This window comes from Bufo bufo, chromosome 1 (assembly GCF_905171765.1).
Source record: "Bufo bufo chromosome 1, aBufBuf1.1, whole genome shotgun sequence".
NCBI lineage: Eukaryota > Metazoa > Chordata > Amphibia > Anura > Bufonidae > Bufo > Bufo bufo.
This window is the reverse complement of record NC_053389.1, coordinates 591,510,859-591,655,037: the sequence shown is the minus strand read 5'-3', so window position 1 is coordinate 591,655,037 and position 144,179 is coordinate 591,510,859. Positions and strand designations below refer to the sequence as shown.

At 43.5% G+C, this 144,179-nt stretch overlaps 3 protein-coding genes and 1 long non-coding RNA gene across 5 annotated transcripts; 2 read left to right on the top strand and 2 right to left on the bottom strand.

The window, feature by feature from the left end:
- Positions 1–43,904: 43,904 nt before the first annotated feature.
- ZC3HC1 (zinc finger C3HC-type containing 1) lies at positions 43,905–76,154 on the bottom strand. The gene is made up of 10 exons (XM_040413438.1): positions 76,016–76,154; positions 71,664–71,778; positions 70,126–70,276; positions 69,428–69,511; positions 62,088–62,215; positions 56,782–56,930; positions 55,617–55,836; positions 46,918–47,106; positions 46,555–46,764; positions 43,905–44,546 (listed from the first exon to the last, which is right to left on the bottom strand). The coding sequence occupies exons 1-10, from the start codon at positions 76,135–76,137 to the stop codon at positions 44,478–44,480; spliced, it is 1,437 nt and encodes a 478-aa protein (XP_040269372.1). The 5' UTR covers positions 76,138–76,154; the 3' UTR covers positions 43,905–44,477.
- On the bottom strand, positions 50,670–53,066 carry LOC120984871. Its single transcript, XM_040413439.1, has 2 exons — positions 51,861–53,066; positions 50,670–50,784 (listed from the first exon to the last, which is right to left on the bottom strand). Exons 1-2 carry the CDS (start codon positions 52,653–52,655, stop codon positions 50,722–50,724), a joined length of 858 nt encoding a protein of 285 aa, XP_040269373.1. The 5' UTR covers positions 52,656–53,066; the 3' UTR covers positions 50,670–50,721.
- Positions 76,155–80,625: 4,471 nt separating the features above from the next.
- On the top strand, positions 80,626–139,129 carry KLHDC10 (kelch domain containing 10). 2 transcript variants are annotated; one of them, XM_040413435.1, is made up of 10 exons: positions 80,641–80,713; positions 95,770–95,862; positions 103,749–103,970; positions 106,560–106,714; positions 121,265–121,413; positions 123,568–123,652; positions 126,247–126,313; positions 128,245–128,292; positions 134,790–134,929; positions 135,704–139,129. In XM_040413435.1, exons 1-10 carry the CDS (start codon positions 80,647–80,649, stop codon positions 135,911–135,913), a joined length of 1,236 nt encoding a protein of 411 aa, XP_040269369.1. In that variant the 5' UTR covers positions 80,641–80,646; the 3' UTR covers positions 135,914–139,129. The 2 variants fall into 2 exon arrangements, with proteins under 2 accessions (XP_040269371.1, XP_040269369.1); XM_040413437.1 differs by lacking the exon at positions 95,770–95,862 and having other exon boundaries at positions 80,626–80,713.
- On the top strand, positions 108,263–109,895 carry LOC120984844. Its single transcript, XR_005775437.1, has 3 exons — positions 108,263–108,720; positions 108,807–108,943; positions 109,030–109,895. It is a non-coding gene; the product is annotated as an uncharacterized LOC120984844 (long non-coding RNA).
- Positions 139,130–144,179: the final 5,050 nt, after the last annotated feature.

The following is a 144,179-nucleotide window of genomic DNA, read 5'->3' as shown; positions in this document are numbered from 1 at the left end:
GGACAACCTCCTGGGCATCGGCTCGGCATTTCTGATGTTCATTCACCCAATCAGTTTGGGGTAGAGGATTAATTGAATCTGGAACTTGCACATCCAGGGTGTGATCTGCAGGCAACTTTCCTTGGCGGCCAAACATAAGATAATATGGAGTATTTCCCAGAGGGTGACAACACATAATAAGTGGCTTTTGTGGTTGTCCAGCTCCTATGCCAATCCACTACCATTTCACCTCTTCTGAAGCGGCGATTGTGTGAGGTGCACAGTGTCTATGCACATGAATATAATAGATAATATATCAACACGGCAATTTTGTATGGAACTATTCACTGTTCATCATTATTGCCATTTTTATTATGGTAATTGTATTTCTTTGTCCTTATTGCCTATCAAATACTCAATAAAAATGTATTGATAAAAAAAAAAATAATAATTATGGAGTACATCCAGTAGAACAATGGATGATATTGTTGTAAGTATACATCCATTTGGGCAGTAAAGTGGGCCACTCCGTTCTCTTAGCAGGTGGTACAGCCCTCAACATTTCAATTAAGGTTTGATTCGATTTTTCACAAAGTCTATTACCTTGGGGATGGTAAGCTGTTGTTCGGATCTTCTGACAATTGTGAAGTGATTGATCAGTAAGAATGTTTTCAGGGCATCCATAGGGCAACAGGAAGTTTTTCCAGAAAACATTTGCGGTGGTTTTGGCTGTCAAGTCTTTAACAGGTAACGCTACGACAGATTTGGTGTAGTGACCAATTATTGTCATGGCATAGGTATACCCTGAGCGACTTGGTTCTAACTTCACATGGTCAATGGCCACTATCTCTAGAAGAGTTTTGCTCACAATGGAATGTAGTGGTGCTCTTTGGTCATGTCTTTCACTTCTTCCAATGGCAGAACATTCTCGACACCAACTCTCGATATCTCCTCTCATTCCAATCCAATAAAATCTGCGGCAGATAGTAGCCTCGGTTTTTTGTACCCCAAAGTGTCCTGACTTATTATGGTACATTTCGAGAACGATTCTGGCATCTCGTCGGGGTATCAGGATTTGGTACAGCCGATCATTGGTAATTTGATCTAGAGTTCTTCTTAACATCAAGCCCTTTTGCAAGAAGAGTTGTTTTCGATGTCTCCTAGTTTCAGTAACTCTGGATCTGCATTTCTCCGGCGGATTCGTTCCGGGGTTCTTCCACTGGTGATGAAGTCTTGAAGTTCCCCTAAGACTCTGCTTTCCTTCTTTTTCAACTTGGGATGTTGGATCTGTCTGTTGTTGGAATTGGAAAACGTATTTACCTTTGGCGGTGATGACGTTCTGGGCAAAATGTCGGTAAAAAGCATTGCATCTCCACTTCTTCCCATACATCTATCGGTTCTGTAGGATCTTCTTTGGTGGGCAGGCGAGATAAGGAATCCGCATTTTCATTTGACTTGCCTGTTCTGTACTTGACGGTAAAGTTGTAGTTGGCAAGATGTGAGGCCCATCTTTGTTCTAGGGCTCCTAACTTGGCTGTGTTGAGATGCGCCAGTGGGTTATTATCAGTATAGGCCACAAATGGGGTTGCTACGAGATAGTCTTTAAGTTTTTCAGTGACGGCCGAGACAAGTGCTAGGAACTCTAACTTAAAGGAACTGTAATTCTGGTCATTTTTCTCAGCACCTCTAAGAGACCTGCTAGCATAAGCAATTACTCTTTCTTTACCTTCTTGCACTTGAGACAGGACAACTCCCAGGCCCCTCTGACTGGCATCAGTGTAGAGATGGAATTGCTGTGGATAATCCGAATAGCCCAAGATAGGTGGTTCTGTCAACTTCTTCAGGAGTTGAAAAGCGATTTCCCTTTCTTCATTCCATTCAACCGCTAACTGGGTTTTCTGGTACTTCTTAGGATGTCCCCTCAGGAGCTCTTGTATTGGTTCAGCAAACTGAGCGAAGTGAGGGATGAAACGTTGATAGTATCCTGCGAAACTAAGAAAACTTCTCACCTCTTTTACTGTAGTAGGGGTAGGCTAATTCCAGACTGCCGCTATCTTTTCTGGATCTGGCTTGACACCTTCCGCACCGACTACATGTCCCAGGTATTTGACTTCGGACTTTAATAGGTAGCACTTAGATGGCTTGATCTTGAGTCCATGCTTGATGAGGACTTGGAAGACTTCTGCAAGATGTTTTAAAAGATCCTCATAGGATTTTGAATAGATGATTACATCATCCAGGTATAGCAGGCCAGTTTCAAAGTTTTTGTGGACTAAGCATCTCTCCATTAGTCTTTGGAAAGTTCCAGGGGCATTGCAGAGTCTAAAAGGCATGTAATTAAATTCAAATAGGCCCATAGGGGTAGTAAATGCAGTTTTTTTTCACGGTCTTAAGGGGCCATAGGTACCTGGCAGTACCCACTGGTTAAGTCCAGGGTAGAGAAGTAAGCTGAGGAGCCTAATGCTGTCAGAGATTCCTTGATTCTTGGTAAAGGATAAGCATCCTTGTGGGTGATTTGGTTAATTTTTCAGTAGTCTATGCAGAATCGTATGTTACCATCTTTCTTTCGGACAAGGACTAGAGGAGCAGCCCATGGACTATGGCATTCTTGGATGATGTTTGAATCTTTCATTTCTTGGATCATCTGTTTCACAGATTGGGACATTGTCGGTGGTATAGGCCGGTACCTTTCCTTGATTGGAGGATGTGAACCGGTAGAGATGGTGTGCTTGATTGCACTGACTTCACTATAATCTGTAGGGTGTTTACTGAAGGCCCGATGATGGTCTTGCACCACTTTTAAGACTCCTTCAATTTGGTCCTCAGGGGTAGAGACATCCCCCACATTGAGTTCTTTCCACCATAATGTATCTGAAGGGTATTTTTGTGGATGTAGTTTCTGAGCAGATTGTTCAATGATGGCTGCCGGCACGCTGAGAACATCTTGGAAAGTGACTTGTAGTAGTTGCGCCACAGGGTAATACTTGTTCAGAGTTATACTGTGATCACTTAGATTCAGGAGACAAATAGGCACTTTACCTTGAGACACAGTCACTAGGCTCCTTGCAGCTCGGACTAAAGGATGGTCTTCTAGAGTGATGGGTTCTACCAGGGCCTGGTAGTCGTCACCTTGGATCCCAAGAACAGCTAGGCACCACTGGAGTGTTTTGGTATTTGTTTTAAGAATTACTGGTTGGTTACCTCGGATACGGGCACAGCAAATCTCTCCTTTCTTGTTGGCAAACCTCTGCTGCGCACTTAACACACGGATAGTCTGTTGTATTGCCTTTTTAGAGGCAGGTGCGGCAGCAGGTATAGATTTGTGCAAAGCTTCAAGCATTTTAGCATAACAATTCCTAAGGGCGTTCATCCCCAGGGCTACTGGAGGGTTGTGACCTTCCTTGACCTGCACCACAATGATACCTTGCCGGGGTAGTGTAGTTCCTCCTACTATGAGAGTTGGCTCCCAGTAACCATGCACTGGCACTGGCTTGCCGTTGCTGGCTATAAGACTCAGCCAGGATTCTGGTGGTTGGGTCAACTGCTTCTGATCCCAGTATTTTTCAAATGCTGACTGTTGAATGGTTGTGACTTGGAACCCAGTAGCTAATAAAGCAACAAAGGGAACCCCATTTATTTGAAGAACCACTTCTGGACGTGATCCTACATATCTACGCATCCAGTGGGGATCTTTTGGACCTACTGGTTCACCTCCCGAGGGGGCGGTCCTCGACCTCGAGGGTTGACCTTTTAACTACCAGCACATCATTTCCGTATGGCCTAGCTTGTGACAGTAGGTGCAACTGGAGCGGTCGCGAGGGTGTCTTCCTGAATTTCTGGGATATGTCTCTTTATAATCCGGAGGGAAGAGTCTCCTGGATACCGGCGTCTCATCCTCCAGTAGCAAAGGCTTTTCCCATTCTTCCAGTTTTTTACACATTTTCTCCAGACTTTTGGTCAGTAAGTTGACTTGATCTGTCAAAGCGGCAACTGCATCAGGAGCCAGGCTGGAGTTGCTTGACTTGCTATGGAACAACATTTTGGAGATACAAATGGCATATCCATAGGTATTTCAGCAGGGGTGTTTGTCCCCATAAAGTCTAGAAAAGTGGAACTTGGGTGCTGAACCGCTAGCATCCTTAACTGACTTTTTAAGGCATCTGTGCTAACACCTTCAATGAATTGTTCCTTAAGCGTCTTGTCCTCATTTTCTGCTTCATGGGGGTCTACCTGTACCACAGCTCTGAAGACTTCCTGCAATGACAATGCAAAGTCTCTGAGTGACTCACCACATTGCTGTTTCTTGCTGAAGAACCTCATCTTGACCTCCGACACAGTTTTGGGTTCAAAGGTGGTGCAAAGCCGTTCAAATATCTGCTCCAGCATTTTCCTCTCTGAGTTTGGCCAGGACTTCACTTCTCTGAGGGCAGCGCCTTCCAATTGCGCAAGCAGAATTTCCATTTGTTGCTCTACTGTTGCAGGATACACCCTGAATATAGCAAGAATCTTTTCTTTAAAGTCTCTTAAAGTATGAGCTTCCCCAGAGTATTGTGGGAACCAGGGTGCCCCTAAGTAGTAAGGCATCGTTAGAGGCATCATACTTGATGCTGCGGCGGCCGGCGATGCTTTGGAACCGGCTGCGGCTACTGCAGGGGACCTATTGAGGTCAGGCTGCACATTATCTTTCTGCACAGACATGGTAATGGCAAGTTTATGGAGTTTGTTCCGAGCCTAAGATCTCGCTCCCGGATACGTTCTCCAGGGGTAGTGAGAATTTGGTTCGCTTTAGAGAGGCTTGCAAACTCCATTTTCGCCTACTTCCCCATTCCTCTGGTGATGAGGAGCAGAGGGTGGGGATCATCATCTCGCTGCTCAGGGATTACGCTCAGTCTTGGGCCTTTTCGCTGCCGGTGGGGGCACGGCCCCTCCAATCGGTGGATTCATTTTTTGTAGCCCTGGGGCAGATATATGATGACCCGGATCGTATTGCTCTGGCTGAATCTAAACTGCGTCTTTTATGCCAGGGTAAACAGTCCGCAGAGATATATTGTTCTGAATTTCGGAGATGGGCAGCTGATACTGGTTGGAATGATCCTGCACTCTGAAGTCAATTTTGCCATGGTCTTTTGGAAAGATTGAAAGATGCATTCGCTTTTCATGAGAGACCAGCGTCGTTAGAGTCAGCCATGTCTCTAGCTGTTCGTATTGACAGGCGTCTTAGAGAGAGAGAGGAGACTACTCTTTCCTGTCATATTCAGCCCAAGAACAGTGGGGCTGTCTCATTCAGTGCACAGGGGTCTCTTTCTGTCTCAATCCCCTCTGAGGAGGAGGCCATGCAGCTGGGTTTGCTTGCCTCTGATAGTAGAGGATTCAGCTCTCAGAGGAGGGTTTGTTTCTGTTGTGGGGGTATAAATCATTTGGCTAATGTTTGCCCCTCTAGGAGATTCATGGCGTTTTCTGAGGGTAATAAAAACAAAACAAAAAAAACCTCTAAAAACTTTCCATTTGCTACTATTGGCAAGGTTGATGCGGAAATTGAAGGTTTGCAGTTTGCTTGTAGTTCCCGTTTTCTCCTACCTGCCAGGGTGGCGCTAGACAGCAAGAACATTGTTTGTGAGATTTTTGTAGATAGTGGAGCAGCTGTCAATCTCATTGATATTCAATTTGCAACAACGCATGGTTTCCAGGTATGCACTTTGGAAAAGGATATACCTGTTTTTGCTATCGATTCCGCTCCACTTTCTCAAAGATCGTTAAAGGGCATAGTTTACAATATCCGTTTGACTGTGGGTGACGCTCATGTTGAGGATATGTCATGTTTCGTCTTAAGCGGATTACCTACTCCTCTAGTGTTGGGGCTACCCTGGCTCACTAAACATAACCCCACCATTGATTGGCAAGCAAGGCAAATAAATGGTTGGAGTGAGTTTTGCAGAGAGAATTGCCTCACAGCGTCTCTTCCAGAGGTTTCTACCAAGACTGTGCCATCTTTTCTCTCTGAATTTTCGGATGTGTTTTCCGAGAGTGGTGCCCAGGAGTTGCCCCCTCACCGGGTGTATGACTGCCCTATTAATCTCATCCCAGGCGCCAAGCTGCCAAAATCACAACTATAAATCTCTCCCAACCTGAAAGAGTCACTATGCGCACTTATATCTCTGAGAGCCTGAGAAAGGGACACATCCGACCCTCAAAGTCACCTGTTGCCGTTTTTTTTTTTTTTAAGAAAAAAGATGCTTATTTAAGACCTTGTCTGGATTTCAGGGAGCTGAACCGTATCACGATTCGTGACCCATATCCGCTTCCTCTGATCCCAGACCTGTTTAACCAGATTGTTGGGGCTAACATTTTTTCTAAGTTGGATTTAAGAGGGGCATACAACCTAGTCAGGGTCAGGGAAGGGGACGAATGGAAGACGGCCTTCTTACCCCTGAGGGTCATTTCGAGAATTTGGTTATGCCCTTTGGTTTGATGAATGCTCTGGCCGTCTTCCAACAATTTGTGAACAGCATTTTTTATCATTTAATGGGGAAATTTGTACTGGTGTATCTAGATGACATTTTGATTTTTTCTCCTGATTTTGAGACTCATCGGGACCACCTATGTCAGGTCTTGCTGATTCTGCGGGAGAATAAATTATACGCTAAACTGGAAAAATGTGTGTTTGCGGTTCCGGAGATTCAATTTCTTGGTTTTCTTCTCTTCGCTTCTGGTTTTCGGATGGACCCTGAGAAGGTCCGCGCTGTGCTTGATTGGGAGCTTCCTGAGAATCAGAAGGCGCGGATGCGGTTTTTGGGTTTTGCCAATTATTACAGAAAGTTCATTTTGAAGTATTCCTCTGTTGTTAAGCCACTCACTGATATGACTAAAAAGGGGGTGGATTTTTCCTCGTGGTCGGTAGATGCACTTAAAGCCTTTTCTAGTATTAAAGAGAGTTTTGCTTCCGCTCCCATTTTGGTACAACCTGATGTCTCTCTACCTTTTTTTTTGTTGAGGTGGATGCTTCTGAGGTGGGTGTGGGTGCGATCTTATCTCAGGGTCCCTCTCCTAACAAATGGCGACCGTGTGCCTTTTTCTCAAGGAAACTATCCTCTGCAGAGAGAAATTACGATGTGGGAGATAGGGAGTTGTTGGCCATCAAATTAGCTTTTGAGGAATGGCGCCATTGGTTAGAGGGAGCCAGACACCCTATTACTGTGTTTACCGACCATAAGAATCTGGCCTACTTGGAATCGGCCAAGCGTCTCAACCCGAGACAGGCCAGATGGTATTTGTTCTTTTCTAGGTTTAATTTTGTTGTTACGTTCCGCCCTGGGGTTAAAAATGTGAAGGCGGATGCCCTGTCACGTTGTTTTCCGGGAGGGGGGAACTTTGAAGAGCCGGGTCCCATTTTGGCTGAAGGGGTGGTCGTCTCTGCTCTTTATCCTGATTTGGAGGCAGAGGTTCAGGCAGCCCAGGCAGAGGCTCCTGATCTTTGTCCTCCTGGGAGGTTGTTTGTGCCTCTCGCTTTACGACACAAGGTTTTTAAGGAGCACCACGATACTGTCCTTGCTGGGCACCTGGGGAGTAGAGCCACAGTGGATCTCATTGCTCGGAGATTCTGGTGGCCGGCTCTTCGTAAGACGGTTGAGGGTTTTGTGGCAGCCTGCGAGACCTGCGCTCGTGCCAAGGTCCCTCATTCACGGCCATCGGGTTCTCTCCTCCCGTTACCCATTCCTTCCCGTCCTTGGACGCATCTGTCCATGGACTTCATTACGGACCTGCCTCGTTCCTTGGGGAAGACTGTGATTCTGGTGGTAGTGGACCGTTTTAGCAAAATGGCACATTTCATTCCCTTTCCTGGGTTACCCAATGCTAAGACGCTGGCACAAGCGTTTGTTGATCATATTGTTAAATTGCATGGCATTCCTTCAGACATCGTTTCTGATAGGGGCACGCAATTTGTTTCCAGATTCTGGAAGGCCTTCTGTTCTCGCTTGGGGGTTCGGTTGTCGTTCTCTTCTGCTTTTCACCCGCAGTCGAATGGTCAGACCGAACGCATCAATCAGAATCTGGAGACATATCTGCGCTGTTTTGTGGCAGAGAATCAGGAGGATTGGTATTTTTTTCCCTTGCTGAGTTTGCTTTAAATAACCGTCGCCAGGAGTCCTCTGATAAGTCACCATTTTTTGGTGCATATGGGTTTCATCCACAGTTTGGGACATTCTCTGGAGAGGGGTCTTCTGGTTTACCTGATGAGGAGATATTTTCCTCGTCTTTGTCATTTATTTGGCAAAAGATTCAGGGTAATCTGAAGAGGATGAGTGGGAGATATAAGCGTGTGGAGGATAAGAGACGTGTGCCTGGTCCGGACCTGAATGTTGGTGATCTGGTGTGGTTGTCTACAAAGAATATCAAACTGAAGGTTCTCTCCTGGAAGTTGGGTCCTAAGTTTATTGGGCCTTACAAGATCTTGTCCGTCATCAATCCCACTGCCTTCCGTCTTGATCTTCCTCAGACTTGGAAGATCCATAATGTTTTTCACAAGTCCCTATTAAAACCTTATGTCCAACCCACTGTACCCTCCTCTTTGCCTCCTCCTCCGATTATTGTTGATGGTAATCTTGAATTTCAGGTCTCTAGGATTGTGGATTCTTGCATTATCCGCGGTTCTCTTCAGTACCTCGTTCATTGGGAGCGTTATGGTCCTGAGGAGAGGATGTGGGTCCCAGTGGCGGACATTAAGGCCACTCGTCTCATCAGGGCTTTCCATAGGTCTCATTCTGAGAAGGTGGGCTCTGAGTGTCCGGAGTCCACCCGTAGAGGGAGGGGTACTGTCACCGCCAGTTCTGTGAGAAGATCTGGCAGACGTTCTTCTCTACCTCTTGTATGATGTTCTTTGTTTTGGTTTCCCTTTCTCATCTCCTTTCCTTCTGCCAGGTGTCACTTATTTCGACTAATAGTCTTCCTTTATAATTCCTCCCATACTGCCTCACTTTGCGGTTTATACTACTTTCTGGATGAGGTGTTCACTGCTGGAGGCTGCTTCTGCTGTTTGTTCAGATAAGTCTTTTACTTTATTGTGTTTCCTTGCTGGCTTGATTCTAGGTGACCCTGACTCCGTCCATATTAAGTGCAGGGAGCTGGTGGTCGTGTCCCCTCACTATTATAGGGTTTTCAGGTGTCACACAGTATTAGGTACGCGGGCATGCAATCTTCTACCATACAGACCCTTGCATGTGCATAACAGTCAGGGAGAGCTCTTAGGGTTTTATACGGCTCACCTATAAGCTCCTTAGTTTGGGATCAAGCCAGTCACTCGTTTATTTATATGTTCCAGCTATCTGCTAACTTGATCCGTGACAATATCCTTGCAATTCTAAGCAATTTAAGAGTTCTTTAGCCCAATAAAAACAGTCAAACAACTGGGGCTCATTCACATAAGGCACAGAGGATATTGATCCTGTTCTATAAGACACAGAGGATATAGATCCTGTTCGTGACGCCAAATTTATTGCAACATGCCAGTCTGCAGGAGTAGAACACGTCAGGTGCACGGTGGGCCGGAATGTACATACAGCTCATCGGTTACTCACGGTTTAGCAGTCGCGTCCCTGGGTCAGCAGTGCAGTGAAGTGGAGAACAGCACTGGATTCTCCGGGGCACACTCGGTTACAGGGTGACTGACAGCGCTTATGCAGAGAGTTCGGCAAAGCCAGCCGAACTGCCGGCTGTCAGTCACAGCGAAGGGGCAGGGAAGGGGACGTGGTTATCTTGACTTGAAGCAAGGAGGCTCCTGCCCCCTTGACTTCAAGCATTACTAGAGAAGCACGCCGGCTGGGGATAAAATAACGTTTTCTGAGCTTTATCCGCATCGTCCTTCAGGAAGAAAATCATCATCGGAAACACGCTGCTGGCTACTCTCGGGTACTGCTGGCGGCATGGGATGTTTTTTGGAGGTGACAGGTTCGCTTTAAATCTGTAGTAACAGAAAAAAAAGTGATAAGGAAAGATATACATAATTTTTCACGGTTTTTCCTTCAATATTTTTTTAATAGTATATCTGTGATCTAATGGTGCAAGAGAAAGGTCTAATGTTTCCAGTGAAAAATAATATAAAATACATGTAGGTTGGCTCAAAATTTTTATAGTTATTTGCAGTTACATAGGTGTATTGCTAAAACTGAAAAAATTGGCCTGGTAAGGAAGGGGAGGGGGGGGGGGGTAAACGCTCTGGTAATGATGTGGTTAAGAACGAACTTTAAAAGAAATCCAGCATTTGGTCAATAAGCTTTAGATATGTGTCTTTCCTATGCAGTAATCATGACTGGTACAAATATGTGTGTTGTGATGTCATAATCAGATCTTGGTCTCTATGACATCATGTACTGTAAGTTCTACAATTCCAGCCAGTACTATGATACTAGCATCAGTCTTTCTCTGACTTTCACTTCCTACGGTAGCTATGCCAAAAAGGGTGATGAGCATTGCTGTTCAGGAAGAGGAGATGGCGATGCTAAATGGAAAGAAGATGAGGTTCTCTGTTCAGGTACTGCTGGCAGCTTGGGATGGTTTTTGGAGGTGACAGGTTCCCTTCAAAGACAAAACTTTTTTTAAACCATTACTGTATGTCTGTACTGTGAAAAATGGATGCTATACGTGCAATTTATCTACTGGCTGGGCCCACTGAAAGACTTCAAAGGACTGAAGCGCATTGTAGATTTGGTGGCCTTTTTTTCTATTTGCTGGTTCTATGGCACCTTACTGCCAGAACAGATGTACAGTGCCAAAACATTAGAAACTCCCTCAAAGTGAAGGTATTTATCTTGGGGAAATTTGGATATTTTATGCTTTTCGCTTTTTTTTTTTATAAATTACTTTTCACTTTTTTATTTTCTAAACCAAAAAAGTGAATTAACCCCTTCCTGCCATAGTCCGCTCTCAACATTTCCAAATTAAATTCTAAATTTATTTTTATCTGAAAACAGGACTTTGGACCACTAAGCAACAGTCCAGTCCTCTTCATCCTTTCTGATGATGTCTCTGGGTCATGAGTGACTTGACACAAGGAATGTGACAGTTGTAGCCCATGTCCTGGATACATTTGTGTGTGGTGGCTCTTAAAGCACTGACTCCAGCCACAGTCCGCTCCTCGTGAAATTGACTCACCCCAAATTTGTGAATGGCCTTTTCTTAACAGTAAAAAATATATTTGAATAGAGGTCAGAGAAAGGTCATTATCAAGAAAAAAAATTGTAACTGTCGCATTTTTTTTTCAAATCTTTTTATTGATTTTCAACAATTAACAGGTATATGCAATTCGGCATCTCTGATAAAGACAATAAATGATGAAGCATACAATCATCAGTGAATAGAAATGTTGTGAAGAACAGAAGAACAGAACTTCTTTCACCCCACCCTCCCTCCCCTAATCCTGTGCGTAAACCCAAGGAGCATGACACCTTGCGGGAACCTCAAGTGCTAGCTGAACTTTGAACAGGTGTGCGTCTGTGAAGAACCTCATATAAATACCATGTGGTATGTTCAAAATGTGAAATAAGTTTAGCTTTGGAAGTGGAAAGAGTATTTATAAATAAAGACCATTTTTCAAATAATCGTTTGATAATTTTTTCCTTGTCTGATAAAGCAAAAATCCAATCCATACTGAACAGGAAGGTTATTTTGGCTTGGATAAAAGGAATAGGGGGTGCTTCCGGGTCTAACCATCGATGTAAAAGGCTTTTTCTAGTGGCAGTCGCCCAGATATGTAATAAAGCTTTATCTCGTCTAGGGAGACTGTGTTGTTCTTCAGACAGTATGTTTAAAATAGCCCACTGATGGGTAATATTGAAGGTTATATTGTATGTTGTTAGTATGTGAGATCTCACTTGTTCCCATAAGTTTTGCACATCTGTGCAACCCCAAAGATGATGGAAAAGATCTGTGTCTCATGTGTATTACATTTAGAGCAAGAATAGGAACAGTCGGGAGACATTTTATTTTTAATGCTTGGTGTCACATATGCTCTGTGAAAAATCATCAAAGCCATATCCGTAGCTGATGACTGGGGAATGTTTATGGATTTTCAATGTGGCCTCTAATAGTGTTTTTACATCGAAACCTGGAAAATCATTGAGCCATTTTCCCGGACCTGTGGTAACTACATCCCAGTCTATTAAGGGTTTGAGAAATTTGTAGATAGTACTGGTAGAAGAGATCTGCGTTCTGACCCTATTAAGAAATATATCTAGGCAAGCCCCTCTCGAGTCTCTGGGGATATTGTTCATCCAATGCTGAACAAAACTTCGGGTTTGTAGGTATATAAATTGATTATGGTTAAATGCTGGGAACCGTTGAGAAGCTTCTGTAAAGGAAAGAGCAAATCCCAAATCCAGATACATCCCTGTAAAGCCAAGGTAGTATAAATCCTGGGTGGTCTACCCCCCAAAAAACCCTAGGTGACCCAAAAAGGGTTGAAAGAATGTGTGTGTGTTCCATCTAATTTACTTAGTTTTCTTACTTTGTGCCAAGCCTGAATAGTATTCCATAAAATAGGGAAGTCCCTTATGTTAGGGGGAAGTGTAACTTTTGGCAAGTGCAGGAGTGCCAAAAGAGAGGTGTGAGGGAAAAATAGTTTTTCCATGTCAACATTAGCAAAATGGGATCTACCTCTCAGCCAGTCGATAACATATCGATAGTTGGCAGATAAGTTGTATAGTTATATGTCAGGGAAGTTAAGACCCCCTAACATCCGAGGTTGCTGAAGTTTATGAAGGCTAATATGACTCCTCCAGGAGGAGTTCCAAATGAATCGTCTAAAGGTTCTCAGAAGAAGTTTAATGTCTGCTGGGTGTAGCAAAAGGGGGAGTGTTTGAATTAAATAAAGTAGCTTAGGGAAGGCGACCATTTTGAGAAGGTGACATCTGCCAGAGAAGGATAATGTATAATGTTGCCAGGATTGAGTTAATTAGATGATGGAAGCAATAAGGGGACAATAATTCAGCGTATACAGTTGGGCCAGATTAGCTACTAATTTAACCTACAAGTAAGTAATGGATTCTGGATGCCATTGGAATGGAAATGAAGTTCTCCAATGGTTTCTGGCTGTATGGAAAATGGGAAGCGCCTCTGATTTATGAAAATTAACCTTGAATACAGAGATGGCGCCAAAGGATGCTATAACTGACATTATCTTGGGGATAGTCTCACGTGGATTTGAGATGAATAGTAGTATATTGTCCGCAAAGGCTAGTAATTTCGTTTCAACTAAACCTGTGTGTATACCATGACATGATGGGAGAGTTTGTAGGATTCTGATTAAAGGATCTAGGGCTAAGTTAAATAACAGTGGGGATAATGGGCATCTGTCACGAAAAGGTAGGGATAAATGCGGCCCTAAACTCCACCCACTCCTCTATCCCTACCTACTTGCACGGTCCGTCCTAACAGACGGGGCACAACTGGGTGGCAGTCCCTAGCTTACGTACGTGCAGGGGCCTAAAGGAAGGAAATAACGAGGGAAGAAAACAAAAGACAAAGACAGAACAAACAGAAGTGCAAAGTTTTCCAGGCTGGGAAAGTACCACAACAGAAACAACTGGAAGCCGAGGTCGAACCAGGAGGTAACACAGGCACAAAGGGTTAATACAAAATCGAAGTCAATACAAGCCAAAGTCAGGAGCCAAGGTCAAATACAAGACAAAGTCAAACAAACGAAGTCACACATGCAGAGAACGCTAATGAGGTAATAAGACCAATCACAGGCAACCTGTGGCCAGCAGGTTACCTGTTTAAATAGGTCTAATTGATGGGTCACGTGACGTGGCCAGCGTCACATGAACCATGTCCATCAGATCTAAACACGTGAGCACCGACTCATTGCCATCAGTGCTCAGTTCCCCCCTGCTCGTTGTCTAGGGGATGAAGGACACAGGCCACGCAACCGGGTTCTACCTGCCCCCTTGTTACTATGGAGACGAGGACGCCGGCCGCATCCTCACTCCTCCTCAGGGATTGAATGACGGCGGCGCTGCAGAGAGCAAGCGCATCACTGGCTCCCTGTTACAGCATCCTTGTCTCGTTCCTCTGCTTAATTCAAAGGAGGAAGAGCAAATAGAATTTACCCATATTGAAGAATGGGGATTATGGTATATCATCTGGACAGCAGTACAGAACATGGGGCCAAAGTGTCGTAGCCTGAGAATTTCCTGGAGATATCTCCACGATACTCAATCAAAAGCCTTGTCAGCATCTAGGCTGACAAGGATATTCTTAGTTTGTCTAAGTTTTCAGGTGGATGATATCGCCCCAATCGCCATTCTGATATTGTGAGTGATGGATTTCCCTAACATGAAATCAGTTTGCGAAGGGTGTATAAAATCCGAGAGAATGGTTTGAAGTCTGTTTGCCAATATTTTAGTGAATATTTTAAAATCTGCATTTAAAAGCGAGATGGGGCGGTAAGACTCCACCAGTAGGTGATCCTTACCTGGGTTTGGGATAACTGTTATACATGCGTCATTAAATCTGTCAGGGATATTATTAGAAGTAACAATGTAATTATACAATGAAGATAAGTGAGGGGTCAGGGTAGGATTTAATAATATTTATTATTCATTTCCAAAGCCATCGGGACCTGGCGCCTTAGAAAGTTTGAGAGATTTGATAGTGGCAGTAATTTCATCTTGGCTAATGGGAGTATTCAGAATTAGTCAATGATCATCAGTTCTGGTGGGTAAAAGATTAGCGTTAAGGAAGGGGGACCCAGAAGGAATGTCTTCTGAGGGGGCAGTATATAAAGCTTTGAAAAAGGATTTGAATTGTTCCCCAATTTCTATAGGATGAGATATGAATGAGCCCAAATATGTTCTAAACTTGGAGATTTTCGTAGCCGAATGAAAAGGTTTGGTGAGGGATGCCAGCAGTCTACCCGGTTTATTACACCAACGGAAGAATCTGTGTTTTTGATAATTCACATCTAGTAATGCTCGCTCATAAGCAATTGCTTCAACCTCCATCTTAGTATTTAAATGTTGTTGTTTTGTTTCAGGAGTGTTGTTTAGCTTAAATTTCTTGTATGCCTGAGCAAGGTTTTTTTCAGTGTAGGTTAAAGAGGCCATTAGTTTTTTTTCATTTATGAGAGACATAGGAAATAATCTGACCTCGGATAACTGCCTTAGAGGCAGCCCAAAAAAGATTAATGTCTTCCCTATGTCCCTCATTGTCCGAGACATAAGATAACCAGAACCCAGAAAGCATGGATTTAAAGTCTTCTGAGTATAATAGGTATGAAGGGAAACGCCATCTTTTGGTTAGAGTGATAGGCGTAGTTAACGCTGATTAAAAAATGACAGGAGAATAGTCTGAAATATAGATATCTAGAATTCTGGATGATGTTAGAAGATGGATGGAAGTATGCGGAATCAACCAGTAGTCAATTCTCGCGTGAGAGTTGTGGACATGTGAGTAATGTGTCTAGTCAAAGTCCGTGGGATGTGGTAATCGCCAAGGGTCTATCAGGTCCAGATGATCCATGAGCATTTGTATAACATTAGTGACCGTGGTGGGAGAAGGTGTATGCTTTTTGTCAGGGATATAAAGCAAATGCTTTATATAAAAGAAAGGATCAAAGGAAACATTTCAAAGGGAATTGATCCTGGAGGGGGACATATAAAACACCTCAAAAAGAGTTTGTCATTAATTTAATTATATTGTGCAATCAGTAAAACATGGTACAAGCGTCTATGCAAAAATATAAATGATTTATTATTCAATAACTTAGAATGCAATCAAAGCTTAATCAACATAAAATTAAATAATATGCAATAACACACAGTAATATGTAGTGCCCTAAATTTGCCACTAGATGGCTCTAGCACAAATACCAGCGTTCCTTATTACCTCGCAAACATAAAATGTAATATAACCGTCTCGACCACAATTATGAGATATGAGATATACAATCAGTTGACACAGTAAACTCAATAGTGATTAGGGTAGGTACGAACCCTTTCTCTGCTCAAACTATGACCAATCTCGGATATCGGATAGTATTGCGACACAACTTATAAATTATCAGGCCTGATATTGACTATGGAATGTGAATATTCCAAATCAGAGAGTTTCTCCGATATCAATATTAGATCTTTTATTCAGTAATATGCATCTGTACTGAATAGTGATAATATTGATGTAGAACTTATAACTTTATACATCCACACTAAAGCGGGGAGTTACTAAAGTTTCCAGTATTTCGTGTTAGATCAGAGAGCTGAATAAAATAGCTACGCCTCATCTTCCTAGAGAAGGAAGCTTCAACACAAGTGGGAAACCTTCATTTACATAAAGGAGGATGATTCTCTTTGACCTAAAGGGTTGCCTGTAAAAATACAATGTGTGATTTGAGTTTATGCAAATGGTTTAACACTTTTTTGCATTTGACTGGAGTATTAAGGCCGTTAACATTCCAGGTACACCAAGTTAAGGTGGAAATGGTGGACGCAGTAACATTAGAGTCACTCGCCATTTATCCAATACCAGAGGGCGGCCAAAATTGATATAAAAATGGATGAGAGAAAAGGAGAGGAAAACCCGTCCCAGCGAGCAGGCATCCCCCTTAGCAACCCACGAGGTGCCTCGAAGTGGTACGCACAGGAATCCCTTCTATATAAGTATTCAAAACACACCCAGTCACCACCATGCTGCCCGTCAGCCTGTGAGTGCAGCACCATGTTAACCAATAGAAGAACATACAATAATATAAACTCCATGACTGGAGTTCAGAACAACCAAACTAATCAAGACAATCCAAATATCAACTTGAACCAACAGTCACTGGTGACTCTGCATTCAAGTAGGTGCAATGGGAGAAGTTGGTGAAGCTCGACCTGAAGTGTGAAGATGAGCTAGGGCCTTTTGGAGATCATTGAAGACCCAAATTTTGTCACCCATGGAGAACCGGAGGGTGGCAGGATATTGTAGAGAAAATCGGATCGACTTATTCAATAAAAGTTTGCAAACAGGGTTGAAGGCTTTTCGTTTTTCTGCTACTGCTGAGGAGAAGTCCTGGAATAGTAGGAGTTTGGAGTTCTCGTAGCTGTAGAATGTAGAGGCTTGGCAAAGGGCTGTCATGATTCTGATTTTATCCTGGTAGTTAAGGATTCAAAAAATAACAGGTCTTGATTTTTTAGAGGAGCTGTCAGTACGAGGGGGGCCCACTCTGTGGGCTCGTTCCACTGGTATTTTATATGAGGCATCCCCTAACTTAAGCTCCTGGGGTAGCCACTCAGAAGTGAACCATAATAGTTCATTGGGATGGACAGATTCAGGAACTCCAATAAGGTGCAGGTTGTTATGCCCGGATCGATTTTCCAGGTCGTCTACCTTGTTTTGCAAAGGGACTAGCAATTGCTCCTTTTCTTCTAATTGTTCATGACATGCGTGGACCGTGTTCTCTAGGTCAGAGACTCTTTGCTCCACTTCGGATAAGCGGGTATTATGGGCCATTACTTGAGACAATAAGGTCTAAAGAGGACTGAAAGGCCACTAACCTGGTATCAATGGTGGGCATTAATAGATCGGAGATGGCTTGAGCTGTCGCTTTTGAAATATCCATAGTGATATCTACAGTCGTGTGGTGTACCGGAGATGATGGAGTTTGACTGTGGGTTAGGGTTCGGGGACCCTTAGTAATAGCAGTGGTTTTCCACACAAATGTATCCATGGGCCACAAGATGGCGTAAATGTGCTGTATAAGTTGAGTTTCAACATAAAGAGGACTAGCGGAGTCACAGTTTCAATTGTATTACATGAGAAATTAAACAAAAGGGCCCCAAACAGAGAGTATACAACGCTTATAGCAGATATTAAAGAGGTTTCTCTATATGGAGACCCAGTAATGGGCCGTGTAAGAGGATTACTTGTGCCCAGAATAGGTAAATGCATATGCTTAATAATAAGCAGAGGGACCTCTTGCTGCTTTACCCCAATCCAGTGGGAGACAGTAAAGGTGCAGTCTTTGCCAGTATAATGTCCTTATGATGTTGACGATAAACAGCCTGTAGCTGTAAGGTAGAAGGTATTAATCAGAAACCAGATCTGCAGCACTGCTTTGGAGATGATCCTTCCAGTCTGCGCTTTGTGAGTAATGGTGCAAAAATAAAGGTGTGCCTGCCAGTATATTGCTTTGCAGGAGCGGAGAGTGTAGTTATATCTACTTTACCCCTCAATCCTACCCGGTCCTATGAATTTAGCCGGAATGAGGCAGTTGCGGTGTGGGGACGAGAGCATGGCAGCGCTATATGGTGGAGGTAGTGGATACTGTGTATGGCGCTGCCGCCACAAGGTTATGGCGGGTGAGTCAGCGCAGCCTGCAGCATAGAAGGAGGCCTCTGGGGCTTCCAGGGACGTAGGAGAGACGGGCCAGGTATGTGTCAGCCCTTGTCCTATCTGTATCCAGACTTTTACCACTGGTTGTTCCCGTTAAAGAGTCCTTGGGGCAGCTTTTCCCGAGCGGTGAGACCAGAGCTTTTCTAAAATGCGGCCACAGCGAAGCGCCGCCTTCCGGAAGTCGCTGTTACTTTTTTTAATATACAGTATGATGTCGGATTAAACATTTTTACTGCACGGCTCGATTTATCTTGGTGTGAGTGGGGAGGAGGGGATCTTTTTTTTTTTTTTTTTTTTAAACCAAATTTTTTTTATTTTGACTTATCAAAAGGCTCTTTTACAAAATCCAATGTTTACAAAGCATTGTTACATACAATTTTTGATAAAATTTACATTGGTTTGACAAAAAGTCATGTTCAAAGAAACTTCAGTTCAAAACTTCCCCCCCCCCCCCAACCCCCCTCCCTCAGCTTCAAGAGGATCAGGACCCATCCTACCAATAAGACATTAGATATTAGATAATCTATTGTTCTAATTTGCCTAAAGTACCCTTTAATTGTTCCTGTAAGTACCAGGATGTTTGTTTCAACGGATTTATCAGAGCTTTAATTTCCGTGATCTCTAGCACATTAGTAATGAATCTTTTCCACCTGCTCATCAGTTTATATAAAGCTTTGTCCGTATTTTGTTCTGCTTAAAATAGCTCTCTGTATAAACACCATTTTACTTGTATGACAACCTCTCCGATTGAAGGTGATGTCTGCTGCAACCATTTCTTTAGTATGCACCTTTTCGCTGCCAGAATACATATATGCGTGATCTGTAATACTTTTGTGCCTTCTGGATAATAGTGGAACAATATAAGCCCTGGGTCTAACGTAATCTCAATATGTAAGATGCTTTTAAGCCATATTAAGAAAGATGACCAAAACTCTACTATCTTAGGACAACTCCATAGACCATGCAGCAAATTGGAATTTTCTAGTCCGCATTTCGGGCACTGCATTATTTTTTTTGCCTGTATGGCCATCTGTGTTTTATAAAACCCGTATATAGCTCTGTGGGATATTCTATATTGTGTCTCCCTCCAGATTTCACATGGAATCAACCTTCTCAGGTATAGCCATCCCTTCAAAACATCCTCATGTGTATATCGCCCTTCAAGTTCTTTCTCCCACGCTTTAAACGGATATATAGGAGAGTTATCTTGTCTAGCCCCCAATAACCTGCCATGTAAGTCAGATAAAGATAATGGGGAGGTAGCTGTACCTTTTAACAAGTCAAATCTATTTGCGGGAAATTCTTTTTTGAGATCTATTACTCTACTCTTTAAAAAATTGTAAACCTGGTGGTACGACAGATAGTGACCAGAGCTTAATGCATATTTATTGCACAGTTCTTCAAAACTAAAATAACGTTGTTCCGCATTATACCACATATCATTTACTGAGTGTATTCCTTGCCTTTTCCATTCACGGAATTGCTTGTTGCGTCTACCCTCAACAAATTCAGGGTGATCCCATATAATCATGTATTTTGATAATGTGAAAGGTAACCCGTATTCTTTGCGTACCGCCTTCCATGTCGCTACCGTGTCCTTAATTATAATGCTCTTTTTTAAATAGGGTGGTAAATTAGCAAATTTTGTGTGTAGCAGCCCTATCAGGGACCAAGGAGCAGCCAGTTCCGATTCTAATTTGTAATTAGAATAACTATGTCTTCCTGTTAACCAGTCTAAGACATGCCTGAGATTACTTGCTAGATTATATCTCCTAATGTCGGGAAAATTCACTCCTCCCTTTTCCCTGATAAGCTGAAGTTTACGTAATGATATTCTCGGGCGTTTGCCTTTCCATATAAAATATCTGAACGCGGATTCTAAGGTCTGTATGTCTGAATGTCTAATTAGTAATGGTATTGTTTGCATAGGATATATCAGGCGTGCAAAGCTAATCATCTTCAATAGATAGCATCTGCCCATTATAGAGATTGGAAGATGTCTCCATCTATCAATATCTCCCTGCACTTTTTGCACCAAATGAGGATAATTTAGTGAGTAAATCGATTCCGGTGTTTTCCCTATATTTATACCTAAATACCTGACTGCGTTTTTGGCTATTTTAACTGGGCAGTTGCGCTGTTCAAAATTTCTGGTCTGACATGTCTGAGAAAGAAGCAACAGCTCACTCTTATCTGCGTTCACCTTAAAGCCTGACACTTTACCAAAATCCACCAGTTTCTCAAACAGAGTCTTTAGGTCTCTTTCCGGTCTCTCTAAGAAAATTAAAAGATCATCAGCGTACAAAGCGTGTTTTATTTCCTTGGAACCTATCCTGATTCCTTCTATATCACCGGTATTACTAAGGTAGCGAGATAAGGGCTCTAAGGCGATATCAAAAAGTAACGGTGAGAGTGGGCAACCTTGCCTTGTCCCCTTGCCAATGTCAAAAGCAGATGAAAGAAAACCTGGCGTGTGTATCCTGGCTGAAGGGTTCGCGTACAGCACTTGAATATACGTTCTAAAATTCCCTTCTAACCCTATCCTGTCTAAGACTTTATTCATCCATCCCCAGCTCACATTATCAAATGCTTTTTCGGCATCTATAGTTAGTAAAGCTGGGGATGGATGTGATTCAGGTCTCATTTTTATTTCATCTAATACTGTAAGTACTTTTCGGATGTTTGTGACCGCTGAACGGCCCTTAATAAACCCTACTTGCGAGTCCGAAATAATCTTAGGAAGTATCCCTGCTAACCTTTCAGCTAGTATTTTGGACAAAATTTTTATATCCGTGTTAATCAAGGATATCGGCCTGTATGAAGTGGCCTGTAGGGGGTCCCTACCTGGTTTCGGAATTAACTTTATGTGTGCCGTATTTGCGGAATTTGGGAACAGTAGCCCTGATGAGTGGGAATTAAAAACTTTTGCCAGGAGTTCTGAGGTTCTTTCTCCCAGAATTTTATAAAATTCTCCCGAATATCCATCCGGACCAGGGGCTTTTTTTAGTTTTAGGTTTGATATGGTACTTTGTACCTCTTGGGCCGAAATAGGGGCATTAAGTATATCTAAATCCTCTTGGGACACACTTGGGATATTAATAGCATCTAACCAGCTGTTCCCGGCTTCCCCATCTTCCTTATGACTCTTGTATAGGTTGCTATATACGTCCCTGATGATTTCATTTATACTTTTAGGGTCATGTTTTAGTGAGCCATTCTTGTCTTTTAGGGCCAAAATCGGGGTCGTGTGCTGATAACCCTTAGCTATATTCGCCAATAATCTCCCCATTTTATTCCCAAATTTGTATATTTGTGCGTCAACCTTAGACTTATATAACAGTTCTTGCTTATGCAACCAATACTCATATTCCTGCTTCTCTGTTTTCCATTTTGCTTCGTATCTCCTGTTGGATTTGTTGTAAATTCCCTATAAGCTATTCTGAGTTTTAACCCATGTGATTCTATTTCATTTTTTATTTTCCTTTTAAGTCCTGCAACATGAGATATTAATCTCCCCCTCAGTACCGCTTTCCCTGCATCCCACGTTAGCTGAGCATTATCAGGTATATTATTATCTCCAATATATTCGTCCCACCATCCTATCATCAGATTGTGAAAATCTTTATTTTCATATAAATCCGAAGGGAAGCGCCACAAATAATCAGTCCCTCTAGGCGTATGGTCCTGCATTACGATTGTAATCGGTGCATGGTCTGAGATTACTATATCTTCAATAGAGGAAGATGTGCATCTCCCCAATAGATCACCGGACATCAGTAAGTAATCTATTCGTGACCATGATTTATGCACTGAGGAATAGTATGTATAGTCGCGCCCCTCCGGATTTAATGTTCTCCAGGTATCTGTTAATCCTAAAGTCTCCATAAGATCCTGTAGGATTTTAGTATTGCGTTGCTTCTGAGGATCTGCTCCTCTATCTGTTCTTCTATCTTCCCCCCAGTCTGCTATTAAGTTTAGGTCTCCTCCAATTATCTTATCTGCTACTTGGTCTCCCAACACTCTCTCCATGACTGCTCTGTAAAATCCTTCGTTCGATTCATTGGGACCATATATATTATATATACTTACTACTTTATTCATTGCCTGTATGGATATTTGTGCAATTCTGCCTTCTTTGTCACATGAGTGGGAGATTACCTGGTAGTTGAGATTCTTCCTAATCAAAATTAGCACTCCCCCTTTACGTTTGTTTGCCTTAGATCCATATATTTCTCCCACCCATAGTTTTCTCATTCTATGAAAATCCTCTTCTCCCAGATGTGTTTCCTGTAATAAGGCGATATCTGCCCCTAGTCTATTTAAGTGTCTCAATATCATCAACCGTTTCTGTGGGGATCTCAGCCCCCTCACGTTCCATGATATCACTTTAACCATTGTCAAATATCTTAATGTATGCCCTTATGATCTCCCTAAGGAGCCAAAATAATCTAATCTCTAACCGGACCCTCTTGAAGCTGTTTATCCCCCCCAAACACCCCACCCTCCCCTTCCCCTCCCCACCAACTTTACTTTTCTCTAAAATCCCTAACTTCCAGACTTCACTTCTTCCCAACATGACAGGGTAAGTATGAAAAATATTATAACATATACATATCCTACTATACATTCTCATCTTCTGTCCCTTGCTCTCTCTACCTCTATGTACGCAATATATGTTATCAAGAGTCCATTTGTCTGCAAACTCTCTGAACAAAACATTATCAGGCTGGTGATAACACAATTATATTTCAAACATCACCTCCTAACTGGAACATACATTATGAGACTATGCATTTGCGCATCTTGTAATAAACATTTCAACAATATGTACTTCTACCTCTGCAGAATCTAGTCATCATTCTAGCTCATGACTATATCACTACATTAAGATATACTATCATGTCTCACGTCCATTTTGTGGTCTCTGACGTTGATCCTTTGGCTGTGATGGATTCAGTCTTTCAAAAGGAGGAGAGTTCCATTCATTCGGCATCCTCTTGCCTGCGCCATTCTCATGCTGGTTCTCTTCATAACTGCCTCTGGGGTCTTCCAGCAGCTCCTTGAACTCCTCCGGACTTGAATATACCTCTATTTGGCCATCTGCTCGAAAAATCTTCAATATTGCTGGGTACATTAAAGCAAATTTTCTCTTTTGTTGAAAGAGCTTTGAGCAAATCTGCGAGAAGGCCCTGCGGCGCCTTGTGACCTCCGCTGAAAAATCGCCAAATATCAGAATGCGGTGTCCTTTTATTTCCAGATCTCTGGACCGGCTCTTATATAAACGTAATATCTCCGCTTTTTCATAATAATCTAAGTATCTCACGATGACTTGTCTTGGCCTTTGAGCTCTGTTATCTTCTCCTCCCCGACCGTCTGCTGTATTTCTCACCGGGCCTATTCTGTGCGACCTCTCCGCTCTGCAGTTGGATTGAAGCCCCAGCGCATCAGGTATGTCCCTTTCACAAATGAGGTGCAGCTCTTTCCCTGAGATGGATTCTGGGAGGCCAACTATGCGAAGATTATTTCTTCTGGCACGGTTCTCAAGGTCGTCTATCTTTTCCCACAGCCTTTTATTATCTGACGACATCTCTTGCATATGCTGCTGCAGGGATTGTACTTCTATCTGCAGTGACTGTGTCCCGTTCTCCACTGTCTCCAAGCGCTCTGTGTTTCGCGCCACTTCATTTCGCAGCACCGTCAGGGTTGTCGCTACCGTAGTGGACAATGACTCTTGTAGGTCTGGTAAGATACGGTTCGCTACCTCCAGGGCCAGCCTTTTGTAATCTACCTGAGATGACATCTCCTCTGCAATCTCCGCTCCAGATGCCTGGCTGTCAGTTAGCTGTGGAGTGTCGTCTTCTTCTTCAGGTACTGTCATGATCGGCTCCGCCATCTTTGATGTATCTGCGTCAGCCTTGGCGCCTCTTGGTTGCGTTTTCCCTTTCGATTTTCCCCCCATAACTTTTAAGTAACGTTCCATGCGACAAATTTGCCGCTGCTGTAACTTTTGTGGCTTTCTAGCCTCTCAGATTCGGGGGTTATATAGTGCTTTTGAGCAATCCGGGACGGAGCTGTGCTCACTTGCCGCCTGTCATGTCGGCGCCGGAACCGGAAGTCGAGGAGGGGATCTTTAATGGCCTCCTCGAGTCTCCCTTCTTCTAGGTCTTCTAATTCAATTTTCTTTTTTGTCATGGAGGTTTTGTGAAAAAGCAATTACCGGTAAGACTACCGGTAATTAGTTTTTTCCTCTTCACCCTCCACATGTCACCTTCACCATGAGATTTACCAGATAGTACTTTTCTTTTTAAGGGTGGGACTACTGCCTGCAAACCCAAATGACAGGAGGTCCTGATTAAAATTGACATTCACTTTGTAATGTTTTACATGGACCATGGTGCAGCCCTACAAATTTGCTCAATGGAGGCAGATGCCCATGAGGCAGAGAACGCTCTGGTTGAAAGAGCCTTCAACACTTCTGGTGCATCTTTCTCCATATTTTCATTATTTTCACAAATGGCCAATCGAACCCATCAAGCAATAGAGGACTTCAATCCTTTCCTGTTTCCTTGAAACGGAATAAACAGACTATAAGATTTCCTCCAGGGTTTTGTGATCTTTAAATATTGTAGTACACATCTTCTGACCAATTTATGAAAAACTTTTTCTCCTTCTGTCTTCGGGTTTTTATAGAAAGAAGGAAGAATAACGTCCTCTCCCCTGTGAATATCCAGCACTACTTTGGGCAAAAAGGAATGATCAAATTTCAATATTAACCTGTCATCCCTAATAATCATAAAACGTTCTTTGACTGGAAAGGCCTGTATTTCATTTACTCTTCTAGCTGAGGTGATTGCCACAAAAAAAAACTGTTTTAAGAGTTAAAACTTTGAAAGTAATTTCCCCCAATGGTTCAAAGTGTGAAAGAGTCAATCCAGATAAAACTAAATTCAAATTCCAAGGAAATACAGTAGGTCTCAATCTGGGTCTAAGCCTTTCAAGAATCTTATTATCTAAGGGTTATTAGCTAGTTTCTCATCATATAGGACGCTTAAGGCAGAAACCAGAATGATTAAAGTACTAGGTTTTAGACCAGGTTTTCTCAACTCCGGTCCTCGGGACCCACCTACCAGTCATGTTTTCAGGATTTCCTTAGTATTGAGCAGGTGATATAATTAATGTCCATGCATCAGGACTTACCACAGGTATTCATTCTGTGGAATATTCTTAAATCCTGACCAGTAGGTGGGCCCCGAGGACCGGAGTTGAGAAACCCTGTTTTAGACCTTTATTACACCTTTGCTGTAAAAAGTCTAGGACTGAGGGGATATGTAATTTATCTTTCATTATCTGAGAGGAATTACACCTGGATAAATACTTTTTCCAGGTCTTACGATATATTCTATATTTTACTACTTTCCTACAAGCTAACATGGTATTGATGACATTCTCTGATAACCCCTTTATCTGCAATATCAGCCTCTTAGGATCCATGCTACCAAATGAAGACTTTCTACCTGCTAATGATAAATTGGTATCTGTGATACTAAATCCTGACTACAGAGTAGAATCCAGGGTCCTTGCTCCTCTAGAGACCTCATAAAAGGGTACAAGAACTTCCTGGGCCAATCTGGGGCCTCAGTACCCTCAAGATTAGAAGAAGACGAGGGAAAGCATATCCCAACTGAAATCTCCAGCAAATGGATAATGTATCTACAGTGCTGCCCATAATTATTAATACCCCTGGCAAATTTTGACTTAAAGTTAAAGTTACTTTTATTCAACCAGCAAGTAATTTTTTTTAATGGGAAATGACATAGGTGTCTCCCAAAAGATAATAAGACGATGTACAAGAGGCATTATTGTGGGGAAAAAAAACATTTCTCAGCTTTTATTTACATTTGAGCAAAACGTGTCCAGTCCAAAATTATTCATACCCTTCTCAATAATCAATAGAAAAGCCTTTATTGGCTATTACAGCAATCAAACGCTTCCTATAATTGCAGACCAGCTTTTTGCATGTCTCCATGCCCATTCATCTGCATGCCCATTCATCTTTAGCAATGAGCTCCAAATATTTCAGGTTGGGGGGTCTTCTTGCCATCACCCTGATCTTTAGCTCCCTCCACAGATTCTCAATTGGATTCAAGTCTGGACTCTGGCTGGGCCACTCCAAAACGTTAATGTTGTTGTCTGCTAACCATTTCTTCACCACTTTTGCTGTGTGTTTTGGGTCATTGTCATGCTGAAATGGATCCACTGGTGCCCAAGGCCAAGTTTCTGTGCAGACTGCCTGATGTTGTCGTTGAGAATCCTCATGTATTGCTCTTTTTTCATGGTGCCGTTTACTGTGATTAGGTTCCCTGGTCCATTGGCTGAAAAACACCCCCAAAGCATTAGACTCCCATCACCATGTTTGACAGTGGGGATGGTGTTCTTTGGGTTGAAGGCTTCTCCTTTTTTACGCAAAATGAAGGAAACATCATTGTGACCAAACAATTAAATTTTAGTTTTATCTGACCATAACAAAGAAGACCAGAAGTCTTCTTCTTTGTCCAGATGAGCTTTTGCAAAGGCCAAGCGAGCTTTTGTGTGCCTTATCTGGAGAAGTGGCGTCCTCCTTGGTCTGCATTGTGCAGTGTCCGTTGGATTGTCTGCCTTGAGACATTGCCACCAGCAGAGCCCAGATTCACCAGGATGGCCTTAGTGGTGATCCTTGGATTCTTTTTCACCTCTCTAACTATCCTCCTGGCCAGCACAGGTGTCACTTTTGGCTTCCGACCACGTCCTCTGAGATTTTCCACAGTGCGTAACATCTTGTATTTTTTGCTCAAATGTAAATAAAAGCTGAGGAATGTGTTTTTTTTTCCACAATAATGCCTCTTGTACATAGTCTTATTATCTTTTGGGAGACACCTATGTCATTTCCCATCAAAAAATTCCTTGCTGGTTGAATAAAAGTAACTTTAAGTAACTTATTTTTCAGCTCCGGGAAGTAGTAAAGGAGTAGTTTTGCACTGACCCAACTCGCAAACAAGTCCACCTGTGGAAGTCCCCATTTCTGGATTATTATTTTGAAAATGTCCATTTTGAGGCTCAGTTCTCCCAGATTTAATTTATTCCGACTTAGATAGTTGCTCTCGTATTTACAGATTCTTTCAAATTAATCACCGTTAGTGACTCTAGGTTTTGTTCTGCCCAGCCAAATATTCTGTCTGTCAAGGCTGTAGTAACTTGCTCCTGGTTCCCCCTTGGTAATTTACATATGCCACTACTGTTATGTTTTCTTAACTTATTTGGTCTTCAACATGCAACATCTTTCAAGTGCAACTCTTTAAGTGCATATACTGAATTATACCAGAATGTAATATTATGGATATGGAATTCACTTTTGTCACCACTGCCTACTGACCATCACCTAATTCTCTCCTCGCCAGGTATGTCTGCATTGAACCTAACTGCTGCACGCAACTTTTCCAGAGTCTGATATTGTCCACACCCTTCATCTTTCCTTCTCATGTTCTGGTATGTCTGCATAGAACTTTTAATGTCTCTTTCCTTGCTGGATGTATGGAGCATTTGTTTACATTGACTATTTCACCCCTGTATCTGGTCCTCCCTTGATTAGGCAAAATGTACCCCCTCCCCTCTTGTTCACACCTGATTGAACACTGAGTGGTATAAATCTAAGTCCTTGGGTCTTTTCAGACCTTGGTCTTTTCAACATGCAACATATTTCAAGTGCAACTTTTTAAGCGCACATACTGAATTATACCAGAATTGGACCTATGGTAATTACAGAAATAGTTAATGCAAACAATGTTTCTATCTTTCATCTTACTCTTCCCACTTTTCCAAAACCTCCTGAAATACCCCCACATCCATTCACCCAGCAAGGAACTATTCATCTCTCCCTCGATCTTACCTTCTCACCTGACCACTTGCACAAACCTGTTTGGTAATGTAAAGCACTTCCTTCCCAAACACACACAGATACCTCCTGCCCTCTTTTATTCTCACCTACTAACAATTTCTCTGCTTCTCCTTATTGCTGGTGCTATCTCTCCAAATCCAGCCCCCCTCAGAAAATCCCCACTATCACCTCTACCTCCTACTACAAATCTCCTTCTACAAATTTCTGCAACCTCTTAAACCTAATAACCATTCCTCTGACCCCTGCTCCTTTGGTTTCTCTTGCAGGAGCATTATGGAATGCACGCTCTGTCTGTAACAAACTCTCCTACATTCATGACCTCTTCATCTCTCGAAAACTTTCCTTTCTGGGTCTCACAGAAACATGGCTGACACCCTCTGACACCTCCTCCCCTGCTGCACTCTCTTATAGTGGATTTCATTTCACTCACCCCCCCACCCCGGCTGCAAATATGGTGGAGGAGTTGGTCTTCTTCTATTAGACACCTGCTCCTACAACCCAACTAGACTGCCACCCTCCATTACGCTCACTTCATTTGAAGTACACTCTGTTCGCATCTACTCTCCCTCCAACCTCCAAGTAGCTGTCATTTACCGGCCCCCAGCCACCATCTTTTGTGACAACTTTAACACCTGTCTCCTACACTTTCTTTCTGCCAACATCCCCACTATCATCATAGTCTTTAACATCCCTATTGACACCTGCCACTCAGCCGCCTCTAAACTCCTTTTACTCTCTTCCTCCTTCGGCCTCTCACCACTGTCTTCCGCTCCCACCCACAGAGATGGTCACACTCTGGATCTTATCTTTACCCGCCTCTGCTCCCTATCTAACCTTTCTAATTCACCTCTCCCCCTATCCGACCACAACCTACTCACCTTCTCTTCACTGGTCTCTTCTGCTGCTCCCCCGGTCCACACACTAACACCTTCCCACAGGAACCTTAAACATCTCGACTTTCACTTGCTTTCTGACTCTCTTCTCCCACTCTCTGCCATTTGTTCCCTCCAAGACCCAGATACTGCCACCACCCTGTATAACACCACAATAAGTACAGCTCTGGACATTGTTGCCCCCCTCACACACAATAAAACCCGAAAAATCAACAGACAACCCTGGCACACCAACCTGACCCAAAAACTCAGACAAGCTTCCAGGGCTGTAGAACGGCAATGGAAGAAATCCCATTCTAAGGATCACTTCACCGCATACAAGCAATCCCTCCTCATTTTCAAATCCTCACTCGCTGATGCAAAACAGGCCTACTTCTCATCTCTCATATCTTCCCTGTCCCACAGCCCAAAACAACTTTTTAACACTTTTAACTCTCTCCTCTCATCTCAGCTGAGGACTTTGCCACATACAGTCCCCACAGACCCTCTACATAACTGTTCAGTCCTCTTCTCCCAAAACCCGCTTCTCCACCTTTACAGAAGAAAAACTCTCCACTCTACTCTCCAGATCACATCTCATCACCTTGTGCACTTGACTCAATCCCACCTCATCCCTAACCTCACCACAGTGTTTATCCAGGCCCTAACTCATCTCTTCAACCTATAACTAACCTCTGGTGTCTTCCCCTCTGCTTTTAAACATGCTACCATTATACCCATCCTTAAAAAGCCTTCACTTGACCACTCTGCTTTGTCCAGTTATCACCACATATCACTTCTTCCATTTGCTACTTGAGCAACATATCCATTCTGAACTGTCCTCTCACCTCTCCTCCTGCTCCCTCTTTGACCGCCTACAATCTGGCTTCCAACCCCAGCACTCAACTGAGACTGCCCTTACCAAAGTCACCAATGACCTACTAACAGCCAAAACCAGAAAACATTACTCCTTGACCTGCCCTCTGCCTATGACACTGTCGACCACTCCCTTCTGTTACAAACTCTCATCTCTTGGCATCACTGACCTGGACCTCTCCTGGATCACATTATACCTCACAGAACGAACATTTAGCATCTTCCACTCTCACTCCACCTCCTCGTCTCATTCCCTCTCTGTTGGTGTCCCGCAAGGCTCTGTCCTAGGACCCCTGCTCTTCTCTATCTACACTTTTTGCCTGGTACAGCTCATAGAGTCCCATGGCTTTCAGTATCACTCTTATGCTGACGACACACAAATCTACCTCTCTGGCCCAGACATCACCACCCTACTATCCAGAATCCCACAATGCCTATCTTCCATATCCTCCTTCTTGTCCTCTTGCTTTCTAAATCTTAACATGGACAAAACAGAATTCATCATCTTTTCCCCATCCTGCTCAACCCCCCTAACAGACCTATCTTTCACAATCAATGGCTGCACACTCTCCCCGGTCAACCAAGTCAGCTGCCTTGGAGTGACCTTGGATTCTGCCCTCTCCTTCCGACCAAACATCCAAGCCCTTTCCACCACCTGCCGCCTCCAACTCAAAAACATCTCCCGCATCCACGCTTTCCTCAATTTTGAGTCTGCGAAACTAATTGTACATGCCCTCATCATCTCCCGCCTAGACTACTGCAACATTCTCCACTGTGGCCTTCCATCTAGCACTCTCACACCCCTCCAACCTATCCTTAACTCTGCTGCATGACTGATCCACCTCTCACCCTGTTACTCCTCTGCCTCTCCCCTCTGCCAATCCCTTCACTGGCTCCCCATTACCCAACAAATTCAGTTCAAAATACTAACAAATACATACAAGGCTGTCCACAATCTGTCCCATCTCTACATCTCTGAGCTTCTTTCCCGATACATCCCCACACACAATCTCCGATCCTCACAAGACCTCCTTCTCTCCTATCCTCTTATCACCTCTTCCCATAATCGCCTCCAAGATTTCTCCCATGCATTCCCCATTCTCTGGAACTCGCTACCCCAACATATCATACTCTTACCTACAGTGGAATCCTTCAAAAGAAACCTAAAAACCCATCTCTTCAGACAAGCCTACAACCAGTAACCCTGCTGCCTCTATACAGCCATGACCAGCCTCACCCTCACCTACTGTGTCCTTCTCCCATACTATGTACATTATACGCCCTCATGAGCAGGGCCGTCTCTCCTTCTGTACCAGTTTGTAACTCGTCTTGTTCATGCTTAGTGCAATTGTCTGTATTATGTATGTATACCCCTTTTCATATGTACAGCGCTATGGAATGAATGGCGCTTTAATAATAAATAATAATAATTAAAAAATTATAATAATTTGAACATTGCGATTTTTCACATTTGGGCCAAAGGATTTTAAGGCCTCCCAAACTACTCTCAGCTACCTGTTCAGACATTAGACTCTGAAAGTGGTCCCAAGCTCCTTGAGCTGATAGTTGCTGAAGATGTGCTCCCATCCCCAGAGACTGGCATCGGCTATTGCAATTTGAGGATCCCTCCATGGTTGACCTGATAAAAGATTTACTTCTGACTCCCACCAAGTTAAAGATAGTTTTACCTGGTTTGGGATAACCATCAGATCTTCTAGAGTCTGATTTCCTATTCCATTAGTAGAGTAGGCATCTTTGAAGAGGGTGGGAATAGAATTGTGGATAAATACTATAGCGGCTCACCTTAACACTCCTATGAATATGGTGCACTCCTCAGGAATCACCCAACTCCAAAAGTCAATAATCAAAAAATGGATGGGCACTCAAATATCTGAGTATACTGGACAGAAATGACAGATATATGTGGTTTGTTGATATAATAAAATATCATGTAATATAATGTTAAATCTTCAAGTGGTACATTCCATATAACATAATTGAATGATAGTTGGTACGTTACCACTCAACTAGCCGGCGTTTGTTCAATTTCTTGATCTGCCACCTGGACCTTCCACGGCGTCCCATGAGATAATCAACTGTGCTTTCCACAGTGCGCTCCAATGGGGAACTTCTGCGTTCAACGGTGCGTTCCACTTGTAAATTAGAAGGTTAGAGCTCTCTTGGACGTCTGCATGTAGTGGAAGAAAGCTGTATCGCTGGTATATCATACAGCATAAGTATCCGGATGGTATAGATGCTTGCTTGAACACTTCTGCCATCCGGATACTTATGCTGAATGATATACCAGTGATACAGCTTTCTTCCACTACATGCAGACGCCGCTGGGTCACGTGGGACGCCGCTGTATGACCGCGAGACCACACGGGACGCCGTGGAAGGTCTGGGCGGCAGATCAAGAAGTTGAACAAACGCCGGCTAGTGGAGTGGTAACGTACCAACTATCATTCAATTATGTTATATGGAATGTACCACTTGAAGATTTAACATTGACTCTGTGATTAGTGATACCAACAGAACTTTACGCCATAAGGTCACCTGACAGTTGTCATCCGACAGTGTACCCTACTTCCTATTGGGACAGTTACTTAGATATCTATAATTTTATATATTGTATTGTATGGTGTTTATTTTATGACCTTTTTTTTAAATCTATATTACATGATATTTTATTATATCAACAAACCACATATATCTGTCATTGCTGTCCAGTATACTCAGATATTTGAGTGCCCCTCCATTTTTTGGGAATAGAATTGTGCCCAAAAAACTGCCGGGATGCAAGATATGAATAAACTCACCAGAGCCATTGCTTGTACTGAACAGAACTTCATCTTCTTGAAGTCTTTGACCCGATTCTGTATTTTTTGAACCTTCTCTATTGGAGGAAAGCACATTTGACGAATTGAGTCTATTAGTGTTCCCAAAAAGAAAATCTTCTCGTTTGGAATAAAATGAGACGTTTTATAATTTTTTTTTTATCCAGCCTAATCTCGTCACTAGTGGACATGTTTGGGAAAGATGATTTTCCAGTCCCTCCTTTGATAAGTAAGGTAAATCAGAATATTCAATTTTCTTAACTAGGTTACCATTTTGGTAAATAATCTGGGGGCTGTTGTTATCCCAAAGGGTAGAGTTTAAAATTAAAAATGTTTTAGATCCCCTACATAAAAATTGCAATTCTTAAGTATTTCTGGTAGAATAATGGATATGGAAATATGCATCTTTCAGGTCTAGACATGCCATAAATATGTCCAATTTAGGACTTTCTATCAGAGATTTTACATCTGGTTCATCAAAGGGTAATCTGCAACATATGGTTCTAGGAACAAAAACCTTCCTGTCTGGATTTTTCCATTCAGTTTTAATTAATGATTGTACATTTTCATGTACAGGAAAAACTTGTTTTTCTTCTCCTTTAACCCACTGAACATTTGATCATGCACGGATCTCTGGACTTTAACATCTTTAATTTCCATTGTTGTCCTAACCGCTTTTAACAATTCATTAATATCCTGAGAAGAAAATAGGTATCTCTTGTATTCAGAATCCTCATCTGAGGAAGTGTCTAAATCCAACCCAGAATAATTATAAATCAAATTCAGACTGTTACCCAGAAGAAGGGGAGGACGAGGAAGGTTTATCTCTCCTTGCTCTGTGTTTACAAGTAGAGGGTTGATTAATCACTAGAGAAAAAAAAAAATCTGACATGGCCGCACAAATTTGCTGTACCAAACACTTAATTTCATCCTTAAAAGGTAAGGTACTTCTTCTCTAACAATGTAATCAGTGCATTTTTATGTTTTTTTAATGGATTTTTATGTTAGTTTTACAGCACAAAGTGCACATCTAACTGACTTGGATTTTTGTACAGATTTCAGTTTCACAGAGACATCCTTATCATTCTATACCAAACACACATACAGAAAAGTGAACACACAGCATTAGCTACTGTGCTCACAATCCAGGATAAACTCCTTCACAGTACACTCACTGCCACACAAACTCCAGGCACCATACACTCCCCAGCTTCCGACACTGTAAGGACCAAAGGCCAGGTGCACACCACACAGTGCTGGGTATCTGTAGCAGGATCAGAGGATGACTTCCGTCTTCACCCTGTGTGCCAGATTCGGGAAATAAGCGATCAGCAGCGCTGATGACGTCATCAGTGTTTACCAGTCCTCACCAGGCCCCCTTATGACGTTGGCTGCCAGAGCCAAGAATCTTAGGCAGCTGACCTTAACAGACTGGAGGGACTCCACCAGTCTCCAGTCACTCCACTGGTGCAAGGAGGCAGCAGGACATGAAGCATTGTGGCAGGCTTTTCCTTATCAGAGACCTACTTGCCCCAGGGAAGCCTCCACTGACTGTAATGTAGCCGTACTGATGCTCCTCTCCCCGCCTGGAAGGGACAGGAAAACACTAATGAGAAAATAGAGAAGGGCCTTACTTAAGCTTTCTGTCCCTGTCTTGTGAGAGGAGGATAAATCATGTTGAAGGTGCCGTCATGGAGGTGAAGAGGAACTTTTTTTATATTAATACAAAGCTTTCTAACAGTTTAAATCTATATGGCTCTCTGCTTGTATTGTATAAGCCAAGCATATTAAAAGATCCAGGAAGTGGCTAGTAACATGGAGCACACATACCTTACTTTCAGAAGTAAAACATTTTATTGACACCAAAGACAACATAAGGTAAGTATGCATGTGAAGAAAAAATTATATTTAAACATTAGAATATAGAACTAGATCTTTAATCCAGATTGCTCACATAGAAGAACGGTAACCAACTCCTGTCTTTGCCAACAAAAAGTGCCCCATCGCTGTTAGCAACTACCGATCAGATACTACTGAACATGAACATATCCAGTCTGGGCTGAACACTGCTCCTCTGTATGGAACTCACAAAATCTGAGGATTTCTGATGCAGTGAATTTCTTCCTGACTGAGTATGCTGAACTGTACTGTAGTCACATAATGCAGTTATTCAGTGTACAGTTCAGTAGACCTGCGGTGAGATGGGAATTGATGGCATCATAAATGCAGCAAGTTCACTTCAGAGGTGCAGTGTTGAGTCTGTAAAATACTACTCCCACAAGGGACTTGTTTTCCAGACTGAATATGCTTGCGAGAAACTGGCCTTGTAGTATGCTGTAGCTCCAGACACTTGTGGAGTCATCCTGTCTTATTGTGAAACTTAAGAACACAGTTCCTTCTTAGGCACCTGCCAATGTAGTTTACATGTAGTTCAGTCAGGTGTCTAACCTGTATTTTTGAGTTCTCTCTCCTTCTGTAAATGTATATTTTTCTGTATTCATTCTAAGAGAACAGGCCTTTTCTGGTATGATGTGAGAGTTTGCTAAATGCTATGATCCAATAAGCTGTCTCTGGCTGCTGATAGTTCTCCTCTCTCACAGACTACAGATGTAACCCATCCCCCTTTGCTTGATGTCTGTTGAGCTTTTTAAATGTTAAAGTCCTTGTTGGTCCATTTTTGCATAGTAAGGTAGCTTCAGAAATCACTGCAGTCTTCCCGCTAGTCAAAGTAAAACCCAGGCCTTACAGATGGCCTATGGACAGGAAAATTAGAACTTCAGGCTACTGGAAGGTGATGGAGATGTCACTTTTCCATGACAGGGTATACTATAAAGCATAATATACAGTCGTGGCCAAAAGTTTTGAGAATTACACAAATATTAGTTTTCACAAAGTTTGCTGCTAAACTGCTTTTAGATCTTTGTTTCAGTTGTTTCTGTGATGTAGTGAAATATAATTACACACACTTCATACGTTTCAAAGGCTTTTATCGACAATTACATGACATTTATGCAAAGGGTCAGTATTTGCAGTGTTGGCCCTTCTTTTTCAGGACCTCTGCAATTCGACTGGGCATGCTCTCAATCAACTTCAGGGCCAATTCCTGACTGATAGCAACCCATTCTTTTATAATCACTTCTTGGAGTTTGTCAGAATTAGTGGGTTTTTGTTTGTCCACCCGCCTCTTGAGGATTGACCACAAGTTCTCAATGGGATTAAGATCTGGGGAGTTTCCAGGCCATGGACCCAAAATGTCAACGTTTTGGTCCCCGAGCCACTTAGTTATCACTTTTGCCTTATGGCACGGTGCTCCATCGTGCTGGAAAATGCATTGTTCTTCACCAAACTGTTGTTGGAAGAAGTTGCTGTTGGAGGGTGTTTTGGTACCATTCTTTATTCATGGCTGTGTTTTTGGGCAAAATTGTGAGTGAGCCCACTCCCTTGGATGAGAAGCAACCCTACACATGAACGGTCTCAGGATGCTTTACTGTTGGCATGACACAGGACTGATGGTAGCGCTCACCTTTTCTTCTCCGGACAAGCCTTTTTCCAGATGCCCCAAACAATCGGAAAGAGGCTTCATTGGAAAATATGACTTTGCCCCAGTCCTCAGCAGTCCATTCACCAAACTTTCTGCAGAAGATCAATCTGTCCCTGATGTTTTTTTTGGAAAGAAGTGGCTTCTTTGCTGCCCTTCTTGACACCAGGCCATCTTCCAAAAGTCTTCGCCTCACTGTGCTTGCAGATGCACTCACACCTGCCTGCTGCCATTCCTGAGTAAGCTCTGCACTGGTGGCACTCCGATCCCGCAGCTGAATCCTCTTTAGGAGACGATCCTGGCGCTTGCTGGACTTTCTTGGACGCCCTGAAGTCTTCTTAACAAGAATTGAACCTCTTTCCTTGAAGTTCTTGATGATCCTATAAATTGTTGATTGAGGTGCAATCTTAGTAGCCACAATATCCTTGCCTGTGAAGCCATTTTTATGCAACGCAATGATGGCTGCATGCGTTTCTTTGCAGGTCACCATGGTTAACAATGGAAGAACAATGATCTCAAGCATCACCCTCCTTTTAACATGTCAAGTCTGCCATTTTAACCCAATCAGCCTGACATAATGATCTCCAGCCTTGTGCTCGTCAACATTCTCACCTGAGTTAACAAGATGATTACTGAAATGATCTCAGCAGGTCCTTTAATGACAGCAATGAAATGCAGTGGAAAGGTTTTTTTGGGATTAAGTAAATTTTCATGGCAAAGAAGGACTATGCAATTCATCTGATCACTCTTCATAACATTCTGGAGTATATGCAAATTGCTATTATAAAAACTTAAGCAGCAACTTTTCCAATATTTATGTAATTCTCAAAACTTTTGGCCACGACTGTATATTTACATGTACTACTGCTTTATAAATAAAAAAAAACAGAATTGATATGTAAGCTATAAAGTCGAACAAAGTTAAAGTGAATGACAAGTGTGAAAACCGAATGGTTTCCTATTTATCTGTGTCACAGTATAGGAACACCAGAATGACAACAGAAGGAAAATGACCAGGAACTAGGCCTCAAGGCTAGGAAAAGGGAAATGATGACCACCTAAGGAAACCCTAAACCTAGCCCTGACTCCTGTGTCCTGAAGGTGGGAATATTCATACACCATAAACCTAGGCCCTAGTAACCCTGAAAATCCCTAGGATTAGTCAAAGGGTCTGAGACTACTGGTTCCTTCCCAGATTAACAAACCAGCGTCTCCCCGAGACCTAGTAAACATAGAGCAAATGGGAACAACACAAAACAAAGAGAAGTACATTTATCTTCAATAGAAAATGGATTAGCAGGAACTCAGATGAAGACCACACACCAGCTCTTCCAACTTCAGGGCAGAGAATATCAACCGCATGGTATGAAGTGTTAGTCCAAACTAAATAGAGGAGCAGTAATGACCACAAGCTACACCTGAGACAAGAGGTGTGGTCATTACCAACAACAACACTGCAACAAGTGAAAACAGATAGACTGTGAGATGACCTAACGTGCAGCCAGTCTCTCAGATCTTCTAACCTCTGTCACTTGAGGGACTGTGGCAATCTGATGCTGGCAGAAGAAAGTGCAAAAACACTAATTATACAGTTTCATAAAGAAAGAAAAGGGAACAGATCTAGTCCTACCCCTGATGTCCATATTGCTAACAAATCATTCTAAGCAGGTACTACACAATGGCACTAGTCACCCGGCGATCACCTGGAATTTGGAGCTGGGGTCAGTAGAATACATACACACACAAGAGGCGTAGGTACCAAAGGTATCTTACTATTATCAGTTGCATCATGCTATGGCGCCTGGAGTTCCAATCTTAACCACTTCCTGACCAGGCCTAATTTTTCTAATCTGACATGTGTCACTTTATGTGGTAATAACTTTGAAACGCTTTTACTTATCCAAGCCATTCTGAAACTGTTTTCTCGTGACACATTGTACTTCATGATAGTCATAAATCTGAGTCAATGTATTTAACCTTTATTTATGAAAAAATCCCAAATTTACCAAAAATTTTGAAAAATTCGCAATTTTCGAAATTTCAATTTATCTGATTTTAAAACAGAAAGTGAAACCTCATAAAATATTTATTACGTAACCATTCCTCATATCTCTACTTTATGTTGGCATCATTTTGTAAATGTAATTTTATTTTTTTAGGACGTTAGAAAGCTTAGAATTTTAGAAGCAAGTCTTAAAATTTTTAAGAACATTTCCAAAAACCACTTTTTAAGGACCAGTTCAGTTCTGAAGTCACTTCGTGGGGCTTACATAATAGAGCCAACCCCATTTTAGAAATGACACCCCTCAAACTATTCAAAACTGGTTTTAGAAATGTTGTTAACTGTCACGTACTGGGGACCAGACCAGCCCACCGCATCACGTGACAAGGGTTGCCCAAGCCCTTTAGGCCGATTCACCTCACGCCCTCACACGCTGTTACGCCGGACCGTAACTTAAGCATAAATCGCCACCTGAAGCCTGCAAGAACACCCACGCACTAACACAAAACTTTCATTGCCACCACCCGTCAGTTATAAGGTCGTCAGGACACCCCTTAGTGTTCCACTCGCAAGCAGACACCCACACGATAGCAAGCCTCACGGAAAAACAACATACAGCCTCAGACTGCACACTCTTCATGGCGCTAACAGGTTCTTAAGGTTACAAGACAAACCATCAACCTTTTAGGTTTAATGTATAAAAAATAGACAGTACTTGGTTACAAAAAAAATGATTAACAAGAGATATACATGAATGGCACACAAGTGTAAAATAAAAGGGAGAAAACAAAGAAAGTTCTAATACTTAACATTTGTGTGGTAAAAGTCCTTTCCTCCCGGAAGATTTGGGCAGAGTAATGGTGCACAAACCAATTCGATTGGATCTCCCACTTTGTGACACCCAAATTTCCAGGGATTGCATTTTTATGCCTTTCCTCCAGGGGCAGGCCTGCAGGGGATTCTCACTCCCACCTCTGGCTCAGCCCCCCTGGGCCAAGCTACATTACCCATGCATCCGGCCCCCTGGCCAACTAGGGAACAGGTATGAGAATATCAAAAAGATAGTTTCCCAGTTGCCCTGGTGAAGATACAGACCCCAGCACTTCTTCATAATTCATATCTCATCGTTCCGAGTTCTAGCATATCAAACGCTACACGTCCAGGATGCTCGGAAGATGAGATCCTTATTTTAATAAGATGAAGGCGAGTTGATATGCCATGTCTGGTGTCCATGCGATGCCCCCATCATACCAGAGACGATAAGCTAGATTTTGGGGACATCCGATTCCTCCTGAACAAGTTATGAAGGATTACGGTTCATGCTCTGGTTAGGAAGCCCCCACCGGAGAGTCTGCTATCCCCTGTCCCGAGTGTGACCAGCAAATGGGCCCATCCTCGTTAGCCTCTCTGTGCTAACTACTCCCCGGGGAGCAGGCTGCTGTTTTCCCAGGTATGAGAAAGACATTGTCTATATGTAGCCTTAAACCAATTCATCAATGGCTGCTGGCCTGGCAACACAAATACATAAATACATACTGTATATATATGTGAATCCCACCAGAACATGGTACACCACAACACATAAAACATATATTATCACAGCAGACATTATAATAACTAGGAATAAGGCAGTTCTTATTTCTGACACCTCCACATTTTAAGAGATGGCAAGGGAGATCGATTCACAAATCATCTCCTGAGCCCATCTCAATGCCTTCTCCAGGACAGGATTGTGAGTGGAGATCAGCCGACCTCTCACACAAAGGTCAATCATATCAAGATCACTGGGAGCCATCATAGCTAAGCTCACATAACAATGGTACAGTAGATGTCCCATGATATTAAGCAAGTCCTCTTCCCTCACCTCAGGAAATGTCTCAGGAAGAGGGCTCACCCCGGAACTGTCGATATCTGGTGGGTCAGTTTTGATGTTGAAGGGTCTATCATCTCTGACTGCCCTCACAACTGGTGGCAAGATCCGCCTCAGGGCATCTCGACGTTGATTCTCCGCTGCTACATCCAGTGAGGTATCAGCCACTAGGTCACCAGGCAACACAAATACATACTGTATATACACTCACCTAAAGAATTATTAGGAACACCATACTAATATGGTGTTGGACTCCCTTTTGCCTTCAGAACTGCCTTAATTCTACATGGCATTGATTCAACAAGGTGCTGATAGCATTCTTTAGAAATGTTGGCCCATATTGATAGGATAGCATCTTGCAGTTGATGGAGATTTGAGGGATGCACATCCAGGGCACGAAGCTCCCGTTCCACCACATCCCAAAGATGCTCTATTGGGTTGAGATCTGGTGACTGTGGGGGCCATTTTAGTACAGTGAACTCATTAGTTCAAGAAACCAATTTGAAATGATTCGAGCTTTGTGACATGGTGCATTATCCTGCTGGAAGTAGCCATCAGAGAATGGATACATGTTCTATTCTGTTTACGCCAAATTCGGACTCTACCATTTGAATGTCTCAACAAAAATTGAGACTCATTAGACCAGGCAACATTTTTCCAGTCTTCAACAGTCCAATTTTGGTGAGCTCGTGCAAATTGTAGCCTCTTTTTCCTATTTGTAGTGGAGATGAGTGATACCCGGTGGGGTCTTCTGCTGTTGTAGCCCATCCGCCTCAAGGTTGTGCGTGTTGTGGCTTCACAAATGCTTTGCTGCATACCTCGGTTGTAACGAGTGGTTATTTCAGTCAACGTTGCTCTTCTATCAGCTTGAATCAGTCGGCCCATTCTCCTCTGACCTCTAGCATCCACAAGGCATTTTTGCCCATAGGACTGCCGCATACTGGATATTTTTCCCTTTTCACACCATTCTTTGTAAACCCTAGAAATGGTTGTGCGTGAAAATCCCAGTAACTGAGCAGATTGTGAAATACTCAGACCGGCCCGTCTGGCACCAACAACCATGCCACGCTCAAAATTGCTTAAAGAGGACCTTTCATCTGTATAAACGATGTTAACTGAGTATGCTGCCATATAGAGCGGCGCCCGGGGATCTCACTGCACTTACTATTATCCCCGGGCGCCGCTCCGTTCTCCCGTTATAGGCTCCGGTACCTTTGCTTCTTAAGTTATAGTAGGCGGGTCTTCTCTTGTCCTGTGGGCGTCTCCTTCTCCTAGGCTGCAGCGCTGGCCAATCGCAGCGCACAGCTCACAGCCTGGGAGAAAAAAACCTCCCAGGCTGTGAGCTGTGCGCTGCGATTGGCCAGCGCTGCAGCCTAGGAGAAGGAGACGCCCACAGGACAAGAGAAGACCCGCCTACTATAACTTAAGAAGCAAAGGTACCGGAGCCTATAACGGGAGAACGGAGCGGCGCCCGGGGATAATAGTAAGTGCAGTGAGATCCCCGGGCGCCGCTCTATATGGCAGCATACTCAGTTAACATCGTTTATACAGGTGAAAGGTCCTCTTTAAATCACCTTTCTTTCCCATTCTGACATTCAGTTTGGAGTTCAGGAGATTGTCTTGACCAGGAGCACAGCCCTAAATGCATTGAAGCAACTGCCATGTGATTGGTTGACTAGATAATTGCATTAATGAGAAATAGAACAGGTGTTCCTAATAATTCTTTAGGTGAGTGTATATAAAAAAAATGTGTTTGTGTCTGAGATTCTGGCTCGTGCTGTTAGTCTGTGATCACTGTCTTTAGGGCTTCTGTATTACGGATGTTTAATTTTACTTAAACAGGACAAAATAAAGTCATCTGATCATTGCACTTTGATGCTGTATTAGGGTGCATTCACACAACCGTAATTCTGGGTCCGCATCCATTCTTCAATTTTGCGGAACGGATGTGGACCCATTCATTTCAATGGGGCCGCAAAAGATGTGGACAGCACACCATGTGCTGTCCGCATCTGTAGTTCCGTTCTGTGGCCCCGTAAAAAAAAGATAGAGCATGACAAGAATAGCCATTTCTATCATAGGGCCGGCCATGTGGGGGTACTCAAAATGAGGAACCCACATGGCTGGTATACTTGTTTTGCGGATCTGCAATTTGCAGATCCACAAAACACTACGGTCGTGTGAATGCACCCCAAGTCTTTATTCACATCTCTGATGAACGGTATCTGGTAGAAAACATCCTGCCAGAGTTCACCAGATGCAGCATTGCTGGATTCCGCCCTTCACCAGTAGAACAGTTTTTGTCAGGCTGAAACCCTTCTGGAAAGCGTCTGGATCCCATTATAGTCTATGGCAGGGAAGTTCAACATGCAGCCCTCCAGCTGTTGTAAAACTACAACTCACAGCATGCCCTAATAGCTGTAAGCTGTCCAGGCAGTTGTAGTTTTGCAACAGCTGGAAGGTGCAGGTTGGGCATCCCTGGTCTATGGGGTCCGGCAGTGAAAGGTAGAATCTAGCAATGCTGGATCTGGTGAACTCTGGCAGGATGTTCTCTGTCGGAACAGCCTGCTGGATACAGTGACCGGGCCGCGTTCACATTACCGTTTCGTTTTCCATTCTTCTGATCCTGTATTTTAAGCATCCGTTATGCTCAGTTATGCATATTTTGCATCCTCTTTAGCCATTTCTATCTGAGATCAGTTTTTTTTTTTTTAAGATAGAAAAAAAAGTCCTACACAAAGTATTTTAGTCTAAAATAACAGATCTCAGTCGGAAATGGTGCAAAATGTGCATAAATGAGCATAACGGATGCTTAAAATACAGGATCAGTTTTTTTGTTTCTTCTGACAAATCAGAAGAACAGAAAACTGACAGTAATGTGAACGTGGGCTTGGGCGGTAGTGCTATATAGTACATTATACCTACTAATGTCACCCCTTGTGTACATACTGTTTCGTAATCACCCCCAGGTTATTAAAAAAAAAACTGTAATAATGTGTAATGTAGGACCAATGTACCTACTTAAGGCACAGTTCATGGGTGAGGGAGGGGCTGGGGTAGAAGGTTGGTCGGACCAGGGATGGGTAGTCAGAGGGGCTTGGGAAGGACCATGGGGGCCCAATTCAGATTTCTGCTATGGGGCCCAATGAATTCTATGTACGCCCCTGTGGTTATTACTGAGTAGAGGGGGCGGTAAATTGAAACTCTGGTTATATGTATAGGTATGGGTTCTGGTTGGGTCACAGCTTGCAGCCTTAATGCAGTTTATCAAAAATTACGTTACTTTACCTGAATACCCCTTTAAGCCATAAAAAAAAAATAAAAAATTCTTAGGCAGTGCACACATCACGTTTCTGTCCCACGTTTAACGTATACACATGTATATATGGTAAACAAATGCCATACAGTGGCATCCATCACCATACAAAAAACACGTATGTGTTAAAGTATCCTTTTTTGCAGGACTCTGCAGGATGGAAACATGTAGTGTAATACGCTTTTACATCCTTAACAGCGCCTTAAACATATTTTATAATGTGGAGTGTTTGCCATTCATGTACAACCTAGTGTGAGGATACATTTTAGGTCATTAACAGGAATCAAAGCCATCGCCACAGAAACCAGTATCAGTCTGTATATTCCAGAATATTTATTACAGCAAGAAAGGCATGCAAGTACATATACAAGAAATGAAGCTCTCGCACACCTGCTCTACCACAGTGTAACATACATCCAAAAATAGCCATATACTACAAGCTGTTCCTGGTCCACAATTAATTGCCCAGATGTATGTAAGTGACATTTTCCATCTGTATAATAATTAAAGGCTATGGACAACTTTGGGGCAATTTATTATTATTTTTTTCATTCTACTCATTTTAAATCGAGAGTGTATCTGCAGACGGTTGCCCTGTTCTTAAAACTCTTGACAGCTCATAAATACTTATTAAAGCTCAATTAAAAACATGATTTTTAGCCCACAATAAGTAGAGTGCAATGATATTTTAAAAAAATTGCCTCTGAAGGTGTCCATAGCCTGTAAATCCTTTTTACAGTTATTTGTGAGGGGATAGTAATTTATATAAAATAGTCCTCAGCACAGATCAGAATTTACAGAACACAGGCATATTCATCTCATGGTATGGATAAAGCTGGTAGGTGGTGACGGAACTGGAAATCACCTAGAAAATGCCGAACATCCCATGGCCATCATGATGAGCTGCACACTTGCCACTGCCTAAATATTCTAAAGACTTTGTGAGATTTCTCTGGGACACTCTGAAACAAGATTTCACAAATATGTATGCTGGTTAACTAGGATTATGTATGAAGTATTAAGCAAATGTAAAAAAAACCATAAATACCATTAGCAATAACAATGAAAATTACAAACGATAAGAGGGCACATTCCAACTGCATCAACAGTCTACAATGTAACATGCAACTCCCTGGCCAGGCAGTACATTTTATTTGTGAAGCCATACAATTAAAAGGGTTTGCCGAGACTTTTATAATGATGATCTATCCCCTGGCTAGGTCATCAGTATCTGATACCTGGGGCTCCTGTGAGTGCCGCAACCTTCTCGCAGCTTTCCCTAGACCGACGACATCACGTTTATCGCTCATACAGCCTAAGAACAGCTCACTTGAATGGGGCTACGATGTGATACAATGTACGGCGCTATGCTTGGTTACCTGCACGAAGGCTGCAGTGTTCACAGGAGTGCCAATGCTTTCTCAAACAGCTGATCAGCGGGGGTCCTGGGTGCCAGACCTCCATCCATTAGTTAAAAAGTCTCAGAAAACCCCTTTAAAACAAGCAGCAATCCAGTTGTAGTGGTCATGCTTGCACACTATAGGAAAAAAATGCCTGCTACTCCGGTGGCCATGGTCGTAGGAGCATGTGCAGCAGCACCTGTCCCAGCTAACTCATATCTGAGCTGCACCGGTGGCCATAACCCCTGGAAACGAACAGTGTATAATGTAATGGCAAAATTAATCAAGCCAGCAAAGGAAGCAATATGGACAATCACAATACATTAGTAAGTGGCTTGCAGTAACTTTCTCTATATGATAAATGCTATTTGCTGAAGTGAGACAACCCCTTTAATAGGAAAACACCAGCTCTGATAACAACAAATTCCATATATACAGGCCTGTTTTCCTAAATCTAGCTGCTATGGCAGCTTGCATTACAGAAGAAAGCTTTCATAATTGGATAGATACACTACAATGTCCCCCCCCCCCCCCCCCCAAGACACATCTGAATATTTTATTTCAGGTAAAGTTTTTATTAACTATATCGAAAAAAGGTTAAAATTAGGGATGAACGAAGCTCTAAACTTCCTTTTAATGCTGTACGGAGATCCGTCTCTGTACAGTATTCAAATGTATGGGCTTCGGTGAGGCACAATGGGCTTGGTGAATAACTTCGGCATTTGATTATAAAACTTGAAACCATTTTAAAACAGGTATCTGAAGTCGGCTTTGGTACCGACTGGTACCTCAGCCAACTTCGGAATCAAGTTTTAAAATGGTTTTCAAGTTCAAAAATGAAATCCTGAAGTTATTCACTGAAGTCCCACAAGACTTCGGCGATAACAAATTTGCCTCGCGACAGCCAATACATTTTAATGTTGTACGGAGACTAATCCAACATGCCCCTTTGTTTTGCTGGAAGATAGGCTGCAGTCGAAATGTCTGTCAGCAGCCTTTCCAAACTGAATTAAACATGCACGCAGCAGCATTACGGTACATTTATGAGACGTGTGAAACGCCCTCCACCCATCAGCCTCTGACAGTTCTCCGAATCCATACTGATGGTGGGGGCAGGGATCCTCATTCTCCAGTCTAAGGCTACATGCACATGACAGTGAAAAACGGACGTCAAAAAAATAGAACATGCTCTATCTTGTCCGTTTTTCACTGACAGACTGCCCCCATACAATTGAATGGGTTCATTTTTAACGTCCATTTCTCAGAAAGGCATCAGTGAAAAAAACCTCTGTTAAAAATGTCCGTATTTAACGGGCGTTTTTATTTCGCTGTCATGTGCATGTAGCCTAAGATATGCAGCAATTTTTAAAGACAAGATTTTGTCCAATCAGATCTGGTGTAGAGCTGGGAAAAATTAAAGACCCCCCTCCCCCCTTTAGATTACAGGCAGCCAAACCCATAGTTTTAGTGAGACCGGCCAACAGTGCAATGTGATGTCTGGTCAAAAGCTATTCAAGGTGTAAGGGCACCTTAAGAATTTTTAATAGTGGGTGTCATTTTTGTTACTCACTGAAGAATCTGCTTCCAATCGGGTCCTGGATTTCTCCTCTCCAAGCAGTACTCGCAACACTTCCTTCCATCCAGCAAGTGCTATCTGGTCTGAATTTCCATTTTCTTTTGCTTGTGATTTGCCCTTATCACCTCCTTTCACCACTGTCAACCAGGGACACCAACTTTTGTGCTGACTTAGTGGCTCAAAACAACCCTTGGGGGAAGAATCCTGAATGACCAAATGAGAGTTTTAATGATTGTAGTTAACAAAAAAAATATGTTTTATGGGCATGTATAAAATCCATAATTAATAGAAAAGAGAACTAAATATAAAAAACATAATTTTTTTTATATATTCCTGGCAGGCTTCTTTATAACTTACCGTACTACTAGTGGAACAGAGTCTAGGGCGTTTAGCCCTACGATGAGGACTGGAATACATTTCAGATGTAGCTCCTTGGCCATCTCCATGTCCCATGCTGCGAGTCACAGGGCGGCTCCGTACAGTATCTGACTCAGGTGAGACCGAAGATCCTCCACTGCGCAGCGGAGTGCTAGCCAAGGAGGGGCTCTGAGAAAATAAATTTAATTCACCTTAATTAGACCAGAGACCTTAAAGGGTACATAAAACTCTGCAAAAAACTCCACAAAGGACAGAAACACTGCTCAGGGTGCTCTGCTCCTTCAACTTTCATCGTCTCTGCTCAGACCTGCGAGCATATAGACTATGGATCCATATTGCATACACTCGAGAAGCCGAGAACAGCTGATGAAAGCAAGCCGAAGGGGCAGAGCACTGTGAACAAGTGCTTATGCCCCTTAGTGTGTTTAACAAAGACTGAGTTACCTTTTAAAAGGGATTGTCAGAGATTTAAAATAAATAAATAAATGGTCAAGAGCAGGAAACTGTAAAAGAAAAGTGTTAATTACGCTTACCGGTAATTAGATTTTCCAATAGCCTCCCCAACAGCACTAACAGGAGGGTGCTCCCCACCTCCAGGATAGGAAACAACACAGAAGCTCAACTTTAAAAAGGGGCCTCCTCCCCTTACCTAATCAGTAAATGACAAAGTACACGGTAGTGATGCAAAAAAAAAAAATATATATATTAATCCAACCGGAATACAAAGAGAAAATGTAATTATAAATCCAAGGAAATCATAATTTAGGATGGGAAAACCTCCAGTGCCATTGGGGAGGCTATTGGAAAATCCAATTACTGGTAAGAGTAATTAACCATTTTCCCGGCGCCTCCCCAACGGCACTGACAGGAGGAATAACAGAGTCTCCACTAGGTTGGGATTACGGCAGAAAGAATTCTGCGCCCAAAGGATAAATCCTGATTATGTAAGACAAATAATTTATAATGGTTGAAGAAAGTCATTGGATTTGCCCAAACAGCTGCTTTACAAATCTCCTCAATTGAGATGGACGCATTTTCCACCCAAGAGGTCGACATAGCCCGTTGTGAAGAAGCCTGGAGTCCCTTCGGAGGATCTAGATTCTTCTGCTTTATCCATCTTGCAATGGTGGCTTTACTGGCTGCCAGACCCTTGTTAGGCCCCTGAAACTGAAGGAGGTGGTGATCCGATTTTCTATCTTCCTCCCAGATCCTTAAGTAAGTAAGCACACAACGTCTCACGTCCAGGTTATGAAAGCGCCTCTCCAGGTCTGTTGAAGGTGATGGACAGAATGATGGTAAATTGATCTCCTGATTACAGTGAAATCTGGATACTACCTTCGGGAGGAAGGAAGGACAATGTTTTAGGATTATCCTGTCGTCTAGAATCCTGAGATAGGGAGGACAGCACGAGCAGGCTTGCATTTCCCCCACCCTTCTTGCCGTTGTTATGGCCAGAAGTAAGGTAGTTTTTAAGGTCAGGAGTTTGAGGGAAATATCTTCAATCGGTTCAAATGGAGAACTTATCAGTACCGTAAGGACTAGATTCAAGTCCCAAGCTGGGATGGTAGAGTCTAACCTGGAGGAATCTCTAGTTGCTCCCTTGATGAATCGCCTGATCAAAGGATGGTCAGGTAGGGTTGTCTCTAGAAAAAAATGGTTAATGTGGAGATCTGAACTTTAAGGGTCGATGGCTTGAGCCACTTGTTCAAACCTGCCTGTAGAAGGTCCAGGTTGACTGAGGAACTTTGCTGGATCTTGTTACCTGAAAACAAAAGGAAAGCCTTCCACGTTCTGTAATAGATCTTGGAGGTGATAACTTTCCGACTTTTTAGCAGTGTGGAGATAGAGAGGACAGGTGTTTATCTGGAAAGAGAAAGACATCCCTCGATGTTTTTTTTTGTAAATAATGGTTTGATCATATATCATCTGAGACAAGAACTATGATGTATTGGATAAATGAAGTTATTTTAGGTGGATTTTAATTGTTTTAAAAAAAATCTGTGGATTTATAATGGAAAGGGGGATGGGAGAAGATTGAATGTTATTTTGACACCCATATAAAAGGAACGCCCATATGTGGGTGTATCATCCGCTCCTGATGAAGCTGGTGTGGCGAAACCTGGGTCGAGCGGTGTTATAACCACAGAGATTTTATTCTGTTTTATGCCTATTGATCTTATACCTTTGTGAGTATAATAAAAGCTATTACCATTGGAAATATTGGTGGACCTTCACTATGTTCCTGCACCTTTATATCTACAGAGGGGTGGTTTTCTGACCGAGATTATCCTCCTGTGGAACCTCGTTGTTTGGCATCACCTAAAAGCTGTCGTATCGTATCCTAAACAAGTCCTTTGAATCACAGCCAAGTGTGGCAGCGCGACACCTTCATTTGAACTTAGTTCTATAGTAAGCCTGAAGGAACCCCCTGTTTTTTTTTTATGAGAAAAACTGGGGAATAAAATCCTTGCTGTTGCTGGTTCTTTGGAACTGGTAGTAGGACATCTTTTTGAATTAAGTTTTTTTATTTCTTTCTCTAGCAAGGACTGTTTCTCTTCTTTTGAGAACGGCTAGTTGACAAAAAAGTGATCTTGAGGGTAGGTGCTGAATTCCAGCATGAAGCCTCTCTGAATGGTGGCTAGTATCCAAGGGGAGGTTTCTATCTCTCTCCATTGTGGAACAACATTTTTTAATCTCTCTCTCACCTGGCCTCTGGCGTCATTGAGCGGCCTTTGACGCGTTGTCAGGATTAAAGAGGAATCCTTTGTTTCTTCCTCTTGACGATTGCCATCTTCCTGAGTATTCTCGCTTCTTTTGATCGGGTTTTGGTTTCCTTTGACTACGAAAGGAGCGTCTCGGATGAAAATATTTTGAGAGTCAGTGGGAAAACCTTTTTTCTTGTTGGAAGCTTGTTCTAATACATCATCCAACACCGACCCAAAAAGCCTATCCCCCTCACAGACCAAGAGCGGAGCAATAAGGCCTTGCGGGTGGCATTAGAAATAGCCACTGATCTTGCCTACAGTCTGACTAAATCCGAGGCGTTGGCTAGAAAATTTGAGGCCTGTTTAAGCATCGGTAATGAGGCTAAAATTTCTTCCCTTGGGGTTCCCGTTGCAAAATGATCCTCTAACAGATTGAGCCATACTGACAGGGATCTGGCGGTACCGGTCGATGCAATGCTTGGGCTAAACATAGCTGTATTTACTTCCCAAGCTTTTTTCCGTAGGTTCTCACACTTGTTATCCATTGGATCACGGAGTAATCCCATGTCCTCAAATGGAAGGGAGGATTTTGGGGATATCCGTGCTACTGGAGCATCAATTTTTGGAGTCTTATCCCAAAGATTTGAGTCAGAGTCCGAAAACGGATACTTCCTTTTGAAAGTGTTAGTAATCGGGGCTCTCTTTTCGGCTTCCTTCCATTCCCTTGAGATTAGGGCCTTGACATTATTATGGATTGAGAAAACACGTCTTTTCCTTTCTCCTAGACCTTGAAACATCTGATCCTGGATGGAACGACTCTCTTTACATTCCTCCAGGTGCATAGTAGCCCTTACAGTTTTTAAGGGACTATCTGTATCTTCTGGGAGAAACAATGGTCTAACCCAGTCGTCAGATGAGTCAGAATCTATGTCAGAAGCAATCTCCCCTTCATCCAAATCCAACCCAAATAACTGGGAGCTCTGGGATTTTTAGGACGTATAAGCTTGTGGTGAGGACGGAGATAACCTAGACTCCAAGGCTGCATTCACCTCTTCCCGAATCATACTCCGCATGGAGTCTAAGAAGGAAAGAGATTCTTCAGCCACCACTTTTTCAGCACATCTGGGGCAAAGTGATTTTTTGGCTTTTGACATAAATGACTTTTTGCAGATAGTGCATTTTTTTGCGATTAGAATTAGACCCGGGTGCCTTGGAGGTGGAGGTGTCTCTACCCTACAATTTTAAGGAAAAAAAAGGAATAGGGTTCAGAATCTATCAAAAAAAGCACACCAACACCAGGCACCCAGGTGGATAATAGCCATAACCAAATACATCAATCTGCCCAAGTCAGGAGAGAAGACTTACCAGTCTGAATGTGCTTTCGGCCACATCTAGAGGCTTGCGGGCGTTATCCGATTCCACAGGAGCTGACATTTCCAGGAAGGGAACAGCACGATTCACTTCACACAGATCCACTCTCCATTTACATTTCCCGGCTCTGAAGGACCTCCGTGACGTCACGACGTCCGTACGTGACGCTATAGCACTATAACGTCACGACGCCTGTACCGCCCGCGATTCAGAGTGAGACTTCCATCCTCCGGGAGTCTCCGCCACCATGCCGCAAGATGTCCTGCGCTCCTCCAACGGAGTTTACAGGATAAGCCCGGGGCTGCCTTGAACAGGACTTATGCCGAATGTACAGGGAAGGGAGGCCACCCGTCTCCGGAGCCCCTGTCCACTGCAACGGCCCTCCCCAAACAGGGGGCAGAAACCAGGCCGTGCGGAGGAATGTTCTGCGAACCTGCACACACAGGTAGGAGCTTCCACGCTGTCTAGGACAGGAAACAAACACTGATTAAAAGGGGCCTCCGCCCCTTACCTAAAGTTGAGCTTCTGTGTTGTTTCCTGTCCTGAAGGTGGGGGATCACCCTCCTGTCAGTGCCGTTGGGGAGGCGCCGTGGAAAAAACCCCACTCACACTTTATTTGTGAATGCACATGTGACCGCTTAGGACGGTGATTGGCTGCAGCAGTCACATGGCACACAGTCTCCCTGAGAGAGAAGGTCGTCTCTGAGCGGAAGCGGCCACGGAGCGTCTCCTAGGGGGATGAGATAGGTGTACCAGGCTTCAATCTGAAGCAATGAGAATACTCTGGATGCCCTCCCTCTTGATCCTGCAAAGGACTCGAGGTAGGAGAAGGAGAGGGGGGGGGGGGGGAAGACGTACAGAAGGGAAAAGCCGTCCCATGGGGCCATCAGTGCGTCTACTGCGCATGCCCGGGGATCTCTTGTCCGCGAGATGAAGGTGGGAAGCTTGTGGTTGATCCTGGATGCCATCAGATCCATGTCCGACCGTCCCCAACGGAGACAGATGGCATCGAACACCTCTGTGTGCAGAGACCACTCGCCTGGGTCCACAGTCTTCCCGCTGAGGAAGTTCGCCGTCCAATTCTCCACTCCTGGAATGTAGACTGCCGATAACGCTGGTACATATTCCTCTGCCCACTTTAGAATTTTGGCCGACTCCGCCATCACCGCCCGACTGCGGGTTCCCCCCTGGTGGTTGATGTACACTACCACTGTGGCATTGTCTGACTGGATCTGGACCGGCAGTCACCTCAGGAGAGGAGTCCAATGAAGCAGGGACAGATGAATGGACCGAAGTTCCAGAATGTTGATGGGCAGTCTTGATTCCAACAGAGACCATTTGCCTTGGACTGTCCGAGGTGGGAAGATTCCGCTCCATCTGAGGAGGCTGGCATCGGTGTTGATGATCGACCATGAGACCGGGAAAAAGGATTTGCCAGAGACCAAAGCTAGAGTTGAGAGCCACCACCTGGTCCTGGAGCTGGAGTTCTGACCGCACCTGTGGAGGAAGGGCGATGGTATAGTCCAAGGAACTCTGTGTCTTGTTCCAGGATGACAAAATCGCCTGCTGGAGAGGACGAGTGTGAAATTGTGCAAACTGAAGCCCCTCGAAGGAAGAGACCATCGTTCCCAAAACTCGCATTCAAAACCGGATCGACGGACGTCTGCGCCGGAGGAGAAGACGAACCGACCGCTGAAGGGATAACCGCTTGTCTGAGGGGAGGCAGACTGTCACCGCGGCCATGTCGAGAATCATGCCGAGCAAAGTAATCCGCCTGCTTGGATGCACTGTTGACTTCTGGAAGTTCACCAGCTAGCCGAAACGTGCCAAGGCGTCCAGGGTGATGAGTAAACTGTCCTCGTTCTGACCGAAGGTCGCAGCATTGACAAGGATGTCGTCCAGATAGAGGATCAAGGCGATGCCCCTGGAACGGAGAAGGGCGAAGAGAGGAGAGAGCACCTTCGTAAACACTCGCAGTGCTGTTGCTAGTCCGAAGGGTCAAGCCACGAACTGATAGTGGTGAGACTTCACCGCAAAGCGGATAAAACGCTGGTGAGGGAGCACGCCGGAGACCTCACCAGAGGAGAAGAAAAGGGCCCGAGGCATGCGTGGCCGGGAAGGCTGCGAACCGGGGTAGGCCTTAAAGGAAGACGGGAGCTAAATTAGTTGCAGCACTTCCGGCCGGCCGAAAACAAAAGGGAGGAGTGGGGGCTGCCCGGAAGAGAGGGCGCACCCCAGAGACCTGCCAGGTGAGAAGGAAAAAAGGGTCCGAGGTGGGACTGGGAACGCAGCCAACCGAGGCAGGCCGAAATAGGGACTGGGGCCAAAATTAGAGGGGCAGGCGTCCGGAACCCCCCTGGGCCAGGAGGGAAGAAGGGAAGGAGGGGAGCGGGCAGTGAAGAATAGGGGGAACACAGGAATACTCACCCAATCCGGCCTACTCACACCATCTTCCACCTCTTTTGTTCACTTCCCTCGACGGGTCCAGCAGGGTCACCTCCTCAGCTGCTGGTACCGAAGTGGCAGGAAGCTGGCAAGGATGGAGGGCCGGATCCAGGTGACCCCTTGGCTGATGGGAAGCAGGGGAGCGAGGCTGCCCCGGTCCTCTTTTTCTTCTTGGGGGAGCTGGACCGGGAGGGAAGCCAACCCAGGCCATGGTCCCCAGGAGAACAGGGAGGCCAGGCGGCCATGTTCCCCCGACCTGAAAAGGGAACGAAATAAAGAAAAAAAATAGCAGAATTGATCCTGCAGAGCAGGGAGGTCTGCCTCCTACGACACTAAGCTAAAAACCGATATGCTCTCTCCAGGCTGGAGAGGATATAGCCGGCGGGAGCAGCTAACACTTTTTAGCCTAGTGTCGCCTCCTAGCGGAAGCAGCAGCTACACCCACGGTCCTGTGTCCACCAATGATACGAGCGAGAAAAACCCTTTAATTATTTTACACTGTTAATCTCTACTGTAAGCTATCAATGTAAGAAAGGAGAACCCGCTAACCACCGTGCCGTTTATCCAAAAATCAAAGTATTAGGACCTAAAGTCTGAAGTAACTTTTTCATGAGACAAAGATACTTTTCCAAAATGACTTTATCATGCCGTCAAAGGCCTAAATTATATTTACAGCTCTCAGAACCAGTTTGTGGTGCTTTGCAATGTACCTGCCATCCAGTGAAAAAGGACACTTAAGAGGAAGAGCGTTGAAGAGTCCTGTGTCAGTGAGTGAAATAACATTGCTGAGAACACCTGACAAACACAGCTTTCTCTGAAAATGTCATGTGGATGCAAAGTACATTGTACTGCTCCCTTACTGCTCCCAGCCTCAGATCTATAACCTTTAGCAGCCATCTGTAATTTGCAGCACATGGCTGACAAAAGGGATCTAATTGAAAATAAAGGCAGCAGGACTTTTAAGACAAGCAAATTACAAAGTTAATTTATTTGTATTATAGGGAGTCTGTCTGCACTCTAAGGGCTCATGCACACGGGCGTTGTTTTAGTCCACATCTGATCCGCATTGTTTGCGGGTTGGATGCAGACCAATTCACATCCGTATGTCCATTCCGCAGCACCCTCAATAAAATAGAACATGTCCTATTCTTGTCTGTATTTTGCGGATCTGCAATTTGTGGACCGAAAAACGTCAACAGCCATGCGCATGAGCCTTTAACCACACTAAATTGCTGACTAAGCTAGGAAGGGACTGTAGAGAGCAGGACAAACTTTTCTGGAGCTTCTATCATCAGGAGTAGTAAGAATATGAACTTTTAATCTGCCATATTCTGCTCATTAAAGGGGTATTCCCATCACATACAATGGGGGCATATCGCTAGGATATGCCCCCACTGTCTGAAAGGTGCGGATCCCACCTCTGGGACCCGCACCTAGAATGAGAACGGAGCGGGGAGAGCTGTGGTTGGAGGACCCCGGTCTGTCCAACACCAAGCGCTGCTCCCAAAGAATGAGGAGCACACCGCGCACGCTCAGCCACTGCTCCAATTCAGTTCTATGTGGCAGACGGAAATAGCCAAGCCAGCTATTTCCTCGCTCCAGTCTCATTGTAGGTGCGGGTCCCAGAGGTGGGACCCGCACCTAACAGACAATGGGGGTATATCCTAGGGATATGCCCCCATTGTCTGAGATGGTAAACCCCCTTTCAGTGTAGTGGAGGCGGAGCTTTACTGTGAAGTGCCCCTGCCCTCTACTCTGAGTGACAGATGTAGTGGTCTGCTGGATTATACAACTGTTAGGGCTGTTTCACATGAGCGGATGCCGTGCGTGACATCCTCTGCGTGAATGAGAGCCAAGACCTGCTGCGGACAGAAGAAACACGGAGCATTAACATGATTGATAATGCTCCGTGCCTCTCTGTGACCTTTTTACTACAAAATCACAGTGAGATAAAGTTGGGCTCATTCTCGCAGTATCCACATATGGTGATCACCACCATGAGAAGAGCTATGGATACTGCAACACTCCGCTTTTACATTCAGCACCCATGGGCAGCAGTAGAGGCCGCAATGCAACTGCTGTGGTGCAGATTAACACTTACTATGCCAGTACACAACTTTATTTTAGGAACACAATGCACTGGAATATTCAAACTACCTGTTCAAGATCCCGACTACGAGTGATCCTTCTGTTTGGAGACATAACTCCCAAAGGTATTCTTTCACTGATGCCTTCTCCTGGAGACACTGGAGTGCCTGGCGGTCCTATTGATAAGTCCAGATCTACAGATTCCAGCTGTTGGAAGCTCCATAGACCAACCCTCCTCATACATCGAGGACAGTGAATGATAGACAGAGGCAAAGAACCAGAGGAAGGGCTTGACAGAAAAAAAAAAAAAACATGTCAACACAGAATATTAGGTTTAGATAAAGCACTACAATTCTCTCTAAAAGCCTATTCACATGGCATATTTTGATTTTGTAAAAATCCACCCTGTATACCACAGCAGAAACCAGAGCGGTTCCTGCCATGTTGTTCAATTTGGGTGCCACAAACCTGCTTGCGGCTTAGCTCTATTGAATGGAACTAAACCACAAGTGGACACCTGCTGCGGCAACTGTCCGCTCATGGCGCCAAAAAGGGACATGTCCATTCTTGGTGCGGTTGCATCTTTAAACTGCCGGCCTTCAAACTACACTGCTGCCTCCCAAGGAAACCAATGGAAGGCAGACATCATGCGGCCACTGGCAGAATTTTGGCAAGGTATCTGGCCAAAATTCCGCAATGTGAACAGACCCTTAGAGTCTTATCTAGGCCCATATCTTATAGGGGTAATTGAGGTTTCAGCAAATATATATTTTTTTTTATAGTATATGCAGTTTTCAATTTTCTGATATACTTTCTGTACCAAATTCTGAGCTTTCGTTGGCTTGTTGGCAAACTGACCCATTTAAGGCCAACAGGTTATTCCTATTTTTCTATAATAGGTAATCATACAGTTTTCTAATATGCATGTACTTAAAATTATGCTTAGGCCTCTTTCACACCAGTAATATTTATTTCCATTGTTCTGCACGAACAGAGCCAAACAGATTCAGTGGACTATAAGGGGATCCGCTCGGTTTCCGCCCAGTAGAATGCTTTTTTTTATCAGAGAAAAAAAAAAGTCCCACGTGCAGGACTTTTCCCTCTGCTATTTTTGACAAAATCTGTGACAGTGCCTTTGAATGGAGCCTCCAAGGCAGATGTGAACATGCCTAAGAAAAAACTAGAATACCACTTTAAGTAAGCTATAACAAGAATAGAGAATATTTTAACATACCTGCTGTCCCATCCACAAAGTGCCAAAATACAGGCCGAGATGTGCACCTGCAAAGAGTCACTGCCCAAGCTGTGCATAGCATTCTTTTGTCCCTGTAGCTCATCCTCAATCAAGTGAAGTAGTAGGCTTACTGTTTCCTCTGTAAGGTCCTAAGACAAACACAGACATCCCCCCGATTAGAGAATGTTGACTTCCATGAAAGGACTATTCTATTTAAACATTATCAGGATACAAATGCAAGGCCTTCCCTTTAGTAAATGATATGTGCTAATGAAATGTACTAATAATGAAACACATAAGCCCAGATTTATTAATCATAAAGATGGAGCAAGCTTAGACCGGCTGTCTAGACCTGCATCGGATTTATCACAGGGGCTCAGGTTGGAGGAGAAATCTGGTGCAGGGACGGACACTTTTCTCTATTGGTTGGCTTACTTTGAGTTAAATTTGTACAGCAGAACGGTGGAGCAAAATGGCACATCTTAGGTCTGCCTCCTTTCCTGTAAAGCCCTGTCCCATTCAGAGCATGTCGGAAAAAGTGTAGAAACCATAGATGCACCAAATTTCCCCACTTTTTTAGACAGATTTTTGCCACAGACACATTAGGAAATCTGGGCCAGTATACCACAAGAACAATAAAGAACTGTCCCTTAAAGATCATTATCCTGCCTCACCCCTAGTCTGGAGCTCGTTACCCCAGCACATCAGATTCTCCACCAACATCCAAACCTTCAAAAGTAACTGGAAAACCCACCTCTTCAGGAAAGCTCACCATTTGCATGCTACCACCACACAGCTAGATGAGCAGCCTTTACCCTCACCTACTGTGTTCTTCCCTTGTAGATTATAAGCCCTTGGGGGTAGAGTCCTCTCCCCCTCTGTACCAGTCTGTTACTAAGTTTATGCTTATTGTATTTGTGTTTTTATATTCTGTATGTGTAACCTCCTCTTGATGTACAGCACCTTGGAATTAATGGCGCTTTCAACTAAATAATAATACATTATAAGAAGAAATCACTTTAAATGAGTGCAGTTAAAGTACGCCCTTAAAGAGAATCTGTCATCAACTTTATGCTGACCTCACTGAGGGCAGTATAAAGTAGTGACAGAAATGCTGATTTCAGCGATGTGTCACTCATCAGCTAAAAGTAAGTGGTTGCCGAGAACCAGCATCATAATCATTGCAGCCCAGGCCTTGAAAAGAGTCAAATCTACCTGAGAAGAGTCCTGGTTATCCATAATCTCCTGCACTCACCCATCTGCTGATGATTGACAGTTCTCTCCTAGAGAGAAAGGGAGAAAACTAGGTAGAAGCCCGTCAGTCATCAGCAGGTGGCAGGAGAGCAGGAATTCATTAATAACCAGGACTCTTCTCAGGTGGCCATGACTCTTTTCCAGGCCCAGTCTGCAATGATTGTGATGTTGGTTCTCGGCAACCACTTACTTTTAACTTATAAATGACAGACCGCTGAAATCAACTCACCTGTCTCTACTTCATACTGCCATTAGTATGGACAGCATAAAGGTGACGACAGGTTCCCTTTAAAGGGCTACACCAGTGAGTGCTTAGGGTCTGCAATATTTACTTTCCAGAATCAGAGTTTACATTATACATTATTAATTGGATGAGAGCAGCTGACAGCAAATGTAAAAACATTCACTGGCATTGCACAGTGTTCTGCAACAATTAGTGTAGATTCCACTCCAGAAATTGCCAAAAAATGTGAATTTGTGAACCTTGCGCGTAAGGCTACTTTCACACTGGCGTTTTGGCTTTCCATTTGTGAGATCCGTTCAGGGCTCCAAAAACGGATCAGTTTTGCCCTAATGCATTCTGAATGGAAAAGGATCCGCACAGAATGCATCAGTTTGCTTCCGATCAGTCACCATTCCGCTCTGGAGGCGGACACCAAAACGCTGCTTGCAGCGTTTTGCTGTCTGCTTGACGAAACTGAGCCAAACGTTTTCTCTGACACAATCGGCACAATAGAAAACGGATCGGTCTCCCATTGACTTTTAATGGAGTTCATGACGGATCCGTCTTGGCTATGTTACAGATAATACAAACGGATCCGTTCATGACAGATGCATGCGGTTGTATTATTGTAATGGATCAGTTTTTGCAGATCCATGACGGATCCGCCCAAAATGCGAGTGTGAAAGTAGCCTTAAACCTTACAATGCAAAATACTGAATTCAGCTGTTTCTTATACATATGGTCTGGCCTATAATGTGACACCACAAACATAGCTGGGCAAAGAACTCACTGAACAAGTCTATAGACTTATCCAACGATGGAGAAACCCTTTTTTAGAAACCCCATTTAATATTCCCTGAGAACAGTACAATCACTTTTCCTGTGGACTACACCAACACTCCTCTATTTAAAAAACAACAACTTTGGACTCATCAAGCACTTTTACATAACAAACGTGATTTTGATATTCGCATACGTTCATTTTAGTTTATATGTTACATTACATACTCTGCAGTGCAAAACACAAGACACTGCCCCTGGTTGAGATTAGAAACTATATGACCCCAGCGCTGCAACATAACAGTACTAAGCACCTAGCCACCATGCTGCCCATCTGCATATTTAATGAAGCCCTAATATTTAGAACTGTGACGTTTTATCACTTTATAGCAAGATGGCTGTAATAAATTTAAAATATAAAAAAGATGGGCGAGCACTCATGCATTTGGTCTCAAATTGAAGTATGCAGAAAGTTTATTTAACAATAACTATACATATACCCATAAAATCTCTAAAACAATAAAACAATCAAAAATAGCATATAGTAGCATATAATACAATACACAAAAAAAGTTTGCTGTTCAAATGACTATATTAACGCAACCTATATTTGGTATGCCACCATTTCACATTTGCTGTTAAAACTGCATAAAGGAATTTCCTCTGTAGCCGTATCCATGGATAAAAGGTAGAATGTCACTTTGGGTGCACACGTTGCACCTATTGTAAAGTCGCAATATACTTGTGTATTACCCGATAGATTCATATAACACTGTGCCTGGAGTCTCTCTTAAATTTCCATTTTGTATATATATATATATATATATATATATATATATATATATATATATATATATATATATATATATATATATATATATATATATATATATATATATATATATGAGAAATCTTTATCGGTATTTGGCTTACCTCCTTCCCAACGTATAGTCTGGATATCTCCCGATTACTTGGTGAGGAGCTCAGAGTGTTTGCCGGCGTATCTCGTTGCTCTCCTCGAACCAAGCAAGTTCAAATCTCGCGGGAGTAACTCAAGAAATCGCGGGAGCTCACACGCTCTATCCACCGCGAATATCTTTGAATCCTAGAATCGGAGGAAGGTATATTTGTTCCTTTTTCCTTCAAGATTCTTTCTGTATGGCCATACAGTTTTCAGGAGGACTTTTGTTGCGGGTACGTCCACTTGTTGTACCAGGCGCGTTTCGGGATGATTCGCTATCCCTTCCTCAGTGGTCAAGTGTTTGCCCGCCTAGCCTCCATTTTTTATATTGTCTCTAATTGGATCGAAATCACAAGCACCTGCTGTTCAAACTTTTTTCAATTGATAGAAGGGGTAGTGCTATAATGCGTTTTTCTTCATGATACTCCTTGCGTTTTTTCTGCTTTTTTTTTTTTGAGTATATGCGTTTTTTTTTGCGTGAACATTCCACTTAATATAATACACTACTGTATGTCATGAAATCATTGTATATGGTTGCTTCTTGTCAGAAACACCAATTCTTTCATAGTAGTGGTATCTCTATGGATTTACATATATCAACAGACAGCAATGATGCTGTTTTACATATACTATTCTCATAAATATACATAAAAATATAGATCTAAAATTGTAAAAATATAAACATTATGGTGAATGAGGGCATTGATAGATGAAGACGGATGGGTATCTCGCCACCAAGGAGACGTTGCAGCGCCGATAAACGGCCTGGCATGCGACGTCCCATCGGTGACGAGACACCCATCCTATATGAATCCAAAATCTCTAAGTCAGAGTTAAGTCCCTTTGGTAGCAAGGACCCGAATTCATAGATACGTTGGGATTCTATCCTAGACATTTGTTTAATATAGTCTCCCCCTCTCCAGTGTTTTTCCACCTTCTCCAATGCCACAACAACTAAACTGGATGGATCCTGTTTATGTACATCTTTGTAGTGTTTTGAGAAGGGAGTGTTTGTCATACCCTTTCTTTATATTAGCGATATGCTCTGCCACGCTCTTCTTTAGTGGTCTTTTTGTGCGCCCTATATATTGTCTATTACATTGGAGAAGGTAGATGACTCCGGAGGAATCACATGTAAGACAGTCCTCTATCTCCCACTTAAAGTTGTTTTGGGTTGAGGAGACAGTGGTTGTCTGACGAGGTTTGTTATTAAGTCTACAACCAATGCATCTCCCGCACTTGTAAAAGCCCTTCAAGTTTAGCCAAGTTCCCGAAAAACTCATCTTGTTTTGTTTCCATGGTTTTACAGTGGGAGCCACTTTAAAGCCTAGATTGGATGCTTTGGTAAAAGTGATTAATGGAACAGTTGGGAGCAAATGTCCTATAGTTTTGTCACTCAGTACATGATGCCAGTGAGTTTTAATAATTTTCTGGATCTTCCTATAGCTCTCATTAAATGGAAGGATTACTCTTATATTATCTTCCTTAATCAACTGTTCATTTTCATCTTCTTTTTTCTAAAAGAACTCCAACTTCTCTCCAACTTCCTAATTTGGCTAAGCGACTCCTCCACTATCTCTTCGGGATATTCTTTTTCCATAAATTGTTTCTTCATTTCGTTGGCTTCCACCTCAAATGTGTGTCCCTCTGTGCAGTTCCTCTTGATTCTGCGGAACTGACCAGAGGGAATATTGGTCAGCCATCTTGGCGATTGACAACTCGAAAAATCAATATAGCTATTTCTAGTTGCAGGTTTGCGGAATGTCTCACATATATATTTACTCCCAGATTTCGTAATCATCAAATCTAGGAATTCAGTCCTTTCCTGTATATTCGAGGTAAAGACCATATTACGTTTGTTGTTATTAATTTCCTTTAGGAATGCCTCTAGCCTTTCTCTACCTTGTTTCCAGATGAAGATGACATCATCAATGTAACGTCGCCATAGGGCCAGATCCGCCCCCAGTCTCGGCCGGATATGATTATGTTCCCATTCGACCAGAAATAAATTTGCATAACCAGAGCACCATACCAGAGCTAATCACGAGTGAGACACCTCAGCTTAATTTAATTACTGTAATAAATTACCATGCTTTTGAGATCTTCATGTTTCAGGGATGGAAGTTGCAGTTTCAAGTGACAAAGATTTTGGAAACGGTCAATAAAGTCAGTGATGACTGAAGATGACTCAGCTATCAGAAGGGTCCAGAAATGTTCTGTAATGAGTAAAGGACAAAGAAACACAGCGTCATTCACATAATTGTATTTTCAAATTGTGCTTCACCACCAAGCGGAAAAGAATCAGAAAGCATGCTCTGAATGTTAAAGTATTTGGCTGACCAGGGCGATCAGCTGATATAATATAATACCGCAGACTATTGTCAGGGTAAACTCAGCAGCTATGGCGCCTGCTCAGCTCCTTGGCAGGCGCCAACTTTAAAGTCCCAACTTCCGCAGTACATGTATGCTGGATGTCGGGAACAGCTGAAAACAATGGGAAGAGGAATAGAGATAATGATACCGGTAATTTGATTTTCCAGAGTCCATGACAGCACCAGGAGAGAGGATCTTCCGCCCAGGACAGGAAACCCACAGATATTTAAGAAGGAGAGGCCTCTCCATTCCTCAGTGGTCTTCAGAGACGAAGAGAGCATCCCCGATAATAATCCTTCTAAATCCATTCCGTTTAATTCATCGAATTTTTCTTGTTTCTTTTTTTTTTTTTTGCGCACCCTGTGCACCATAATCAAGATCCATCACTAACACCAAAACCAAGGGAGGGAATATAAGGGTGCTGTCATGGACTCTGGAAAATGAAATTACCAGTAAGAGTATATATAATTTTTCCCTTCGTCCTATGACAGCACCAGGAGAGATCTCAGAGAGAGCTAGGGTGGGATAACAGCCTGCAAGACTTTACACCCAAAGGAAAGGTCAGAGACAGAAGAAAGGTCCGGTCTACAGTGCCTATAGAAGGTTAGAGCAGAAGACCAGGTAGCCGTTTTGCAAATGTCTTGAATAGACGCATCTGCTCTCTCTGCCCACAAAGTAGATACCGCTCTTGTGGAGTGCGCCGTCCAACCCATAGGTACCGGTTTCTGTAAGGAAACATAAGCTAGACAGATAGCTTGCTTAATCCACCTGGCTATGGAACTTTTGCTAGCAGCCTTTCCTTTATTAGGACCTGATTACTGGACAAACAAGGCCCCTGACTTCCTCCATTCTCTAGTAGCATCCAGGTTAGAGTTGTTGCGATACCAAATTTTTGATTCGGTTTCGATACCATGAAAAAGTATTGTGATACTCGATACCACGCGAAAAGAATTAAAAAAAAGTTGTAGATTTTCTTTTAGTTTGGACTTTTCTGACGTGGGGATATGTAATATGTTTATTATTTATACATTTTATATGTGAAATTGGGAAAAGGGGTGATTCATACTTAATATTTTGGTGTTTTTGTTTTTACACTTTTTATTTAATAACTATTTCCCCCCTTAGGGGCTAGAACCTGGGATTTGTTTCATCCCTTGTCCTATTTACCCTGATAGAGCTCTATCAGGGTGAATAGGACTTCACACTGTCCCTGCTGCTCTGTGCACACAGCATCAGGGATGTTACCATGGCAGCCAGGGCTTCAGTAGCGTCCTGGCTGCCATGGTAACCGATCGGAGCCCCAGGATTACACAGCTGGGGCTCCGATCAGAAGCTGCCACTGCACCACCAATGAGGGGGAGGGGACCCTGTGGCTACTGCCACCAATGATAATTACCCCTTAATACAGGAGGCGGGTACTGGCAGATCAGCGGCAGTTAACCCCTCAGGTGCCGCACCTGAGGGGTTAACTGCCGCTGAACGCAGCTCCCTGTCAGGGGCAGGGTGCCGGCAATGTGATTCTGCTGCCGGCACCCGCCTCCTGTATTATGTTTTAAAGTCTACTTTTCCTGGGTCCAGACTTTAAGTATTAGGCTACACAGAGCGGCGCCCAGCGATGTCCCAGCACTTACTATTATTCCTGGGCGCCGCTCCGTTCGCCCGCTGTGCCCCATTACTGTCTCCTCTCTTGCTCCATATGCTAATTACTATTGGAGCAATGGGGAGGAGCAGCTTCTCTAGTGGGCGTTCCTTCTCCCTGGCTGTAGCGCTGTCTAATCGCAGAGCAGGGAGAAGGAATGCCCACTAGAGAAGCTGATGTCTCCTCCCCATCGCTCCGATAGTAATTAGCATGTGGAGCAGGAGAGGAGACAGTAATGGGGCACAGCGGGGGAACGGAGCGGCGCCCAGGAATAATGGCGAGTGCTGGGACATCGCTGGGCGCCGCTCTGTGTAGGAAAAGTCGTATCATTGGTGGCGCAGTGCGCCCGCCCCTCCTCCGCCCCTCTCTTCTCATTGGTGGCAGCAGCAGCACAGGAGGAGGGAGGACAGCTTCCTTCTCCCCTGTGCTGCTGAGAGAACATGAGCGCGCCGACAGCAGTGCGCTCATGTTCAGAGATACTAGACTGCGCAGCAGCGCAGCCCAGTATCTAAAAAATGGTATCGAAATTTCTATACCCGCAACAACCCTAATCCAGGTAAGCTAAAACACATCTAGCATCCAAGTAACTAAACTCCAATTCCTTCCGACGCCTGGGATAGGTACCAAAGGACGGAAGAACTACCTCCTGAGATTCATGGAAGTTTGACACTACTTTGGGAAGAAAAGTTGGGTCTGGTCTAAGAACAATTCTATCCTCCTGGATGGAAGTATATGGGGAATTGATAGACAAGGCCTGAATCTCACCTATCCTTATCCTTCTAGCCGACGTGATTGCTACTAAAAAGGCACATTTAAGAGTCAACATTCTGATAGAGAAATGGGTTTAAAGGGTCCCTTCATCAAACTCTAACACTAAATTTAGGTCCCAGGTAAGAACCTGGAAAATCCTAGACGGAACGTCCCTTGCAATTGCTTTACGAAACCTCATGATAAGAGGACGAACAGCTAATCTAACGTTAAACAAAACACTTAAAGCCGAAATCTGCACCTTTATAGTACTAAGGGAAAGACCCTTCTGAAGAAATTGCAAAATACTGGGAATAGAGAGACTACACTGTGAGACAGGAGCAATTCCCAAGAAAGCAAAGAAAGCCGCCCAGGTTCTAGCATAAATTCTAGTGGTTACCGGTTTCCTACTTTTAAGCAAGGTGGAAATAACGGATTCAGACAATCCCCTATGCATTAACTGTGACCTTTCAAAAACCAGGCCGTCAAGTGAAGGCCCTTTACCGGAGGGTGAATGACAGGCCCCTGGCTTAATAAGTCTGGGCTCTCTGGTAGCACCCAAGGCTCCCTGACTGAAAGAAGCCTCAGCCACGTGAACCAAGCACGAAGGGGCCAAAAAGGTGCCATCATGATCACCGAAGCCCCGTCCTCTCATATCTTCTGGAGAACCCTGGAGATCAACTGAAGAGATGGGAAGGCATAGGAGACCCCGATCCCATGTCTGTAGAAAGGCATCCACCGCCGAAGCAAGGTCTCTCGGAAAGAGGGGAAAATAACTTTTTCACCTTTCTGTTGGATCGTGTAGCGAAGAGATCCACCGATGGTTCCCCCCAAAGTTGTACTAGCTGGGAGAAAACCCCCCGATTTAGGGACCACTCTCTCTGGTCTAGTTTGTGACGACTCAAAAAATGCCTGTTGGTTGTCCACTCCCCTGACACGAAGGGCCGATAATGACAGGACTCTAGTAAAGAATAAAAATAGGAGCAGCTATTTGTTTTAACTCTATGGATCTGGTCCCTCCCTGGTGATTCAGATAAGCTACAACGGAACCATTGTCTGACAAAACCTTGAGATGACGGTTCTCGAGCAAGGGCAAAATCTCCTGCAAGGCTAGAAGAACCACCATCAACTCTTTTACATTTGAAGAAGCTGTACATATCGATCCGTCCCAGGGTCCCTGCAGAACTCTGGCCTGGACAGGAGCTCCCCAGCCAACTGGACTGGCATCCAGGGTTACTACTATTTGATCCACAATACTCCAGGGAACCCCCTGGACAAGATTGACTGGATCCAACCACCATCTTAGGGAACTGCATGTCTGACTGGAAATGGACATTTTCTTGTCCAACTCTTCTCCCTTCCCAAGTCTGGAGAATCTCCCATTGAAGGCTTCTGGAGTGAGCATGAGCCCATGGAACCGCTGGAATGCAGGAGGTTAAAGTTCCCAGAGCTGAAATGCCCTTTCTGATCGACAGAGTAGGATTCTGAATATATTGATGTATCACTGACCTTATTCTCTGGACCTGTTCTGGAGGCAGAAAAGATTTCAGAGATTTAGAATCCAGTAATATGCTCAGGAACTGTTGAACCTTCTGAGGAACCATTATGGATTTTTCCGCATTGATTATCTACCCCAGAGAGTTCAGAATACAGATCACCTGTGTCATCTGGGTGAGACAGGCCTGTTCAGACTGGGCTATGATCAGGAAATCGTCCAGATATGGCACAAACAGGATGTCTTTTTCTCTTATATGGGCTGCCATCTCTACTACGAGCTTTGTGAAGATCCGTGGTGCCATGGAAATTCCAAAGGGTAGCACCTGGAACTGAAAAAGTCTCACACATCCCTGCATCTTCAGTGCCACTCAAGAACCTTTGATGAGCTGGGTATATTGGGAGATGATAATATGCGTCCCTGATGTCCAGGACCACCATATAATAGTCCCTGTACAGGAGGTCCACTACTGACTTCATTGTCTCCATTTTGAATTTTCTGTATACTAAGAACTTGTTTAATTTCTTTAAACTTATGATGGTTCTGAACTCTCCCATTGGGTTTTTTTTTTCTCAGAAAAAGGTTGGAGTAGAACCCCATACCTTCTTCTGATGGAGGACATGAGATAAGCGCCCCTTTTAAAATAGGTTTCTCTACCTACTTTTCTAGAGCCTCCTGAGCCCTTAAATTCCAGTCTGAATCCCTCCCGCAAGGACTGAAGAATCCAGGTACTGTTGGAAATCTCTGACCAGGCTGGGAGGAAGTGCAACAGCCTCCCTCCCACCCTGGCGTCATTGGGGGTTGTCTTTTTTGGCAGTTATGGAATTACGGCCTCTGAACAAGAACCCTTTGGATTTGGAAGAAGAGAATTTCCATCTGGAATCTCTCTTATTCGAGCTCTTCTCTGTACCCAAGAATCTTCTATTCTGGTGAAAGGAGGCATTCTGCTTACGAAAGGAAGAGGGGAACCCTTTCTATCTCCTGCTTTTTCAAGATTATCGTCTAAGGCAGACCCAAACAAGTATTTCCCTTCACATGGAATATTACATAGTCCAGGGATGGCCAACCTGTGGCTCTCCAGCTGTTGTAAAACTACAACTCCCACCATGCCCTGCTGTAGGCCGATAGCTGTAGGCAGTCTGAGCATGCTGGGAGTTGTAGTTTTGCAACAGCTGGAGAGCCTCAGGTTGGCCATCCCTGACATAGTCTATTCTTAGACACTACGTCCCCTGACCAATTCTTAAGCCAAAGGGCTCTGCGAGCCAAATTAGCCAGGAAAGATGAACGAGCAGACAATCTAGCCGCCTCAGCAGAAGCATCCGCCATAATGTCCGTTGCTTTGGCAATAACCGGGATAGATTCTAATAGCTGGTCTCTAGGAGTCTTATCCTTAATCTGGTCCTCGAATTTTTTTAACCCATAAGATAAGGGCCCTAGCATTACAAGTGGTCGCCATGTTTGGTTTAAGGGAAGCCCCTGCTGACTCCCATGTTCGCCTTAGAAAGCCATCTGCTCTCTTCGGTGCGCGTTCCCAGAGTACTGAATCCGCTGTGTCAAAGGGGTATTTGCGTTTAACCAACGAGGGAATAAAATTCAGTTTGTCTGGATTTTTCCACTCGTTCGTTATCATGGCTGCCACGTTTTTGTGAATAAAAAACTCTTTTTTTCTTCCTTCCAATCCCCCAAAAATTTTGCGTTCTGGACTGATCTTACTTCCTTGGGGTCCTCAATATTCATTGTAGCTCTAACTGCTTTATGAAGTTGATCAACGTCCTAAATATGAAAGAAGGGTCTACCACCTCTATCCTCATCCGAAGAGGATTTGGATGAAACCTCCCCACTTTCCACTAAGGTATTTTCATCCGAACTAGAGACGTCCGAAAACCTTTGCCCAGAAGGGGATCTGTCTTTGCTTCTATAGGCTACTTTTTTAGATTTAAGGGCATTCCCCACTTCTTCTCTAATCAGTTAAGGTGATTCTCCCGTTATAGTGTTTTCTATGCAGGAGAGACAGAGTAGCTTAACATAGGAAGGGGGCAATTTGGCTTTACAAATTCTGCATTCCTTATTCCACTTTTCTTGGGTTTATCCTAAAAGACAATATGCCATAATAAACCCAACGTAAAGAAAACCCAAAGAAGGGGGATAGAACCCCCTGCCGTAATACTCTCCAGCCATACCAAAGGTGCAGGGGTCCTTCTGTGCCTCTCCAGCGTCCTCCATGCTGACACGCCTTGGTCCAATACACGCCTTGGATCAGGTCCTTCACGGCAAGGATCCACAGGCCGCTCTAGCTGGTCTAAATGCGCCGGAAATTCAAATCTCCCGCGCTCCAGGAGATGAAGTAGTGCAAGATCTCGTCTGTGGTCTCGCGATACTACAGATGGGGAGCTCTATGTTTCGCAATCCCTGCGCTCCTGTCCCTTGCCGATTGAGCCCATACTACAGACAGGGAAGCGCTATGTCTAGGCAGAAGCAGAAAGGAGGGACCTCTGGAGTTTACAGGTATGCCGCCCCCACAGTCTTCAGGGAGCGCATAGCGGGGAACTCAACCGGCACGCTCCCCAGCCCAGCCGGCGAGGTTAACTTGGAGAGAAACTACTCCCTAGAAGATGCTTGTAGGAATCCTCTCCTAGGACAGAAAAACCACTGAGAAATGGAGAGGCCCATCTTTCTTAAATATATGTGGGTTTCCTGTCCTGGGTGGAGGATCCTCTCTCCTGGTGCTGTCATAGGACAAAGGGAAAAAACATATTTATTAACTAGTTTTACCAAGAGGGTCAAACTTGTACACATCTAGGTAAATCCTGCAAATACAAAGTTAGAAATGCATCACTGAAAAACTATACTATTCCAGTCATAACCACTCCAAGTAGTCCGTACTGGGAAATTCAAGACTGGAGCAATACTTACTACAGTGATAAAGTCCCTACAGGATCCCGATGCATTTCCCTATTGTTAGTGTTTCATCAGGGGACTGTTAACAGGGACATTAATTACAAACAGTGTGCATATTCATTTGCGCATACTGTCATGTGCATGTCTGTGTAAGAACCAGTAGTGGGCAATAAGCTAGACAAATAACCCCTATTTTCTGGTCTATACATGCTGCATTATATCCCGCATGAGAAGATAGAAAACATTTACAACAGAGGCATTCACAGTAAGCGTTACCTGGACATGGACTTTCTGGCCAAAAGCAGAACTTCTCATGAGTGGTCCTCAGTGCTTCCTGCAATTCCAAGCAGCGCTGCTTATCTGGACCATAAAAAGAGAATCCTAAACTTAATATTCAATTAATATTCACATAAACGCAAGGCTAGATTTACATTTAATGACCACGTTTAGATGCTGTCACATGAAAGTCTTTAACCCCATAAGGACCGGCCCTGTTTTTTCTTCACTGCACTCCAAAAGCCATAACTTTTTTACCTTTCCGTTGACGTAGCTGTGTGAGGGCTTGTTTTATTGTGGCATGAGTTTATTCTTCAAGGGTAACATTTGTTTTTGTGTTGCGATGTTCTGAGGTCGATAACTTTTTTTTTTGTTTATTTCCATTGATTGGCTTGTGTGAGGGAGCCTAGCTGCCTGCTGTGGATTGAGTGGGCACAGCTGCTGTGTCTGTGGCATCCTGTGAACATAACTGTACGGCTATCTCCGGAACTCCCGTAAAAATGAATGGTGCGGCCGCGCACATGTGTGACCGGCCGCTCTGGTCATTTCAGGGGAACAGCAGGGGGGCTGGAGGGAGTACCAAAATTAGGACCCTCCCACCCGGTCTGATAGTTATCCCCCCATCCTGTGGATAGGGGATAACTTTTACCGACCGGAATACCCCTTTAAATTTGCACACATTAGTGATCAATACTTACATTTGGTGAAGTCCAAGGCTGACTGGAGGCTAGCACAGAGGTAGGCACTGCAACTGGAGCATTTCAGCATGTCACACTCTATGTTTGACCATCCATACTGAGCGCATATAAGTGGAGACAATTCTGGAGGTTTACCAGCCCATTTTAGGGAGTATTTGGATTAAGGAAAAGTCAAATACTAGTTGTTTAGATGACTGAAATGTCCTAATCCAAGTCACAGCAATAATTTTTTTCAATCACAGAACAGGTAGAATAATGGACAGAAAAAATGAGCTATAAGGGGGGTTCAGCATTATGGACAATTATGCAGCTGTCCTAGTAGTACATCCATTTGTCCAATTGACTACTTGTGTTAGCTCATTTACTGAAGACTGGCATTTCACACACCAGGAGCGGGAGTAAATTTCAGTTGTAATTTATGGCATAAATTGATGTAAATGTTATGAGTCATGGTGTCCCTGCTCTAACCACTTTCTAAAAGTGGTGGAAAACATAAGTCACATTTTTTTGCTCAAAATTGTGTGATCTTTTTACACCAAAAACCTGGCGTAAAGCCTTTGTAAATGGCCCTCATTGTCTATCACTCAAGTATTTAGTAAACCACATCTACCTTTTGATCTGATAAATTGAGCTCTGCTCTGGGATAAGTGAGAGCTGAGGTCTCATTCAGACAGCTTAATTTAAAATAGTCAGCGTTGCTTCTGCATCACATGGACGATGTATAATAAGCAGTGAGGTCCACATAGTACACGTACACTGTTTCCTATTCTGTGTTCCATGAGACACAAACCAAAGTAGTGCATGCCTTGAGTTTCTCCATACAGAACCTTGATCCATGAAGAAAAAAATGGAGGCGTGAATTGCACCATTAACTTCTTTTTACTCCTGCTGCGCACACAGACAAAAGATGGCCATCTGAATTAAGCCTTAGTATAAGTATACATTACAACATCAGCTGGAGCACATATCATGCCATAATGACACAGAAATCAATGTTCTTATGAGAAGCTGAAGGCCTGTTGCTTCAAGGTAAATTTAAACCATAATCTGAATCTGGTTCTTAAACGTATGTAACTAAAAAGCATGGCACTTGTATATCTGCAAACCCAAAGTATCCTTCTTAGGACCCCTTGGTGGCATCAGCCACCGGAGCCGAGAATCTCAGGCAGTGGACCACCCATAAGCATACTGGAGGGACTTCCCGAGTTTCCCATTACCGTGGTTTCTCCTCCTCCACGGGTGCTGGGAGGCATCCAGGACTGGAACATTGCAGTGGGCTTTCCATGACCAGAGGCGCACTTATACAAGGTAGGCCTCCATTGAAGCCATGCAGATGCTCCCTTCCCCCTACCTGAAAGGGACAGGAAGACACTGATAAGAAGATGCAGGAGGGCCCTATTTAAGCTTCGTGTCCCTGCCTGGTGGGAGGAGGATCATCTTATGGTTAAGGTGCCATCATGGAGGCTGAAAAGGAAAACTGATTGATGTGTGATTATAACCCCCCTTTCTTGGCATGCAGATGGCAATATAAAGGATATGGAGAATGTCTCCACCCTGGAGAAGAACGCTTCTTTGCTTGTTGCCTCGTTCGAGATTGAATCTTCTAAGACTTCAAAACTGTTGTTTTCTTCCGACAGAATGCTTGTGTCCTTTCTGGAGATGATCAAAGAAAACATAAGATTCACATGGTAGGATAATATCAAGGACAGATGACATTAGGAGCTAGTTTGTCCACTCAAAGACTATTTGACCATTTAAAAGAACTTTCATGGTAATCAACAGGAAACAACCCACACAACATACAGTACTGTACTGCCCACAACATACAGAACTGTATATATTCTGTAGGTGACTGGTTGATTTTGTGCATAGCAGTTTCTACCTTGCCGGGCAGAGGCCTGTTATGGTGCGCCGCGTCACTTAGCACGTTCGTCTCTCATATAGGGATTGATGGGGCTAAAGAGACGTTGTACGACCAGTAACTGTCTTTGAGTGCCAGCTTGTCATTATAACCCTATCTGTGTTATTGTATCTTGTGAACAACCTGGAATTTGCAACATAGTTAGAGACATTTTGCTCCGTTTCCTGGACATGCTGCTTTTCACTACAGTTGCGTTTTTTTTTTTCTGCAATAAGTAATTTTATGTCAGACCAGAACACTGCTCACAACAGCATCAGAATGACAGAAATGCGGGACAACTGCTTTGTTGGTGAGACAGTCATATGTACAAATACCGAAAAAAAATAATAGGGGGACACACATTAGGCTACTTTCACACTGCCGTTCAGAGCGGGTCCGTCTGATGTTTCATCAGACGGATCCGCTCCTATAATGCAGACGTTTGCATCCGTTCAGAACGGATCCGTCTGCATTATAACTTAGAAAAATTTCTAAGTGTGAAAGTAGCCTGAACGGATCCGTCCAGACTTTACATTGAAAGTCAATGGGGGACGAATCCGTTTGAAGATTGAGCCATATAGTGTCATCTTCAAACGGATCCGTCCCCATTGACTCACATTGTAAGTCTGGACGGATCCGCTTGCCTCCGCACGGCCAGGCGGACACCCGAACGCTGCAAGCAGCGTTTAGGTGTCCGCTCACTGAGCGGAGCGGAGGCTGAACGCTGGCAGACTGATGCATTCTCAGTGGATCCGCCTCCACTCAGAATGCATTAGGGCTGGACGGTTGCGTTCGGGGCCGCTTGTGAGCCCCTTCAAACGGAGCTCACGAGCGGACACCCGAACACGGGTGTGAAAGTAGCCTTATATATAACATCTTTATTGAATGAAAAATAATTACAAAAAAATAATAAATAATTAATTAAAATATAGCAGCAATGCAAGTGAGCGACAAGCAGCTCACCCGCTGAACCAAAGGATACCCGATCCCCACAAACAAAACTGCTCAATACAATGGTGAATGAGAGAGCAATAAGAATTGTAGCACCCCAAGGTTACTCCTGCAACCACATGAACTGCCATGTATGTAGAGCTCCGTGCTGTCCAGAGGTCCGATCTCTTCACTGGCCGATTACCAAGGTATTCCAGCGCTACTGTTTGCCTTTACTCATTTGTGTATCCACAGCCGGGGCCTGTGTTTGAGCCCTATGGTGGAGTATTACATACATGGCAGTTCATGTGGTTGCTGGAGTAACCTTGGGGTGCTACAATTCTTATTGCTCTCTCATTTACCATTGTTATGAGCAATTTTGTTTGTGGGGTTCGGGTATCCTTTGGTTCAGCGGGTGAGCTGCTTGTCGCAGCGCTCACTTGCATTGCTGCTATATTTTAATTAATTAATTATTTGTTTGTAATTATTTTTCATTCAATAAAGATGTTATATATAATGTGTGTCCCCCTAGTTTTTTTTTTCGGTATTGTTACTGCTGTCACGCATTCTTCCATCTAAATAGATGGTTAAGTATGCAGAATGCCGCAGCAAGGCTCCTAACGGGTGTTGCCCGTCGAGAGCATATCACTCCCTCTCTTAATGCCTTGCACTGGCTCCCCGTCCAACAACGGGTGATGTTCAAGATTGGATGCTTCATGGATAGGGTATTCCATGGTGTGGGGCCCCTGTACCTGTGACGTAAATTCACCAGGTACGCTCCGTTGAGGACATTGAGGTCTAGTAACTCCGCGAATTTTAACATCCCGCAGGTTAACAAGATCAGACGTGGAGGTAGATCCTTTTTGGCTCAAGGGGCCAGATTTTGGAACCACCTACCTCTGGCCCTGAAAATGATTCCCAGTCTTCTCTCATTCAGACGTGCACTGAAAACCTTACTTTTCAAACAGGCGTTTGATCTTCCTATATAACACTTATTTGGTTTATATAATTTTGGGGGTTTTCTTAAATCTTAGTCTACAATTCACGGTTGGTAATGTTCTTTTATTTCAAAGATACTTTTTCCCCACGTTTATTAAATTGTTTTCTTCACATTCTCTATATCTCGTCCGAACCCTTTGAACCTCGAGATCCCCCTACCTTCCCTCCCTTTTTCTTGATTCTCCATTTGATAAGTGCTAGGAAATTGGTCTCTGGAATAGGTGCCTTATTCTCTAGGCCTTTTCTGCCCATGGCAAAGGGTCATGCCTTCTTCTTGAATCAGCCAGCTAAGCGCATCGAGGCCCTAAGGGTAAGGCTGCGTGTACACAAGACTATACATCATTATCATCACTAATAGTCATAGGTACAGGCAAATGCCTTTTTAGAAATCTGCCTCCCTTATAAGTGCACAGCTTCACTTCACATCTGTACGCGCCACAAAGATAAGAATGTGGCGGATTACTAAGACAATAACAGGGTTACCCATCTAAATATTTTTTCTCCAATTTCCTGTGAAAATTTTATTAACAATTTGAATAAAACCATATATACTCATTATTTCATCCTATAATAATTTTGCACTCAGCATGCTCACTACAACACTAGATGCATGATTTAAAGGGACACTGTCACCTGGATTTCCCTTACTGAGCTGTTAACATCAGTCTCCAGGAGTTACATTACAATATACTAGTATTACTGCCCCGTGTCTTGTAATTGGTCTAGAAAATCGCTTTTAGTAATCTGCTAATTACCTCAATAAGGAGCCCCAGGGGCTGTGCCTCCGACCTCTAGAGCCCAGCACCGCCCCACTGCTAATTTATTCACTCCTCATCGCTGACGTAATGTTTGTGCAGCGCCCGTAATTCCGCGCATGCGCCCTGGATTCACATGTCAGCGCCCGCGCGGTGTCCTGGCATCGGCCTCACAGAACTCACTGCGCATACGCCAGCTTCGCTCGACCCGGAAAGGAAGAGCGGAGTGGCGCAACTTGCCGGGCGGAGGACAGAGGAGCATGCGCAATGAGTTCTGTGAGGCCGATGCCAGGACACCGCGCGGGCGCTGACATGTATCCAGGGTGCATGCGCGGGATTACGGCGCTCTAGTTTTGTGACGTCAGGAAGCAAGGAGATTCAGAGGATGCGGAGCGGTGCTGGGCTCAGAGTCAGAGAACGCTGGACTCCTCTCTCAAGCATGGAGGAGACAGGACTCATCTACGGTTCATTTACATATCTATAAAATCGTTTTTTTTACACAATAAAAGCACACAGAGCTATGGGGACTGGGTATTGCGCATGTGCTAGTGGCCATCTAGCATCCCATGTCCTCAGCTCTATACACAAATTCCGGTGACAGGTTCCCTTTAAAATGGTAAGTCTCCTAAATTCAGAAGATCTGTCTGATCAGTGGGGACCCTGCAGATTACGTGAACAGGAAGGGGGTGCATCCTTTTGAATGGAGTAGTGGTCACTACCAGAGACTGCGGGGGGCTTTTACTCGGCTATCTCTGGCAATCCCATACAGTTGAATGGAGTGACAGCGCAGATGCGTGGCCATCGCTCCAATCAAAAATATACACATTGGCCACATTCTCATAATAGTCAGGGTCCCCAGCAGTCGGACTCCCGCTGATCAGACACGTAGGGGATAAGTGTTTGTCAAAGCAGACCACCTGCGATCACTAGGGGGAACTTACAGTAACTGAAGAATAAAGATTCAGCCTATAAAAGAGCAGATTCCAAAAATCAAACCGATCACCAGCTTCCCATAAAAGGTGATCTTTATTTGTTAAAAAAAAAAAAAATTCAGACATCAGAAATGTGCAATTATGCAGTCTACGCGTTTTGGACCTCCTGAATATTGGTCCTTCATCATGACACCAGGAGGTCCGAAACGCGTAGACTGCATAATTGCACATTTCTGATGTCTGGGTTTTATTTTTTAACAAATAAAGATCACCTTTTATGGGAAGCTGGATCGGTTTGATCTTTGCAATCCGTGCTTGACCGCGTCCAGGGATTATACAGGTGAGCGCTGCGGTATTGGTCTCCCTCCACTCACCGGCCGTCACTCCGCTCCTCGCTCACTATCCCTTCATTGATCAAGTCCCGGATTTTTTCAGGAGTTCCTACAGGAGACCTAAGCGCAGTTCCCGGGGTCTCGTTACTACTGGGCGCCGACATCTTGATAGCCCCGGAAGTGTCCTTTCGAACCGGAAGTCGGGAACAAAGCCACACGACTCCTGCGTTCCGGGTAGATAAGACGCAGAATGTGAGAGCCCAGGACACAGGGGGAAGGAAAGAAGGGACTGCTCAGCAGCATGATGGCATATAAAATGCGGCATAGACTGCACGGATGTGACTGCTTCTCATGATGAAGGATTTCTTACTAGTTATGGATTTTAGGTCAGGTTCACAGATAGGCCCATATGTACTAATGCTGTCCATGGCCTCATTTAGACTGATTTATTTTTTTAACTGGAGGATTTTTTTAAAAATAAAAATGTATGCATCACTTTCCCCATGTCAGAAATAGTGGATCAGGTGCTTTGTAAATATGGCTCTGTTTCTGAGCACCATATTTCCCAATGGGTTTACAGCACTCAGCTGGCATAACTCCATTGATAAACCACCCCTGATACATCTCTATGTAGGTCTGCTGCTTCCCTTCAGTACGTGATAAAACTGGCTGCCTGCACTAGGCCAGAGCTCAGTGCACGGAATTTATATAGTCACCATTGAACTCAATGGCAGCTGTAAAATCTCTTTGCCCTGAGCTCCCTCTAGTGGCAGATGCAGGAAACTGCTGTGCTTTTATGTCTGAAAGCTGGTCCCCTCAAACCCTGGGTCCCATAGTAGTCACGTGGCCTCCACCGCAAGTGATGTGGGCATAGGCTAGCGTCCATATTACAGCCACAATTCCTGGCTCAACCATGGAACTCATGGCCCAAACTTACAGCATCATAGACATTTAGGGGGAGATCTCCCTTGCGCCTGAAGAATGTCATTAAAAAGTCACAAACTATCTGCACGTATCTCTCACTTTTGCGCCACCACAGCTGCTTTTCAGAAAGGGGGGAGTGGCAAGGGTGGGATAAGGGGCGTGGTCAGCAGCCAAGGCAAAATTTTCTTCATTTACACCTGTTTTGTGGTGCAAAATGAAGCCAGAAATCAGACTGCAGGAGGATGTACCTAATTTATGTGCATCCCCCAGTGGCGCAGGGGATATCAAGACCAGCACAGAGGACATCAGTCTTGATAAATCTCCCCCATAGGATGCTGTATATTCAGAACCTTAACCCCTTAGTGACCACCCATACGCTATTTTACAGCGGTCACTAAGGGGCCTTAGGATGGGCTGCCGCTTTTTTACGGTGGCCCATTCTAAGCGCTGCACAGGTCACATGAGAGCCGCGGTCATGCTCTAACCGCCTGGACCGGCAGGAGTGCCGATAAGGGATGTTTAACGCTTTACATGCCGCGGGCAATGGCGCCTGCTGCATGTAAAGTGCTGACAGTGGGAGCGGACTCCCTTTGTCTCCCATCGGCACCCCGCAATTGCAGGGTGCCGATGTATGTGAAGGCTGGCTGGGGTCTGATGTAGGCCCCAAACCAGCCTTGAGTAGTTTCCAGCAGGCTGTGCCTCTCTGGCACAGCCTGCTGGTCAATGTCAGAATAGCACTGACATTAAAATGCAATGCACTATAGGGATAATGCATTGTATTTTAAAATCAATCTGAATGTTGTCTGTTATAGTCCCCTCGTGGGACTATTAAATGGTAAAAAAAAAACATTTATTAAATAAAAAAAATCCCGTAAAAATAAAAATATGCTTTTTTTTCCATTTTCTATTACGCTTTTCAATGAAAAAAATAGCAAAAGTTTTTCCCCCCTACTGTATGTTTGGTATTGCCGCGTCCATAACGACCCGCACTACATAAATATTATGTATTTATCCCCTACGGTGAACAAGATTTTATTCCTTTTTAAAAAAAAAAAATTTTTTTAACAAAAGTATTTGATATCACTGTAAATGTACTGACCCAGAGAATAAAGATATTATGTTATTTATACCGAAAAATTAATGCCATAAAATTTATAACTTAAAAACGCAGTGGCAGTATTGCTGTTTTTCCCATCTCCCTCCCAGAAAGAGGTAATAAAAGTTAATCAGAAAGTTGTTAAAAACTACTACTTGTCCTGCAAAAAACAAACCCTCATAAAGCTACATAGACGAAAAAATAAAAAAGGTATAGCTCTTGGAACGTGACGAAAAAAGGAGAAAAAAACGCTTGGTCAGTAAGGCTGGTCACTAGGGGTACTTTCACACTAGCGTTTTTGTTTTCCGGTATTGAGTTCCGTCCTAGGGGCTTAATACCGGAAAAGAACTGATCAGTTTTATCCTAATGTATTCTGAATGGAGAGCAATCCGTTCAGGATGCATCAGTTCAGTCCCTCTGATGTTCAGTCCCTCTTATGTTTTTTGGCCGGAGAAAATACCGCAGCATGCTGCAGTTTTCTCTCCTGCCAAAAATCCTGAACACTTGCCAGAATGCCGGCATTAATTTCCATTGAAATGCATTAATGCCGGATCCGGCCCCAAGTGTTCCAGCAAAACGGATCTGTTCTTTCCGTCCGCGCATGCGCAGACCATTAAATCTGTGAAAAAATCTGGGGCCTTAGGGCGCTTTCACACGAGCGGATGCCGTGCAGGTCATCCGCTGCGTGAAAGAGTGCCAAGCCCCGTTCTGGACAGCAGAGACACGGAGCATTAACATGATTGATAATGCTCTGTGCCGCTCTGATCTTTTTACTACAAAATCACGGTGACAACTTTATCTCACTGTGATTTTGTAGTAAAAAGGTCACAGAGAGGCACAGAGCATTATCAATCATGTTAATGCTCCGTGTCTCTGCTGTCCGGAACGGGGCTTGGCTCTCTTTCACGCAGCGGATTCCATGCACGGGATCCGTCGTGTGAAAGAGCCCTTAAAGGGGTTCTGCAGTTTGTTTAAAATGCTGATCTATCCTCTGAATAGATCATCAGCATCTGATTGGTGGGGGTCCGACACCCGGGACCCCCGCCGATCAGCTGTTTGAGAAGGCAGCGGCACTCCAGGAGCGCCGCGGCCTTCTCACTGTTTACTGAAGACCCAGTGACGTCACAACTTGTATCAACTGGCCTGGGCGGGGCTAAGCTCTGTTCACTTGAATGGAACCCCTTTAATTTATTATGGTCTGCTCAAGGTGCACCTAATATATGAGGGGCAGACCTTGTAATAAATTAGTCACATCTTTCACCACCAAAGCCAACACAAAAGGCTGGCAACGCCGGTGTAAAAAGTCAGTCTTTGTAAATGGTTTATACCTTTTTTTTTATGTTTTACACTGGTCTTTGATTGCTCCCTTTGTTGCTGGAGGATGCCCACAATGGCGTTCACAGTCTGTGCACCAGGTGGGAGATTTATCAAACTAGGGTGAAGGGAAACTAGCTCTGCTCTCTTTGCAATTGCCACTCTCTCTGCACTTAGACGGGGTCAGGCGGGATGATGTTTTCATTGCCTGGCCCTGTCAATCAATGTGCAGAGGACACTTCAGTTGCAGAGAGAGCAGAGCCTCTAGGTGTAATGACAACGCCCCCATTGCTCCTAGACGCTCATTGGCATATAGTAAAACATAATTTTTCTCAGCAATGCGGGCACATATGTACATGGGACCAACACAGATGTCTTCAGCTGCCAAGTGCACATGTAACAGGTCAGCCAGTGTCATAGGTACAAATCTGCTGACAGATGCCCTTTAGGCTACATGCACACGAATGTAAGGGCTCCGAGCTGCGGTCCGCAATGCACTGGCACAGACCGTGGGGCAAGTCGCATGCGGATCGCGGACCAATTCACTTGAATGGGGTCCGCGATCCGCACCGCAAAAAAGTAGTGCATGCGCTACTTTTTTGCGGTGCGGAGGCACGGCCACAAACACCATGGAAGCACTTCCGATCCGTGCCCCTGCTCCTCATCTTCGTGATTGCGGACCTATTCAAGTGAATGGGTCCGTGATGCGGAATGCACACGGCCGGTGCCCGTGTATTGCGGGCTGCAATACGGCCACGGTGGGGGGGCACACGGTCGTGTGCATGTAGCCTTAAGCGGATTTATTGAGGCATCATAAATGTGAAGCAATTTAAAGACAGGTGTTTCAAAATCCTAAAAAAAAGGTGCGTTTAATAAATGTGCCCCGGAGTGGAGTATTTTTCTAGCTTACATTTGCACTTGTTTTCAGGTGGAAATGTTAGTATATTTGCCTGGGCCCCACTGGCTCCTGCCAGTCCCAAACTATCGTCGCACGGACATTTAAAACGTTGTAAAATGGGGTCTTATGACTGTTTTTGCATTAGTAAATGACCCCTATGGTTTTATTGAATGCACTGCACACTAATATTGCCTGAGAATACATGTGGGGCAAGTCCAGAGAAGAATAGTGATCTAATCATGTCCTGCATGTGTCAGCCGCCATTACTTCATACACTGTATACTGCTATTAGAATAGAAGCTACAGAACTGGTGTCACCGGAAAGTAGGACCGGGTTGGGTGTTGCAGTGAAGAAACTTCCCCGGTGTAGAGCTGATAAGCGGTCACTTTGTGCAGGGCTCGAGTTTCCGGCTGGTACGGCTTAGCGGTGCACGGTCCATCATGGCGGCAGAAGCAGGTGGAGGGGAACCGCTGGTTCGGTTCGTGAAACTGAGTGGCAGAGCAGCAGGTGAGACTGGCAGAGCCATGAGGGGGAGGACGGAGCTCACATCACTGGCATAGGCTGCTGGCAGCGGGTTCTCTCCTAGCGTCTACATGCATTGTCCTGGTGCCAGTACTGGCTGTGGTGGTCTTGCCTATCGGCGTGCTGGCCTAATATCGCTTTCAACAGAAATCACTGGTGTTGCCCATAGCAACCAGTCAGCAAATGTCATACTCTTTTCAATAGAAAGTAACGATCTGATTGGTGACAGGGATAAAACGGAGCTTCCTGTCAGCAGAGCGTTCTCTTCAGCTTTGTCCTGTCAGAAATGCCAGCTGTTACCAGGGCAGGGTAATGCAAGTGAATGGGGGCAGTACCAGCGGCATCCTGACCCATGTAAACAATGACGAGACCACCGCGGTCCCGAACGCTGATTGGCAGAGATGCTGAGAGTTGCACTCCACCAGAGTCTGTCCTCGGGATAAAGCATGGACTTGAAAAGGCTGCATAACCCCTCTCAATAGTTTCATGCTGCCCGAAGTCCTGACAGCTCCAGTGGATGCCAAAGAGTCCTCATACTTCCAACTAGGGATGAGCGAACTTCTGTTTCAAGTTCGGCGTACAAGGTTAGAGTTATCTAGGAATTCCGTTATGGATTCCGCTACCACCGACCAAAAGTTATGTCCATAACGGGATTCTTATATAACCTGAAAACAGAAGTTCGCTCATCACTACCCGTGAGCAATCAGCGGCAGGAGGGCGAGGAGATCCGGGAGCTCATGAATATTCAACACTCATTATGTCACTAGTTTATGCTGCCATTGGTTAGGACTCTGACTGCTGACAGATTTCCTTTAAAGGGAGGCTGTCAGCAGTTTTGGCCAGCAGTGCAAACAGGCCTTGTGAGAAGTGTTGATCATCAGGATCAGTGTAAATACAAAGTTTTATTTAGTTAAATTCTGCTCCTCAGATATTTCAGTGGCTAAGGGTACTTTCACACTAGCGTTAAAGTTTTCCAGTATTGAGAGGCTCAATATCGGAAAAAAACGCAGTGTTGTCCTAATGCATTCTGAATGGAAAGCAATCCGTTCAGTGTGCATCAGGATGTCTTCAGTTCAGTCACTCTTACGGTATTTGGCCGGAGAAAATACCGCAGCATGCTGCGTTTTTTTTCTCCGGCTGAAATTCGGGAACACTTGCCAGATTGCTGGATCCGGCATTAATTTCCATTGAAATGTATTAATGCCGCATCCGGTACTAAGTGTTCAGGAAATTGCCGCATTGACGGATCCGGTATTCCGGTCTTCGCTTGCGTAAACCTTTAAAAATGTGAAGAAAATAAATACCGGACCCGTTTTTCCGGATGACACTGGAGAGACTGATCCGGTATTTCAATGCATTTGTCAGACGGATCCGGAAACAAATGATATCCGTTTGCATACGGATTTCCGGATCCGGCATTATTTTCCATTGAAATGCATAAATGCTAAGTGTTCCGGAAAAATGGATCCGGTTTTCCGGATGAAAACCGGAGAGACAGATCTGGTATTGCAATGCATTTCTGAGATGGATCCACACCCGGATCTGTCAACAAATGGTATCCGTTTGCATACAGATTTCCAGATCCGGCAGGCAGTTCCGGCGATTGCTCTGCCTGCCGGAATCCAACAACGCCAATGTGAAAGTACCCTAAGAGTTATCCCCTATCCTGTGCAGATTTCTGTTCGCCTTTTTTAGGGTACTGTTTCAGGTACTGTAATACTTCCACACAGCACTTGCCTGCATATGGACCTTGAGCGCTGTGTGCGGGCAGTAGTTGCAGTCCTGACGGTAAACCTGCCATCGTAGATGTGCTAGGCAGTCTTCCCAGGCTGTGGAGTTTGTTGCAGAATTTTCACTTGAATGGGTTGGTAAGCACATGGATTTCTGCAAGTCCCATTCAGGTGAAAGGAACGGACTTTCAGTCACTGAAAATCCTGCAACGGAATCCGCAGCGTGTGAAGGCGCCATAAGGCTTCGTTCACATCGCTGTTCAATGCCTTTCCATTCTCCTGCTCCGTTATCTCAGCCAAACGGAGCCCTTAAAGGGAACCTGTCACCAGGATTTTGTGTATAGAGCTGAGGACATGGGTTGCTAGATGGCCGCTAGCACATCCGCAATACCCAGTCCCCATAGCTCTGTGCGCTTTTATTGTGTAAAAAAACCGATTTGATACATATGCAAATTAACCGGAGGTGAGTCCTGTCCCTGACTCATCTCATGTACAGGACTCATCTCAGGTTAATTTGCATATGGTTGAAATCGGGTTTTTTATACACAATAAAAGCGCACAGAGCTATGGGGACTGGATATTGCGGATGTGCTAGCGGCCATCTAGCAACCCATGTCCTCAGCTCTATACATAAAATCCTGGTGACAGGTTCCCTTTAAGACCCCATAGACTATAATGGGGTCCTCTTATATTTCCGCTCAGAAGATTATTTTGAAGTGGAGACAAAAGTTGTACATGCAGGACTTTTGTCTCCGCTTCAAAATCATCTTCTGAGCGGAAACATAACGGACCCCATTATAGTCTATGGGGTCCTAAGGGCTCAGTTTGACTCAGTTATGTGCCTTCTCCGTCCTTTTTGTTCTCCTGCTTCTAAACGGAGCAGAACAGAAAGGCTGAACGGTGATGTGAACGAAGCCTTAGAGAAAAATGCTTCCTGCAGTCAACACAGGGAATATGGCATGTAATGATGGACAACCTCTTTAAGGCTACTTTCACACTAGCGTTCGGGGCTCCGCTTGTGAGTTCCGTTTGAAGGCTCTCACAAGCGGCCCCAAACACATCCGTACTGCCCCAATGCATTCTGAGTGGACGCGGATCCGCTCAGAATGCATCAGTCTGGCAGCGTTCAGCCTCCGCTCCGCTCAGCAGGCGGACACCCGAACGCTGCTTGCAGCGTTCGGGTGTCCGCCTGGCCGTGCGGAGGCAAACGGATCCGTCCAGACTTACAATGTAAGTCAATGTGGACGGATCCGTTTGAAGTTGACACAATATGGTGCAATTTTCAAACGGATCCGTCCCCCATTGACTTTCAATGTAAAGTCTGGACGGATCCGTCTGAACAACTTTCACACTTAGAATTTTTTCTAAACTATAATGCAGACGGATCCGTTCTGAACGGATCCAAGCGTCTGCATTATAGGAGAGGATCCGTCTGGGCAGACACCAGACGGATCCTCTCTGAACGCAAGTGTGAAAGTAGCCTAAAGGGAGTCTGTCACCAAGTGCAATTAAATGGAATTCATCACCTCTAATATTTACTGCCCGTTAAAACTAGATGGTGAACCCAGTGATGGCAATAATAATTACAGCAAAAAAAAAAGCCCTTGCCACACATCTAGTGATAGATGGGACATCCATAACATTTTGGGAGAATGTTAAAACAGTGACCATTCTATCACTGCGGATGTTATTAATTTTTTTTTATATATATAATGTGGGAAACGTGTAAAATTGTAAAACTTTATTCAATTATTTTTCCTACTTTTTTTTATATTACTCCTCTTAGATATCTTGATCCTTCAGTCTCTCTTGTACTATACAGTGAGATACTCCAGCCTTCACTAGACCCTTATCTGCTAGGACAGTTAGGGCTCATGCACACACAGTATGGCTTTTTCAGTGTTTTGCGGTCTGTTTTTTACGGATCCGTTGTTCCGTTTTTTGTTTCCCTTGTGTTTCCGTTTCCTTTCTGTTTTTCCGTTCCGTTTTTCCGTATTCCATATACAGTATACAGTAATTACATAGAAACAATTGGGCTGGGCATAACATTTTCAATAGATGGTTCAGCAAAAACGGAACGGATACGGAAGTCATACGGATGCATTTCCGTATGTGTTCCGTATTTTTTGCGGACCCATTGACTTGAATGGAGCCAAGCACCGTGATTGGAGGACTAGAATAGGACATGTTCTATCTTTTCACGGTACGGAAATACTGAAACAGAATGCACACGGAGACACTTCAGTATTTTTTGCTGAACCATTGAAATGAATGGTTCAGTATGTGTTCCGCATACTGAACTAAAAAAACATCCAGTATACTGAACGCAAAATACTGTCGTGTGCATGAGCCCAAAGGGCTCTTTCACACTTGCGTTCTTGTGTTCCGGCATAGAGTTCCGTCGTCGGGGCTCTATGCCGGAAGAATCCTGATCAGGATTATCCCCATGCATTCTGAATGGAGAGAAATCCGTTCAGGATGTCTTCAGTTCCGGAACGGAACGTTTTTTGGCCGGAGAAAATACCGCAGCATTCTGCGCTTTTTGCTCTGGTCAAAAATCCTGAACACTTGCCGCAAGGCCGGATCTGGAATTAATGCCAATTGAGAAGCATTAATCCGGATCCGGCCTTAAGCTAAACGTCGTTTCGGCGCGTTACCGGATCCGACGTTTAGCTTTTTCTGAATGGTTACCATGGCTGCCAGGACACTAAAGTTCTGGTTGCCATGGTAAAGTGTAGTGGGGAGCAGTATACTTACTGTCCGTGCGGCTCCCAGGGCGCTTCAGAGTGACGTCAGGGCGCCCCACGCGCATGGATGACGTGATCGCATGGATCACGTCATCCATGCGCATGGGGCGCTCTGACGTCATTCTGGAGCGCCCCGGGAGCCGCACGGACTGTAAGTATACCGCTCCCCACTACTACTATGTCAGCCAGGACTTTAATAGCGTCCTGGGTGCCATAGTAACACTGAACACATTTTGAAGACGGATCAATCTTCAAATGCTTTCAGTTCACTTGCGGTGTTGCGGATCCGGCGGGCACCTCCGGCAAATGGAGTACACGACGGATCCGGACAACGAAAGTGTGAAAGAGGCCTTACTTGGCACCCCACAATCACATTTGCCAGGTGCTCCCTCCCTGTAGCACACTCAGATGCTGCAGTTGCCATTGACTGGAGCTTCTGAGAGGTTTAACTGCCAGAATCAGAGTTTGGTGCATTCACCCAACCGTATGTATTTTGCAGTCCGCCAGAAAATACGGATGTGCATGTTGCAAAACGGACAAGAATAGGGCATGTTCTGTCTTTTTTGCGGAACGGAACTATGCATGCGGACAGCACACAGCCTGCTGTCCGGATCTTTTGCAGCCCCATTGAAATAAATGGATCAGCATCCTATCTGCAAAAAGTGCTGATCGGATGCGGACCAAAAATAGTTGTGTGAATTACACTTGGCTCAGTGTCCTAATAGTATCTCTGAGTGAGCATTGTTAAGGGTACTTTCACACTAGCGGATCCGGCAAGCCGTGTACAAACGGAAAGCTTTTTTTTTCTTTTCTTGATCCGTTAGACGGATCTGGTGAAAAAAACCGGATCCGATATTTAAAATTTTCAAAGATCAAAAGCCCTGCGCATGCACAGACCGGAAAACCTGATCCGGCGTTGCGGCAATTTCTGGACCACTTGGTACCGGATCCGGCATTAATACATCTCTATGGGCAAGTGCTGTATTGTTCCTGGATTTTGGCCGGAAAAAATACCAGAGCATGCTGCGGTATTTTCTCCGGTCAAATACCATAAAAGGGACTGAACTGAAGACATCCTGATGCACACTGAACGGATTGCTTTCCATTCAGAATGCATTAGGACAAAACTGATGCATTTTTATTTTTTCCGGTATTGAGACCCTTTACCGGATTTCAATACCAGAAAAGAATAACGCTAGTGTGAAAGTACCCTAAGAAAATTTAAAATAAAGTGTGAAACAGACTTTCGCCTCTTTTAAATATTTTCCTAGGAATAAAAACAAAAAATACTAAAATAAAAATGGTATAAAATAAAGGTCTAATGTATCGCTAACAAGACACAAAGTATTTAAATAATCGAATGAAAAAATAGTGTTTTTTGAAGCCGTATTTACTAATAAATGACGGTGTCGGGTCAGAGGTCTTGAAGTGGTTAAGCGGCAGTGATCAGCTGATGTTAATGTTTCACTTATTTGCTTTACCCCGGGCGGTGGCCTATATCTCAGGAACAAATGACCGCGTGTTGAAATCAAACATGCTTGATACATCTGCTGTCAGGGAACATTGGACCACTCATTAGCATTAGATGGGTGGAGTGTCTGTATGGGCACCTTATCCGCAGGATAGATTATCCATATCTGATCGGCGATGGACACCCCGGCTGTTTTGGGGTAGCTCCGCAGCCGGAAATGGGTGCTGGAACTATACAGCTCTGTCCATTGTGCAGTGAAATGAGCGGATTACCGCAGCGAATGAGAACAATAAGCAGCGGCATACACTACACAGGACAGTTATGTCGTTTTGGCGCTAGAGCTACTTGGCAACAGCTGATCAGTGGGGGTGCAGGATGTTGGACCCCATTGGTCAGATAGTGATGGCCCATCCTTCGGGTTGGTCATAAGTGTCTACAGGCTGGAAAACCCCTTCAAGGCTTTGATTGGAGCCTCTGATGCAGAGGTGAACATAGCCTAAGGGAACCATCATATTCCTACTTGTTCATTGACTGTGACGTGCCTCACTAGTGAGCCTCTACAGATGTCTCCACTGTTTACACAGCTATTGGAGGTGTTTATGTCAGTAGGATTTTGAGAGCAGACAGATGGCAGAGCCCCTATCACCCGGAGAACTGCATAGATGACAACAGCAAGGTCTGAGCAGTGGAAAACGAATGCTGTTTTGGTGAGGAACATGTTGATGGTGCAAACGGATAGACTTTTTTTATAAAAAAAAATAAAAAAATTATTATTCCTAACTGCATGATAAATAGGGTAGTTGGTCAATCATCTTACCAGGCTCTTCCCCTAAATGATGAGCTCCAGTTTGGGTCCACCATGGCCACATAGCAGGCATTGTAGGACTCGGGGACTGCAGGTCACATGATATAATGCTGGACTTCAACTGGAGCAATAGAGGCTGGTAAAATGATTGCACCATCCCATCTGTCATGCAGTTTACAACCTGAGGCAATGGTTAAAAAAAAAAAAGTGCTCCTTTAAATGGGGTTTTCCAGGACTAAGATGTTGATGACCTATCTGTAAATAGGTCATCAATATCTGATCAGTGGAGGTCCGACAGCTGGCACCCCATTGATCAGCTATTGCTTGCAGTCACCTTTCCAGGAACAGTTTACCGAGGCGGCCCACCACTGCTCTGTGTGACGGTTAGTGGCCGACGTTTGGTATGGCATCTTCACTCCTATTCAAGTGAATGAGCTCATTGTCATTTTGGTGCAGTTTCTTGCACGTGTTGAATTTTATTTTTGCTACTGTAAAATAAGTTGCACTGTTTGTCATAAAATTCATAAATTGTACCCCCCCCCATGTGTCATTGGGTTCTAAACCTGTACTGTTACCCATAGCATGCCAAAAGATTAACCCTTGCTCTACCAAGGATGTATTTAACTCGTCTCTCTTCACACTCCATGGTTTCTATCTGGAGGATTACTCAATGGAAATGTTGAGCACGTGCATTTGCACAGATGCCATGTTCCTTTACTGGATGGCCCAGTATGGAATAGCGCCGTCTGCTGTACTACTCAATGCAGTAAAAACAGATACCCCATAGGATACTGGCCACATGGAGGACAATAGAATAATCTATTGCTTATGGGTCAGTGAGCCTTCCAATCACCTATGGTAAACATACACTTGTATGAAAAGGCCCTAATGCCATAGTATATACAGTAAGCGCCTTTATAGTGGAAGCTGCTTACATCCAGAAAGTTATGGGTTAAATCTATGGGGGGAATTTACCATGATCATTTCTCCAGAAGACTCGTGTCAAATAGTCGCAGATTTTTGCACAAGCATAATGTCCAATTCTCCAATATTTAACAATTATTATAATTTTTTTTTTTTTATGACTGCAAGTGGTAGCTGGTGTAGATTTGGTTGCCTGAAGCATAGACAGACAAATATAATACATTTAAGAGACCTGGCCTCTTAGTAAACTGCCCCAGAATTTCTATGCAGCAGGGCTCCAGGCATGAAGGTATTATGCAGGATTTTAATTAAAAAACAAAAACAAAACTGCATTATTACAAACTCCTGCCCATAGGTTTCCCATAGTGCTGGAATAGGAGAGACTGCTGCATACACAGCAGGTGCCAGCTATTTAATACAGCCAACACCCACATACGGCGGCAAGGATCCCACCCATTTAACCTTTAAGGCTGAGTTCACACGGGCGTTGCGGGAAAAGGTGCGGGAACATGCGCGATTTTTCCGCGCGAGTGCAAAACATTGTAATGCGTTTTGCACTCGCGTGAGAAAAATCGCACATGTTTGGTACCCGAACTTCACAGAATTTTGGCCTTGGGATCGGTGTTCTGTAGATTGTATTATTTTCCCTTATAACATGGTTATAAGGGAAAATAATAGCATTCTGAATACAGAATGCATAGTAAAATAGCGCTGGAGGGGTTAAAAAAAATAAAAATAATAATAATTTAACTCGCCTTAATCCACTTGCTCGCGCAGCCGTCATCTCTTCTGTCTTTATCTGTGAGCAATAGGACCTTTGACGTGACTACGCTCATCACATGATCCATCACCATGGTGATGGATCATGTGATGAACGCAGTGACGTCATCAAAGGTCCTTTTCCTGCACACAGCTAAGATGAAGACAGAAGAGATGCCGGCTGCGCGAGCAAGTGGATTAAGGGGAGTTAAATTATTTTTTATTATTTTTTAACCCCTCCAGCGCTATTTTACTATGCATTCAGAATGCTATTATTTTCCCTTATAACCATGTGAATACTGCCCAGAACCCCTCCGCTGCCCCACTCCTGCATGGGTGCTGGCTTGCTTTCATCCTCATAAGCCACCTTGGAGGCAACATTTTTATTTTGTCAGAAGCCTAGAAATTCTATATCCTGAAGATTCTCTTCAGACATCTTGTGTCCATGTGCTGGACAAATATTTGTGCCTGGTCAAACAATGTTATGGTGAGGGAAAGGCTTGTTGATATTGTCAATGTTCACCAACATGTCAGAAGATGTAATCTGTGCCCTTTCGCCTCTTCTGACTGGTAGAATGAATGGGTCATTCTTGCACTTTTCAGTTCCATTGTGTTCCTGTGTCAAAGGGCAAGACGACCAATTACATCTTCAGACATGTCTTGGTGACATGTCGTAAAATTGTAAAAGAGGTCATCTCATTACTACTTATTACATTGTTTTCTGTGATATAAAATGGCAAACCAAGTTTTTCAGTTAGAATTCTTTAATTGTGTCTAGATGCATATTTGTTAGGGGGAACCATAGGAGGCTTTTTATGCCTTCTCATAATGTCTACCTCATGTTTCCAGTGCTGGTGAGAAGAAACCTCATTCACGGAGTTGATTCTTCTTGGCTGGCCTGCACAACAGCAGGAATCCCTCAGTTGCTTATGTAGAAGAGGATTTATAAGGTGGTACTAAGCATGTGACATCATTAGGTTGACGTTCTGCAAGGATCTCAAAAGAACACCAGTTGACACCATCACAAATATGTAATATCCTGAACCCTAAAGGGTCAGGGTTGAATTGAGAACTTGGTGACCCTGAAAAAAAAACTAAAAACGAAGTGACCCCATGTTGTAGGTGGTTCCCAACTGAAAGAAAGCAGTGCCTGGGGGGGGGGGGGGGGGGGGGGGTCAGGTCAGCAAACCGCTAGACATGATGACATTGCTGTTAGGTGGGGCCAGGGCAGGCCTTTTCAGTAGGTGGGATTTACCATAGTCTTTTCAATTTAGTGAAAACCACAGTAGAAATCTGCATCATGAATTGACATCAATGCCACGTTTACACCGTAGATGCTGTCCATAATCTCACACTGTGGAAAGCTTTCTCAACCAAATCTGCAGTAAACTTGACATGGGTTGCTGATTTTAAATTGCATTGCAATTCATTGGATTTCCACCATGGATTTCACCCTTTTCAATGCAAAGGATAAAGTCTGTGGCAAGTCTGCAGCATTTGCACATGTAAATCTTCAGCAATTTGCCCCTGGGGACTTCGGCCAGATATGCTGTGGATTTTCTACAAAGTGTGGCTATACCCTTGCTGTACCTACGGATGCTGGCAAGTGGGCAGTGGCAGCCTGTGTCAGACAGGCTGAGAGTGTGACAGTATCAGACAGATCATATTTTTAGCTCAGTAGCAGCTGTTGTACAATACCACAATACAGCACAAAATACCTCCCAGCAGTGTCAAACAATGACCGCAGTGAAGCACAACATACCTCCCAGCAGTGCCAGGCAGACACCACAGTACAGCACAACATACCTCCCAGCAGTGCCAGGCAGACACCACAATACAGCACAACATACCTCCCAGCAGTGCCAGGCAGACACCACAATACAGCACAACATACCTCCCAGCAGTGCCAGGCAGACACCACAATACAGCACAACATACCTCCCAGCAGTGCCAGGCAGACACCACAATACAGCACAACATACCTCCCCAACAGTGCCAGGCAGACACCACAATACAGCACAACATACCTCCCCAACAGTGCCAGGCAGACACCACAATACAGCACAAGATACCTCCCCAACAGTGCCAGGCAGACACCACAATACAGCACAAGATGCCTCCCCAACAGTGCCAGGCAGACACCACAATACAGCACAACATACCTCCCCAACAGTGCCAGGCAGACACCACAATACAGCACAACATACCTCCCCAACAGTGCCAGGCAGACACCACAATACAGCACAAGATACCTCCCCAACAGTGCCAGGCAGACACCACAATACAGCACAAGATGCCTCCCCAACAGTGCCAGGCAGACACCACAATACAGCACAAAATACCTCCCAGCAGTGTCAAACAATGACCGCAGTGCAGCACAACATACCTCCCAGCAGTGCCAGGCAGACACCACAATACAGCACAACATACCTCCCAGCAGTGCCAGGCAGACACCACAGTACAGCACAACATACCTCCCAGCAGTGCCAGGCAGACACCACAATACAGCACAACATACCTCCCCAACAGTGCCAGGCAGACACCACAATACAGCACAACATACCTCCCCAACAGTGCCAGGCAGACACCACAATACAGCACAACATACCTCCCAGCAGTGCCAGGCAGACACCACAATACAGCACAACATACCTCCCAGCAGTGTCAAACAATGACCGCAGTGCAGCACAACATACCTCCCCAACAGTGCCAGGCAGACACCACAATACAGCACAACATACCTCCCCAACAGTGCCAGGCAGACACCACAATACAGCACAACATGCCTCCCCAACAGTGCCAGGCAGACACCACAAAACAGCACAAGATACCTCCCCAACAGTGCCAGGCAGACACCACAAAACAGCACAACATACCTCCCCAACAGTGCCAGGCAGACACCACAAAACAGCACAAGATACCTCCCCAACAGTGCCAGGCAGACACAACAATACAGCACAACATGCCTCCCCAACAGTGCCAGGCAGACACCACAATACAGCACAACATACCTCCCAGCAGTGTCAAACAATGACCGCAGTGCAGCACAACATACCTCCCAGCAGTGCCAAGCAGACACCACAGTACAGCACAACATACCTCCCAGCAGTGCCAGGCAGACACCACAGTACAGCACAACATACCTCCCAGCAGTGCCAAGCAGACACCACAGTACAGCACAACATACCTCCCAGCAGTGCCAAGCAGACACCACAGTACAGCACAACATACCTCCCAGCAGTGCCAGGCAGACACCACAGTACAGCACAACATACCTCCCCAACAGTGCCAGACACCACAGTGCATCACAGGATACTGCCCTAGCAGGACCAAACAACGCAGTGCATCAGGAAATACAGGTGCAAATAGCACAATGTAGCACAAAATACCTCCCAGAAGCTGACCCTCTGCTGGCCAACACCAGCTGCCTTATGGCCTTCATTTGTTTCTAATTAACATATGGAGGGACTGAGAAGGTTAGACACTGGACACGGTACCAAGCCAGTACTACCTTCAGCATGCTACCTTTCCTTTCAGCGCTGTCAAACATACAGGAGAATACAGCACTACATACCTATTACATCCAGTGAACTCTCCTCATCTTCTCCCTTTTGCCTCATGACGACTTCTTTCAGCCATGTCTCATTTTTGAAAAGTTCACCACTCAGACATCTTAGGTTGATAATTTTTCCATTATTCTCCAACCTTCTCAACAAAAACTCCCCTATTAATATTGCATCCACTATTAATATTGCCTCTAGTCTTATATCCCCTCTCCAACGTGCCCCATTATAGACTAATAATAAGAAGAAAATCTAGTACTCACCTGCCTACCGTTCTATGCCACTGTCCTCTATGCAGGCTGCTGGCGTTTCTCGCCCTACAACCTGAGATTTCTAGCTCAAGCAGTCGCAACGATTGTCACATCGCCTGCATCCCGGTGCAGGTAGCCGCGGTGTCATCACCTGTTGGTACATGATCTCATAGACTTCAGGCCTAGTAGCCTGTGGCCCATGATGGTGAATGCCAGGGCAGGGAGCTGTTGGCGCTCATGCCCAGCCACAGTATTCAACTATATCATCGTTCTGAGGATACAGTTAAATTCAGCAGAGCAACTTGCGCATCATCTCCCAGAACTTTTTGGCCACTGGCTGGGTGCATGAGGACCTTATGCTCCCAGCTTAATTATGTATCTGACTGGCAGCCGTGAGGTGGGTGCTGGTGGCTTGGGCTGCCCTCCCGGGCATCCACCCATCAGAAAGCTTTTCAGTTGCTCATTCCCAAGAAGATCATTCATGCTTCTCCCAGTGTCATGAAATCATTGTGCAGTGCTTGCACGCTCGGCACCCAAAGTTGAACTGAAGTAGTCTGGATTGCTTTGCTGTGTTAGCATAGTCTAGCGGACTCGTGTGCACATGCACAGCAGTCCTGAGAAATGGATTTCATTGCAGCTTTGAGTGCTGACAATGGGGGAACAGAGAAAGTCGGAAATTTAAAATTGGCGATGTGGACTCCTTATCTGCAGTAGATAGTACTGCAGATAATAGTCCAAGATCATGGTGATTGATTCCCTTTAAATGTAATGCAAAGCATTTATGGCAGTTTTTTGTGCAAATTGCTCCTGCATTCTGGTGCATCTGTATTCTGCATCTCTCAGACCTGCCGCCAGGTGTTCTGACCGGCGGACAATGCCTGGAATCGGCCAGACCCAAACCGGTATTTATCCGGCTGGATCCCGGCATGTTTGCATGGTAGCGGCAAGATCTCCGCCAGACCCCATTATAGTTAATGAGGCTGGCAGGCATTCTGGCACCATCTGGCAGAACAGCCAGCCGGTACTGTGGAGTTGGCCTAGTAAATCTCCCCCACTGATTTGGAGAGAAAATACTGGAAGAAATCCGCTCTTTGGAGTTATAAAAATCTAAATCCTGTTATTTATAATTTTGTTTTGTGCGTTAGTACGTTTAAGTACAGCTTGTCTACGGTTCATGGTTATGAGGTTTTTCTCATTTTTGAAGCTGTGGCACATTCTAAAGGTTGCCCCAGAGTTTCTAAGGGTGTATTCCAATCTTGCAGTGAAAAATCCACATATTTACTGTACCTTATGAATATACCCTTAGTATTGCTGGTCTGAAAGATGCCTTATCAGCTCTAACACCAGGTACTACTCAGTGTTGTTATACTTCTTATCATAATTATTTAAAGAATAACTAATGTCCTAAAAAGTTTTTTTTTTTTTGCACTGATCGCTGTACGGATTGTTGCTCTTGGCTAAATCCTGGCATAGCACTTACCAATGCGCTACGCCAGGATTTAGCTCCTGTCTGAGCCCGCTCTGCTCACTTGAAATCTTACATTGTTAGGCCTCTTGCACACGACTGTATGGCTTTTTCAGTATTTTGCGGTCCACAAAAAAACGGATCCGCAAAAAATACTGATGACGTCCGTGTGCATTCCAACTGGCCCCTGCTAGAACAGTACTATCCTTGTCCGTTATGCGGACAGTAATAGGACATGTTCTATCTTTGAACGGAAATACGGAAACGGAAGACATACGGAGTACCTTCCGTTTCTTTTGCGGATCCATTAAAATTAATCGTTCCGTATACGGAACCCAAAAAACGGAACGGAAACGGAAAAAAAAAAGTTTGTGTGCGAGAGGCTTTACAGGAAAACTTTCAGCTGAGCGAAGCAGGAGCCCACTCTGCTCAGCTGAACGCTCTCCTAGCTTTGACTAAAAATGCCACTGCATGAATAATTGTTTCACATATAAATTTTTTTTATTATTGTTTTTCGTGGCTTTTTTCTTTTTAAACTTCCTGATGTTTCTTTAGTCTTTTTAGTTTCTTATGAAATGCACTACAGAGTTTTTTTTGTTTTTTATTTTTGTGTTTTAGTGCATTTTTGGTGGAGTGTTTTTTTTACAAATGCAGCATGAGGCCTCATGCACACAGACTTTTTTTTTTGCGGTCTGCAAAAACGCTTTCCGTTGTTTCGTGATCCGTGTCCGTTTTTTCTTCCGTGGGTCTTCCTTGATTTTTGGAGGATCCACGGACATAAAAAAATCAAAAAAGTCAAGTTTGCCTTTGAAATGATAGGAAAAAACGGACACGGATCACGGACGCGGATGACAATCTTGTGTGCATCTGTGATTTTTCACGGGCCCATTGACTTGAATGGGTTCGAGAACCGTTGTCCGTGAAAAAAATAGGACAGGTCCTATTTTTTTCACGGACTGGAAACACTGATCACGGACACGGATGCCAAACGGTGCATTTTCCGATTTTTCCACGGACCCATTGAAAGTCAATAGGTCCGCGGAAAAAAACGCAAAACGGAACAACGTCGTGTGCATGAGGCCTGACTTGGGTACGTCTTTTTTTTTTTTATCTGGTTGGATTGGACTATCTTGCTAGGAAAGGACAAACCCACCAGTAAAGTAGTCTAAAGACAAATGAGCCCAGTGTATTTCGTATGATTCTTGTGGGTCGTGGCCCTAGTTTTGTCACCGAGGTAAGGTTATCAGTGTGCTAGCTGTTTAATTGCTGTCTGTTGATTCCTTGTGTTGTGTATGTCTGACTCATTGCCGGTAATTGTGGTAACAGGCTCTAAGAAGAAGGTACGCTGGTTTCCCGTTAGGCGAATCTTCACCCACTCCTGTCCCAGCATCAGGATTCCTAGCAGGTTTTTAAGAGAAGGTGGGTGATGCTTACCAGCCATGCATAGTTGTTTGTTTGTCTGGTGTTTTCTATTGTTCTGTCCTTCAAGAAATTCTTGACTTTTTAGTAATCTGACAATTTGTAGATTTGTTAACACAAATAAACACTAGGATTGGAAAGGAATTTCCAGCCCTTGATGAATTAGTCCTAAGACAAAGTAGAATGATTGCCGATTGATTCTGGATCCCAAAAGCTGTGACCTCATTGGTTGCTATGGACAATTCTGCCACTATTACTTTGGAGTAGATGTTGTCAATGTCCCTAAGGTGCGCCACTGACCAAAAAAGGCCACACCAAAATGCATTGGTAAGCATTTCGCTTGGTAAATCTCCCCCAGCTTTTGCTTTCGGCCTTCTGCACACAACCATACCTGCTTTGTGGTCCACCAATTGGGGATCCGCAAAATACATCCCACAATTTTTGTGCAACCCACTAAGTAAAAGAGATTTTAAAGGATTGTAAAAACCCACTGCAAAACGGAAAAGGATAGGAAAGATTATATGATTTGCAGCCTGGCAACATGGATGCGGACAGCACATGGATGACATCTGTGTCCGTTTTTTGCCATTCCATAGAAATGAATGGGTCTGTGTGTTATTCATAAAAAATGCAGATCGGACACGGACCAAAAATACGGTCATGTGCATGAGGCCTTAATATAACAATTAAAAACAAAAAAGCAGTGATGTAGCTCCCCCCCACAATTGGGCCAGCATGGGACTGCTGTAGTAAGTTTGATAAGATCTTCTCCTGATAAGCCTAGATAAAGCCTCCCATAGAAGAGCATTGCACTTATCAATGTAATGTGTGATGCGCTAATTGAGCCTCTCATCTCTTCTCTCTCTGGTCGCAATTAGGGATGAGCAAATTTCATATTTTGAAATTTAGCTTTCGGTTTGTGTTGGGGTATAATGTGAATTGCGTTATGGATTCCGTTACCACGGACCAAAACGCAATTCCATGACTGAATGCCTTTTCCGAATTCCGTTATTCATTCCGTCATAATAGAAGACTATGTATGGCCTGCATAACGGATCCGTCCGGTTTCCGTTATGCTCCGTAATCCATAACGCAATTCACATTTATACCACAACACGAACTGAAAACTAATTTCAAAATATGAAATTCGCTCATCCCTAGTCGCAATGAATGGTCTGACTGACGAGGTCAAGTGAGGCTGCCATGCTAGAAATCCAAAGAAAGGAGGAAGGTAAAAGCTGAGGCAGGAAGTAGAATACATGGAGAAACTTAAAAGAAAATTATATCCAGAAAACCATCCTCGTTAATAAAAAAAAAAAAAAGTGTAGGGAATTCCTATGAGCACCGCGGTCTTCTCAGTGCTTACCAAGCATATCCTCTGGATAGATCAGCATCTGACCGGCGGGGGTCCAACACCCGGGACCCCCGCCGATCAGCTGTTTGAGAAGGCAGCTGCGCTCCAGCAGCGCCGAGGCCTTCTCACTGTTTACCGCAGGCCCAGTGACGTCACGACTAGCATCAACTGGCCTGTGCGCGGCTAAGCTCTGTTCACTTGAATGGAGCTTAGCCCCGCCCAGGCCATTGATACTAGTAGTGACGTCACTGGGCCAGTGGTAAACAGTGAGAAGGCCGCGGCGCTGCTGGAGAGCCCCTGACTTCTCAAACAGCTAATCAAGGGTCCCGATTGTCAGACCCATTCAGATACTTTCAGTGTCAAACTCCTGGAAAACCCCTTTTAATATGTGAGAAAAAACATTTTGATAATGATGTCCCTTTTAAACAGCAATTCTCCACTAAATGAAAAAATACCCATAGCCTGTGTCCCTAACAATACATAAACAATACCACGCCTGATAACAAGACCTAAAGAGTCCTGAAAGCTTGTTGGAAAAGAGACTAATTAAAACATCGGCCATTAAAAGGTATCATAACTGCAAGACTGTTACTTCATTACTCTTCTTGAGAGCAAACCTTACATTACATCTCCAACCACGGCAGTAAGGCTACTTTCACACTTGCGGCAGAGAGATCCGGCAAGCAGTTCCGTCGCCGGAACTGCCTGCCGGATCAGGCAAAATGTATGCTAACTGATGGCATTAGTAAGACTGATCAGGATCCTGATCAGTCTTAAAAATGCTTGATCAGTCGAAAAAATGCATTGAAATGCCGGATCCGTCTTTCCGGTGTCATCCGGCAAAAACGGATCCGGCATTTATTTTTTCACCTTTTTTTCAGTCTGCGCATACCGGAAGGACGGATCCGGCATTCCGGTATTCTGAATGCCGGATCCGGCACTAATACATTCCTATGGGAAAAAATGCCTGATCCGGCATTCAGGCAAGTCTTCAGTTTTTTTAGCCGGAGATAAAACCGTAGCATGCTACGGTTTTCTCTTTTGCCTGATCAGTCAAAACGACTGAACTGAAGACATACTGATGCAAACTGAACGGATTACTCTCCATTCAGAATGCATGGGGACATACCTGATCAGTTCTTTTCCGGTATAGAGCCCCTGTGACGGAACTCTATGCCGGAAAAGAACAACGCAAGTGTGAAAGTAGCCTAAGCCTGGCTTCACATCATGTTTTATGCCTCCATTTGATGTATTCTTTTATCAGTCCAGGAATTTTTTTTTACAATGGAACTCTAGTGAATGGCACTGTATGGCATCAGTCTGAGTCATCTGTTTAAAGGGGTTCTGCAGTTTGTTGTAACTGATGATCTATCCTCTGGATAGATCATCAGCATCTGACCGGCGGGGGTCCGACACCCGGGACCCCCGCTGATCATCTGTTTGAGAAGGCAGCGCCGCTGTCTTCTCACTGTTTACCACAGGCCCAGTGACGTGACTACTAGTATCAATGGCCTGGACGGGGCTAAGCTCTGTTCACTTGAATGTAGCTTAGCCGCGCACAGGCCAGTTGATACTAGTGTTGAGCGCGAATATTCGAATTGCGAATTTTTTTCTCGAATATCGCAATTTCGAGATTTCGCGAATATTTAGAATATCGTTCTATATATTCGCAAAATCGAATATTCGTTTTTTTTTTTTTTTTTTTATTATATTTTTTTCTTTCCCACTTCCCTAAAGTTGTTCTTACCTGTCCTTTGGATTCCTGGCTTCCTGGCTGCTCCAGTCAGTGGCGTTTTCAACTTACTGCTATATTCCATATTAGCTAAATTACAATCTAATCTATATGTGTATTTTACGAAATTTCGCAATAGTCGCAATTGCGATGCGAGTAATATAACACGAAATATTCGCATGAAGATTTCAACTTAGCACTGCTATACTCCATATTCTAGCCTAATATGGAATATAGCTGTGCTAAGTTAGCACTGCTATATTCCATATTAGGCTAGAATATGGAGTATAGCAGTGCTAAGTTGAAATCTTCATGCGAATATTTCGTGTTATATTAGTCGCATCGCAATTTCGACTTTTTCAAATGTTCTTAATATTGCTCTAACTTCGTCTTTTAGAAATTTCGTAATATTGCTCTAACTTCGTCTCTTAGAATATTACGAATATTCTAAAAGACGAAGTTAGAGCAATATTAAGAACATTTGAAAAAGTCGAAATTGCGATGCGACTAATATAACACGAAATATTCGCATGAAGATTTCAACTTAGCACAGCTATATTCCATATTAGGCTAGAATATGGAATATAGCAGTGCTAAGTTTAAATCTTCATGCGACTATTTCGTGTTATATTACTCGCATCGCAATTTCGACTTTTGCAAATGTTCTTAATATTGCTCTAACTTCGTCTTTTAGAATATTCGTAATATTCTAAGAGACGAAGTTAGAGCAATATTACGAAATTTCGTAAAATACACATATTAGCCTAGCCATAGTCATTAGCATAGGAACGTTGCCTTATACTATCAAGATAAATTTTCGCAATATGCGAAAAAATAATTTCGCGATAATTGCAAATATTCGATTTCGACGAATATAACACGAATATTCATGCGAATATTCGCGAAATATCGCGTAATTGAATATGGCACCTCCCGCTCATCACTAGTTGATACTAGTAGTGACGTCACTGGGCCAGCGGTAAACAGCTGATCGGCGGGGGTCCTGGGTGTCGGACCCCCGCCGGTCAGATGCTGATGATCTATCCAGAGGATATATCATCAGTTAAAACAAACTGTAGAACCCATTTAACGTATACTTTTTTTTTTTAATACATAAATGGATGGAAAAAACTGGATGTGAACCCACCCTAATATCCAGTGGTTAGAACGGGGAAAAAAAGGGCTCAACTGCTATTTTCTTGAAAGCTTTAGGGTCCATTCACATGTCCGCAGGTGTTTTTGCGGCCCCATTGAAAATGAACGGGTCCGCCCCCGTTCCGCAAAATTGCGGAACGGATGCAGACCCGTTTTGCGGACGTGTAAATGGACCTTTAGTGTAGATTGAAGATTTTTCTGTGTGGATTTTCTTCCATTTACCCCAGGGGAAGTAAGTAGGGCACCAAGGCCTGGTTCACAGGCTAGTTATGCTGTGACTGTGCATGTGGTGACTCTTTCAGCATATTGCAGTAACAGCAGTGTAGATGAGTTTACCAAATCTCATACACTTCTACTTAAAAATCTGCAGCATAAATTGACATGCAGTGCAGGCTCCTAAACGCGTGGCATCTCAATTTATGCTGTGGATTTCAACGTTTGCAGCGCACTTCAAAATCTTCAACAACTCGGGTGCAGATTTAGCCAGGGATTTTTCTTCCCACGTGGACGTATACTAAGGGTATGACCACACAGGGAAGTAGAATTTCTGCTGTGCTGCAAATCCAAATCTGAACCACGCTGCAATTTTTTATTGTTTTTTTTGTTGTGTGGGGGATGTGATTTTTTTTTTTTTAATGTCATCCACTGGTACTGCATGCAAATGTATCTGTCCCCTGTCCGTCTTTATTGCACTCTGTGCCCCATGGTTGTGTGTGCTGTGAACCGGTAGGTTCTGGAGCTTGAGTGAATGTCAGATGAGCAGCATGCACGCTGATCTGTTATATGCTGTAATAAAATCCAGTTCTCACAGTGGAGTCATCAAACAGATAGTGGCACATGCCCTTCATCTGGCATGGATCCTGGTAAACAGAAGCTAGGATGCCAGGGGGAGAAGAGCCAGATTTTTATAGTAAAACTGTAAACCTATTTTCCAGGGCTGTACAGAGAGTAGACTGACATTGGTCCCTGTCCTTAGATCTTTCAGACCATAGTTGACTTTACATCAGCGCTGTGTTTTCCGGATTTCCATTACGTCAGAGGAAAAACGTATCCATTTTGATCCATTTTTGTTTAAATACGGTAGGTATTTTGAGCATCGGTTGTGCTCAGTTTGTGTCTGTTTTCTTATTTCAGGCATTTTTTAGAAAGTGCTGTCAAAAAATTACTTGAAACCTGACAGAACTGACTCCACAACTAAGGCTCAAAATAAAACGGACTGTATTTTTTATTTTTTTTTCTAAAATGGAAACCACAACGGTGAAGTGAACTCTTAGTGAGTCTTGGCTGCGGATTTCACACTTGCTTGACTCTAAGGTACATTCATTCTTTGAGTGGTTTGGTGATGCCTTCTAGTAGAGCCATAGTTAAGTACGGTGTATTACTCTGCAATGTGTACTAGTGGGTGACACAGATTTCTTTTGAAGAGCGCACAGGGTAAAGGTCTTCTGCTTAGTCTAAAGAGCATAGTTCATGATCTTTTGGTTTTCTGTGTTTGGACATGATCACACTTTGGAATTTTCAGACAGATTTTGGCAACACACCTAAATAGTCCCATTGAACGTGGCTAAGGCTACATGCACACGACCGTATGTGTTTTGCGGTCCGCAAATTGCTGATCCGTCATTTTTATTTTATTTTTTTATTTTTTTTTGTGGCTCCATTGTAACAGTGCCTAAAACTGATAAGAATAGGACATGTTAAATTTATTTTTATTTTTTTGGCGGGGCTACGGAACGGACATACTGATGCAGACAGCACACGCTGTGCTGTCCGTATTTTTTGCGGACCCATTGAAATGAATGGGTCAGCATCCTATCCGCAAAAATAAACGGAACGGACACTGAAACAAACAACGTTCATGTGCATGTAGCCTAAATCTGTATGTGTATCTGCCCCATGTCAAGCCACTAATCTGCGGCAGAAACACCATCAACCATCAGAATAATATATGTGCATTTGAGCCAACTGTGACACTTTAGAGCCTTGTGCTTTTCCAATAAACTCTTTATAGGGTGAGAGCTTTTTATGTAAGGTCGTTTCATTGTAATTGGGTAAGTATGTATTAGGTGTCAGAAACATCCTGATTAGATTATGTATATATGATATTCTTGTAGTGTTTCCTTAAGACAAAACTAGTTATGCTTATCTGCTTTTTCCCTCCCATCATAATTTGGTATTAGGTGCCTAGTACGGTATGTACTTTTTAGAAGGTGTAATGGGCTTATAATTGTGACACATGCCAATATGGTACATACTGTTTGTGTTTGGACTTCCTGGACTGTCGCTGCATGCTGTGGTCCTTCCTCTCCATACAACCTTGAACCATTGTGCAAATTTAGACAAAGCCTTAAAAGGTGTTGTTTTTTTTTGTTTTGTTTTTTTGTGTCTAGATATTGATGACCAGTTCCTGGGATAGGTCATCAATACCAGATTGCTGGTGGTCTAACACCCCTTACCCCCACTGATCAGCTGCTGGCGGTGGAAACAACACGGTGGCGTCATCTACTGTGTAATGTCTGCGCAGCTCCCATTCACATGAATGTGGTTACCAAAAAGAGCTGATAGCGGGGGCGCTGGATGTCAGTCAGTCCAAACTGACATTTAAACCTCTTCTGCTGGGACCTCACTAGTGACTGTAGTCTGTCAGTGTTGCAAATATTGTACCATTTCTGCTTCAACTATTTAAAATATTAGAATAAGTGAAACTGTCTTTGATGCTAAACCAGAGATGAGTTGAAGCCAGAGAGGTCTCCAAATCAGAACATCACATTTAGAATATGTAATAAGATCCAGTATGACCGGGATTAACTGAACCAGAATCTGACAGTACTTTGTGATTTATAGAATGCATTTACCCATCCTGTGTCCTTGTCAGCCTAGACAAAAGTCAATCTCCGAAAGTCATTCTTCATTTTGAAATAAAATCGGGCAGATTATTTCCCCATGATGGGATCATTTTATTAATGCGGATCTGTCACCTGAATATATTGCCCATACTATGTTTTGTGATCCGCGGTTTGGAGCAGCGGGTGGGCCACTATCGTGCAACGTTTCCTAATAATTACATACGTGCCAGTTTGTGGCGACTGCTCCTAGGATTTACTGGATAGAAACCCAATCATAATTCAATATTGCTGTAAGGTTTCATTCACATTTCAGTATTTGATCCTTAAAAGGGGAAATCAGAAATGGATGCAAAAAAAAAGTGAAGAATTAGAAATGTTTCCATTATGTGTTTTTGGATTTGCAAAATGGTGATCAAAATACGCAATTGTGAATGAGGCTTAACAGCATAATCTCTCAGAATTGAAGACCTACGTATCAGCCCTTGTGCACTGCAAGTCTTGGCGATTGTAGTGATGTGTTCTCACGGAAAAGTTATAACTGGCCACTATCTCCACTGCTTGTGCGCAAGAGCCTCTGCGGTCAGGCATTTACATCAGAAGTACCTAGTTGGCTTTAATGATTTCCTGACCTACTCTGATACACATACTACTATTCCGTTTTATTCCTTGTGGGAGTGTACTCTTTACTATGCACTCTTTATTCTCCAGTGCACTATTGGTATGCTGTCTCATAAGGGCTTGTTAGATCTATCTTGCATTTCTCCATGTTTATGACCCGCTATTGGCATCTGTTTTGTAGGGCGCAGGTCTCCCCCTGCCAGAAGTGGACACAGATGTGTGGCAGATAATACTAATTTATATGTATTTGGTGGCTACAACCCGGACTACGATGAATCGGGTGGGCCTGAAAATGAAGATTACCCTCTCTTTAGAGAACTCTGGCGATATCATTTTGCTACCGGAACATGGCATCAAATGGGAACTGATGGTTACATGCCAAGGGAACTTGCATCCATGTCATGTGAGTATGGAACGTGTGGCTATAAAAAAACAGTGCTGTGTTTTGTAACACATGGGGTGGTCATTTACTAAGCTGAAATATGCCTGAATTAGTCGCATTTCAGGCGCAGACGGTGGAGCAACAGTTAGTTGCACCACTATCTGCTACTTCGCCCCCTCACACCAGTTCTAAAATTGTGGGCGGTGGACTGCGACTGGCCGGAAGGCCCGTCTCATCTACCATTTTCTATGCCTGTTTTAGGAGTAGAAAATGGTCTAAATGTAAGACAGCAAGGTAGTTGTCTTACATTTAGAAGTGGCGGATCCACTGACAGCTTAGGGCTTTATGAAGAATAAATGTGCCTCATGGTGGGAACACCAGGGTGTATACAAAACTCACACCATTGCTTTTGTGAAGAAGGCTATGTTCACAGCTGCATTGGAGCCTCCATTGCAGATTCTGTCACATTTGACAGGAAACGGAGCGCTCCTCGTTTTCCCCTCTGCTGGCACCTTGGAGGAACACAACAGAAGCTATTGTAATGAATGGGGTCCAGTAGCGCTCGTTGTGCTGTGGATCCTGCTTTGCATCTAGAAGAAGTATTATTAGCGAATAGTATATGGTATTCTGTCCATTGTCCCCGCTTGATTTTAATGACTGGGTTTCAGAATTATTCTTTAATAGATAGTGGGGAAAAATAGAAAAAATATTGCAAACGATTATATAAGTATTTAAATCCATTTTTTTTTTTAACAGTGTGACATTTTGTGGTGATACATTTTAAAGGTGAAACAAGGCATGACACAACAGCATTCTATAAATGTACACTAAACATACATTCATACACACAAGTTCTGCTCAGCTGAATGGGTCTCTCTTTATACCAGGCATGGCCAACCTGCAGCTCCCTAGCTGTTGTAAAACTACAACTCCCAGCATGCTCTGTTGTACGCTGATGGCTGTAGGCAGTCTGAGCATTCTGGGAGTTGTAGTCTTGCAACAGCTGGAGAGCCTGGCCATCCCTGCTGTATGCTATAAGGAGAGTGATGAAAGCCGCAGCCAAACATTTCTGGCCCCGGCTTTTCCCGGAGAAAAAAGGATCAAGCAAAGACATTCACTAGCATCATCTGTGGGGGGAGATTCGGAAGCTCCCCACACACATTAGTATGTTGACAGAACCCGCTGTTCTTGACAGGTTCAGCCAACAAAAGTATTGTGTATGGCTAGCTTTAGTCCACTGGAGGACTTGGAGAGTTTATATTTCAGAAACTAGCTATAGCCCCTACACTCCTGAAGACTCTGGGTAGTGGTGAAACAGAAAGGGTGGTTTAATTAATGGCGCTGTTCCTGTGCATAATAAGGTTGGTGTGAGCGAACTGCAGCAGACACTATGCAGTGTAAAGACCCTCAGAGTGGGCTGTAAGCACATGTGATTGAAGATACTGTCTGTGATCACTTCAGATCTAATCACAGATGCCAGACTATTTTACAATACCAGAATTGGGGAGGGCGATTAATTTTACCTGTAGTAATATAATGTTTTTATTTAAGGTTTCAGGTTGGTTCGAAAATGTATGTATAATATAGTCCTGAAATGGTCACGTAATCCTTTACCTCTACTTTGGCATCAAGCCCAAACTATGGTAGCTCCCCATAACCTTCAGTAATCTTGCAGGGTTCACCTGTCTGGGCTATCAAACTCTTCTTATCTGCTCATAAAATCTTGTTTCATGGCTGAAAGACAGCAGCGTTTTAGCCTCTGTATTTTGCTCACAACATTTCCACCTCCATAGAAATAAATGATGATACTAATTGGGTGCAGTATAACGTTGGGCAAGGCGTCCAGGAGGGAACTTGAATTAGCAGAGGCCTTTACTTCCTCCCTGCTGATGTCTACTGCATGAATGGATTGATTTGGATAAATGGCTAAAATAATCTTCCACAAGCAGGGTAGTACAGGTTATTTCTGTCTTTAGGGGAAGATTTAAAACTTAACAAAGTTCTGCTATTATAGATGCATTGGCATGGAATCAAGTGGCAGACTGCTGTGTGTGAGGGGGGAGTAACCACAGCCTTGTATTCAAGGGACTCTCAGACCATTTTATGCTGCCCAGTCAGTGACCATCTAGTTTCTGAGCAGCACCAGTGAGCCAAGTTCTGATTCTGCATAGTCTAATGCATGATTTAAGGGGTCCTGATATTCAAGAGCTCCCAGCACTCCATTCCCCCACTGTTGGTTAACAGTTCTCTACCTATGATGTGTATAGGAAGAGAGCTGCCAGTCATCTGTGGGAAGGGGGAGATCATGCATTGCAATGCTTGTCTCACTCTAGTGCTAGTCAATAGGGATTTAAGAGAACCACTGGGTCAGTCCAAGCAAGTGGCCCACCGTATTGATCAGCGTGTTTGGCACCAGTTTATACCACCCTTGGACAGGACAGCATGCGTGTAGAAACAGTGACCAGGCTGCAGATCCACTGTATCTGTAACATGGCAGCCAAGGTCTGCAGCACACATTGCACAGTACATGAGGCTTTAAATAAAAGATGTGTGGACAGTAGTTGAAATATTATTCAGCAATCTGATGTGTGTTTTTATTACCTTTTATAGTGGTTTTACATGGCTACAATCTCCTGGTTTTTGGAGGCACTGGCATCCCATTTGGTGAGAGCAATGGTAACGATGTTCATGTCTGTAATGTGAAGTATAAAAGATGGGAAAAGCTAAACTGTGACGGAAAGAAACCTAACCGCATTTATGGCCAGGTGTGTATCCCATTACTAGAGTATGGATATGTTATCAGCCTAGGTAAGGCTCCGTTCACATCTGCATTGTGAAATCCGGCAGGCTGTTCCTCTGCCTGACAGAGTTTACCATATCCGGCTTAATGCCGTAAACCACTGGATCCAGCGCTGCGTACACTACGGTCACTAATAGGTGTTTTCCAATTCTGGATCTATTGTTGCAATATTTGAAACATTGTTTTCTGTTTTCACAACAGATTGATATGAAATATGGATATAGGGGCCAGAGAACAAGCATGGCTCACACAAGCTAATAATTTATTCAGTAGGGAAACTAATCTGTTTTTTAATGATACTACTCTAACCCTAAGTTCACACCTGAGCGTCTTACTGCGCGTTCCTACGCGTTGTAAAACGCTCAACAAGGAGAAACCAATGCTTCCCTATGGGAATGGTTCTCACCTGGGCGTTTTACAGCGCGTACGATCGCGCTGTAATACGCCCAACGCTCAAACAAGTACTTGAGCGACTTTGGGGCGTTTTGTCGCGCGTTCCCGTACATAGACTTTCGGGAACGCGCGACAATGGGCGTTCGCTTGTCTCTGTATGAGCGATTGTAAACGCCCGTACAATCGTGCATACAGAGCGCTCCTTTCAGAACGCTCATGTCTGAACCCAGGGTAAAAGTGAAGGAATTAATGAGAAAATGTAAAAATCGGTACCATAAGAGAACGAAAGTTTGGTGGAATAAAGCATCTTTAGATAATTATAGAAGTAAAAAGATTATCCCTAGGGGGTTGAGAATTAAAAAATCCCCTAGTTTTGGATTGGAGGATGAGGACCTCAAAGAGAAATGGGAGGAAGTGGCAAATGTTCTTTTGAATTTATGGATATCGTAATGGAGGCTATTGGTAGAAAACTTCAGTCTAGAAAGTGAGATTGAATCTTTACAAAAGCAAATGGAAAAAGATCTAACAGCTGAAAATATCCAAAAGTTTGAGGAAGAAATGAATATCAGTTTTTCAACATGGGTAAAGGAAATTACAGACCAAAAATTTCCAGAGATGTTATGGATTATAATAATAAAATATTCAGGTGGCAGAAGAGAGTTGATGGAGAGGGTTCCCTCTCTAGAACCTCATCCTTCTCCTCAGTAAATTCAACATTGGAAACCAGTTCAAGGAATGGGGATGAAACCCAAAGATTGTGAAAAATAAAAACTAACTGGACCAATAGAAATCAAGGAGGGAAACGAAAAATGGAGAATAAGAACAAAAAGGGAAAAGATGATGCGCTACAGGTAATCAATTTATCAACCGTACAGTTGACACCAGATCAGATTAATGTGCTTAGAAAAGGATTGAGCTTCTGTCCATCTTCTAATATGGATTTATTTACAGTAACAAAGGACATCAATCTCTTTGCAAGAAAATAGTTTTTTAAAGAAACTACATGGTCAAAATTATGGAGATGAGGTGTTCAATACAAGAGAAGAAAGAGAGGCATTAAAAATACTAGAAGATCTTGCTAATGAGAATGAAGAAGAAAAGGTAAGTCAAATACCTACGGAGATTTTGAAGAAATCGCGAACCTTTCCTCAATTTAATATTTGTCCAGCAATAGATATTTTCGTTAAGCTAGAGTGATTTGGCAAAATTAGATAGGGGGCAAGAAAGAAACCATCTTAATCAAGCAGAAATAAAAGCCCTGGAGGAGCTAAAAAAAAGGTTAAAGGAGTAGCGATAAAGCGAGCAGACAAGGGTGGGAACATAGTCATTTGGCCGACTGACATGTATGAAAAACAAGTGTTCAAATTATTGGAAGATAAAGCATGTTATAGACATCTGCCTAACAATCCAATTCTGTCATTCCAAAGGGAACTGAATTGTATCCTTGATTCGGCACAAGAAGAAAATACAATCTCCAAAAAATTGAAAGAAATGTTACTGGTAACCTGTCCAAGGGTCCCAACATTTTGTATTATCCTTAAAATCCATAAAAACAGGTTGGATCCACCATAGTTGCAGGTAATGAAGGCCTATGCGAGAACATGTGTAGATTTGTCGATTATAATCTGAAATAATTGGTGGTTGATTTACCTTCTTTTATACAGGACACCACGGCCACTAAATAGATTGGAAAACATTCAAATTGATAAGGGGATGCTTATAGTTACAGCTGATGTTGAGTCGCTTTATATTAGCATCAAGCATGAAGATGGCCTTAGAGCAGTGGCAGGATTTTTAAGAGGTAATAATTAAGAGCCAAGAATCAACAATCTAATCTTGGAATTGTTAGATTTTGTTTTGAGACACAATTTTTTTTTGTTTTCAAAGATAAATATCTGCAAATTCACGGAGTGGCCATGCGGGCCACTTGTGCCCCCTCGTATGCAAACCTCTTTTTAGGAGCCTGGGAAAAGGAAATTTTTCGCAATGATAACATCCAAGGAGTAGAAAAGGTGCATAGCTGGATGCGTTATATTGATGATTTATTTTTGTGGTAGGGGTCTGTGGAAGAACTGCATCAATTCATGAATATCCTTAACACCAATAATCTAAATCTTAAACTCCCATTTCAAGTGGCAAGGGAAGTGGATTTTTTGGATTTGAAAAAATAAAGTTGGTGATAAAGGAAATTTGGAGACGGACATCTACAGAAAAGAAACAGTGGTTAATGCCCTTCTACCTGCAGATTCAGCACATCCGAAACCAACCATAGATGGAATTCCACAGGTCAGTTTTTGAGCCTAAAAAGAATGTTCCAATGAAGTACAGTATAAGAATCGGTCTATTTGAAGAGAAGGTTTCAAGAAAGAGGGTATAGTAACAGACAAATCAAAAAAGGAATTAAAAAAGCTGATCAAAAAACGAGGGGAAAATTACTATGCCTCAATGAAATAAATAAAAAGACCGCCGGACAAGAGATAAGATTCATAACAAATCACAACACACAATGGAGACAGATAAATGATATTTTAAAGAAACACTGGGAAGTCTTGAAAACGGACATGTGAGAAGATGTATAACGGACCACTAATGACAGCGAAGAGATCCAGAAATTTTAAATCTTAGTCCACAGCCACTATATACTAAAATTAAAAGTGAGGGCTGGGTCACAGAAAATTGTCTCATATCTATGCGGATCCTGTAAAGCATGTAGAAAAATGGAAAGATCGAAGAATTTTGTGGATGCAGACAAGAAGAGGACATTTGAAATTAGGCAATACATCACCTGTTTGTCAACAGGAGTGATTTACTATGCCACTTGCCCCTGTGATCAAATATATGTGGGGCTTAAAACAAGAGACTTGAGAAAAAGAATTAGGGAGCATGTAAGAGATATCGAAGGATGATGATAAAAACTTGAAAACAATCCCCAAACATTTCAAGCTGTACTTATAAAAGTAATCCCAATCTGTTGCATTTCAAAGGCATTGACATGGTTCACTTAGGATCAAGATGAGGCGATAGAGGGGAAAAAGCTGGGAAACATTGCCCCTAGAGGGTTAATTGAAAATTTGGGATTTAGTGCCTTCTGTTAGGGTGGTATTATTATAAGGGGATACATTTATTTATTTTTTTCATTTTTTTTTTTATTTCACACTTCAGCACTATTTGTTGTGATTTTTTGTATTTTTTTTAAATAAATTTTGCACACAGCAATACACTGACTCGTGAGGATATGTTATTGCACTGGCACTTTTCATTACTAGTCAGTAAAATACTGATTGCACTGATAATCCACTTTATTCTTTATCTTGAACGCTGGACTCAGGGGAAGGGGGCGGAAGCAGCAGTTACGTGGCAGGCAGGGATTGGCCATGCGCCGTGAATTTGGCGCTAAGTATTCAACTATCACATGTACTCGTCCCTGGTATTTGATTGGCTCGTGCCACTTTAAAATCATATCCTGTTCCCTTACTTATCTCTCCTCCCAAATAAGCTTTACCACGAAACGCGTGTAGAGGGGAATTCCGCCATCCTACACGTGCACCTTGGGTATGTCATGATCTGTAATAGGTTTGGTCTATCACATGGGTATTTTAATATAATATATTGAGGTGATTGTGATGCAGTAACCGGCTAAGTCATTGTTAACCAGCTATGTTATGGTACTGACAGATTTTTAGCCACACGAACATACATATCATCCACTTATATATAATATAGCGTTTCACACCCATAATAGGTTTTTTAGCCTTCTGTACATATTTCCATTGTGTTAGTAAATTGCTATTGTAGGTGATTTGTATATGGTGTTACTCAGTAGTTTCCCTACAGTTACTATGTGTTTATATGTATTTTACTATATTTAATAAAAAATTTAATTTTAAAGGACTTTAGTAGTACTCGTAGTTTTTTGTAGATTGTACACTACTTTGTCTGTCCAAAAGCTGGCATTGTCGTAAAGCAGCCTGATCCCATTGTAGTCAATGGGGAACCAACGGTTTGCAGAATTATCAAACTACTCTGGCAGGCTATTCATCTGCTGGAACAGCCTGCTGGATTTCACAACGCAGAAGTGAACATGTTATCAGTACTACTAATACTATATGTAGGTGCCAAGTGCACGATTTAAGTACGTTAACGTGATAGTACTAAATATAACTGTAAAAAGCATGGCAAAATATTAATGATGGTTATAATCACTGTTACAAACCCCTGCGCTCCAGCACTGCCATTCTGATCCTCCGGCCAGGCTTTGTTTTCATGACTGCATCAATTACATGGCTGTATACTGCACTAGACCGCTGCAGCCATTCACTGGCCTAATCGTTGAGACCGCATGATGTCATTGCAGCAGCGGCAAGGTGGGTCAGAGTGATGCTGGAAGGAAGGGGATTTGGAACAAGAAGTATAACTTTTTTTAAAAATCAAGATAGTTTTTATTGAAAGAGTAAAACACAGTGTACGACATATACACATACTTTATAATTCAACATACAATGGCATGTATAATAAAATTTGTGCCCTTTTTTAAATATAAATACAATGTTGTTGTGTCAGCTTATTATTTACAAGGAGTACACATTAATCACAATGTATCCAGGGCGTACACATATCATAATAAAAACCTGATCATTAAACCAAGCTTCCCCCCCCCCCCCAACACCCCAACACCCTCAAGCATTTCAAACCTGTGAGACGACCGAGCCCTACAAAAGCAGTATCTCTTCGGTGTTGCAGCACTGTCCATTGCGAAACACTAGTGCGCAGCAATGATGCCCAGCGTTCCCACTATACCAAGCCAACCTACCGCAGTCTCAGTCCCACAGTCCCAGAAATTTGGTCTCTTATGCATTCCGCAGCGAGGGTCCCTGACAAGACCCGGAGCACTTAACCATCCCTGCCAAATAGATAGAAACTTATTGGGACACTTCCTTTTCAAGTATATTCCCCTTTCATATCTTAGGCTGGTGTTCATTCTATTAAGGTATTCCCGAGAGGTGGGCGGGTCATGATTGGTCCAGTGTTTAGCTATTACTATTCGGGCCTGGAACAGCATTCTTTGCATACATATAGATAAGTTTGTATCCCCCTCATCAACTTCTCGCAGTCCCAGAAGACAAAACTTAGGGTCTCCACGAACATCCACTTGGGTAACTTCTCTGATAATCCTGGCAATATCCGACCAGTATGTACCTAACTTAGAACAATCCCAGAACATATGTACCAGAGAGGCGTTCTCAGCCCTGCAGCGAGGGCAACAGGAGTTAGGGCGAAGACCAATTTTATAGAGGAAGGCAGGGGTCCTATAGACCCTATGTAATAGATACAGCTGAGACAGGCGCTGCGCTTCATTAAGAGTCAGGCTGGGTATTAAGGCTAAGGTATCATTCTATTGCTCTTGAGAGATGGCACCCAAATCTTTCCCATTTGTCTTTAACCGGAAGGGATCCACCAGGAGTAGCCCCCCCATGCAGGTGGCGATATAGTAATGAAATCACCCCTTTTGTGCTCCCGGAGCTCAGTAATTGTTGCATTAAGAGGGGGGTAGATGAAACTAATCCACTTCCTGGAAATTGTGCCTGATACGCATGTCTCAGCTGTAAATACTAGTAAAACGCTGTGTTTGGGAGATTAAATTCTTCCTTCAGACAGGCAAAGGTCTTCAAGATGCCTCTGTCCTGTATGTGCTGCAGGCAGCGAACGCCCCTCTTTTCCCATGGGGAGAAACCCTCCAATTGGAACATTTTGAGCAGGTGTGGATTTCGCCACAAGGGGGTACACCCATGAAATCCTGTGAGACCAAGTACAGCCTTAAATTTCGACCAGACTTTGTGAATTAGAGATAGCGTGGGAGTATCTCTAACTCCCTGTATCTTTCCAATTTCCACCATATGAAAGGGGACATCATGTCCCGATAAGAAAGATATATTATCCTTGCCGACGGTCCGGCGCCCATAACCTGTCCCCAGCCTTTCAAGTGCTGCAACTGTGCAGCTATAAAATAGTGCCATGGGCTCGGAACAGCTAGTCCTCCCTCATCCTTGCCTTTCTGGAGAGTTTCTAATCTGATCCTAGGCATCTTTTATTTTTCCAAATAAGGGAGCGAAAGAGACCCTGAATTTTGTAAAACACTCTCTGGGTAATCCAAACAGGGGAGTTGTGGAGAACATACAACAATTGAGGCATCAGGATCATTTTAATCAAATTGCAGCGTCCCACTACAGAAATAGGAAGTTTAGACCAGGTCAACACCTTTTCCGCAAATTTACCGATCAGGGGGTCCATATAGACCTTAACGTAATCTGTAACCCTTGGCGTGATCGTCGCCCCTAGATATTTAAAGCTGTCCACTATCTGCAGAGGGATCTGCGACCTATCCAACTGAGGGGGGAGAGGATCAAGTGGCAGAATTACTGATTTGCTCCAATTAATACGCAGACCCGACCACTTGCCGAATGCCATAACCTGACTCATCACCGGTTGGAGGGAACGCTCTAAGTCTCCTACATAAAGGAGCATGTCATCGGCGTATAATGATAACCGCTCCTCATGGGAGCCCAGCGGAATCCCTGACCATGCCGACGACACGCGCAATGCACATGCCAATGGCTCAATAGCCATCGCGAACAAGAGCGGGGATAATGGGCACCCCTGTCTAGTTCCACGATGCAGAGAAAACTGTACCGAGCGCCCCATTAATCCGTAATCTGGCCACCGGTGATCGGTAAAGGAGTTGTACCCAGGACGTAAATCCCGGCCCAAACCCCCATAGCTCTCATAGTTTCCCAGAGATAATCCCACTCGACGCTGTCAAATGCCTTAGCAGCGTTGAGGGACACCACTGCCCCCCCCCCCCCCCCCCCCCCCCCCCGCACCAGCCGGCTTTTGAAGATTAAGAAAGTCTTCTCAAATTAATAGATGTACTTTTATCCGGCATAAATCCGGTCTGGTCCCTCTAGAATTATAGTGGTAATAACTTTATTTAAACGATTGGCTAACACTTTTGCAAGTATTTTAACATCTACCGGAAGGAGAGATATAGGGCGATAAGATTCAGGCAATGTTAAGTCCTTACCCGGCTTAGGGAGGACCACTATAACAGCCTCCCTCATGGATGACAGCAGGAGGCCGGACTGCAGGGCATCATTAAATGTTACTAACAGGTGCGGAAGGAGATCTTCATGGTATCTTTTCTAAAATTCGCCCGGCAATCAGTCTAGACACCCTAAGTTCCTCCAACTGTATGGGTTCGTCCAATTGCGAGAGGGATTCCAACGATAATTTACGTAATGGTAAATTGGCAAGGTATGTCCTAATTTCCCCGGGACCCACTGAGTTTTGACGTGTATAATTCCTTATAAAAGCTCTGAAAAGTAGAAAGAATTTCAGGATCTTCTGATGAGAACCCCCACTCGCAGTTCTAATGACCGATATCCTAGACGACCCAGACTGCGCGCGGACCACCCTAGCCAGTAAGCTCCCGGCACTTTCCCCCGCTTCAAAATATTTCTGCTGTAAAAAGAACCTTTTATTATCTGCAATTTGAACCAAATGATCCCGTAATCTTTTCTGCGCCTCTGTCCAGCTCAACTCCCACTGTAGAGACGGATCTTGTATGTACGCCATCTCAAAGCTCCTGATCTCGGTCTGCAAGGTTTCCGTAAGCCCCCTAGTAGCAGCTTTTTTCCGTCTAATATTTTGTATATAAAGACCGCGAACATAGGCCTTCATAGTGTCCCAGACTACACCGGACGACTCCGAACCGTCATTGGCAAGGAAGAACTCCTCAATTTTCTCTGCCAGGGAATTTGCACCATCCAGCAAATCGATCCAAAAAGTATTAAGTTTCCGAATGGGCGGGCCCCTATATGTGTTAGATGTGTCGAAAGTCAGCTCCATTCTAATAGCAGAATGGTCCGACAGACTACGTGAGAGATATTCTATCAATGATATATAGGGTGTTATTTCCAACGAACAGACCATTAGATCGATCCTGGAAAGAGCCGTGTGTCGCAGAGAAACAGGAGTATTTGCGATTTATCCGGGTATTGGATTCTCCACAGGTCATGGATATCCAACTCCCGCAGCAACTTCGCCAGCGAAGTAACATAGTAACATAGTACATAAGGCCGAAAAAAGACATTTGTCCATCCAGTTCGGCCTGTCATCCTACAAGTTGATCCAGAGGAAGGCAAAAAAACCCTGTGAGGTAGAAGCCAATTTTCCTCACTTTAGGGGAATAAAAATTCCTTTCCCGACTCCAATCAGGCAATCAGAATAACTCCCTGGATCAACGACCCCTCTCTAGTAGCTATAGCCTGTAATATTATTACACTCCAGAAATACATCCAGGCCCCTCTTGAATTCCTTTATTGTACCCACCATCACCACCTCCTCAGGCAGAGAGTTCCATAGTCTCACTGCTCTTACCGTAAAGAACCCTTTTCTATGTTTGTGTACAAACCTTCTTTCCTCCAAACGCAGAGGATGTCCCCTCGTCACAGTCACAGTCCTGGGGATAAATAGATGATGGGATAGATCTCTGTACTGCCCCCTGATATATTTATACATAGTAATTAGATCTCCCCTCAGTCGTCTTTTTTCTAACGTGAATAACCCTAATTTTGATAATCTTTCAGGGTACTGTAGTTGCCCCATTCCAGTTATTACTTTAGTTGCCCTCCTCTGGACCCTCTCCAGCTCTGCTATGTCTGCCTTGTTTACAGGAGCCCAGAACTGTACACAGTACTCCATGTGTGGTCTGACCAGTGATTTGTAAAGTAGTAGGAATATGTTCTCATCACGGGCATCTATGCCCCTTTTGATGCAACCCATTATCTTATTGGCCTTGGCAGCAGCTGCCTGACACTGTTTTTTGCAGCTTAGTTTGCTGTTTATTAAAATTCCTAGATCCTTTTCCATGTCAGTGTTACCGAGTGTTTTACCATTTAGTATGTATGGGTGACTTGCATTATTCCTTCCCATGTGCATAACTTTACATTTGTCAGTGTTAAACCTCATCTGCCACTTATCTGCCCAAGCCTCCAATCTATCCAGATCCCTCTGTAGTAGTATACTGTCCTCTTCAGTGTTAATTACTTTACACAGTTTAGTGTCATCTGCGAAAATTGATATTTTACTATGCAAGCCTTCTACAAGATCATTAATAAATATATTGAAGAGAATAGGCCCTAATACTGACCCCTGAGGTACTCCACTAGTGACAGTGACCCAATCTGAGTATGTACCGTTAATAACCACCCTCTGTTTTCTATCATTGAGCCAGTTACTTACCCACTTACAGACGTTTTCTCCGAGTCCGAGCATTCTCATTTTATATACTAACCTTTTATGAGGTACAGTGTCAAATGCTTTGGAGAAGTCCAGATACACGACATCCATTGATTCGCCGCTGTCAAGTCTAGTACTTACCTCCTCATAGAAACTGATTAAATTAGTTTGACATGACCGTTCCCTCACGAAGCCATGCTGATATGGCGTTATTTGCTTATTTCCGTTAAGATGCTCTAACATAGCATCTCTCAGAAAACCTTCAAACAGTTTACCCACAACAGATGTTAAACTTACCGGCCTATAGTTTCCAGGCTCTGTTTTTGGACCCTTTTTGAATATTGGCACCACATTTGCCATGCGCCAATCCTGTGGGACATTCCCTGTCAGTACAGAGTCCGCAAATATCAGAAATAAGGGTCTGGCTATGACATTACTTAATTCCCTTAGGATACGGGGGTGTATGCCATCCGGTCCTGGCGATTTGTCTATTTTGATATTTTTAAGTCGCTGTTTTACTTCTTCCTGGGTCAGACAGGACACTTTTAATGGCGAATTTATTTCAGCATTCAGCATTTCATCTGACAGTTTATTTTCCTCAGTGAATACATTGGAGAAAAAAATATTTAACAGCTTTGCTTTCTCCTCGTCGCTCTCTGCGACACCCCCCTCATTACTCCTTAAAGGGCCGACACCTTCAGATTTATACTTTTTAACATTTATATAATTGAAGAACATTTTAGGGTTAGTTTTACTCTCTTTGGCAATTAATCTCTCGGTCTCTAGTTTGGCCGCTTTTATTTGTTTTTTACATGTTCTGTTTTTTTCCTTATAGTTTTTCAGTGCTTCCGTGCTACCCTCCTGTTTTAGTGTTTTATATGCTTTCTTTTTGTCATTTATTGCTTTCTTTACAGTTCTGTTTATCCACATTGGTTTCTTTTTGTTCCTTAACCTTTTATTCCCATACGGTATGTACCTCTCACAATGAGATTTTAGGATGTTTTTAAAGATATCCCATTTTTTGGCTGTATTTTTATTTTTGAGGACTTTGTCCCAGTTAGTTAGGCCTATGGCCTCTCTTAGTTGGCTAAATTTAGCTTTTTTGAAGTTTGGTATTTTTGTTCCTCCCTGTAGAAACGCTCTTTTGAATGATAATTGGAAGGTTATTACTTTATGGTCACTATTTCCCAGGTGTCCCCCAACCTGCACGTCTGTTGTTCTGTCAGGTCTATTGGTTAGTACTAAGTCCAGTATGGCCGTCCCTCTAGTCGGGTCCTGAACCAGTTGGGAGAGATAATTGTCTTTGGTTATTGCCAAGAATCTGTTTCCTTTATGAGATATACAAGTTTCAGTTTCCCAGTCTATATCTGGGTAGTTGAAGTCCCCCATAATAACCACCTCATTATGATTTGCCGCCTTGTCTATCTCGTTTAGTAGTAGATTTTCTGTGGACTCTGGTATATTAGGTGGTTTATAGTAGACTCCTATTAGTAATTTATTGTTGTTTTTAGCTCCATGTATCTCTACCCATAGTGACTCCACATGTTCATGTCCCTCACTTATATCTTCACGGAGTGTGGGCTTTAGACAAGACTTTACATAAAGGCAGACCCCTCCACCTCTCCGGTTTTGACGATCCTTTCTGAACAGACTGTAACCTTGTACATTAACTAACTGCCCAGTCATAGCTATCATCCAGCCATGTCTCAGTTATTCCCACTATGTCATAGTCCTCCTCACACATCACTAATTCCAGTTCACCAGTTTTATTAGTCAGGCTTCTGGCATTAGTATACATACATATGAGAGGTCTCCCGCATCTCCCCCAGAACAGGGCCCCTATTAAATTTATTAAGGGATGGATCCAAGTATTTGTTAAAATCACCCCCTATGAGCACTGGGACTGGGGGACATTTGGCCATAATGGACATGACCTGTTTAATCACTGTACATGAGTACGGAGGCGGCACATATAACGCGACTAGGAAGAGAGGCTTCCTATATATAGAACAGTGCAAACGGACAAATCTACCTTCCGGGTCGATGATAGAAGTATAGCATTCAAAAGGAACATTCCCATGTATGAGGATACTAACACCCCTAGCGTGAGAGGAGTAAGTGGAATGATACGAGTGTGAAAGCCAAGGTTTATGCAATAATCTCTGAGAATCTTTAGTCAAATGAGTTTCCATTAAACATAGTATAGCTGGCTGAAATTTTTGTACAGCCGTAAATATGGCTTGCCTCTTTGAGGCCTCTTTCACACCCCTAACATTCCACGTTAAAATCTGTACTTTATTCGCCATAGTGTCTTCTGCGGAATATGGTTATACGAGACAAGCGCTACTAAATATCGTATCGCACCAGTGATAATAGCATACAAAGGCAATCGAGTCGTCTCACAATAACATTTCCCCAATAAAACACAACAATAAAAACTCCCCACAATATATACTCTCGGGGAAACATAAGAAAAGAAAAAGATGATAAAATCCCCAAAAAACGGGAAATGGAGGCAAATAGAGTTCCTGAAGTCAGCAACCTTGACCTAAGCACCGCCATTAACTAGACCGTGGTAAAATAGGAAAAAAAAGGATCGCGAGTCCCGGTCCCGGCATATCATAAGTTTCTAACAAACCGGACAATGTAGAAGCAATGTCCAATAGAACAAAACAGGGTATTCAACATATATTAGTGGACCCAACCTGTTATGAATGAGCGGCCATCTAGAAGATAGAGAACCGTTGGTGCACCAACCGTAAGCAGTCGTAAACCGGCATCACCAACAAAGTACAGCACGAAAGTCATACTCGTCGTTCAGTTGTCCCGAACCGTGATCTCCCCGTGCAGTAGAGCATAAGCAGAATAAAGGACATCTTTGGTCACTCACGGTCCCCATCCACGGAGCTGCGTAAGTCCTGCTGATCCACCCAGCTGGCGGCGTCCTCCGATGTGTCAGTGTGTTTTTCCTCCCAAGACAACACGTAGCTTCGCTGCGTATAACATGGAGTATTGTACGTTCTTTGACCGCAAAGGTCTCTTAATATCCAGAAATCTCGCTCTCCTCCGCTGGACCGCCGCAGAGAAATCTGGGAAAATTGATACTTTGCTGCCATCAATGGAAAGATCTGGAAGATCCCTGGCCCTGCGCAGAATCATGTCTCTGTTCCGGAAATGCAGGATACGAAGCAGCACAGGTCTTGGAGGAGCCCCTGGTGGCGGAGAACGAAAAGGCACCCTGTGTGCCCTTTCTATGGCGAAGGATGAAGACAAGGAGTTTGCTCCAAATTTATCTCTGAGCCAGGTTTCAAAAAACACTGGAGCATCAGGGCCCTCGGCTTTCTCTGGCACACCCACTAGCCTCAGGTTATTGCGCTGTGACCGATTTTCTAGGTCCTCCGTCTTATCAATAAGCAGCGTAATGTTTGTGTATAACTTTAGCCATGTCCCTTTTCACAGGGGAAAGTTGATCTTCCAGGGTACTGACACGGTTCTCCACCTCTTTGACCATGTCATTGACTTTTTTAAGATCTTGCCGGATAAATGTCACACTTTCTTGGAGGGATCCCATAGAGGCATGCAGGGAAGCCAGGGTGGAACTACAGTGCTGCACTGCCATAAAAATGTCTTTAGGTGTGGGTTCACACTGATCATCTGTGGCAGGCTTTGCTGCGTGTAGAAGGCCAGCAGACCTGCCAGGCTGCAACTCCTACAGGCCTTCATCTCTCAAACCCGCCTCCACCATGCTTGTGGCGCCCCCCATCCTCCCTATTTTCGGCCTCTGCCGGCATATTATGTGTCCCTTTAATCACGGTCTCATCCCCACTTGCAGGGCTGTCACCTGATCGGGGGGTCCGGGCGAATTTCTCCAGGCGGGACGCGGCATCCGCCGCTTTGCCCGCGGCGCCATGTTTAGCCGCCGACAGGCACGAACCCTCATTGGTCTCCTTCTCCCTCCGGCTGGCTCTCGTCATGCTGGAAGTCATTCGGGCAGGGAGGCAGACTACTTCCTCACCCGTACTGCGGCCTCCGGTCGCAGGATGTTGTAGGATGGTGTCGGTGCCGGGCGGGAGCTCGAAGATGTGCGGCCGCTCACATCGCCGACCAGGCCACGCCCCCAGAAGTATAACTTTTTAATTATTTTAATATTTTGCCATGCCTTTTACAATTCTGTTTTAGCTTTTACCCTTTTAATGGTGCATTTTGACTTGACATCTTTTAAAGGGGTTGTCTCACTTCAGTAAAGAGCATTTGTCATGTCCAGAAAGTTAATACAAGCCACTTACTAATGTATTGTGATTATCCATATTGCCTCCTTTGCTGGCTGGATTAGTTTTTCCATCTCATTATACATTGCTCGTTTTCATGGTTACAACCACCCTGCAATTCAGCAGCAGTGGCTGTGCTTGCACGCTATAGGAAAAAGTGCCAACCTCTCTGGTGGCTGGGACTGTGGGACCGCGCATAGGCTAGCCCTTTTTCCTATAGTGTGTAATCACAACCACCACTGCCGGATTGCAGGGTGGTCGTAACGATGAAAACGAGCAATGTATAATGTGAGGGAAAAATGAATCCAGCCAGCAAAGGAGGCAATATGGATAATACATTAGTAAGTGCCTTGTATTAACTTTCTCTACATGATAACTGCCATTTGCTGAAGTGAGACAATCCCTTTAATGTAGCTTTAACTGATATCCACGTATCGTTGTAAAGTTGCATTGACTTGATATTTTATTTATTTTAGTTTTTTTATTTTATTTTTTTATAGTGTAGGCTGAAAATGTAGAAATACCTTGAGTGTTATTTCCTTGTGTTTTACTTAATTCAGGCAATGGCAATCATAAATGGCTTCCTATATGTATTTGGAGGAACAACTGGGTATATTTACAGCACAGACCTACATCGACTAGACCTCTCTACCAGAGAATGGGTGCAGCTTAAGCCAAACAACCCTCCCTGTGACTTACCGGAGGAAAGGTAGGTCCTCTTTATCTTGAAAATGATTTAAAACGCGCTTGTACACAATTAAGAGTACACTGTAAGGGTCCATTCACACGTCCGTAGTGTATTGCAGATCTGCAATACACCCGGCCGACACCTCCATAGAAATGCCTATTCTTGTCCGCAATTGCATGTTCTATTTTTTTTTCCGGAGCTGCGGACCAGAAGATCGGGGGATAATGTGCTCTCCGCATCCATTCCGTCCCCATAGAGAATGAATAGGTCCGCACCCGTCCACAAAATTGCAGAACGGATGCGGACCCATTTGCGGACGTGTGAAAGGAGCCTAATAGCCTGTGATCTAAGCTGGTGTGTGACAATGACCCAATTCCTAAATGAACGGCGTACTCTACATTTGTGAGATGTGTTACTAATAGCTGGAGAGATGTTCCTGAATCGGGGAAAAACTGTTCAAGTTCTTAAATGTCGTCTTTATCTCCAACGTGTGTGGTTCTTCAGAAACGTCACGCCGTAATACAAAGGGGCAAAATGTACTGATACTTATTCCCAAGTTGATAGCACTTGATATCTTGCAGAAAAGGAGTGCTTTTTCTGTGGCAACTTGATTTCCCTTTAAGATGATAATGAACAGGACAGATTTTCATTGGGACTGACTTCTGTATCTTAGGTGTTTTTTTTGGTTGTTTTTTTATTCCTGTATCTAACAATTGCTCTATTAGTTCTTCTGTACGTACTGCAAAGAAAGGTAAACTGTCTATGTATCTGGCAATGCCATAATTAAAGGGGTACAACCCCTTTTAATCTCCTTCACTCTGTTAATCCAGATGTCTCGCATAGCAATTGGAACTAGAAAATATATAAAGAAATATTGTGTCCCAGAAGATCAGCCATTCCCTGTCTTCTGATCGACGTTCTGTGTGGCTGTAAGACAACTGGCTCCAGCATGAGCTTCCTCTACCTTGTCTGCAGTAAGACACAGGGTGGAATTTATTAAGACAGGTGCAAGGTGTGCCAAAACGATTAAATGGCGCATGCCTCTTAATTTTGCTGCATCTCAGGAAGTTTGTGCACCAGAACTACACCAGGTGTTGTGTTGTATGTCTGTTGTAATGTATGCCTGTTTTCTGGTGCAGTTTCTTGGGCCAAGTAGGTCCTTTTTTTTAAAGAAAAGTGCTGGGTGTGGCAAACATTTTTGGCGAAAATGTGACGTGCCAAAATTTTGTGACTATTGTACAGATGTTGTTACCATTATTAATGCAACAAGAACACTTTACAGTAAAGTGACCATCCTGAAAACAGCTGGTTTCAAAATAATGCGGGCTCCATCTGTACAGCAGAAAACTGGCATAGATGGTTTAATTAAATGGATTATCCGCTTTTAGAAAAACATGGCTGCTGTATTCCAAAAACAGCACTCCAGCTGTCGATGGGTGGTGTCATTGCTCCAATGGAGTGAAGGGGCTGAGCTGTAATACCACAGACAACCTGTGGACAGGTGTGGGGCTGTTTTTGGAAGAAAGCAGTTATCTTTTTCTAGTCCTGGAGAACCTGTTAAATTGTTAAATCTAATACCTGCCCCCTCAGCCTTTCATTAGCCAAAAATGGAACGGATCAAGAGGAAATTAACCCCCTTTTTAGGCCCTGTCAAATGGTGGATTTTGACTCTGTCAAACCCCTTCACAGTTTCTGCTGTAGTTATTCGCTTTGAATAGCACAGACCAATGCACGGCTTGGCTCTATTGAATGGCGCTAAACCGTGAGTGGACACCTGCCGCGGCATCCGTCCGGAGTCGGACCCTGTTCCAAGAAGGGACGCCTCCTTTTGGCAGTCGCGGCTTTAAACTGCCATCCCACAAACTAGACTGGCAGACACCATGTAGCTGCCATCAGAATTTTGGTGTGGTGTCCACGCCAAAATTCCAACTGCAAATTCTGCAGTGTAAACAGGCCCTTAGCCTGTACTTGAAGAACATAGAAAAAAAAACACATGGGCAATTTTATTCCCCATTTACTTTTTTTCATTTCTAGGTTTAGAGGTCCTTTTTAAAGAGAATTACTGTGATGTTTCTTTTGTATTTTCTGTGTTTGTTCCTTTTCGGAGAAACGCATGTCCTACTACATGTCTACAGGGACACACATTAACATCACCTTTTTCATTGTTTACTACAGGTACAGGCATGAAATAGCTCACGATAAGCAGCGGATCTATGTATTAGGGGGTGGCACATCATGGACTGCATACTCTTTAGACAAGGTAACATTATTCCTGTGGGGGTGGATAGAAAGACATGAAGGGTACTTTGCAAGGCTTTTTTTTTTTTCAAACAGGTATATTGCGGCTTTGGGCAGGGACGGTTTATGAAGTCTCAAAAATCTGTCCTGGTCCTGTTTTTTGAACTAAATATGTTGCTCTCTGAGTCTATATATGTCCATATGAATAGAGCCTGCTTAGTTGTCTCCTCTTGTGTCACTGGTATCTTAAATTGGTGTCATCAACCGTGGCACACTGTCCCACTTGACACCTTGAGCAACTGTGAAGCCCAAGTTTTTTTTAAATAATATCTCTGATCTCTCTGATAATATAGAATGATGGAAACTTAAAGGGGTTATCTCACTTCAGCAAGTTGCATTTATCATGTAGAGAAAGTTAATACAAGGCACTTACTAATGTATTGTGATTCTCCATATTGCTTCCTTTGCTGGCTGGATTCATTTTTCAATCACCTTATACATTGCTCGTTTCCATGGTTACAGACCACCCTGCAATTCATGAGTGATGGTCGTGCTTGCACAACATACGGTCCTGGCCACCAGAGAGGCTGATTTTTTTTTTTTTCCCTATAATGTGCAAGAACGACCATCACTGATAGATTGCAGACTGATCTGTAACCATGGAAACTAGCAGTGTATAATGTGATAGAAAAAAGAATCCAGCCAGCAAAGGAAGCAATATGGATGATAATGCATTAGTAAGTGGCTTGTATTACCTTCTTCTACATGATAAATGCCACTTACTGAAGTGATACGTCTAAGAGTTTTCCAGTTTGCCTCAACATCCTTTAAACTAATCATTTATGAAGGCATATGTAATTTTGTAATATATTTTCTTAACCTTTTTATTTCTCCTATCTTCCATTGCATGTCCATGCAGCTTTTATTTCCTGTGATATTACATCCATGGGCATGTCAGAGCAGTAACAGAGGCAGTGATAGGGGAGTGTCTACAGTGGTGCTTGAAAGTTTGTGACCCTTCAGAATTTTCTATATTTCTGCATAAATTTGACTTTAAACTACTTCAGATATTTACACAAGTCCTTTTAAAGTAGGTAAAGATAACCAAATGAAATAAATGAGTCAAACATATTAGACTTCATTATTTTATTAATTGAGGAAAATGATCCAATATCACTTCTGCGAGTGGCAAAAGTATCTGGCGTGACCCTCTTGTGCAGCCAAAACTGCAATTAACGTCTCTAGTCCTGCATATCGGCTGGGAGGCATTTTAGCCCATTCCTCCATAAAAATAGCTTTGACTGTTATGTTGGTCAGTTTCTCCCCATAAACTGCTCGCTTCAGGCCTTCCACAATATTTGTATTTGATTAAGTTCAGGACATTGACTTGGCCAGTCCAAAACTTTTAACTTTAAAGGAAACCTGTCACCGGGATTTTGTGTATAGATTTGATACAAATGCAAATTAACATGAGTCGAGTCCTGTCCCTGAGATGAGTTGAGTCCTGGACAGGACTCATCTCAGGTTAATTTGCATATGTATAAAATCTTTTGTTTTTTTACACAATAAAAGCACACAGAGCTATGGGGACTGGGTATTGCGGATGTGCTAGCGGCTATCTAGCAACCAGTGTCCTCAGCTCTATACACAAAATCCCGGTGACAGGTTTCCTTTAACCTTCATTCTTCTTTTAAAGTTTTTTTTTTTTTTTTTTATACTGATGACCTATCCTCTGGATTCGTTCAGTGGTGCTGAGTATGATACCAAGTGCAGCCGCTATACAATGTACAGCGCTGCACGAAGGCCACGGCGCTCACGAGCACCAGTGCCTTCTTAGGCAGTTGATCGGTGGGGGTCCTGGGTGTCTCATGACCTATCCTGAGGATAAGTCATCGGTATCAAAATCTTGGAAAACCCCTTTAACCATTCTTTGGTAAAACAACTTGTTGCTTAAAGGGGTTCTGCACTTTGTTTTAACTTATGATCTGTCCTCTGGATAGATCATCAGCTTCTGATCGGCGGGGTCGGACCTCCGGCGATTAGCTGTTTGAGAAGGCCGCGGCGCTCCAGTAGCGCCGCGGCCTTATCACTGTTTACCGCCGGCCCACTGACGTCACGACTAGTATCAACTAGCGTGGGCGGGGCTAAGCTCTGTTCACTTGAATGGAGCTTGGCCGCGCCCACGCTAGTTGATACTAGTCGTGACGTCAGTGGGCCGGCGGTAAACAGTGAGAAGGCCGTGCCGCTGCCTTCTCAAACAGCTGATCGTCAGGGGTCCCGGGTGTCGGACCCCCGCCGATCAGAAGCTAATGATCTATCCAGAGGATTGCAGGATTAGTTGTATTTTTTTTTTTTTTTTTTGGGGTGTATATATAGTGTAGTAAATAACTATTTTATTTTTAAGGGAAATATTAAAAAAACAGCAATTTTAACATTATTTTGTGGAATTTATTTACAGCGTTCAGTGTGGTAAAAATAACATAACATTTGGGTCAGTAAAATAATGCCACATTTCTATACATATTTCTTTAAGTAAATGTAATGAACACTCTGTGTACCTGTTTTGACATTGTCTTGTTTTCACTTTATCATCCGCATCAACCAATTCTTATCAAGATTCATGCTTATAACTTTGAAACAAATACTTGGGAGGACATTCCAACCAAGCCACATGAAAATCTAGGTAAGGCTAACATCTGGCGTTAAAGGGAATATATTGCCTTTATTCTTTTACTAATCAAAACCAGATAATGACCTTTTTCCTGATTCTAGATATTTCTATTATTTTTTCTTCTGTACATCATTTATTGCCTGAGATACTGTTAAAAGGCATCTGTCAGCAGATTTGTACCTAAGAAACTGGCTGATCTGTTACATGTGCGCTTGGCAGCGGAAGACATCTGTGTTGGTCCCATGTACATATGTGCCGGTGTTCTGTCATTCTGGGGGACCTTTTATAGAGATGCGAATCTCCTCTAACTGATCTCACCCCCCGGAAATCCACCAATCAGCAGCATCACACACCCCTGCAAATCCTCCAATCACTATCCTGAAACTTTTTTCTGCATGTCCTGACACGTCTATATTAAAATACGAGGAGACTCCCAGGACCTGCCTACATTTGCATTGATTGGAGGATTTGCAGGGGTGTGTGAGGCTGCTGATTGGTGGATTTCCGGGGGTGTGACAGATCAGCTGGCGAAGACTACCATCTCGATGGTCCTCCAGAATGATAGATCAGCTGGCGATATATGCAAATGAGCCTCTAAGAGCAACGGGGGCTTTGCCATTACACCTAAAGGCTCTGCTCTCTGCAGCTGCTGCGCCACCTTCACTGCCCAAACCCCTGAAGACGCCAAGTGCTTGGCGAAACATGTGGGGGGGGGGGGCAGATAGCGGTTTTTTTAGCCAGTTCATGCATAGCCAGGAAGGGATCTGGTATGAATACTAGAAGAAATAGTGTACCATTATGAGGGCGATTGCTGTTGATAAGAGCGCACTGTGCTATTAACAGAGCGCGACACTCAGTACTTTGGCACCGTAATAGAAGGCAGGAGAGACTTAACAGCTAATGGTCACAAGCGCCCTCTAGTGGAATCACTTAGCAATCAGGTCTACTGTTACCATTGATATATTGAGCATGCAGAGCTGATTATTTTAATATTTGAGTTCGAAACATTTTAAGGACAAGTATTAAATGTTAAATTTTAGACTTAGTAACACGTGTTAATCAGGGACATTTATGGTCCTAGTGACCAACTGTAAATAAAACCCTTCACTTGGAGGCTCATTTCCATATATTAAAAAAACATTTTTCTCAGCAATGTGGGCACATATGAACATGGGACCAACACAGATATCTTCTGCTGCCAAGTGCACATGTAACAGATCAGACAGTTTCATAGGTACAAATCTGCTGACAGATGCCCTTTAAGGTCTAGCTTACTTCCACCTGCAGCCGATGTATAGGTTGTATTATAAAGCCTTTTATAATACAGCTTAAAAGGAACCCCCCAGGCAAAGCTAATTGTGTTAAGATAGCCATACATATTGGAGTACATTTATTTAAACCTGCCAATTTCATTGGGACTTGCTGACTATTTAATGTGTATTAGATGTTCAGCAGCTTTTGCGGGGAGGAGAGCTTGCTCCTTTGCTCTAACGGGAAGTTACACAGTAGTTTTTTCAGATCCAGCAGGCTGTTCCAGCAGAGAACAGCCTGCCAGATCTCGCAATGGTAGTGTGAAACTAGCCTGAGCTTCCGCCGAAGGTCTGTCGGCAGTTTATTTCCCTTGTCTCATTGAGAACACGTGAACACTCGGCCAAACAGATCATTCATGTGTATGGGGAGGTTGGGAGAAATAGCTGATGGCAAAACACCTATTGAGGGTGTGTGACCTCCTTCAAGATGGCCATACGCAGATGAACTTCGACCGGACCATCTAATGTGTATGGGAGGGTCCCAACTCTCCATTATGGCAGATGTAATGGGGAAAGGAAGGCATGAGTCTAACTAAGCCAGGTGTGCATATGTGTCTAAGATCAAGTATACATTTTGGTTGGGTTTTCGTGAAGATCCTGCTAATGTGTTTGTATAACGAAAAATAATTTCAGGTTTTCCAGCTGCCAGAAGATGTCATAGCTGTGTCCAAATAAAACATGGTAAGCAAAACACTTTCTGAATTTCTGTATAAAGTACGCAGGTCTCCTGCACTCCTTTGATTTTCTTCTGTGCTTAACTTGGCAAGCCCCTCCACCTGGTCACTGATCCATAAAGACAAAATCCAAGGCTTAAGGGGTTATTCCCATCTTGACGTTTATGACATATCCACAAAATAGAGGTAGAACCTGCACTATCTTGAGTATGGGGGTCCGCTGCTCATTGCTGGTGTGACTAAGGATGTGGTCACATACGTCTCCCCATTAAATTCTATGGAAGTTCTGAAAATAGCTATTTAAACATGCTGTGCTATTTTTGGACCCCCCATAGAAGTGGATAGACGGACCCACATCTGTTCAACATTTATGGCATGTCCTGTGGATGGGAATAACCATTTAACTTTTATTCATCTCCTCATAAGAGAATGCTGCAAGTTTCAATGTAGACTTTAGATTAGCATCTGCTGAGATGAAAAGCGAGATAAAAAAACAAAACAAATGCTAGCCGGTTTCATATCAGTACAGATGCCCTAAATCACAAATGTAATTTCTCAAAAATAAATTTTGCCACAAAAGAACACATTTATTGTTATTTTCATTATACAGGTCATCCCACTTGGGGCATTTATTGCATATTCACAGTATATTTAAAACGCTGCAAAAAAAAAAAAACTGGTCTGAAAATAAACTCCTTTAATGAAATACACAGATTTCTGTGCCAACCACACAATGGATAGGTCATCAATATCAGATTGGCCGGGGTCCGACTCCTGCCACCCCACTGATCAGCTGTTTGAAGACATTGCTGCAGCGGTGCAGTTGAATTACAACTACTCATTACCTTTTCCAGTGGGCTCCCTCCGATATGATATTGATGACCTATCCTGAGGGTAGGTTATTAATATCGGAAACCGGACAACCAGGGCTGTGGAGTCAGTAGATAAATGCTCCGCTCCGACTCTTCTGTATTTAATATGCAAATGTATTTAATACATTCCTTGAAGGAAAAAAAGGCAACATACAGGTCATTACCACAGAACTACTGGCTAGGAAGCTGCTGCCTTCTCCTTTGTGTGCTGATCTTCTGCTGAAGATAGGGCAGTGGGAGGATCCAGGAAGAGGCATTTATTGTAAAACATGATTCAGTCTTGAACTATTGACTATCCATTCCCTTCACTTATACAAGTGTCTAGTCCTGGAAAAAACATATTTACTTAATCAGTTATCAGTGAGAGGCTAGGTTAACCCTGTAACAGCGGAACACAACACAATGGAAAGTATAAGTATTGCCGCTCCTTAACTGTGCGTTGCGTGCCATATAGTGAAGCATGTGAAAAGCATGCTTCTTCATGGTCACTTAACGTGTTCGTTTTGCAGTAACGTGACACACTGCATGCATTGGCCTTTATTCTTACAGTAGAGAAGTCCCGTATTTTTGGCAAAAGTGGGGGAAAAATAGCAGTGCGTCTTATGGGGCAAATGCTGCGACCGTCCGGTGAATAGGCTGAGAGGAAGGAAGGGGTGGGGGCCGGCATCTGTTTCTGTAATGGCAGCGGGGCCCGATGCAGTCACTGTATTCTACTACACTGGGTGCCATCCCCAGATGCCCCCATAACAGTGCCATCCCCAGATGCCCCCATAACAGTGCCATCCACAGACCACCATTAGTTCAAAACCCACCAAAAGCACACCTTTTGGTTCAAAATTCTTTTTTTCTTATTTTCCTCCTCAAAAACCTAGGTGCGTCTTATGGGCAGGTGTGTCTTATAGGGCGAAAAATACGGTAATTATAACTTTTTGTGAATTGGGACATTTTAAACTTGCTTTTTGAAAATTTTTATTCCAATTTAAATCTAGTAGGAGTCGGTTCATTTTTTGCCGACTCCGACTCCAGGTACCCAAAATTGCATCCGACTCCTCGACTCCGACTCCACAGCCCTGCGGACAACCCCCTATAAATCAGAACATGCTTATGGTTGCAGGTTGTCTGGGCATTTAAAAAAAATATAAAATTGTGCCACCCCTGTTAATCAGTTGTATATTATATCGCAGCTGTGCTCTATTTATGGTAATGCCATGCACCTTAACCCCTTAGGGACCCATGACTTATCGGTACGGCATGGTTCCCGAGTCCTTAACCACTACAGGACCGCCGTACGCAGGATTGCGTCTTTGCGGCGGCCCTGTTATTCTGATTGGACGTGCCGGCGCGTCCTCTCGCGAGATTTCCTGTGAACGCGCACACACAAGCGCGCGCGTTCACAGGAACCGGAGGTAAACTAGCTGATCTGCAGATGCGATTTTTTTTTTTTAACCCCTAAAAGGTATATTAGATGCTGTTTTGATAAGTGTCTAATATACCTGCTACCTGGTCCTCTGGTGGTCCCTTTTGCTTGGATCGACCACCAGAGGACACAGGCAGCTCTGAAAGTAGCACCAATCACCACACTACACTACACACACCCCCCTGTCACTTATTAACCCCTGATCACCCCAATATAGACTCCTTGATCACCCCTCTGTCATTGATCACCCCCTGTAAGGCTCCATTCAGACGTCCGTATGTGTTTTGCGGATCCGATCCGCAAAACACATACGGACCTCTGAATGGAGCCTTACAGGGGGGGTGATCAATGACATATAGCCCATATAGACTCCCTGATCACCCCCCTGTTATTGATCACCCCCCCTGTAAGGCTCCATTCAGACAAGTTAGCGGAAATTGATTTTTTCTTTTTTTTTTCTTACAAAGTCTCATATTCCACTAAATTGTGACTAAAAATAAAATCTCACATGAACTCACCATACCCCTCACGGAATCCAAATGCGTAAATTTTTTTAGACATTTATATTCCAGACTTCTTCTCACGCTTTAGGGACACTATAGTGCCAGGGCAGTATAAATACCCCACATGTGACCCCATTTTGGAATAAAGACACCCCAAGGTATTTTGTGAGGGGCATGGCGAGTTCATGTAAAATTTTATTTTTTGTCACAAGTTAGCGGAAAGGGAGACTTTGTGCGAAAAAAAATAAATCAATTTCCGCTAACTTGTGCAAAAAAAAAAAAACTTCTATGAACTCGCCATGCCCCTCACGGAATACCTTGGGATGTCTTCTTTCCAAAATGGGGTCACGTGGGGTATTTATACTGCCCTGGCATTTTAGGGGCCCTAAAGCGTGAGAAGAAGTCTGGAATCCAAATGCCCTCCTAAAAGATACTCATTGGAATTTGGGCCCCTTTGCGCACCTAGGCTGCAAAAAAGTGTCACATGTGGTATCGCTGTACTCGGGAGAAGTAGGGCATGCTGGGTGAGAGAAATATCTCTCTATAATGACAACTTTGTATAAAAAAAATGGGAAAAGTTGACTTTTAGAGAGATTTCTCTCACCCAGCATGGGTATATGTAAAAATACACCCCAAAACACATTGCCCTACTTCTTCTGAGTACGGCGATACCACATGTGTGACACTTTTTTGCAGCCTAGGTGGGCAAAGGGGCCCAAATTCCAATGAGTACTTTTAGGATTTTACAGGGCATTTTTTACACATTTTGATTCCAGACTTCTTCTCACGCATTAGGGCCCCTAAAATGCCAGGGCAGTATAACTACCCCACAAGTGACCCCATTTTGGAAAGAAGACACCCCAAGTCGTGATGGGCATAGTGAGTTCATAGAAGTTTGAATTTTTTGTCACAAGTTAGTGGAATATGAGACTTTGTAAGGAAAAAAAAAAAAAAAAAAAATCATCATTTTCTGCTAACTTGTGACAAAAAATAAAAACTTCCATGAATTCACTATGCCCATCAGTGAATACCTTACGGTATCTACTTTCCGAAATGGGGTCATTTGTGGGGTGTTTGTACTGTCTGGCCATTGTAGAACCTCAGGAAACATGACAGGTGCTCAGAAAGTCAGAGCTGCTTCAAAATGCGGAAATTCAAATTTTTGTACCATAGTTTGTAAACGCTATAACTTTTACCCAAACCATTTTTTTGGTTTGGGTTTGGGGACGAGGAGTTCAGTGCGTTCCCTACCTAAGGCATTCTGGAACGCGCCCCCAAGAACCGTTTGGGGGTAGCCCCTCTCCCTGAATCTCATCTGTAACTTCTTGGCCTCAGTGTAGAATGCTTCTCCCTCAGAACAGTTTCTCCGGGTCCTCAAATATTGGCCCCTCGGTATACCACGTTTAAGCGGTGTCTGGTGATGGCTCTCCCAATGCAGCAGCGAGTTGGTTGCGGTGTCCTTCCTATACATATTTGCAATAAGTTTTTCTCCCTCCCTGGTTATCCATCCGTACATCAAGGAAAGGGATTGAGTAGAGGTCGAACTCGAAGGTAAATCTCAAACCAACATCGTTGCTGTTAAGGGACCCGACAAACTCCCGGAGTTCCTCTGACCCACCCTTCCAAATCACGAAGATGTCATCTATATAGCGTGTCCAGAAGGTGATCTTGTCGGACCACCGGGTCACGGCATCTGGAAACACGCATGTGTCCTCCCACCAGCCCAGGAAGAGGGCATACGTGGGGGCACAGGGGCTCCCCATTGCTGTCCCCCTGAGCTGGTGGTAGAACCGTGAGTTAAAAAGGAAGAAATTGTGGGTCAGAGTGAACTCCAGGAGTCTGAGGATGAAGATGTTATGCGCTCTGCAGTGGATGTCCCTTGTCTTCTATGGATACACTAAAACATGATTTTTTTTTTTTTGTTTCAAAAAAGAAATCAGTGTAAAACATACATAAATAAAAAAAAGTATACATATTTGGTATCGCCACATTCGTGACAACCTGGTCTATAAAAATATCACATGATCTAACCTGTCAGATGAATGTTGTAAATAAAAAAAAATAAAAACGGTGCCAAAACAGCTATTTCTTGTTACCTTGCCTCACAAAAAGTGTAATATAGAGCAACCAAAAATCATATGTACCCTAAACTAGTACCAACAAAACTGCCACCCTATCCCGTAGTTTCTAAAATGGGGTCACTTTTTTGGAGTTTCTACTCTAAGGGGGCATCAGGGGGGCTTCAAATGGGACATGGTGTCAAAAAAAACAGTCCAGCAAAACCTGCCTTCCAAAAACCGTATGGCATTCCTTTCCTTCTGCACCCTGCCATGTGCCTGTACAGCGGTTTACGACCACATATGGGGTGTTTCTGTAAACTACAGAATCAGGGCCATAAATAATAAGTTTGGTTTGGCTGTTAAAATGGAAAATCTGCCAAAAAAGGGAAATTTTGAAATTGTATCTATTTTCCATTTATTCTTGTGGAACACCTAAAGGGTTAACAAAGTTTGTAAAATCAGTTTTGAATACCTTGAGGGGTGTAGTTTATAGAATGGGGTCATTTTTGGGTGGTTTCTATTATGTAAGCCTCGCAAAGTGACTTCAGACCTGAACCGGTCCCTAAAAATTGGGTTTTTGAAAATTTCTGAAAAATTTCAAGATTTGCTAAACTTATAAGCCTTGTAACATCCCCAAAAAATAAAATATCATTCCCAAAATGATCCAAACACGAAGTAGACATATGGGGAATGTAAAGTAATAACTATTTTTGGAGGTATTACTATGTATTATAGAAGTAGAGAAATTGAAACTTGGTAATTTGCAATTGTTTACAAATTTTGGGTAAATTTGGTATTTTTTTATAAATAAAAATGAATTTTTTTTACTTCATTTTACCAGTGTCATGAAGTATGTGACGAAAAAACTAGTCTCAGAATAGCCTGGATAAGTCCAAGCGTTTTAAAGTTATCAGCACTTAGTGACACTGGTCAGATTTGCAAAAAAAATGGCCAAGTCCTTAAGGTGAAATAGGGCAAAAAAAATGGCCAAGTCCTTAAGGGGTTAAAGAGGACCTTTTCATATTTTTTTATAATTGAGATAAATACCTAAATTTTATTATTGCTCTTAGGCTCCGCTGTGCCTCTGCAGTTTTCCGACTCGGTATGCTAATACTGAGCATCGGTACAGGGAGGAGGGGACTCCAGGGTTTCTCAATGGGAGTCTCCTCCTCCCTAGCTGTGCCGCGATCCAATCGCAGCGGAGAGCGTCACAGCCAGGGAGAAAAAAAAGCTCACCTTCTCCCTGGCTGTGACGCTCTCCGCTGTGTTTGGATCGCGGCACAGCCAGGGAGAAGGAGACGACCATTGAGAAACCCTGGCGTCTCCTCCTCCCTGTACCGATGCTCAGTATTGGCATACTGAGCGGGAAAACTGCAGGGGGGCACAGCTGAGCGTAGGGGCGAAGTTTTAAAAAATCAGGCAGGGTAACAGCATCTGAGAGGGGGGAGGGGGGGGGGTACCCCGCAAGTAAAGGCATTTATCTCAATTAATAAAAATAAAAAAACATGAAAGGTCCTCTTTAAGACGGTCTGGTGCTTTTTTGGAAGAAAACAACCATTTTTTTTCCCTAATATCACACAATCCCTCTTAAGCTTTAAAGTACCCTGGTCAGTATACGGTTAAATTGTGTTTTTGTTTTTCCCTTTTTTCAGAGGTTTTTATATGTGGTGGTTACAATGGAGAGGTTATACTGGGTGATCTCTGGAAGTTAAACCTGCAGACCTTTCGGTGGACAAAACTTCCTGCTGTGATGCCCGAGCCTGCATACTTCCACTGTGCAGCAGTAACACCGGTATGTCCTCAGCTTCTGTTCTACTGGATTATTAGAAATACTCAATACTAAAGGGGATGTGCCAGGTTTGGAAGTTATCCCTTCTTCACAGTTCCATTCATTCTCTATAGCCCCACCAGAAATGCCCCAACACTGTACTTGGCGTTCTCCAGCAGTCCCCTAGAAAATGAATGGAGAGGCAGGATGCATGCCTGACCTGCCGCACCATCAGAGGGAACAGAACCCCTGTTTTTGGGATTAGTGGGTGCCCCAGCAGTTGGCCCCCCAGTGTTCAGTTAACCTTCAACCTGTGGATAGGGAATAACTTATCTAGTTTATAGATATTGATGACCTATCCATTGGATAGGTCATCAATATCTGGTCGTGGGTGGTCAGACTCCCATCATCCCCACCAATCAGCTGTTTTTGGAATCCATCAGCGATAGAAACAAAACAGTGAATGGAGGGAAACGGAAGGTCCCGTCCACTGTACAGTGATCATGTTGACATACTGAAGCAAGGCTATTTATTTTGCACTACACTACAGTGGTTGGAGTTTTGTGTCATCCAATTTTTTTATTTTATTTTTTGCACTTTTCCACTGTAAGATCCAGCACCCTGGAGACAGTGTGGCCATGTGATTCCCCAGTCCAGCACCATGCACCTTACATGTACAGTGTGTGGTCGTTTTCAGGTTAACGAGAAGTACACAATGTTTAGTATACACAGTAATTCAGATGAGAAGATGGTGTCTGTCACTTTGTTAATGAGCGATACCTATATTTTCTATTCTAGGCTGGCTGTATGTATATCCATGGAGGAGTAGTAAATATCCAGCAGAACAGGCGGACTGGATCTTTGTTCAAAATCTGGCTTGTCGTCCCCAGCCTTCTAGAACTGTGCTGGGAGAACTTGCTAAAACATTTCCCTCACCTTGCTCACCTCCCCACAAATCAGCTTCTACAGCTTGGACTATCACAAGGACTCATAGAGAGACTACAATGAAGTTGTTTGCACCCTGCTTGGACTCCCACAGTGTTTTACGAGTCTTTTCCAGGAGTACGCTGCTAATGAGATCTAGATGCCTGGACCCTACTTGCTCAGATTATACGTGGCCTTCAGTCCTTTCACATTTTAACTATACCAGCGCATACATCAACAGTTTTAAGTCCATTACCGGCTATCATACCTTTTTATTCAGTGAAGAACCTTGATGCTTGAATATATGCTTTTAATTAACTTATTAGTACCCAGTTGGTTTGAGGTGGATTCCACCAACCATCTGGTTTTGAGTCCTGTTTTTTGTGAACTGTATGCTCCATCAGTCAGACTCAAGTCTGTAGCCAGATAATATATGTATTGTTAATGCGTTCCAGCTGCCTGAAACATTATGCTTTATACAGCAGGAGTAATCCGTGCTGGTCTTGCCAATTCATTGACATGGCATTTAGCCTCATTCTTCATGTAGCATGTATGTTGTATGGGCACTGGTGGCTGAGCCTCTAGAAGGTCAACTGATGTCTGCTTTTATGGAATAACATGGACTTCTGGACATCCTTAGCAAAACTGACTGCCATTTTTTTTTATCCTGACCTCGAACATAAGGCTATAGAAGTTACATCATGTACGGAATCTGTGAAAATTGTAGCTTTAACGTCATGCTGCCTATTACTAGTCTAGAGATGTCACTACACCTTCTCACGTCTGTATATTGTACACTACTGGCCAAAGCCTCTCCAGCATGGAGAACACAGAGTAATCTGTCGTTGACTGTCATGGTTTTGTAACTTGCTTTTTTTCTTCCCTTCTCCCTCCAGAATATTAGAGCACTTAGGGCAGATTTGTCCCCTCATACAAATCTGGGATGATGGTACTACTCCGCATCATAAAAAAATTGTGTAATGAAAGCTCTGCTCTTACTCAGATTGCTGATAATATAGATAGAATTGGGCTTCTGTGTGTTGCTGTTGTCCAAGGTTTTATGGTGGAAACGCTATGAAGCTATTCTAATTGTACATTTTATTGCATCGGCTGGTTACTAAATTATATGGTATCTGAATTATTAACTGATCCCAGGAGCCAGGTGCTCAATGCTCTTGATAGGTAAACTTTTTGGGTTATTTTTGAAGTCTTTGAAACTTGATTCAAATACACTAAAACATTTGGTTGTCAGGTCCTTAATTCTGCAATATTGTCCATTCCTGTGAACATCAGTCCATTTCTGTGTACTATGTAGGTATGGTTCTCTGCTGATTTTTTTTATTTACTTTTTTTTTTTCTATACTTAGATCTTCGTGCCTTCACTAATCCCACATGGGTTTTGTTTTTGTGTAATTTCCAGAAGAAACTGTTGTAATCTCTTATTCAAATCTTAGTCTACAGTAAAGCCCCCTCCCTAGAAGAATGCAACAAGGTTTAAGTTGTATTGTACCTCATTCTTTGTGCATTAAACTATTCTTGCACCTGGGATGTTCACTTACAGTATATAAAAAAAAACACAAAAAGCATAAATGCTTAAAGGGCATCTGTCAGCAGATTTGTACCTATGACACGGGCTTACCTGTTACATGTGCACTTGGCAGCTGAAGACATCTGTGTTGATCCCACGTCCATATGTGCTCGCATTGCTGAGAAAAATGATTTAATATATGCAGATGAGGGCTTTGCCATTTACAGCTGGAGGCTCTGCTATCTCTACAACTGTACGACAGAGCCAGGCGTGATAACATTTTCACACACATAGGGTGTGGCAGTTGTAGAGAATGCAGAGCCTCTAGGAGTAACAGCAATTTTTCTCATCAATGCCGGCACATATGTACATGGACCAACAGAGATGCCTTCAGCTGCTAAGTGCACATGTAACAGGTTTCATAGGTGCAAATCTGCTGACAGATGCCCTTTAACGATACTTAGGGAGACCTGTTGACCCTCATGCACATGGGTGTATTTAGCTCCATACAACCTTCATGTTTTAAGGAGCTGTAATACACGGCCACATAAATAAGCAGGAAAAATAGCGGCATGGAATATTGTATTGCGCGTCCTAGAAGCATTGCTTCCAGGTGAGGATAGCTTTGACGTACAGTGCAGTGTCATAGGGTGGCACTTCAGGGATGCAAGGTCTCCACTGTATGCATAATTCCTTTCCTGTCCCTGGGTTTTTAATATAAGGTAGGACTTGCCTGAACTGCTCATCTATATACTGTTCATCCCACTGTTTCCAACTACATATTCTTGCTATCAATTGGTACACTTTCAGTTTTTGGGAACATGGGAATCCATTCATCCGTTACATTTCTTTGGTTTGTTCTCGCCTCTTCTAGCTGTAGTATATTGGTTCTGTTTCTGAATGTATTTTATACACCATTTTAGTGCCTTTTTCTTTACCTTTAGAAATATGTGCCCTTCTTTATTGTACATATCCCAAGCAAGCCAGTGTCTCAGCAATAACGTAATCTGTGAGTAAGCCGAATATACTTTTATTAAATTTTTTGCTTTCTTCCAGCTAGAACAGAAATTCAGCTATGTACGCACCATGAATGTCTTGAATTGGAACTAGAAAATGAATGCAGCTTATCTGTGCAGTAATTCAATAGCCTGGGCACAGAGTTTTTCATGATCCTTTGTTTTATAAGCAATGTAGTGTTTTAATCCTATGGTGCTGGCAATGTACTTGATATTAACTCTTGCATCTTAAAACCATGTAACCACCATGTTCCTGGGGAATAATGTACAATCAGTGTTTTAGAACTTCTTACTTGAAGCTGTAGACAAGGAGCCAAGTTGCTGGTTCATTTCACAAACTGACGCCTCTTGTTGGACACTCCATTCAGTTTCTATATGAAGTATTTGCTGCCTATTTGTTATAGCTTCATGAAAACCATTTTAGTTTTTACTTGCTGTAAATGACTCTACTGCCTTAACCCAAACACATCAAGGAACCACACAAGACAAAGCAGAAATGGTAAGAAGTAGTCTGCTGTGAACGGGGCAGATGAAGGCGCTGATCCTTTCACCGTTACACAAATTATTTTTAATGTTCTTGGCATGATGTATAAAGTATACAATAGACTTGTGTGCGGCTTTTACTAGGTGTACTTTTTAATTGTATAAAATTCAAGTGCAATATTTTGCTTTCTCAGTCATGCATGATAAATGCATTGTGTCGTTTTACATGTCTGTCTTATTTTCTTGAAACTGAATTAAATTTTTTTTTTTTTAATGGTCCAGATTTGTGCGTATTAAAATCCTTCCAAATGCAACAATCCCACGGATTACGGATGCAGTATGTGGGTAACATTGGTATTTCCACCGCTCCCATGTAATACATTCAAATGGCTCTCGCAACTAGTACTGGGAGAGATGCCAGGATGTTAACTGCGTATATAACATTTCTCTGATGTAATGTATAGTGAACCTATACTGTAATAGTTTCTGGAATAGGTCTGCTTTACGGCATTCACTACCAAAGGATTGAATTGCGTTGTAAAAAGTAAAAAAACATTTTTTTGTATGTATGCCATACACAAAGGATGGCAGGGCAGCACTCCTCACTTCAACTGATGCAAATGATTCAGGTGCCAGCGTTTTCCCCTGGGTCCTGGGGTCCAAACACAATCCAAATAAATGTAACGCAGGACTCCTTAGATAAAAAAGTGAAAAAATGTTGATACAGGCAACGTTTCAGCTCTCACAGAGCCATTATCAAGCCAAGTGAAACACATAATAAAGTGACTGTGCATATATAGGAACATTTCAGGAAGTAATCAGTGCTAATTTCCTGTTTAATTCCATACTGGTGCATATAAAAACTCCATTCAAAACAATTCATTCTTGTGACAATTCATAGTGCAGCAACCATCGGATCCCCTCAGGTATAGTGTATCACATTTTCGTGATTGTCTTCAATTTCATAGTGCTTCATGTACTGTATACTTATGTTTTCCCAAATAGTGATTAAAACATCCATGGCTTGCTCCAACATAATTCACACCTGTAAAAAAACCGCAACACAGGGATCCATAAAATTCAGTTACCTTATGCTCTCACGGCACTATATCACAGATGGAGCGTTCCCCCATCTCGGCATGTCTCTCTGTACACTGCGCCTGCACTGCCCTCATACCGCCGTGCGTCATCACCCGGTGTTAGAGGCAGGCCAATCTCGCAGCATGCTCTCACAGCGCTACATTAAAGATGGAGCGTTCCCCCAACTCGACGTGTCTCCCTGTTCACTACGCCTGCGCCACCATCGCAGCGCATAACAAACCTGGCACCCAGGGCGAACCAACACTGCAACACGCGCATGCCCTTCACCCCACGCCTGCAACAGGGCGAACACCGAAGGAGCACCAAAGTTACCAAGTCTGGAAACCTGGTCAACCATCAGTATTACATCGCGCATCATCTTCATGTCGCCCAAGATTCTCTATACATCAAAGCGCTGTATTCACTAGAAGCAGCAATAAAACCTTGTATTGACCCCAGCCTGAATTACATACTCATTATAATCGTTACCTGTATTTATTGAGGACTATATTAGATATGGTATTGACCACAATCTATGTGACCTCCTGGGAATACTACCCGGTATATTCAACACATGAACATTTGCATACATATACTCACATATTAAAGTCCCTCTGTAATAATGGTAACGATAAATATTTTAAGGTAACTGAAATGGATAAAACCTGGGTAAGCGATCTCTCCCACAGGTGTCCACAACTCTCAATAAGTAACTGCGGAATATAAAAAACTATCAAAAATAAGTTGCACAACCTTATATCATAATGTATCATCTACAATGACTCGAGTGTCGCCAGGGTAGCAGCAATTTGTGCGCCATCCACTACATACCTCAGTTGATTATTCCTGAGGTCACTCTAAATTCTATGTTTAACCCTTTAGGTTTGAGTGTATCCAAGCGATGGATCCACCTCAATTAGCATTTTTTTTTTAGGAGGGACACCCTGTCTCCCCCCCCCCCTCTTTGGCATGATCAAGTATCATAAACCTAAGTTCCTGTTCTTTATGTTTGTACTCACTAAAGTGTTTAGATACCGGGAGATCTTTCCTCTCTTTTCTAATACTAAACCTGTGATTGTTCAAACGTGTCTTCACGTCTGTGGTTGTCTCCCCCACATACAGCAGCTTGCAGGGGCACCGCAAGACGTAAACCACCCACGAAGAATCACAGGTGAGATAATGTCTAATTACGCACTTTTCTCCTGTTGCTGGATGTATAAACTCCTTCCCTTTTTGCATCAGTTTACACAGTTCAGGCAGGGATAACTGCCATTGTTTTTAGTTTTGAAAAAAGTGTCGTAAGCGTACTTGTTCTGGAACACTCGTCCTCACCACTCTATCTTTGATGTTTCGTGTCCTTCTATAGGACATCAGTGGGGCCTCTTTAAAAGCCAACATGTTTGGGTACCCACTCTAGTACACTGCGTGCAGAATTATTAGGCAAATGAGTATTTTGACCACATCATCCTCTTTATGCATGTTGTCTTACTCCAAGCTGTATAGGCTCGAAAGCCTACTACCAATTAAGCATATTAGGTGATGTGCATCTCTGTAATGAGAAGGGGTGTGGTCTAATGACATCAACACCCTATATTAGGTGTGCATAATTATTAGGCAACTTCCTTTCCTTTGGCAAAATGGGTCAAAAGAAGGACTTGACAGGCTCAGAAAAGTCAAAAATAGTGATATATCTTGCAGAGGGATGCAGCACTCTTAAAATTGCAAAGCTTCTGAAGCGTGATCATCGAACAATCAAGCGTTTCATTCAAAATAGTCAACAGGGTCGCAAGAAGCGTGTGGAAAAACCAAGGCGCAAAATAACTGCCCATGAACTGAGAAAAGTCAAGCGTGCAGCTGCCAAGATGCCACTTGCCACCAGTTTGCCCATATTTCAGAGCTGCAACATCACTGGAGTGCCCAAAAGCACAAGGTGTGCAATACTCAGAGACATGGCCAAGGTAAGAAAGGCTGAAAGACGACCACCACTGAACAAGACACACAAGCTGAAACGTCAAGACTGGGCCAAGAAATATCTCAAGACTGATTTTTCTAAGGTTTTATGGACTGATGAAATGAGAGTGAGTCTTGATGGGCCAGATGGATGGGCCCGTGGCTGGATTGGTAAAGGGCAGAGAGCTCCAGTCCGACTCAGACGCCAGCAAGGTGGAGGTGGAGTACTGGTTTGGGCTGGTATCCTCAAAGATGAGCTTGTGGGGCCTTTTCGGGTTGAGGATGGAGTCAAGCTCAACTCCCAGTCCTACTGCCAGTTTCTGGAAGACACCTTCTTCAAGCAGTGGTACAGGAAGAAGTCTGCATCCTTCAAGAAAAACATGATTTTCATGCAGGACAATGCTCCATCACACGCGTCCAAGGTCTCCACAGCGTGGCTGGCAAGAAAGGGTATAAAAGAAGAAAATCTAATGACATGGCCTCGTTGTTCACCTGATCTGAACCCCATTGAGAACCTGTGGTCCATCATCAAATGTGAGATTTACAAGGAGGGAAAACAGTACACCTCTCTGAACAGTGTCTGGGAGGCTGTGGTTGCTGCTGCACGCAATGTTGATGGTGAACAGATCAAAATACTGACAGAATCCATGGATGGCAGGCTTTTGAGTGTCCTTGCAAAGAAAGGAGGCTATATTGGTCACTGATTTGTTTTTGTTTTGTTTTTGAATATCAGAAATGTATATTTGTGAATGTTGAGATGTTATATTGGTTTCACTGGTAAAAATAAATAATTGAAATGGGTATATATATTTTTTTTGTTAAGTTGCCTAATAATTATGCCCAGTAATAGTCACCTGCACACACAGATATCCCCCTAAAATAGCTAAAACTAAAAACAAACTAAAAACTACTTCCAAAAATATTCAGCTTTGATATTAATGAGTTTTTTGGGTTCATTGAGAACGTGGTTGTTGTTCAATAATAAAATTAATCCTCAAAAATACAACTTGCCTAATAAGTCTGCACTCCCTGTATACCCCAGTGTTGCCTAATGATATGTTGCACTTTGTATTCACATACAATAAAGACAGTCTCAAACGGTACCCGGTTAGGACTTTTCTTTGGGCATGCTTTTTTCACCTCCTCCCGAGGGATCGATTTTACTTTTTTAATATGCCCCTTCACTAATGTTGAGGGATATCCCCTTTCTAGGAACGAGCCCCCCATTTTTTCCAAGGCTTTATTTAAATGGTCTTCCTCATCTACAATCCTTTTAACCCGTAACATCTGACTATATGGGAGCGATTTAATCATCCTGGTCGGATGACAGCTTGTATATTGTAACAGAGTATTTTTATCAGTTTCCTTAACATACAAATCTGTGTGCAACTGCCCATTCTTTATATCCACCTGTGTATCCAGAAATTGTACTCTTTCACTGGATGACACTAATGTGAACTTGATATGTTCATCCATATTATTAAGGAACACATGAAACTCAGATAAAGCATCTTGGTTTCCAGTCCAGATGAGGAACACGTAGTCTATGTACCTCCACCACATAAGCACATGTCTATAGTGGGGAGATACATAGACAAGGTGCTCCTCAAGAGAACGAACAAAGATATTTTCATAAGTGGACGTGATCATTAGAGCCCATAGCTCTAATGCCCACCTGCTGCAAATAAAATCTGTCCTGGAACCCAAAATAATTGCACCTTAATGTAAGTTCCAAGAGATCCAGAAGAGAGCGTTTACTCTGTACAGAATACGTAGATCCTTCTAGTGCCCTACCCACAGCTCGCAATCCCTCTCCATGGTCAATGGATGTATAGAGGGACACTATATCAAATGACGCCAAAATACTACCATCTGGTACTTTTAACTGGTACTTTAACATATCTAATAAAGTCCTCAATAAATACAGGTAATGATTATGTAATTCAGGCTGGGGTCAATACAAGGTTTTATTGCTGCTTCTAGTGAATACAGCGCTTTGATGTATAGAGAATCTTGGGCGACATGAAGATGTTGCGCGATGTAATACTGATGGTTGACCAGGTTTCCAGACTTGGTAACTTTGGTACTCCTTCGGTGTTCGCCCTGTTGCAGGCGTGGGGTGCAGGGCATGCGCGTATTTGCAGTGTTTGTCCGCCCTGGGTGCTGGTTTTGTGATTGCGCTACGATGCAATGGTGGCGCAGGCGTAGTGAACAGGGAGACACGCCAAGTTGGGGGAACGCTCCATCTTTAATGTAGCGCTGTGAGAGCATGCTGCGAGATTGGCCTGCCTCT

What these genes read in the sequence shown, in the direction of transcription:
- ZC3HC1 (XM_040413438.1), bottom strand. Translation starts at nt 76,137, where the DNA reads ATGTCGGCGCCCAGTAGTAACGAGACCCCGGGAACTGCGCTTAGGTCT. An exon ending in AGCCTTGGACTTCACCAAAT is followed by an intron (nt 69,512 to 70,125) that starts GTAAGTATTGAT and finishes TTTATGGTCCAG; the next exon opens with ATAAGCAGCGCTGCTTGGAA. An exon ending in GATTGGAAGCAGATTCTTCA is followed by an intron (nt 44,547 to 46,554) that starts GTGAGTAACAAA and finishes ATCTTGTTTCAG; the next exon opens with AGTGTCCCAGAGAAATCTCA.
- LOC120984871 (XM_040413439.1), bottom strand. Translation starts at nt 52,655, where the DNA reads ATGCGAGTTTTGGGAACGATGGTCTCTTCCTTCGAGGGGCTTCAGTTT. An exon ending in TCCCTTCTGTACGTCTTCCC is followed by an intron (nt 50,785 to 51,860) that starts CCCCCCCCCCCT and finishes TGTCAAAAGCCA; the next exon opens with AAAAATCACTTTGCCCCAGA.
- KLHDC10 (XM_040413435.1), top strand. Translation starts at nt 80,647, where the DNA reads ATGGCGGCAGAAGCAGGTGGAGGGGAACCGCTGGTTCGGTTCGTGAAA. An exon ending in GGAACTTGCATCCATGTCAT is followed by an intron (nt 103,971 to 106,559) that starts GTGAGTATGGAA and finishes TACCTTTTATAG; the next exon opens with TGGTTTTACATGGCTACAAT. An exon ending in CTGCATACTCTTTAGACAAG is followed by an intron (nt 123,653 to 126,246) that starts GTAACATTATTC and finishes ATTCTTATCAAG; the next exon opens with ATTCATGCTTATAACTTTGA.